Here is a 144,179-nt window from a genome sequence, read left to right as displayed (position 1 = left end):
AAATATAAACCACACTATGCTATCATCGCTTAAAAGGACACTGCAGTTATAACCCTGTTGTCCAAAACATGTGCCACAAGTTTTGTTATACCTCTTCAAACTCTTTCCACACCATGAACCCCGCTCTCTGCTGAATGAAACTAATTTCAAAAGCTTTAGTTAAGTTGAGTTTTCTTAGATTTAGAGATTTCCTAAAAAAAAATAAATAATGAAAATACTGTTACCTTGAAGGCAAAGCCATAGCAAGAGATATCATCTCATGAAGTGGGATACTATGGAATGAAAGTAGGAGCAAGCATAGAAGCAGAGCCAAAGCATCCTCCCCTCCCCTCCCCTCCCCTCCCCTCCCCTCCCCTCCCCTCCCCTCTCTCATCTCCTCAAGTTGAAAGGAGGCTGTAGAAAAACTTGTTGTTTCTTGAACCTCTGTGTATTTGGCCAACTGTGCTATTATAGAGCATTGTAGAAAGGTCTGAAGACTGTTCTTGTCCTGTGTTGCAGGTATGTTTTTCACTCATGATTATCAATATGTATTTGTAATAGTATATAACCATCAGACAAGACAGGAAATATTTTACAATTCTGTCAAAAATAATAAATTCTGGTTAAAAACTTTACTGCAAAAAAGGACTGCTTCAAACAAGGCGTTAAGTCTTCTCTGCCACTTAGGCTACTTTTCTGTTCTTTGCTAAGCATTTACAAACTTCCCAAAGCAACAAAATTTCTAGTGGTACAGTATGCATATATACATGCTTGTATGATATATATATGTTTCAGTAGACTTGGCTAATGCTTTTTATACCATAAAATCACTTTGTTTGTTAAGCAGTATATTGTCATTTTAAAGTATTTTAAATCCATGAGGTTCCTGGAGTGCATTGATAATAACTTTCTACTCCAAGTGATAGAGGAACCAACAACAAGAGGTGCTATACTGGACCTTGTTCTCACCAACAAGAAGGGTCTGGTGAGGAATGTGAAACACAAGGTCAGCCTTGACTGTATTAACCATGAAATGGTGGAGATCAAGATCCTTAGGGCAGCAAGGAGGGTGTTCAGAAAGTTCACAACCCTGGGTTTCAGGACAGCAGACTTTCGCCTTTTCAGGAATCTGCTTAGAATCATAGAATCATAGAATCATAGAATGGTTAGGGCTGGAAGGGACCTTCAAAGGTCATCTAGTCCAACCCCCCTGCAAGGAACAGGGATATCTCCAACTAGATCAGGTTGCTCAGGGCCTTGTCCAACCTGGCCTTGAACGTCTCCAGGGATGGAGCATCCACCACCTCTCTGGGCAACCTGTTCCAGTGTTCTACCACTCTCATAGTAAAAAATTTTTTCCTAATATCCAACCTGAACCTACCTCCTTCTATTTTAAAACCATTACCCCTTGTCCTATCATAACTGGCCCTCCTGAACAGCCTCTCCCCATCTTTCCTGTAGGCCCCCTTGAGGTACTGGAAGACCGCTATAAGGTCACCCCGGAGCCTCCTCTTCTCCAGGCTGAACAGCCCCAACTCTTTCAGCCTGTCCTCATAGGAAAGGTGCTCCAGCCCTCTTATCATCTTCGTGGCCCTCCTCTGGACCCTCTCCAACTGGTCCATGTCCTTCTTATGTTGGGGGCTCCAGAACTGGACGCAGTACTCCAAGTGAGGTCTCACAAGGGCAGAGTAGAGGGGGAGAATCACCTCCCTCGACCTGCTGGCCACACTCCTCTTGATGCAGCCCAGGACGCGGTTGGCCTTCTGGGCCGCAAGAGCACATTGCCGGCTCATATTGAGCTTCTCGTCCACCAGTACTCCCAAGTCCTTCTCCTCAGGGCTGCTCTCGATCCAATCACCACCCAGTCTGTATTTATGCCTGGGATTGCCACGACCCAGATGTAGGACCTTGCATTTGGCCTGGTTAAACTTCATGAGGTTGGTACGGGCCCACCTCTCCAGCCTGTCAAGGTCCCTCTGGATGGCATCCCTCCCTTCCAGCGTGTCGACGGCACCACACAGCTTGGTGTCATCGGCGAACTTGCTGAGGGTGCACTCCATGCCACTGTCCACGTCACCGACAAAGATGTTGAAGAGGGCCGGGCCCAACACGGACCCCTGAGGGACGCCACTCGTGACCGGTCTCCACTTGGACATTGAGCCGTTGACCACTACTCTCTGAGTACGGCCATTGAGCCAATTCCTTATCCACCGAGTGGTCCATCCATCAAACCCATGACTCTCTAATTTAGAGAGAAGAATGTCGTGCGGGACAGTGTCAAAAGCTTTGCACAAGTCCAGGTAGATGACATCCATTGGTCGACCCTTGTCCACCGATGCTGTCACCCCATCGTAAAAGGCCACCAAGTTGGTCAGGCACGATCTGCCTTTGGTGAAGCCATGTTGGCTGTCACCCACCACCTCCTTGCTCTCCATGTGCCTTAGCATGGTTCCCAGGAGAATCTGCTCCATGACCTTGCCAGGCACAGAGGTGAGGCTGACCGGTCTGTAGTTGCCCGGGTCCTCCTTGTTCCCCTTTTTAAAAATGGGGGTTATGTTCCCTCTCTTCCAGTCATCGGGGACCTCGCCAGACCGCCACGACTTCTCGAATACAATAGCCAGTGGCTTGGCAACTTCATCCGCCAGTTCCTTCAGGACCCGCGGATGGATCTCATCAGGTCCCATGGACTTGTGCACCTTCAAGTTCCTCAGATGTTCTCGAACCTGGTCTTCAAGTACAGACCTGGTCTTCAAGTACAGTGCTTGGTAGAGTACCATGAGAGAAAGCCCTAGAGAGAAGAGAGTCCAAGAAAGCTGGTTAATATTCAGGAATCACCTTCTCCAAGCTCAGGAGTGATGCATTCCAACAAAGAGGAAGTTGGGCAAAAACAACAGGAGGCCTGCTTGGATGAACAAGGATCTCCTGGACAAACTCAAACTCAAAAAGGAACCCTACAGAGCATGGAAGCAAGGACAGATAGCTTGAGAGGAATACAGAGAAAATGTCCCAGCAACCAGGGGTCAGGTCAGGAAAGCTAAAGCCCTGATAGAATTAAATCTGGCCAGGAATATCAAGGGCAACACGAAAACTTCTATAGGTATGTCAGTGATAAAAAGAGAAATAGGGAAAACGTGGACCCTCTCCAGAAGGAAATGGGAGATCTGTTTACCCAGGATATGGAGAAGGCTGAGGTACTCAATGACTTTTTTGCCTCAGTCTTCACTGGCAAGTGCTCTAGCCGCACTGCCTAAGTTGCAAAGGGTAAAGGCAGAGACTGGGAGAATGAAGAACTGCCCGCTGCAGAAGATCAGGTTGGAGACCATCTAAAGAACCTGAAGGTGCGCAAGAACATGGGACCTGATGAGATGCATCTGTGGGTCACGAGGCAACTGGCAGATAAAATTGCTAAACCACTATTCGCCATAGAATCATAGATCCCTAGAATGATTTGAGTTGGAAGGGACCATAAAGACTATCTAGTTCCAGCCCTCCTGCCACAGACAAGGACGCCTTCTACTAGATGAGGTTGCTCAAAGCCTCATCCAACCTGGCCTTGAACACCTCCAGGGATGCGGAAACCACAACTTTTTCCATTGTTTCACCTTCATTGTAAAAAATTTCTTCCTTAGATCTAACCAAAATCTACCCTGCAAAAAGTCCCTCTCCAGTTTTCTTGTAGGCCTCCTTTAGGTACTGGAAGGCTGTAAGAAGGTCACCCTGGAGCCTTCTCTTCTCCAGGCTGAACAACCCCAACTCTCTCAGCCTGTCTTCACAGGAGAGGTGCTCCAGCCCTTGGATCATTTTTGTGGTCCTCCTCTAGACTCAATCCAACAGAATGATGAATCCACCAGGGAACTGGCAGATGATGTTGCTAAGCCACTATCCATCATATTTGAGAAGTTGTGGCAGTCTGGTGAAGTTGTGACCGAGTGGAAAAGGGGAAACATACCCCTCATTTTCAAAAAGGGAAAAAAGGAAGAGGTGAGGAACTACAGACCAGTCAGTCTTACCTCTGTACCTAGCAAGATCATGGAGCAGATCCTTCTGGAAACTATGTTAAGGCACATTGAACATAAGAAGGTGATTGGTGACAGCTGGCTTCACTAAGGGCAAATCGTGACAAATTTGGTGGCCTTCTACGATGGGGTTACAGCATTGGTGAATAAGGGAAGAGCAACTGATGTCATCTACCTGGACTTCTTCAAAGCATTTGACACTGTCCCACATGACATCCTTGTCTCTACATTGGAGAGACACGGATTTGATGGATGGACCGATCAGTGGATAAGGAATTGGCTGGATGGTTGCACTCCATGTCCAAGTGACGAGTGACATTCCTCAGAGGTTGGTATTGGGGCTGGTGCTGTTTAGATAGTGGGATGGAGTGCACCCTCAGCAAGTTTGCTGACAACACCAAGCTGTGTGGTGTGGTGGACATGTTGGAGGGAAGGGATGCCATCCAGAGGGACCTTGACAGGCTGGAGAGGTGGGCCTGTGAGAACCTCATGAAGTTCAACAAGGCCAAGTGCAAGGTCCTGCACGTGGGTCAGGGCAATCCCAAGCACAAGTACAGGCTGGGCGGAGAATGGATTGAGAGCAGCCCTGAGGAAAAGGACTTGGGAGTGTTGGTGGATGAGAAGCTCAACATGAGCCGGCAATGTGCGTTGGCAGCCCAGAAAGCCAACCGTATCCTGGGCTGCATCCAAAGAAGCGTGGGAAGCAGGTCAAGGGTGGTGATTCTGCCCCTCTACTCAGATCTCGTGAGACCCCACCTGGAATACTGTGTTCAGCTCTGGAGTCTCCAACACAAGAAGGACATGGAGCTACTGGAACGAGTCCAGAGAAGGGCCACGAAGATGATCCAAGGGCTGGAGCATCTCTGCTATGAAGACAGGCTGAGAGAGTTGGGTTTGTTCAGCCTGGAGAAGAGAAGACTCTGAGGATGGCTCATAGCAGTCTTCCAGTATCTAAAGGAGGCCTACAGGAAAGCTGGAGAGTGACTTTTAACAAGGACGTGTAGTGACAGGACAAGGGGCAATGACTTTAAACTGAAAGAGGTGAGATTTCAATTAGATCTAAGGAAGAAATTCTTTACATTGAGGGTGGTGAGGCACTGGCACAAGTTTCCCAGAGAAGCTGTGGCTTCTGCATCCCTGGAGATTTTTAAGGCCAGGTTGGATGAGGCTTTAAGCAACATATCTAGTGGAGAGTGTCCCTGCCTGTGGCAGGGTGGTTGGAACTAGGTGATCTTTAAGTCCCCTTCCAACCCAAACCAGTCTATGATAATTGCAACATACACATGGCTTGGAAAAAAAAAAAGTTTTTGAAGGCTTCTGAATCCATAATAAAGCATCAAAATCAAAATTATCTGCTCCTCTCAGTTGGTGAACACCCATAAAGTTATAAAAGTGAATATAAGGACCAGGTGTTCAGGCACTGCTCTTAAGCACTCCTAATACATTTTCAAGTACACTTTTTCCACTCATAAATTGTGATCCTACTGTGCTGGCTGTGTCAGCTGCACAGGCTGCTGGCTAATTCCACTGCTGTTAAGAGAAGAAGTGTAATTTAGCAAAGCTTGATGATTCCCTGTCACCCTAAATGGAGCTGCCTGTCTTTTGTGCTGTTGCCCAGCACTTCAGACAGTTAAGACTTGCAAAAGCAAATTGTATGCTCTTTGGGTACTTGCTCAAGCCAGACAGAGTCCCACTTTGTACCCTTAACTAGGAAGGACGTAACTGATTCTCTGGTGATTTTCCTTTCTTTTTCTTCTTGCCTGTCACTCATTTTACTAGGATTAAAAGAGTTTATTGAGCAAATAACATATGTTCTTGTAGGGACAGAAACCTTCAGATGCTAATCCTTTACTTGCCACCCTTTACTCCTGCATAACTTTGTTAAACTGAAGAAATGCATTTAACAGAGCAAACTAGGAAAACGTTGGTGCAACAGAGCCTTTTCCAATACTATTCCTTAATCTGTTGTTTCCTCTATCTTAAACTATCCTTGCAATATCCTTTTTTTTCTCCGCTTGCTTTAGTTTCCAGCAACTCCTGAGACTATTACATTAATATGCACACTTACATTAATGCGAATGCTTTGTATTTGTAATTTAGTGTGCATTCTTCCAGTTTTGTGTGCTGTGCCAATTGCAAAAGCCTATAGTTGAGTGGATTTCTTATAAAATTTCTGAAGTTGCTTGCATATGGTTTATGGCTAATGTCGTGCTGTAATGGTAGGTAGGAACTCAGGTCTTCTGGCTGCAAAGTGGCTTTGGAAGGACACTGACACTGAATTATTTCTGTAATTTCTTGGGAAGCTCACTGCTTCAAAAACAAATGATGACACAGAAGCATATGAGTGCTCCTCTTTGGCCTCTGCCAATAATGAAGCTCCGTAAATTTTAATGTGCTGGGAAAGACCTTTTATTTATTTGCATTAGAGATAAACACAAGTATGAGGACTGCAGCATATTAAACAGTAGGGTATGTTTTTGTGTTATTAACTCCCAAGCAGATACTGTTAGCTCATTCTGTTTGACTCGACAAAACTCCCTCTATAGGGTGATAGGATGTTTTAAATTTTTTTTTTTTTTCTGAATGATTTGAAGAAATGTAAGCAGGTTTCTGCAAATCTTCTGGAGTTCTGCTTCCATATAGGCTATTGCAGGCGTTGTTTCTTTCAGTCAATGGTTTTTAGTGCTGCACCATGACATTCAATAAAGTTATCCAGTAAAAAGGTAATAAAACTGGTGTTAACCTTTGAGACCACTGAAGAATAGAGTTAATCAAACAGAGGTCAGTGACACTGATTACTTCTCAACAGTTTACCTCAGGATCAGAAGTAATGAAACAAATAGTGATTTGAGTAGGATAGAAAAGATCTATCTGTGAAATATACTGCAATAGCAAAAGGTTTATGATATTTTTTAAAGGTTGCAGCTGCCACTCCCTCACTGAGCTCTCCAATTCATGTAAAGCATATCTACTTCTCCTCAGCCCTATATCTAAGGATTATTTGATGTGATGCTTGATTAACAGGTCTCTGAAATTCAGTGATGAACGTAACAAAGGTCATTTAGATTCTCTTTTAATCTTCCTTGTTGGATATAAAATGGGTTTGTGTCAGCCAAGTTGCCAGTAAGTTTTGCTGACACTAGAAGTAATATTTGTAAATATTTCTTGCTATATTGTTGGGCTGTCGATGCATCTGATTGACCTTGCTTGATTTTTGTTGTTGTTGCTCTTGCATGTCCTTCTCAGAAACCATTAGTGTTTACAACAGTTCTGATTTGATTAATATATGAAAAGGCTCCAAAATCTACATGGATTACATTTTACGTATACATAGGAATACTTTTTGTGAACATTGAAAGCTTCAAATGCTAGTGAAGAAGAAATTGTAGTTTAAAACAAATGGAAAAAGACCTATGGATAACATTACTAACCAAAAAGACAGAATAGTAAAGTCAACATCATTTTTTTTCCTTGAGGATTGTTTCTTGTAAAATAAAAAGAGAACAACTTGACATAAACAGCATGCCAGCTTATTCCTTGCTTAGGACTCTGCTTTAATTTGCTGTTATCCCAGTAAACCTCATGGGATACTTGAGCTGACATGAGGCACAGACAGGCATTATTTGACTCTGTTCCATGCCAAACTGCTCTTAGCACAGAGCATTAGGTGGATAAATTACATACCTCCCAGAAGACATGTGCAGTGATAGAAGAGGTGTTTTTATCTGTCTATGCCTTCTTCCTTGGAGCCCTGATACCTTTAATAGGTCTTGGAAATACATGGTATGTTCCTTTCTCTAGGTACTCAGTATAAGTACACTTTCTAGGTGCTTTTATGTGCTCTCCAAGAGCTTTCTGATGTACAGGAATACCTTACCTCCCCATGTCTGTGCCAACAGAGCTTTCTGCTCAAGCAGATATGGTGAGTTTTCTGTGATGAGTTGGTGTGACCTGCAGGTCTTTCTCACAGTCATAATCCAGGCTGTACTGCTAACTACTCTGAGCATAAAGCTATGCTTCTTTCCCAAGCCCATGAAGAAGATTTTGTTGTATTACATGAAGTCTTTGAGATCTCATTTGTCTAAAAAGCCTCTCTGATTCCAGTGGTTCCTCATAAGGAAATGAACGTCACCACTCCAGACTAACTCAGGTTTGCATGGTCTTGAAAATAACAACTCATTCTGTTGCACACAAGTGTGGCTGGAGGAATTTCTTTCCTTCCAAACACTCTGAGTAAAGAGCATTAATTTACCTTCTGCCTTTGGGTACTGATTCTTTTTTATAATCCAGATACACCAGTAGATTTATTTTTGCCCTCGGCTGTAGTGTTTATTTCTGTATCCCAGAGCCTTCATTGCCATCAATTGCTTTCCCATGTTTGAACACCCAGTCTGCTTCTCTAAAAGAACTGTTCCTGTGCCCTTCACTGTGCTTTGCCTGCAGAAATTAATCATGCTGAAGAAGTATAGTTGGAGTAACTTCTTTTTCAGAGCTTATGCTCTATAGCCACAATTCTCTGTTTTCCAGGAAAATGTTAGTCCTTCAGCTTTTTAAGATAGGTATCTCTTACCAATTGGATTGTTTCTACAGCACCATGGTTACTTTAATTTTGCAGGTCTCATAGCTTCCAGTTTAATCATTAGCTCCTGCTTGGATTTCTATTGCCCATTACTATTGAATTCTTAGAACTGGCTTTTATTTATTTTTCTTTTTTTTGGAAGGGAAAGGGGGACATTCTACAGAGGCATCAACAGATGAATCTTTCTGCTGCATATGACTACATGGTTGCAAAAGATGTCCTCACAGTACAAGTTTGATGCACCAGACGTTACCTAAGCTCCAAGTTCAACCATACTGTCAGTTTGACCTAAGTTTGACTTAAATTGTCTCAACACCTCAGTGTCTCCTAAATAGTCTTCAGAACTGTTTGTTTAGGGTTTTTTTTTAATAATTCCACTGGAGATGGATCTACAGTATGTATTTAGAATGAACACTTATTTCTTTCAGTCTAACTCACTACGACTATTATACTTGCCCCAGACAAGAGATGGATCTCCGTATTGTCTAAAACCAGGATTACATGTGTTCCTAGCGTATGGTGCAGCTATAGTGACTGATATGTGTTCTGTGCAGATAAAGCTTGACTGACTTTACATCTTCCTGTTCACTTCTGTCACCTGACAGACTGACGGAAGTGGAAGGATCTATATCAATCCCATGCAATCTTTTGCCCTCAGCATAGATAATGTAGCCTCTTCAGATGAACAAGCAGAAGTCTTGTAATGCTTTACTCCTATTTTGTCATGCAAACTTAAACTGCTCAAGTCATGACTGATATTTTATTGCCACAGCAATGACAGTGAAATAGCAGTTGCTCCTTTGAAATGACTCAGTTACGTGTTGGATTGCAGATTTCGAATCAGGCTGCAGTGAGTAAGAATGTCCTTTTAAGAAGAAAAGACTTCCCTATAAAGACATTTGTCTCCCAGTAGTTTCCCAGATGCTAAAAAACAGCTAAACAAAAAACTGCTAACTACTCCAACACTCATTGAAAAGGAGGTTTCAGAAAAAATTAGATTTTATGGGGTCCAAATGAGAGTAAAGTAAAGAGATATTAAGTTTTTATGCTTTCTAAAAATAAAAAAAAAAAATCAAGGTGTGCTTTGTGGTTCACCCCTTTGCTTCACTTCACCTCTACTCAAAATGATTAAAATGTAAAGCTAATGGAAGTAGGCACTACATGCGATACCTGCAGTTAGTCTAGTGGGCAACCCCATCATGCTTTAAGTCACCACTAGGTAGTAACAGATTCAATAATCTGGAAGGTAAAAAATGTTTCTGTTCTTCTGTTAAGAGGTTAAAAGCAAACTGCTGGTCTCTATTAATGTAAGCATTGATGGGCTGCATGTCTTGTAAAGATTTTATATAATGATTCAAGATAACTTTTGTCAGAAGTGATACCACTGAAGGGGCATTTGTGCAAGAAATCTATTTGTGAAATGTCCCAGAATTATTCTTCAGAGAACCAGAAGCTTTTCAAACTGACCAGAAAAGATCCTTTCAGGGACTTTTTCCTAAGTCATAAAGTCATGGCATTATTTCTGAAGGCTTGTTTCAAGAGTAATGTGTTGGTTTTGTAGCTTCACTAGTATCTGTGTTAATTCACTGAGCAGGGCAGTAGTAGTTTGTTTTCTGGAGCTGAAAGAGATGGCAAGAAATAGACTGCTTTTAACTCTGGAATAGCAGCAAGGAAAAAAGTGCTTAGGAAGATTACATAGCTACTATTCTTCTAATCTTATTTTGCTAATTTAAGTTCTTTCAGGTTTATTATTACGTGCCTTACTTAATGTAACATCACTGAAATGAGAAGCAAATCTGATTAACATTGTGGTAAGTTACTCAATTAAAGCAATATTAGATGCCTAATGAATGACAAAGTGTCTTCACAGTAGTAAAGCAGTAAAACAACTGTTTGATCACTAGATCAAAGCATGGTATCTGTGGTGTAATGCAGGAATAAAAAAGATATTTTTCTCTTGGTCAAATAATTCACTATGAATAAGTCATCTAACAAATACAACAGTTTGGAAACAATTAGGGAAGTACTGCTGGTTTTACCACTCAATTGTTCTTAATCTATAAAAGTAACTTTAAGAACATAGTTTCTTCCAGAAAATTAGTTTTCAAGAATAGCTAAGGGTGACACCCTTAACAGTGGATCAGTAATTAAATGAAAAATTTAGCGTTCAAACTATAGAACAGTGTTAATTTCACTGTCATTCTGATGTGTGATTGGGCACTAAAGTCATATGGTAATGTGGCTATCCCGTGACTTGACTGCAGAATTTAAATATTGTTGAAATACAGCTCTTCTGGATTAAATTAAAAATTCATCTATCATAAAACGCCGTCTTTCACATTGACAGGAAATCAGAAAACTGCGTCAGAAAAGTTTGTAACAATATTTTCCTTCAGCATGCTTCCAGATTTAGCAACTCGAATATCATGTCAGTGTTTTGGCAAATACTAATCGTGGAGACCATTTCAGGTATCAATCTTTATATATGTGGTTTACTTAACTTTCCAGACTCAGTAATATTTTCAGAGAAAGTGAATCAGCAATGATTAACAGGGCTTTTCCTTGTTACTTGTAAGACTTATCTATAGCATGTCTAAACTTGGGAAATAATTAAGAATAGGTATTTTTAAAAGATCTATCTTCTACTGCATAAGCCTGTTTTAGATCTTCAGTGGGAAGGAAAAGGTACATGGAAATGCATTTAAAAGTTTGGAATGCATTATGCTTGTATTAGTGGTGACATCATAGAAGAATTTCATCAACTCTTCCAAATGTTTCCAGTACAAGGCTGATTAGACCAACTTTTTAAGGTAGACCACACAAAGATTCTGATCAGCAAAGTGTTGTTTTTTTTCTGACAGAGAATGCAATTTTGTAAAAGCTGAAAGTTTGTAATTTAGTTATTTGAATTAAACTCTCACTAGAAGAGTCAGTTTCAGGTTAGAGACATCTCTCACATCACAGCCAGTACTAGGTGGATTAAGATTGAATTTTACCAAGTCAATACAGGAACCTCTGAGAGTGGCATATCTCAAGTATGACTGTCTGTTTTAGGGAGTAAATATCTACATGGTTATGGAAGTAAGGATGCAGGTAAAGCAGGATCTGCATACAGAGGTACTAGAATAGCTAGTATATTTGGAAAACTTAGATGACCGTTTTTGGCACACATGAAGTTTTTAGGAGTAAGTCTTTCATAGCATTGCCAAATGCAAGCAGATTTCCCACACTGTTATTTCTAAAGACCATTAAGGGAAACAAGATCTTTACAAACTTCTTCAGAATATGTGCTTAAGTCTGCCAAAGGCAGAAACTGTGTGTATGTGAATTTGATTACAATGATTTTTTTCTCTTATCAATACAATCAACTTTAAAATTAGAGCTATATATTTAAAAAGCATAGTCAACCCAATAATCAATTATAGCTTAGTTCAAATGGATAGATGTTCAGATGCTTTTGCTTCTATCTTATCACAGTTCTTGATGTTAAAACTTTGCAAAGCCACTTTTAAAGAATTCACAGACAACGAAGAATGGGATTGAGTGCACCCTCAGCAAGTTTGCAGATGACAATGAGCTGAGTGGTGGGGTTAACACACCTCAGGGACAGGATGCCATCCAGAGGGACCTGGATAAGCTCAAGAAGCAAGCCCATGTGAACCTTGTGAGGTTCAAAAAAGCCAAGTGCAAGGATCTGCACCTGGATCAGGGCTACCCCTGGTATCAATACTGACTAGGGGATGAAGTGATTGAGAGCAGCCCTGCTCAGAAGGACTTGGGGTACTGCTGCATGAAAAGCTGTACATGAGCAGGCAATGTACGCTCACAGCCCAGAAAGCCAACTGTGTCCTGGGCTGCATCCAAAGAAGTGTGGCCAGCAGGTCGAGGGAGGTGATTCTGCCCCTCTATTCTGGTCTGGTGAGATCCCACCTGGAGTACTGCGTTCAGCTCTGGAATCCTCAGCACAGGACAGACATGGACCTGTTGGAGTGGGTCCAGAGGATGGCCACAAGAATGGTCAGAGGGATGGAACACTTCTTCTATGAAGAAAGGCTGAGAGTTGAGGTTGTTCGGCCTGGAGAAGGGAAGGCTCTGGGGAGACCTTTGGCAGCCTTTCAGTACTTAAAGAGGGTTTATAAGAAAGATGACACAGGATTTTTAGTAGAGCCTGTTGTGACAGGACAAGGGGTCATGGTTTTAAAGTAAAAGAGGGTAGATTCAGACTAGACATATGGAAGAAATTTTTTACGTTGAGGGTGGTGAAACACTGGAGCATGTTGCCCAGAGAGGTCGTAGATGCCCCATCCCTGGAAACACTCAAGGTCACATTGGCCTGGGGTCTGAACAACCTGATCTAGTTTCAGGTGTCCCTGCTCATTGCAAGGGGGTTGGACTAAATGACCTCTAAAGGTCCCTTCCAACCGAAACTATTTATGGTTTTATGAATTTCGCTTGAGTCCACTTACACCTTTCAGATGAAGCTGTATATATGTCATGTGGTGACTTAATTTCAAATTCCAACACCTGATAGCAAAAAAAATGGGAAAAGGTTCCTATAGGCTGGACTAGTCAAACACTTCTCAAAGACAATTCAAATATTTCTGCACTTCATTTCAGCAAGTAATGCAAGCTACTCCACTTCTGTCTACACAGTTGATATTTAGTGGCAGATATGATTACCTCTGAAAACTACATCCTTTGCCATATTCAGATGGCAATAAAAAGGCTTCTAAAACACATCCTGCAACAGCGATACCTCTTGGATGCTACTTAAAATGCAATCGTCGTTAAATAGGTACTTAGCCAGACAGAATCTGAAATGATCTTTTCTATTTTGAACATTTTGAGAAACATTAGCAGAGAAGAATTTTAGAAAAGAGTAGTTCCAGATGATTACAGATCAGAAAGAATCATTTTATAATATACAAAAATGTTTTTAACTTATCCAAATGAAGAAGCTGTGAAGAAATGTGTTTGAGAATTGCAGCAGGGCTATTTATCCCTTCTTATCCTATTTCAATATATGACTCTCCTTAATACTGGAAGTTCAGGAAGAATTTTCAGAATCAGAGTTACTGGCTCTGATAAACCCTGAAAGGAAAGATTTTCCCCAGTGTCTGAACTGTGGGACTGTATTAGGAAGGAAAATGCAGCTCTGGGAAAGATGTTGAAGAAAAGGCTCTCCAAAAAGTTCAGAGTGGCACACGGGAGCAGGCCTTAGGGCAGGGAAAAGGTAAGTCTACTTTGGAGATCAGGAGCAAGTGATGCAGTGGATTCCCATGGCTGCATAGGGCTCCAGACCAGGAAGTGAGGATGCCAAGTGAAGGTCTTATCCTGACACATACCAGCCTCTCTATAGTTAGGGGGAGAGGGGGTGTCGTGGTTTTTGGACTGAGGGTCGAGACAAGAACCGAGAGGGAGCACCCACCAACCATGGTCCGGGGCAAAACATGACTCAGGCTTTCTTCTTAAAACAAAACAATTTATTAACAGTTACTGAACAAGAGGCACAAGGGAACGAAACCGGTTACTTGAGAGGAGAAAGAGAAAACAAGGCCAGATCTTAAAACAACACATCCCCACCCCTATTTCCTTTTGTTCCTGGCTCTGCCTCCTCCCTGGTGGCGCAGGGGGACAGGGAATGGGGAGTGCAGGTCAGTTCATCCATGTTGTTACTGCCGCTCCTTTCTTAAAGGAGGAGGAGTCTTTACACCATTTTTTCCCTTGCTTCGGTGGATCCCCTACTCACGAGGAAAAAAATACCCAAACTTTTCCAGCGTAAGTCCTGCCCGCAGGATTGCAATCCTTCCCCATGGATTGCACCAGTTCGGGCTTTACCAGTCTCGGCCTCTTAGGGAGCTGCTGCCACCCGCGTTGGCGTGGGTCGTCCCATGGACTCCAGATGCCTCCACGACCTCGTCGTGCATTCCATGCCCCATTATTAACAGTACCTGGTCGCGCATCCCCTGCTCCACGACCTCTCCTGGGCTCAGGCATCTCTTCCCCGACGTGGGTTTCTCCACGGGCTGCGAGTGGGTCTCTGCTCCGCCGAGTACACCCTGGCTGCAGGGGGGCCGCCTGCCATCTTCACACCGATTGCAAGGGAAACCTCAGCTCCAGTACACCTCCTCCTGCTCCATCTTGACTGACCCGGTCGTTGTGGTTGTTTTCTCTTAGCTCTTAATCCTCTCTGAGGGAGCTCGGCCCGGCGGGCACCCCGGGAGCAGGGCGCTTCCCGAGCCCCCCATGTGGCTCCTCCGGCGCCATCTTGAGCACGTGGCGCCGGCCCGGGCCCGAGCGGCTGCCCGGCCGGGAGCTGGGAGCCAGGGCAGTGCCCTCCTGCCCTCTCCTCACTCCTGAGCAAAAAGACCGCGAAAAGACCGCCCTCCCGTCCCTTTGTCCCAACTTAAATAGGGCAATTCGCAGAGGCGCCAATTTGGCTCAACCCCCCAAGGAGGATGGGACTCAGATCTGGTGGCACAGGGAGCAAATCCCCTCGCCTGCCACCAGAACACCCCCACACACATCAAACTATCACAGGGGGGGTAGGAGTGGGGAGTAGAGGTTACTGATACAGCTTGACAAGTCAGAAGGATGACCTATCCCACCCTTGCCTCTGTTCAGGTGGGAGTGGAAAGCTCTGGAAAAGCTTCTGGAAGGCCTGGAGATCACCTAGGGATAAGGACATCTCTGAAGGAAAGACAGGCTCTCAGAGCAACAGGCATTTGAATTGATGCCTATGGCAGAGAGTTTTGTTGCTGTATACTTGTTCTGATACCTCTGAAGAAGTGGTATTTTTGTGTCTGGCTGACTGATGAGTCATCTGAAATCAAACTGTCACAGCAGCCACAAGAATAATTACGGCTCATGAGAGGCTGAAGGAGGAAGGATGAAGCAGGTACCTTGATCTGCCAGGATGCAGAATTCTTTTAAACAAGAATCTACTAATTGTTAAAGATCTACATGCCAAAGAAAAAGAAACTGCTTAGGGTCTAGTGATGTTAAACTAAGTATAATGGCAAGGAAGAATTACATGCATTGCAAGGAAAAGTTGCCTTAATGTTGATACCTGGGGAATGTAAGGTATCACAAAGGTAACTGATGTATATTGCATTAAATGATTCACTAAAATAACAAAGCATTGAAAATAAGCCTGCAATAACAGGAAGATGAAATCAATGACCCAATATCAAGAATTTCTCTACTAAGCTTTTATTGGTATAAACTCTTGATATGTCTATATGTATCTTGCAACCCATCCAAAGTATCCTTTGCCTAACGAAAAGAAAGGACTCAATGCATCTCATCTGCAATAGCTGAAGTGGATTTAGTGGGGCTTCTGAGATTATCTCCTATTCTGAAAAGCTTGGTGCACCTTTACAAAAAACCATGAGAATTTGCCACAAGTCTTCAGTACTTGATCCAAAGTTTTAAGTTATTTTTCTTAAATGAATGATTTCACTCAAAATAAAGCATGTTTCAAAATGTATTGTTGCTGTGATATTTTAACCACAAGTACTAGCTTAGTGTTTATTTTTTATTCTGTATTTCTAAGACTTTTCATCAGTAACCTGAAATTACGTTTATATGAATATAAGGTTTCTAACACTGTTCAGCTGAGGTAAAAGACCAATATACTTCCTAGAATTGTGTGTGGTATTGCAGTGCCATCTGTGCCAGAGCCAAAATTGAGATCATATACTTATAAGACAACATTATTACTTAATTATTGAGAAATGTCTAAATCATGCTGGAAGAAGGACTAACTTTAAAAAATAATTAAAACAATTAATTGTAACATATGTCAGTCAACAAAATAATACAAAATAAAATTCAAGCCAAAAAAGCTAGGCATACTTCACTGCCACCCACAAACAGAAGGAAAGAGCATAATCAGAATATATAATTAGTAGCAAGAAGAGAGATACACTCATTATCTTCATGAAATGTAAAAGGAAGCCCTGATTAAGATTTATAATTAGTCCTTTTCAAACAGAGGTCTGTGAATCCTATTTCTTTTATGCAAAAATTTTCTGCTCAGCCTTAACTCTTCAGTTTGTTCTTGATTCACTTCCATCCTTCTGTCTGGAAAATAACTGTTCGTTAAAGATGCATTAAAAATTTTCAATATCTTTTCCATGTCAGTAGTCTCTAGATTTTGCCATGGTGATGTTAAGAAATTGGGAAAGGAAGAATTGACAAGATAATCTTTGTTTAAGTAGTTTTTAGCACATAAAGTATTTCCTAAACCTTTTAAAAAACTTCCTTTTTTATGATTTAGGTTTTCCTTTGATTTCTTCGAAACTACAACTTAATTGACCTAATGCTAATTATAATGATAAAGAGAGGCTTGATTCTAGTGGAGCTGACTTAAGGGAAAGCATTTTCATCTTTGAAAGAAAAAAACAAATTATTTGTCTATATTTTCCTATTTTTTGACATTTACTTAAAAATAAGTTAGAAATTGGATTTATTTAATTTATGTATATTTATTCAGTTCGTATTTCCTTCAGAGAGAACAGTGATTCCAGACTGTAGTATTCTTTGGGTTGCTGCTGTGACAATGATGCAAACGGAGCCATTCAGGTAGGTCTTCGGTGCAGGTGCACTCTTCTTCGTCTCAGGTCAGTCCTATGGCATCAGTTAAAGGCATCTCTGACACCATTCTGCAGATGCATGGGGGGACAGACTGCTCTTCTCATAAATACTTTTGCTTTCTGGCTCTTCAGCATAAGAAGGAGCTCAATTCACTGCTGGAAATAAAAATTAAAAGTTCGTTAGACCTTCATGAAAGATGTTTTAGATTCCCAAGTTGAAAAATGTAACGAAAGTATTTTATTATTGCTTAACACAATCATAAAAGATTGTGATAACTCGATCTCTGGAATCTTTGGAAAACTAGATGATGCCAATGGGTTTTCATGCCATTGCAGAATGATTGTTTGCTGCAGTCAGAATATAAATGAAAAATCTCTAAGCTCCGAGTTTAGAGCACACTTCAGTCTTATGATCCGAGTAACTACTGTAATCCCATTTAGTATTTTCATTAATAAATATGCAAGCTAGCTTAATGGTAAAGTATGTTCAGATTGACTCTTTTTTCTTTCCTACATAAACTATTACAACAGGAACGAAGTCAGCACCTATGTTCCAGCACATTTCACACCTCTCTGAGGATAAAGAGGGAGGAGAGGTTGCCCTCTACATCAAGAAATAGACAGAGTGTGAAGAGCTGTCTCTGAAGAACAGCCAGCAAGCAGGTTGAAAGCTTGTAGGTAAGAATTAGAGATTGATATAAGAAAGAGAACCTTGTGGTTTGTGTTTACTACAGGCTGCCAGATCAAGGGGAGCCTATTGACAAAGTCTTCTTACTCCAGCTATAGATGGCATTATGCTCACAGGCTCTCATCCTGCTGGGGGACTTTAACCACCCCGACATCTGCTGGAAAAGTAGCACAGTGAGCTGTAGGCAATTCAGGAGGCTCCTGGAGTGCATTGAGGATAACCTTGTAAGCCAGGTAATAGACAGCCCTACCAGAGGAGATGTGATACTGGACCCGTTGGTCACCAATGAAGCAAGCTAATCAGTAATGTCAAGACTGGAGGTAGCCTGGGCTTCAATGGTCATGCACTGGTGGAGTTCACAGTCCTGAGAGATTTGGGTCAGGCAAAGTGTAAAGTGAGGACCCTGAATTTTAGGAAACCAAACTTCCAGCTGTTTAAGGAGTTGGTGAACAGGATCCCCTGGGAAACTGCCCTCAGGGACAATAGAGCAGAACAGAGCTGGCAGATCTTTAAGGATACTTCCCATAGAGTGCAAGAGCTCTCAATCCCCAGGAATAAGAAATTAGGAAAGGAAGGCAAGAGACCAACATTGATGAGTCAAGACCTGAACTTGAAACTAAACTGACTTTGACCTAAAGGAAAAGGAGGAAATGCACAAGCACTGGAAGCGGGGACAGGTATCCTGGGAAGAGTATAGGGACACTGCCTGGTTGTGTAGGGATGGGATCAGGAAGGCCAAGGTGTGGATGGAGCTGAACTTGGCAAGGGATGCATAGAATAAGAAGGGCTTCTACAGGTATATCAGCCAGCAAAGAAAGGTCAAGAAAGCATAACCCCCTGTAGTGGTTTAGTCCAGCTGGCAGCTAAGCTACCACACAGCTGCTTGTTCACTCCTCCTCCTCCTCACGCTCAAGGAGTGGAGATGAGAAGAAGTGTGACAAAAGACTTTGAGGGTCAAAATAAGGACAGGGAGGGATCACCCACCAACCATGGCTCCAGGCGAAACAGACTTGTCTTAGGAGCAAATCCATTTAATTCATTACAAGTTACTTCAGAGAGGATAACGAGAAACAAAGCCAGATCTCAAAAACCCCTTCCCCCCACCCCTCCCTTCTTCCTGGCTCTACCTCCTACCCACAGTGGCACAGGGGGATGGGAAATGGGGACTCAGACTAAATGTAAGGAAGAAATTTTTTATGATGAAGGTGGTGGAACACTGGAACATGTTGCCCAGAGAGGTGTTAGATGTCCCATCCCAGGAAACATTCAAGGTCATATTGGCCTGAGGTCTGAGCAACCTGATCTAGCTGCAGATGTTCCCGCTTATTGCAGGAGGGCTTGGACTAAATGACAAAAGGTCCCTTCCAACCCAAACTATTCTATAATTCTATGATAAATAAAAGTCCCCTTCAGAGTGATTTTGGTGGCTTAGAAAAACTTGACCAGTAGTAATAGAACACAAAAATATCTAAGCAGTGTGTGTTCATTGGATGTGACGGGGCAGGAGGTGGGGGTGGTGAACCACAAAGAAATGAAAGTTCTTTCGAGGTATCAGTTTCCTGAGAAATTCTGGGCGATTACTATAAAACTGACAGTTGGTGCGTTACTCCCTTCATTTCTACAAGTTCACATTTTGTTAGAGCTGGAGTTCTTTTTCTTCCAAGCACTTTATTTCTTCTAGGCATTGTTTTTTCTTAGTGTTCTATTTTACTACTGACTTCAATGGTTGTAAATTCTGTGTAATTCAGTGAAAATATTCATTAAACCAGCTGAAGTTAAACTGTATACATGAAAGCTGGTAGGATGGGGCTCAGACGCTAATGCAAAAGAGAGGCGATGAGGATGATCTGCATTTTGAAGTGGCAATATTCTATGCTGCCCACCACAAGGAATGGCTGCTTTGTTGTTGTTGTGTTTTTTTTTTTCTTTTTTAAAACTTAGGAGTTGTATTCACTGTATACATTATACCGTTCACCTTGTTCTCGGGAGAAAAACCTCTTACACTTCAGTTTTATAGCAATTGGTCTTGAGTTGTTTAAGCAGAGTTTAATGGCTTTAGAATGATCTCTATTGAATATCAAGTACGCTGTAAATAGAGGGGGTGAAAGGTATAAATGCTATGCTTGGAATAGTGATGAATCAAAAAGGGACAATGTGTCTGGAATAGATATAAAAGAGGATTTGTAATATTTTGAAAGAAGAGGTGGAAGGTTTGGCGGAGCTTTCACCAAACGAAAGAAGTTCCAAATGTTTGCACAGTTGATATTGCTGACACTAGTCTTACCATAAGTAAAGAGGTTTCCTCTCTGACATGGAATTTTTTTCTGATCTCTTTGAATCAGTAAATAAGGTGGAACAAAATGCTTTCTGGTACCCTAAAGTTCAGTCTTTCCATGTTGCGAAGGCATTATGTAATTTTATAAGTTATTTGTTTCCATTTGTATTATGACTATTAATCTTTCCTTTTATGAATTATTTTTTATCAAATAAAATTGTAATGCATGTGCCAGAGGCATTGGTGCAGAATGCACTAAGCTCCTCAAGGTTCATATTCTCAGTAGTCGTTGCAAAACTGATTTGTTATGCTGTATTTTACGTGAAAAATTTTACACTATAATTGACATAGATATTGATCATAGATTATTGATCATAAATGCTTTAACGTACAGTGAAAATGGTATGTAAATTTGAGATTATCTTTGGCTGCTAGCTGGACCTTTCCTGGAAGGTAAAAATAAAAGAAAAATATCACTTGCAAACTTGTTCTAAACCTGCGGTTGATACCTGCAGTTCTGAAATAGGGAACCTGAAATTAGAACTTGCAGCAATGAATCAGGACCAGATCTCCTTTCTTTGAGATCTGTTGCCAGTTTAGTTTGCAGATCCAGATGCAGAGAATCTAACAGTACTTTTCAAGACATCTTTTCATTCACCACTCAGCAACCTTTTCCCAGTATCAGTGAAAGCAGTTACTCCAATCAGTTTTACTTAGCCAAAGATCAAAATTTCCTGAAGATGGGTGCTGTTTGACACCATTTCACATGGCAGACAGACAGGGATTGATGTTTAAAATATTAAGTATGTACTAATAAAATACATGCAGGAAATACTGCTTGAATTTGTTTCCCTTTTTCTTCCTTTATGTCCAAGAAAACAGTATGAATAAATGCAGCCAGTCACATGATAAAGTAATTGAAAGTCAGGTGTGATATGTCTCTTGTATTCAGGATGAAGTTTTCCATATTTGACTGTGGTGTCATGCCCGTAACAATAAGCAGTTTTACAAATTGACAGATTTATCATGTCAAAATACAATTTTCTGTGTAACTTTTCCAAAGCTGTGGTTAATCTGTGAGGATATTTCTATTTGAAAAAAATAAACTGATTATGACTATGCACAGAATTTTATACTATATTCAAATTTTTCTTGAATTGAAACCTTGATTTATGGTGTTGAGGAGACTATATTTCTTGTGTGTGATAATAGTGTTTAAGAGGAATTGGAGAAAAAGTCATGGTGCTGTATTGATGGTTTTGAAAATACTGTGGTTTAGTCAATTTTTGAACCAAAGTGTTGAAGCTTTGGTGCGTGGAATGTTTGCTCTAGACCAAAGTTATGAATGTAAAAGTTGGTAACATATTGCACATGGTAACAAAAGGAGCATTATAAAGCTAAGATCTATGTGTTGAACAGGAGAAGAGGAGTGAAACAGGGACCTGTGCAACCGTAACGGTGAAAACTCAAGCAGTCAGGTTTGAAAACCAGTGGTGAAAGGTGACATATACAATTTTTCTTACAGATGGTTAAAGCTGAGTAATTATTTTGAAACAGTTTTAAGGGGAAATAGACATTTTACTTTTCAGAAAGACTGTCATTTCAGAGGAGAGTAGACTGTGTATAACTCAACACAAAACAATTGTGACAAGTTTGCGACTCTTCTCAGGTCAGTCCACTCTGAACTAAATTCAGTGAACTAAAGCAGCATTACATTATAAAGTGGAAATTGGCTTTATGAAAATAAGTATGGACCAATAAAATAAGTTAATTAGCCATTGTGGACGTTAGCTGAAGCAGCTTCAGATTGTGCTGACTATTTTTCAGTGACACTTGAGAAAATGTCTTTTGTTCTGTATTCTTTTTTTCCTGGGGACTAAGGAGGGATGAAGAAGTTCTATGGACTGAATCAAGCTCCTGAAGAACTTGCAAAAGGAGAAGTGGGTTAACTTCCCACAATGGCAAGAAGTCAAGGAGGAAAGCTGAAACATGACAAGGGTGTTGTACATGCATTAACCCAGAGAATTGTGGGTGCAAACAAGGGCAGACTCCAAGTGGAGCCATCCATTTCTCCTCCTCATCCCATTCTGGAGTACAGAAGGTAAGGAAGGAGGATTCTGTTTATCATGAGAAGCTATGGTTGATTTTAGAAAACACTATTATGGGTGACTTCTTTGCAAGCCATGCAAAGCCAGCAGCATTCTGATTTAGGTGGTCCCAACTTTCAAAGAAATGGTGTGCAAGAGTTAATACTGCATTTCAGCCTTTCAGGTTATGCTTCTAACTGTGGCTTGAAATAAATTGAGCTGTGGATGAACAGAGGGTTCAATTCTCCTGTGCTGTCAACCTAGCACCCTTCCTGAGTATAAAACTCACTTAAATAGAAAACAAAGAAATAGCTGTAAGACCTGACAAAATGCAAGTTAAAACAGAAGAGCCAGAGGAGTGCGAATACAATTTAGTGAGAAAGATATAATTCTCATATGAGTAGTGCATCATGTCAATTCTGTCACTGCCAAGGTTAGAACAAGTAAACAGGTAAGAACACTTTGAAAACAATAAAACAAACAAATACCCTTATCTAAGAGCCAGTCTCCTTTTTGTTCTTGTTAGTACAGAATTTTTCCTATAAAATCAAGGTTCAGAACAGGCTGATGTAGGGTCAGAAGTATTTACTAACCAAGATGACTTCCTTTTTCTGTACCAGTGGGATGTAGATATAGCTGTAAAACAAGCTGAAGAAAATTCCAGCTATCCAGAAAAATATCAAGTTGTCTTTATGTATATTATCAGTCGTGATACAGGAACAATAAAGTCCTTCCACAAAAGGAATGCATAGTTCAAGTTAGAAAGAATAGTGAATCATGTTTTCCGTTGTGTTAAAGCAAATAACCTAGTTTACTACCATGGAGCTAGTTCTCTAATCCAATTGTGCTTTTTTCCAGGCTGCAAAGGGAAGGACTAGAGCATGACTGGTGGTGGACCTTCAACTTTAGTTTCCTATTTCTAATGCATCTGAAGACTGTTAAGGTTGTAGGTTACTCACTGGAATATATAGGCTCTCATTAATCTGTTAACCTTCAGAGATGAAGCAGAAATAATCTAATGCTAATGTGTCTGTGATAGGGTATAAAGGAGCTTAAATTTAGAATCCAAGGTTAATGTCAGGCAAACTGATGAAATAAACTGATTATCTGTGAAAAGTAATTCATTTAAACATTTTTAAGCCCTCAATCCTGTCAACATCTGCCTTATTCAAAACTGATAAAAACGTCGGAAGTGTTCAGTTCATTTAGTACAATAAGTACTAGTCCTGTGCTGATATACAGAAAGGATAATTTTGTGGAAAAATAACAGAATATGAAGGGGAATGGAAGAACGCTATTCCTCAAAGTTCAGCTTACGTCTTAACTTAAACTGTAATATTAGAGCAGCTTTGAAGCGAGACACAGTTGCTGCTCCCAGGAATGGAATGTGGTTTGCGTGGACACAGCCTGCTCTGGCCAAATAGAACGTAGATATCCTTGAAATGGGGAACAGAGTGGTATGCAGGTACCATGGCTCATCCCTGTTATCAGGGATAGAGTGACTGCCAAAGATAACCACATAACTGTCATGAAGGAAGATGAATCACAACTGCTGCCTCAGCAATGATGGTGAAATCATGTCCTGGAGCTGAACTTTCCTCATTATAATGTCATAATTAATATCAAAACACACCTCCATCTCAAAAGCTACCTGCCTCAAGGCTGCAACCACCCCTCACTGAGCATGTGCCCTGAAATTCTTTTAGTCTATACATTTAAAACAAAGCAAGGAAAATTTACAATAATCCTAACAAAGGTATGTATGACTACAGTCACTCAAGCTCCATCTGAAAGTAAAAAACAGTATAGAAATGGCTTAAGAGAAGAGGGTGTTGGGGGAAAACCTCCATCGAAATGCTCAGGCCAATTGACAGTTGTCTGGGCTGGTTGACGGATTGGACCCCTCTTCTCCCTCCCATAGGGACACCTATTGGCTAAGAGCTCTGTGTTTTATGTGCTTAGTTACTAATATCTTACTGGTTATTTAGAATTATCACTGATCAGTTCTGATTTATATTATTTCAAATCTGTTTTTTCAGTCATTATCTTATCACTGGTTATCTTTGCATCTTTATCCTGTCGTGAACATATACAAGAACATTTGTCATCTATGAATATAAGTTTCTGGAAACTTCAGTAATTTATACAGAGGATAGAAGGGATTTTGTCTCAGTGTCACTGCCTGTGAGAGTCCCTGAATAGCTTAGATGACCATCTTCCAACCTTGTGGGCTGTCTAGAGGGATTTGTCCTGGTGATGCTGTCAGGGTAAGCCTGACAGGCTGGTCAAATTATGAAGGGTTTAAAGAAACTCCCCTTCTCCTTAAATGGGGTGTGACAGGCTGGTTGGATACGAAGGTCTGGTCTTTCTTGGGAAACTGTCAGCCTGCTCAAATTGAAAAGAGTTCAAGGTAGCCCCGCTTTCTGTCCTCTGTTGACCCTGACTTTTTGATATTGCAGCATTCTAGTCAAAATGAATTTACACTGATAGTGGATTCACTCCTAAATGGTTCGAAAGACTTGCAAAGAGCAAAAAGATGAAATGGCTTATCTGAGTGCCATTTAGATCTTCATCTTTCCACTTTTGTCTTTCTCTAAACCACGCTGAAATTTACTTTAAGTTAAGCTATATCAAATCTTTCCCTGCCTGTTGTTGCTTTTTGTCTTTAGTCAACACCACTGATCCTTTCTGTTAGGGTGACCAGTTTCTTCAATCCTGATAACAAAAGAAAAAGTTCAACTCTATGAATACAAAAATATGAATTTAAGTTAATCTATTTAGGGTAGCTATTTTAGGCAGCTAAGTTTAAAAGTTGATTTAATCTTTTTCCTTTAAGACCTAATTCGGATATCAGTTGTTTGCTGGATTTAGACTGACTTCATCTCTCTCAAATTAGATCAGAATCAGACTAATCAGATTTTGAAAAGAAAAGTTTTATTTCCTTGCACACAGGGTTCAAATACACTGTTGTACGACCATAAACGAGAAACAACTGAATTTAAAAAGGAGGATTGGAATGACTGAATATTGGTGTAAGTGATGTCTAACACCAACATTTTTCAGTGGTTGGAAATATCTTGAGCAGTAGTTTGGCCATGTGTTAGTTTATACCTACGTAACTTTGTAATTATACTAACATATGACTACACCAACATTTAAAAGACTGCAGCAACACTTACCTAGTTAAGAGAACTTTTGTAATGAGAAAAAGGAACAGTAAATAGGTAGCCTACGTATTTCAAGGATTCTTTTCCATTGCTCTTTTTTCTTAGACCAAAAGTAGGATGAAGATCTTATTCCTCAAGATCAGCTAAGAGACTGCTGAAGGGAGACAAGCTCTTCCATTAAGTCCTGAAAAGAAAATTTATATAAAAGACCCTCTCAGAACTGCAGTCAGTGTTGTACAGAGAGATTTCAGTTTTGTGCTGACGAATAAAACACAGTGCAGAAGAGATTATTGTTTTTAATAACACTGAATTATTATTGGGTTAAAGACACCACCAACCAGCAGTTTGAAGTTACAGGAAACACACCTTTTGTATATAAACTGACTAATCATTTTAACTTTTTTGCTGATTTTTAAGAATTACAAATTCTTTATGCCAGGTAGTAACGCTGAAGAAGTTTTAGTCAGATACTGATATAAATCGTCAGATTTTGGCTGTATATTTTGGATAGGACTTTCATACAAGTGTGAGTAACTTAAAAGCCCACTTGACTTTCAGTGAAAAAAACCTTCTGTCTGTATTTATTGAAAAATGGGATTTTGGTCCTCATTATTAAACATTCATGAACATTTATTCTTGAATTTTTATGATTAAAGTTATTTAATAATAAGATTCTAGAAACAGGGAAGAAGCTTGATTACATAGCTCATACAGAGGTATTTCTAAAATGAGTGATATCATGAATTATAAATTAATCTAAACTAATTCCTGAATGTAACACTTTTTCTAGATACAGAGATTGGAGAAAGATACCTAAGATTCAATGTCAGATTGTCTCTGTATAGAGAATTCTAAGCCCAAATCTTTCACTACTGGTTTTGTCTGAGTTATACTTCTGGGAATTAACCAAACTCAGTCTTTAGTGGGACCTCACCTCTACGGTTCTTCTTCTTCCACTGCTTACTCTTACTGTACTGAGAGATAATGGCTTTAAACTGAAAGAGGGGAGATTTCAATTAGTGGTGAGGTACCGGAACAGGTTGCCCAAAGAAGTTGTGGATGCCCCATCCCTGGAAGTGTTCAAGGCCAGGTTGGATGAGGCTTTGAGCAACCTGGTGTAGCGGAGGGTGTCCCTGCCCATGGTAGGGGGGTTGGAACTAAATGATCCTTAATGTCCCTTCCGACCCAAACCATTTAATGATTCTATGATTCTATAAACCAACAATTTAAATAATAAAACAGTGTAGCCAGCAGCTGATAATCTTGTTATACGCAATTTTTAATTATTTGGATGTTTTGTCTGACTTAAGATGATGTTTAGTTTACAGAACATTTAATGGAATCATATATATTATATTTTTCCTAATATATGAACTTTTCAGCATGTTCTTATAATTTATTTGTCAGAACGGTTATTTCTGTTCTAGAAAGTCATAGGGTTGCATTCAATTTCAATACACACTCAATGCTGACCTTGCATGTAGGATAGAATTATTGCAGATAGGCTGGCTTGTGCTGTTAGATAAAGGACTGCTCAAATGCTGCATTTAAAACTTTGAAGTTTAATACTTTTTAAGGTCAAATGTGTCATAAAGTTTATTGACTTCTGTGGCCATCATTTTTTCCATCTATAACCATCAACTCTCCCTTTTTCCACCATGATAACCAAAAGTTAATTCACTTACGTGTCAGCTGAGTGTACTATAGGAAAGGAGATTCCTATGTCTATGCTTTTTTGTGAAGAGAATAAGATTTGGATAATAAAAAGATCAATTTCCATATCCAGGAGACAAAAGAGGCTTCAAAACAAGCTAACTTGTATCAGTGGCCTAACTATTTATGCATAGCATGTGTATACAAATATATGTATATATCTTATGTACAAGTATATATATATCTTATGTGACTCTTTCCTTGCAGCCTCAATGTTTGGTAAAATATATTTTGTGGCATATTTTGGGAATACATGATTTACCTCTGAGTTCTGACTAACAAAGCTTCCAGAGAAATAGCGGTTTGAGACTTGAGCTAAAAAGTCCTGTCTTTCAGTAAGGGTTAGTGGTATGCTACATGACATAAAAGTACAACTTGCAATAATCACTTCTGCCCATTGTACAGCTCATAAATACAGATATAGTATTACTTTCAGCTCATACATCTTTGTACGGTTCACTCTGTGGCAGCGAGCACACAATGACTCTGTATAAAGTTATTTTCAGCTAGAGAGCATGGGGCTTCTGAAAATTATCACTCTTTAGAATACAGAGGTCAACCAGATCCTTGATAGATGAGAGGAAAAAGACTAAAGGAGCACGTCAGGGTTGGTTTTTTCCACCTAAAAGAAAAGTGGTCTAAATCAAAGCTTCATATATTGGTAGTCACTGTTCCAATAAATATGAAGTTAAAAATTGAGCATGCATTTACAGGAATTATATAGTTTCTAGAGAATCAAGAATGTGTTGTTCTCTTAAATTGTCAGTGCTTCTGTGGTGGCATAGGGTGTTCTTTGGTCTCAGGGTGCATTACTTTGACAGAGGTAATGTTCAGCCAACAGTTTTCCTAGGAAGTTCTGAAGTGTTTACACATACTGTGACTGAAAGACAGAGATGTTAATCTTTCTTGAAGACAAGCTGGTTGAATTAATGGTAGTGCTCCAGTTTTCTCTGTTCTACTGTCAGATTAAGTAACCTCAATGATCTGAAGAGAGTGTGAAACACTTGATTACAATTCTCTTTATTAAATGCTGTTTTCCTATGGCTTATTGTACATGGCAAATAGAGGTCCTGTTTGTTCTACATACCTTATTAGTTAGTTTCTAACAAAAAACCCCAACCAAACAAAAAGCCACAACAAACCAACAAACAAATGCAATCTGTATGTGGCAAAAACCGTTGCATAGTTTGATATATTCATGCTAATGTCTTCTAATAGCATTTCTGATAGTGGTGAATAACAATTATTAGACCTTAGTGAATATCCAGAAACAGATGACATCTAATGGATGAAGACTAATTATTTTGATTATGGTGCCAGGCTGTACAGACTAAAAAATTTTCTGGGTATTTAGTGTGATTAATAAAAAAGTAACATGATAGTTCAAGTCAGCGTGCTCCATGAAGATATTTTTGGCATTTAATCATAAAGTTCTTCTTTAAAAAGCTGTAAGCATACATCATGTTACTGATAATATTCACTGACAATCAAGGCCCATTTTAAAAGAATAAATGAATCTAGTGTTGTGTAGTCATCATTTTGTAGACACAAAAATGATGAAGTTCTCATCAATCAGTTCTTCCACTTGTAGGCATTATTTTATTATGCAACTATTTAGCAGTTCCTAGAAAAACCTGAAATTATGAAATCTAGTTTTTGACTCTCTTTGTTTGCCTATGTTCTGGGGGTCTTCTACATTCAAGTAGATGAAATTCAAGTTAGGTGAGCACTGAAGCAATTTTGGAAAGGGAAAAGCCACACAGCATGAACTTATTTTTAACAGTCCTGTTTTTTTCTTAATCTAATATCAACCAAGTCTTCCAGACTGAAAATGTCTTTAATGCTTGTTTTTGTGAAGCTTACAACATTAATGCTGATAGTAAGGTTAAAGTCACTGAGATGCTTTTCATAGAGAAGTCTAACCCATGCAACTGTCCTTATTAAAGTTCAAGTACTGTAAGAACATGCTTGAAAACCAAAGGACACAGACGACAGAAGTTGTACATCCCATCTGATTTGTCCTTAAAATGGGTGGAACCACTAGAAAGGAAAGAAAACCTTTTTAGAAATGCAAGTTTACTGCTCTTACACATTGCAGAAGTATATCCCCCAGTATTCATGGTTCCACACTCGGCTGTTTCTCACCGTGACACCACAAAGTTTATTTCTGCACAGCACTGTCTAACTGCACACAATGACAAATCAGACTATTCCATAACACTTACCACTAAAAGCCTGTGAGAAACATTTTCTCAAATACTAGTATTTTAAAAAGCTGTGATGTTGCTATGCAAGTCTGTATCTTTCAATTGCAGTGTGAAATATGCACCCCACATCTCAGCTGAAATGTCTAATAATTACACGCTATGCTATAGTCAGGTCTTGTTTTTTTCTTCAGCTGATCTTGCAGCAATTAGAATCTCAGACTGAAGTAAAGTGATTTCTGTGGTCCGTGAAAAACAGACATGTCACATCCTCTCGATCAGTAAAGGCCTGTTAAGATGATGATGCATAGAAACAGGCCTGTAGTGAAAGCAGAAAATTATCCAAGTCACTTTCTTATTTTGCAAGACTGACTTGATTGTTCTCTTTTCCTCAAAAAAGCTGGGCAGGCAATGACATTTTCTTGAAGACATCAGATATGCAGTGTATTTGATGCATTTTTCATTCCTCTGTTTGTAATAGAAAAACATTATTCCCTTTTTTTTTTTTCCAGATTCTTAGCCTTAATATATTCTATTGAGTTTTCCATTTGAAGACTGTGTATAGTTTTCTTATCTCAATACTCAATAGGCTCTATCTGTCCACAGTAATCTTTGTCAATTTTAACTTAAAATTCAACAATGTTCACATCAGGCTATACACAATAGAGTATTATGACAAACTGCAGCTTCCTCAGAACTCATAATATATAACAGTAGTTCACTTCCTAAGCTTACTTAGGAAAAGTTATCTTTTCATTATGGAACTTGAATTATAGGCAGACACCGAAGTTAATGTTCCTTTCTTCTATCAGCTTTTTTGGAACAAACCACAGGATCTGGTATTGCTTATATTTAGAGCCTAGCCTTAGGCTGAAAACCACTGTGGCAGTCAGTGCATTATGTTGGGGTAAAAAATACCTGTATCAAGGAAAATAAGACTAAGTGGATAAGAAAGAAAAGAAAAGAAAAGAAAAGAAAGAAAAGAAAAGAAAAGAAAAGAAAAGAAAAGAAAAGAAAAGAAAAGAAAAGAAAAGAAAAGAAAAGAAAAGAAAAGAAAAGAAAAGAAAAAGAAAAGAAAGAAAAGAAAAGAAAAGAAAAGAAAAGAAAAGAAAAGAAAAGAAAAGAAAAGAAAAGAAAAGAAAAGAAAAGAAAAAAAAGAAAAGAAAGAAACTGCAGATGTTATATCTACATGATTGAGATATAATTCCCTTTTAATGCATATTTTGATGTCTCTTGCATGAAATAACTAACTACAGTACATGTAGGCAGACTTCGGCCTCTTCAAGGACCTGATGGGCCAAGTGCCGTGGGAGGCGGCCCTGGAGGGACGAGGGGCCCAGGAAAGTTGGTCCACATTCAAGGAGCACCTCCTCCAAGCTCAGCAGAGGTGCATCCCGATGAAGAACAAGTCGGGCAAAAAGAGCAGGAAGCCCGCGTGGATGAGCAAGGAGCTCCTGGACCAACTGAAAATGAAGAGGTTAGCCTATAGAGGGTGGAAGCGGAGACAGATAGCCTGGGAGGAATACAGAGAAGCTGTACGAGTGACCAGGGATCAGGTGAGGAAGGCTAAAGCCCTGAAGGAATTGAATTTGGCAAGGGATATAAAAAGCAATAAGAAAAGCTTCTATAGGTATGTAGGGGACAAAAGGAAGTCCAAGGAGAATGTAGGCCCCCTCCGGAAGGATACTGGTGCTCTGGTTACCCGCGACACAGAGAAGGCTGAGGTACTCAATGACTTTTTTGCCTCAGTCTTCACTGATAAAGCCTCTCGTCTTACCACCCAAGCTGTGGAAAGAACTAGCAGGGACTGTGAGGATGAACCACCGCCCACTGTACTTGAAGAGCAGGTTCGGGAACATCTGAGGAACTTGAAGGTGCACAAGTCAAGATCACCTCCAGCCCCTACTGGACTCAGGGGGTACGTTAGTCACTAGGGATGAAGACAAGGCTGAGGTCCTTAATGCCTTCTTTGCCTCAGTCTTTAATAATAAGGTCAGCAGTTCCCAGGTGAGCTGGCCTTCGGTGTCTGAGTGCAGGGAGGGAGAGCAGATCGAAGCTCCTGTGATCCAAGAGGAACGGGTCAAGGATCTGCTCCTTCGGCTGGATGCCCACAAGTCTATGGGGCCTGATGGTATCCACCCGAGAGTCCTGAGAGAGCTGGCGGATGTCATTGCCAAACCCCTGTCCATTATCTTTGGGCAGTCTTGGCTCACTGGGGAAGTTCCGCTGGACTGGAGGCTGGCGGATGTTACCCCCATTTACAAAAAAGGGCGGAAGGAGGATCCGGGGAACTACAGGCCTGTCAGTCTGACCTCGGTGACGGGCAAAGTCATGGAACAGGTTATCTTGAGTGCTATTAATGAGCACATACAGGTTAACCGGGTGATCAGGCCCAGTCAACATGGGTTTATGAAAGGCAGGTCTTGCCAATCAAACCTGATCACCTTCTATGACAGGGTGACCCGCCTGGTTGACGAGGGAAGGGCTGTGGATGTAGTTTTCCTGGACCTCAGTAAAGCCTTTGATACAGTTTCTCATAGTGTTCTGGTGGAGAAACTGGTAACTGCTGGCCTGGATAGGCACACCCTCCTTTGGGTTAAAAACTGGCTGGATGGCCGGGCCCAAAGAGTGGTGGTAAATGGGGCTAAATCCGGCTGGAGGCCGGTCACCAGTGGGGTTCCCCAGGGCTCAGTGCTGGGTCCAGTTCTGTTTAACATCTTTATCAATGACCTGGATGAGGGGATTGAATGTACCCTCAGTAAATTTGCGGACGACACCAAGCTGGGAGGCTGTGTCGATCTGCTCGAGGGTAGGGAGGCCCTTCAGAGGGATTTGAACAGACTGGATCGTTGGGCTGAGGCCAATGGCATGAGCTTTAATAAGGCCAAGTGCAGAGTCCTTCACTTGGGGTATAAAAACCCCAAGCATCGCTATAGGCTCGGGGAGGAGTGGCTGGAGAGCTGCCTGGCGGAAAAGGACCTGGGGGTGTTGGTTGACTACCGGCTTGATATGAGCCAGCAGTGTGCCCAGGTGGCCAAAAAGGCCAATGGGATACTGGCATGTATCAAGAATAGTGTGACCAGCAGGAGCAGGGAAGTGATCCTGCCCCTGTACTCGGCACTGGTGAGGCCGCACCTGGAATATTGTGTCCAGTTTTGGGCCCCTTGCTTTGAGAGAGATATTGAGCTCCTGGAGCGAGTCCAAAGAAGGGCAACTAAACTGGTCAAGGGGCTGGAAAATAAAACTTATGAGGAGCGGCTGAGGGAGTTGGGGCTGTTTAGCCTGGAGAAGAGGAGGCTGAGGGGAGACCTGATTACGGCCTATAAATACTTGAGAAAAGATGGTGGAGAGGTAGGGGAAGGGCTCTTTACATTAGTGATGGGAGATAGAACAAGAGGAAATGGGCATAAGCTTAGTTAGGGGAGATTCAGGTTGGATGTTAGGAAGTATTTCTTCTCTGAAAGGGTTGTCAGCCACTGGAATAAGCTGCCCAGGGAAGTGGTTGAGTCCCCATCCCTGGATGTGTTTAAGAATAGGGTGGATGAGCTACTTGAGGATATGGTTTAATGGGGATTAGGGATGGTTGGACTCGATGATCTCTAAGGTCTTTTCCAACCTAGAAATCTATGAAATCTATGAAAGTCCATGGGACCTGATGAGATCCATCCGTGGGTCCTGAAGGAACTGGCGGATGAAGTTGCCAAGCCACTGGCCATTGTATTTGAGAAGTCGTGGCGGTCTGGCGAGGTCCCTGATGACTGGAAGCGAGGGAACATAACCCCCATCTTTAAAAAAGGGAACAAGGAGGACCCGGGCAACTACAGGCCGGTCAGCCTCACCTCTGTGCCTGGCAAGGTCATGGAGCAGATTCTCCTGGGAACCATGCTAAGGCACATGGAGAGCAAGGAGGTGGTGGGTGACAGTCAGCATGGCTTCACCAAAGGCAGATCGTGCCTGACCAACTTGGTGGCCTTTTATGATGGAGTGACAGCATCGGTGCACAAGGGTCAACCAATGGATATCATCTACCTGGACTTGTGCAAAGCTTTTGACACTGTCCCGCACGACATTCTTCTCTCTAAACTAGAGAGGCATGAGTTTGATGGATGGACCACTCGGTGGATAAGGAATTGGCTCAATGGCCGCACTCAGAGGGTAGTGGTCAATGGCTCAATGTCCAAGTGGAGACTGGTCACGAGTGGCGTCCCTCAGGGGTCTGTGTTGGGCCCGGCCCTCTTCAACATCTTTCTCGGTGACGTGGACAGTGGCATGGAGTGCACCCTCAGCAAGTTTGCTGATGACACCAAGCTGTGTGGTGCCGTTGACATGCTGGAAGGGAGGGATGCCATCCAGAGGGACCTCGACAGGCTGGAGAGGTGGGCCCGTGCCAACCTCATGAAGTTCAACCAGGCCAAGTGCAAGGTCCTACATCTGGGTCGTGGCAATCCCAGGCACAAATACAGACTGGGCGGAGAATGGATCGAGAGCAGCCCTGAGGAGAAGGACTTGGGAGTACTGGTGGACGAGAAGCTCAATATGAGCCGGCAATGTGCTCTTGCGGCCCAGAAGGCCAACCGCATCCTGGGCTGCATCAAGAGGAGCGTGGCCAGCAGGTCGAGAGAGGTGATTCTCCCCCTCTACTCTGCCCTCGTGAGACCTCACCTGGAGTACTGCGTCCAGTTCTGGAGCCCCCAACACAAGAAGGACATGGACCAGCTGGAGAGGGTCCAGAGGAGGGCCACGAAGATGATAAGAGGGCTGGAGCACCTTTCCTATGAGGACAGGCTGAAAGAGTTGGGGCTGTTCAGCCTGGAGAAGAGGAGGCTCCAGGGTGACCTGATAGCGGTCTTCCAGTACCTCAAGGGGGCCTACAAGAAAGATGGGGAGAGGCTGTTCAGGAGAGCCTGTTGTGATAGGACAAGGGGTAATGGTTTTAAAATAGAGGGAGGTAGATTCAGATTGGATATTAGGAAAAAATTTTTTACCATGAGAGTGGTAGAACACTGGAACAGGTTGCCCAGAGAGGTGGTGGATGCTCCATCCCTGGAGACATTCAAGGCCAGGTTGGATGAGGCCCTGAGCAACCTGATCTAGTTGGAGATATCCCTGTTTGTTGCAGGGGGGTTGGACTAGATGACCTTTGAAGGTCCCTTCCAGCCCTAACCATTCTATGATTCTATGATTCTATGTGCTGTCATGCTAGAATAGTCTGTAATGTTTTTTCAAGTGAGATTCATACAATCTAACTTCATTTTTAGTGTCTTCATTTGTGCTTTCTCATTTCCTTACAGTAGAAAGGAATAGGTAAATCTGGGGCGTGATTCATCTCATTTCAAGATAGACTTCTAAAATAGTAATGGAATTACTCCTGAATTGTGATTTCTCTTATGTTTTTTTTTAAAAAAAAATAAGATCCTTCACACTGCCTCAATTGCAATGAGGATATCTACACCATAGATATTTCATTGTTCATCTTTACCATCTCAGGTTAAATACCATAACTAACCTAAACTGTACATATTCTGTGAAGAGATGACAACTAGAGTATGTCAGGTAATGGATATAGTTTGGTCTAAGTAAACCCCCTCTACTGAGGGAAGCAGGACCTTCATTGAAGTTGAACAGAAGGATGTTTGAGAGAAAGCCTGGCAGCATTTTTCATGTAGAATTTACTAGGTACCTATACCAAGAAAGAAGTGAGTAGGGTAGGAGGACAGAGTTTTGAAACCCAACTCTCTCCATGAAGGTACTAAGAGATGCAGGGAAAAAATGCTTTTGTGACTACTCCAGAGTTTTGGGAGCAGGACAATGACTCCCCTTCTTCTGCAGCTTCATGGCTTTTAAGATATCTAGGATAGAAAACACCTGTCAGACCTTTCTTGCTCTTTTTTTAACTCTAGCTAATATAACAATTACACTTAGAGACAGACATCTACTAATATCGAAAAAAAAAAAGGATGCTCAAGTTAAATACCAGAACTAACCGTATTTTAATTTGACTGCCTTGTAGGTGTGCATTATAATATAATCTCTGATCCCATAATTATAATCTAGTTTTCTGAAGGAACCTGTAACACTTGTGGGAGGGAGACCATGCTCATTGAATATGCAACTATTAAAAGTTGTATTTTGATCTCCCCATCTGAATCCTTTACTCATTCTAATTCTCATTCCTAGTTACTGTTTAATGGAACGTTCTAATTACTTCTTATTCCAATTCCACAGGCAGAATAAAAAACTTGAAACATTTCCAGCCACTCTAGATTGAGGTTTTCTTCATCTGGTTCTTCTTTTAATGTTCTTGTGTGTACTACAGTAGTAACTCAAATATGACCTGTCCTTCGAAAGTGATAGGCAATGACGAAATCTGTAGGAAAACCAAAACAAAACACATTTTGTGAAACACCCACTTATCAGACTTTACAAATGTCATAAATTTTGGAAAGCTGGATGAAGCATGCAACTTGCAAATTTAGAACAGGAATCTTGTCATGCAACAGGAGAATAAATGTGTTGATTATCTGTTTTTCTTTAAAAGACCCAGTAAAAAAGTCTGAACAAGATTTAATTTGAACGGGCAAAAACCTCACACGTTTTTTATTGCCAGTTTTGTTTTAGAAAATAAATATTTGCTTTGTATTGCCTTTCATCCCTTTGAAGCAAGGCAAACATAGTTTTTACAAAGTTGTTTCTTCAAATGCATTGTTAATCTGGCACATAAACACTTAGGTTCCCAGTTAATTGAAGTTGCAACCTTTGTTACGGAAGAGAGTTCTCCTTTCACTGAAAGTGATATACAAAAGGGCTAAGCCCTCAGCTTTGGTGTACTTCAGTGCACTTGTCTTCTTTATCTTCCCTTGACTGGTTTTCTGGGACTGTCAATACCCTCAAAGAGAAAAAAGATTCTCTCAGATTAAGTCTTCACCAGACTCTCTGCCAAACCACTGCCTACTTGCAACTTTTGTACAACTATGAGGAAAAAGCTTGTTAGCTTCTATTGGAAAGAGAAATGAGAATTACTGCCCAGAGTTATAAAGCTTCTTTTTAATTTCATCATTTTCCTTCTTGGGGTACCTGTGGACGAAGACATTTCTGCTAGGAACGTATGTGACGATATAAAATTCCATTTTTACGGTTCATATTTAAATCTGCTCATTATTATAATTTATGTCAGTTAAATTTAAATGGTTGGCTATCTACAGAAAGGAGAACAAAAATATTAGCAATTTAATTCTTGTAAATTGTTTTGAAAACATTGACTATCTCCTACTTGCTTATCTATATGCTTTTCTCCATACTACTTGGATATAGTTTGGCAAAAAAAGTAAAAGTGAAATATTAACTGTGTGATTGAATGAAGGTAACTAAATAAGTAGATGTAAGGAAATTTGAAATTTAAAGCAGGGGAAAAATCTCACGCTCATTAAATGCAAACTAAAATGTCTGCCTTTGGGATTGACAGGCTATTTTTTCATATACATTAAGGATTTTATGCCATTCCCACCCCCTTTCCCATGCATTTATACAAGATATGGTTTCTGGAATAATGTCATAGAATCATAGTCATGAGTGACTTCAGACTATAGGTCCAAAATTTTTTCATTGTCACTTTTGATTGAATTCTGGCAAATTTTTTTACCCTTTCCAACAAAGGAAAATATACCTTCCTTACCCTTTCCAATGTGTTCTTCCTATATGCAGGGAGAGTCTCCATTAAAACTGGTTGACTCCTGTGAATTTTTCTGTGAATTTTCAAGTTTTCTTGCAAAATATATTAATCTTATTAATAACAGAATGATGTTATGGTTTTGAAATTTAAAAAATTTTAACACGGTAAAGTTTTTCATGTTTTCACTTAATCTAAAGTATTCTTATATTTTTTATTTTTTTCCATGTGAAGAAAGGTTAATTTTGAAAAGTTCAAGAATATAAGGAAACTAGAATGGCATGGCTAGGAATTCAAAATAAAAAACATCAGAGAAGAAATACAATTTAGTCAAACTAAACCAATTTAATCAAATGGGATATATGGAAGAAAGGAAAAACCAAACATTTTTTAAAACCTGAAATAAAAAACAGTTTCTGATTTGGAAATGTTTCATTTCAATTTTTTTTTTTTTTTAAATAACAAGTATATCAAACTACATCTATAATTTACTTCACTAAGTGGATTTTAACAAAGCTAAGGACATTTTAAGAGGTACAACTTTCTCATTTGAAAAACTTGATGCATCTTTCAGCTGCTGTAGAGTATCTATGGCTTAACATGACTACTAGTTCTGTCATAATGTCTGGGCACTTCAACAATGTTTTCACTTTGCTTATTAAAATGGAGAGTTCATTCATAGAATCATGGAATCATAGAATCATAGAATGGTTTGGGTTGAAAGGGACCTCAAAGATCACCTAGTTCCAACTCCCCTGCCATGGGCAGGGACACCCTCCACTACAACAGGTTGCTCAAAGCCTCATCCAACCTGGCCTTGAACACTACCAGGGATGGGGCAGCCACAACTTCTCTGGGCAACATGTTCCAGTGCCTCATCATCATATTATAAATCCTGGAAAAAAAAAAAAATCAGAGTTAAATATCTCATCAGAATTCTACTTTCATGTTTTCAACTTGTAGCTTCTGTATTTTAGTTGAACTAGGAGGTATATGTTCACAAACAAGTAGACTGGCATCATAGAGCAATATATTGATTTTAAGAGTAGCTCTCACACAAAACCTATTTCATGGTGGTGCTCCTGTGGCAGAAACTTATCACATCTTTAAGGAACATGCATAATGACTTTGCACTAGGAGGATGTGCCAAATGCTGCCTAAACATTGTCCAACCCGAAAGGAAGATTGCCAAATGGGAAAGGCATAATCCTGGTGCAAGTAATGTACTGCCAGTGGGTCAGCCATATCCTTTGCAGAGTCAGAGGCTGCTTTAGCAAGCTGTGCATCTAGAAATCTCCTTCTGCTGCAGCAGGTGGGAACAGAGCATATCTAATTAACTAACAATTCGCTTATCAAAAACAGTGGTAAGGGAAGTACTATATGATTATATGATAATACATTAGCTTCTCTGTCTGATCTCCACCTGTTCAGAACAGGATGGTACAGATAAAATATTTTTGATCTTGAGTATTCTTAGGAAAGAGGGATATTGCTCGCTGAACTGTTTTTCATTTTATTCCTATAACTAAGCTGCTATTACTTCTCATGGCTAATATCAAACTATTTTGGATGCAGTGCATGTTGAAAGAAGTTACCAAAACTGGCAAACTCCTAATGTTATTTTGTGCCATCATATTTTCTCTTGGTTTTAGGCTCCTCTGCAATAGAAACACAGAAAAGCAGTAACAATTCAAATTCTAAAGTCTTCCTATTACTCCATATACATGTATAACAGGGTCATATAATGTGTCTTAATGTAACCTCCTGTAGGTGAAGGCGTTTCTGTTATGCTCATATAATTTCTCAGGAGGAAAATACCTAGTTTGCTTATTTTCTTATTTGTTGTGTCACACAACCCCAGAATCATAGAATCATGGAAACACAGAATGGTTTGTGTTGGAAAGGGTCTTCAAAGATCATTTAGTTCCAACTCCCTTGCCACAGGCAGGGACATCTTCCACTAGATCAGGTTGCTCAAAGCCTCATCCAACCTGGCCTTGAACACTTGCAGGGATGGGGCAGCCACAACTTCTCTCAGCAACCTGTTCTAGTGTTTTGCCACTCTCATTGTAAAAAATTTCTTCCTTATATCTAATCGAAATCTCCCCTCTTTCAGTTTAAAATCATTGCCCCTTGTCTTATCACTACATGCCCTTGTAAAAAGTCCCTCTCCAGTACCCCTTCAGGTACTGGAAGACTGCTATAAGATCACTCTGGAGCCTTCTCTTCTCCAGGCTGAACAGCCCCAACTCTCTCAGTCTGTTGTCATAGGAGAGGTGCTCCAGCCTTCAGATCATCTTCATGGCCCTCCTCTGGACCTGCTCCAACAGCTCCATGTCCTTCTTATTTTTGGGGCCTCAGAGCTGAACACAGAGAGATCCAGGTTGGTTCTCACAAGAGCACAGTAGAGGGCAGAATAACGTCCCTCGACCTGCTGGCCATTTTTTTTTTTAATTCAGCCCAGGTCACGATCGGCTTTCTGGATTGCGAGAACACATTACTGGCTCATATTGAGCTTCTCATCAACCAGCACCTCCAAGTCCTTCCTCTCAGGGCTATTCTCAATCCATTCTCTGCCTAGCCTGTTCTCGTGCTTGAGATTGCCAACCCACGTGCAGGACCTTGCACTTGGCCTTGTTGAACTTCATGAGGTTCTCACAGGCCCATGTCTCCAGCCTGTCAAGGTCCTTTTGGATGACATCCCTTCCCTCCAGTGTGTCCACCACATCACACAGCTTGGTGTCATCAGCAAACTTGCTGAGAGTGCACTCAATTCCACCGTCCATGTCACCAACATGTTAAACAACACTGGCCCCAGTACTGACCCCTGAGGAACACCACTTGTCACTGGTCTCCACTTGGACATCGAGCCATTGACCGCAATTCTTTGAGTTGTAACCATCCAGCCAATTCCTTATCCACTGAGTGGTCCATCCATCAAAACCATGTCTCTCCAATGTAGAGACCAGGATGCTGCACGAGACAGTGTCAAATGCTTGAGACAAGTCCAGGTGATGACATCAATTGCCCTTATTCACCAATGCTGTATCCCCATCATAGAAGGCCACTAAATTTGTCATCACAATTTGCCCTTAGTGAAGCCATGTTGGCTGTCATCAATCACCTTCTTATATTTCATATGCCTTAGCATAGTTTCCAGGAGGATCTGCTCCATGATCTTGCCAGGCACAGAGGTGAGACTGTCTGGTTTGTAGTTCCCTGGGTCTTCCTTTTTTCCCTTTTTAAAAATGGACTTTATGTTTCCCCTTTTCCTGTGGATGGGAACTTCATCAGGCTGCCACAGCTTCTTGAATATGATGGGTAATGGTTTAGCAACTTCATCTGCCAGCTCCCTCAGGACCAGCAGATGCAGCTCATCAGGTCCCATGCACTTAAGCACCTTCAGGTTCCTTAGATGTTCTCCAACCCGATCTTATCCTAAAGTGGGCGGTTCTTCATTCTCCCTGTCCCTGCCAGAAGCACAGACAGTCTTTGATTCTGTACTTTAAGTTATGTTGCAATATCACTTAAAGTGTTTTCTGCATTAAATATAATTAAAGTCTTGCTGTTTTAATTCCTACAGTTATTCCTGAACATCAGGTGGTAAAAACTAGGTTGGGCAGGGTGTATGGAGTAATGTAACTAATGCATCTGAGAGCTCAGGGCAATGCAGAGCTTATAAGTTGTTTCATGTCTAGATGTGGTTGTGCTCCCCTTGCACTACTGAAATACCATGGTGGGGTTTTGTAGATCTTTCCATCAGTATAAATTTTTTCATAGTGCTTAATGAGATATGGACACTGTTTATTTTGCCTGTTTTATTGGTTGTGTGTGAGTAGAGTAAGTATTTATATTTTATGTCTGTTTTTGACAGGTTTTGACCTAAAGCTTGTTCAGTATTTAATAGCACTAAGTGGGGTTGAGATAGGTGTAGTTTTAGGCTGTTCGGCATAACGTACTGCCTGGGACAGAATATAGTTATATATTTGCAAGTGGTGTTTGATACAAAATTGAGATGGTAGCTGCTTATGCCCTGCTATCTTCTACCAGAAGATAATTGGTTAATCAGACTATAAATGCCTGGACAGGTCAGTGGTTGTTTTACACAATGTAAGATGATAAAATATTAACATATGGTTAGTTATGCAATCAGATTCCTTGCTGTAAGCTAGAAAGGGAGGAGGAAGGTGGAAGTAGGGAAAGAAGGTGAAAAGGTCAGCAGTGAATAAGGAATATGGTGAGAGAATTAACTTTTTTCCCTGAATAGTTCAACATGCACTTTTTGTTAAGTAATAAAGATTTGACAGAAAGCTTATTTTTGCTTATTGGAAGTACAGCTTCCTAAAGACTGGAAGAAAACTGGATTGACCTCAATCTTTGGAATATCATTACATTTTCATATGAATCAAAATGCTTAGATAGTTCTTCAGAATGGAATTTGCATAGACAATATTCCCTTTGCCTTATGTACTATAACAAAATATGTTAAAAAATGATGTGATGGTTAGACTGTGCAGAGGAGAGGGCCAATCTTCTACAAACTTCTGGAAAAATAACAGAATATGGGAGAATGGAAGAACACTATTTCCCAAAGTTCAGCTTACACCTTAACATAATCTATAATATTAGAGCAGCTTTGAAGCGAGACACAGTTGCTGCTCCCAGGAATGGAATGTGGTTGGCATGGACAAGGCCTGCTCTGGCTGAGCGGAACGTACAATGTCCTGGAAATGGGGAGCAGAAAGTGCCATGGCTCATCCCTGTTATCAGGGATAGAGTGACTGCCAAAGATAACCACATAGCTGTCATCAAGGAAGATGAATCACAACTGCTGCCTCAGCAATGATGGTGAAATCATGTCCTGGAGCTGAACTTTGCTCATTATAATGTCATAATTAATATCAAAACACACCTCCACCTCAAAAGCTACCTGTCTCAAGGCTGCAACCACCCCTCACTGAGCATGTGCCCTGAAATTCTTTTAGTCTATACCTTTAAAACAAAGCAAGGAAAATTTACACTAATTCTAACAAAGGTATGTATGACTAGAGTCACTCAAGCTCCACCTGAGAGTTAAAAACAGTATAGAAATGGCTTAAGAGAAGAGGGTTTTGGGGGAAAACCTCCATCGAAATGTCCAGGCCAGCCGATGGTCGTCTTTTCTTTTGGACCTTTCTTCTCCCTCCCATAGGGACACCTATTGGGTAAGAGCTCTGTGTTTTGTGTGCTTAGTTACTAGCATCTTGGGGTAAAAACCCCATGCATTGCTACAGGCTCGAAGACGAGTGGCTGGAGAGCTGCCTGGGGGAGAAGGACCTGGGGGTGTTGGTTGACTACTGGCTTGATATGAGCCAGCAGTGTGCCCAGGTGGCCAAAAAGGCCAATGGGATACTGGCGTGTATCAAGAATAGTGTGACCAGCAGGAACAGGGAAGTGATCCTGCCCCTGTACTCGGCTCTGGTGAGGCCGCACCTGGAATATTGTGTCCAGTTTTGGGCCCCTCGCTTTAAGAGAGATATTGAGCTCCTGGAGCGGGTCCAGAGGAGGGTGACTAAACTGGTCAAGGGGCTGGAAAATAAAACATATGGGGAGTGGCTGAGGGAGTTGGGGCTGTTTAGCCTGGGGAAGAGGAGGCTGAGGGGAGACCTGATTATAGCCTACAAATACCTGAGAAAAGATGGTGGGGAGGTGGGGAAAGGGCTCTTTACATTAGTGATGGATGATAGAACAAGAGGAAATGGGTATAAGTTTAGTCAGGGGAGATTCAGGTTGGATGTTAGAAAGTATTTCTTCTCTGAAAGGGTTGTCAGCCACTGGAATAGGCTGCCCAGGGAGGTGGTTGAGTCCCCATCCCTGGATGTGTTTAAGAAAAGGGTGGATGAACTACTTAGGGATATGGTTTAATGGGAGATTAGGGACGGTTGGACTGGATGATCTCTAAGGTCTTTTCCAACCTAGAAAATCTGTGAATCTATCTTACTGGCTATTTAAAATGATCACTGATCAGTTCTGGTTTATATTGTTCCAAAACTGGTTTTGCAGTCAGTGTTTTATCACTGGCTATCTTTGAACCTTTATCCTGTCATGAACATATATAAGAACATTTGTCATCTATGAATATAAGTTTCTGGAAACTTCAATAATTGATACAGGGGATAGAAGACAATTTGTCTCAGTGTCACTGCCTGTGAGAGTCCCTGAATAGGTTAGACGATCACCCTCCGACCTTGTGGGCTGTCCAGAGGGATTCGTCCCAGTGATGCTGTCAGGGTTATCCTGACAGGCTGGTCAAAGTGAAAGGGTTTGAGGAAACCTCCCTTCTCCTTAAACAGGGTATGGCAGGCTCGTTTGGATACAAGGGTTGGATACGTCTTTCTTGGGTAATGGGCAGGCTGGTCAAATTGAAAAGGGCTTGAGGTAGTCACAGTCTCTGTCCTCTATCGACCCAACATTGTGTCTTATCATGACAGTACTTTTCCTCTGACTTAGAAGAAATGATTTAATTTTCTTGAGATTCTGAGTTTTCTTCTATCGGACTGCAGATGTTAGTGTCCTTTAGGACACTTGAAAAGCATATTTTTTCTCTATTGACACCTGATGAGAGTTCTGTAAAAGTTAGCAAATTCTTTTGATAGACCTGGAAGAGTATTTTATGCCAATACTCTGCTTTGTCATCTGAGAACTATTACACTATTGACAGGGGCTAAGTAAAACTGATGAATGTTTGAAAGCCACTATCTTAACTAGTACCATGCACTAAATTATGGGCTTTTTCAAGAGTAAAAATATCATTTTCAGCAACCTTAACTAAAAAGCTAGGCGATTTTGCTGAAAGTCTAATAGGATTGCACTATAATGTTTTGACTGGATGTACAGGATAATACACAATTAGAGCCAAGCAATTTCATTTTATTTCACCTCTGGTATAGCATGTTCCTTTTAAAAGTGTAGTTAAAGTTGTCTTGAAGCAACTAGTACATCTGGATTGAGATGCTGACTAATTTCAGCTAAATAAAGTTTGTGAAGAACAGGCTCCTGAAGCTTGCACTAGATGACTTCACCAAGTCCTTCCAACCTCAGTGACCCAGTGATTCTGTGACCTGGACAACTGTTTTATTTAATAGCTTGCTTAGATTGGACATCTACAATACCGATAGGTGCAGCACTAGGAAGGAAGTTATTAGGGTTTGATTTGTTACAGTCCGTTATGGTTCTAAGATCACATATTCAAACCATCTTTCTATGATGAAGCTTGTGGCAGCTTCTTGGCCTAGGTGTGCATGCACGTTGTCAATGCCTGGAGCAGTAATGGCTGCAGGACTGGGGGTTTTGCCAAGAGGGAAATTCCATGAGATTTATCAGTGTTGCACTCAAGTGCATACTGTGGGACTCCAGCTATAATTACCAGAGAAATTTGCACCAAAAAGAATCCCTTTTCACAACAAGTTGCCAATGCAAGTTCAAGCATGAGCCAAAGAACAGTGTGCTCCTTTATCAAATACGGGTTTGAATCTGTATGTGCACCCATGTCCTTGATCACAAGTTACAGAATTCTGAGCAAGGTCTGCACTGTTTATCAATCGTTTCCTTTTGTATAAAACTCTTAGTCACTCAAAAAAGCATAAGAATGAAAATGGTTATGGTCTGAAGTTTGCACCTGGATGTCAGTTCATGCAGAAATTGCTGCGTCCAACTAAATTTTATTTTATAGCAAGTGTGTCAATGTGCGACACAATTTTTTTCCCAGTAAATTGCCGTTTTTCTCCCTCTCTTACTCTCTTTCTATTCTTCTCAGAAGAAGAATATTCCTTTATGCTCAGTATTTCCTATGAAGGTAAGACATGGACATAGAAATATCCTGAGATAGATGAGGGAAAGGAAGCCATGCTGTCTCTGACTGTGAGTTTAATCCCTGCTAGATGGTTCATTGTTTCCTCCTTAGCATCTTTTGTGAAAGTAGCCCTGCATTCTTTTGCAGTAATTGCAAGAACCCAAAACAAAACATGAAATTACCGTGCAAACAGGAGATGTCACCAGATTTGTTTTGACTTTTTTACTGTCTTTAGTTTAGTTGTCAAACCAAAACTGCTAAATAAATGACTGTTGGAACTAACCACATTGCAGTTGTTTGTATGATGTACTCTCACAATGCATCTTATTACAGGGCATTATAGTGAAGTGGTTGCTCAGAGCTCCTCCACAGCTGGAGGAATGTGAGAAAATCATGCGGCACTGGCTAAAGTCTCCTTGCTACAGTCTGGAATGCATTGCCACACTCGAATCCTTGCTTCCAGCCTGCCTTGCCCTAACCCAGCATTGCTGTTGCTTGTTGTTACTTTGTTCTGTCTCCCTTTTTACCTTGAACGACAGATTTCTCCTGCTGCCAGCTGTAGCAGTAGTCATGGTAATACTGAGTTACTGTGCTTGTTGGTATTATTTATATTAATTTGGGGAGAATGATGGAGAAACCTCTGGTTCACTATGGTTTGAGCTGACAAGTTTGGTTGAACATATTTGCATAAGGCCTCCGCTGTACCTCACTTGCAGTGTATTTCCATCTCTTTAAATGAGATCAGTGTTTGGGAACAACTGGCACTGGCAATATACTTGCACTTATATTACCCAGCTTTCTGTGTTAATTTATGCTAATATGCTGTATCATGTACGTTTAGGCCCAGTGCAGCCCCAACAGTCAAACTGGTAATCCAAGTAGCACAATAGAGATGTGAAGCTACTTTAGGCTTTGCAGTTGGCTGTCTTCTGCAGAGCACAATCACTCTCAATAGATCTCGATATTCTAAGTAAAACCTTGTTAGCAGATACAGTTCCTACAATTTTGAATTTCACCTTGTAAGTCAGTCTAGCTATAATTTTACGTAGTTTTTTGAGCTACAGTTTGAGCATAGTTGCTCAAATCATAGATTCCTTATTCTGTCTGTAAACATGGGGTAATACTTATCAATAACCAGTTAATGCATACAGTTTTGTTTTAAATGTTTAGCTACCACTAGCTATGTTCTTAAAATATTTTGTTCAATTGATAAAGGTAAATATTGTAGAACAAATTTTGTGTTCATTAGGTGTGTCTAATGGCAAAAAGGTAGCAGCAAATTTTTATGATTGGACAACCTGCAGAATCTCTAAAAACATCATTCAGGATATGACTTATGACGGGGAAAAGTGCATGGGGCAGATTTTTCATTTTCTCCTCCTTTAGGTCTTATTGTTTTGCAATGGGACAATGAAATATCAAGGGTTAAGAGAATTTATTCAGATACTATGTTTTACATATGAGATCTGTCATTATTTAGGTGTGATGGTATAATCTTGATTTGTACTGATAGTACATTATGCTAACAGTAGTCCTACTCCATTGATGGAAACTACTCTGGCGTTAACTTCACAGGTGTTCTCTCTTGCTAAAGCTTCACAGAGGATAGGGTTAACCTTCTGCACAGCTGTGGGCTTCGCTTAGAAGAAATAATACAGATACAGAGCAGTCCCATGTGTATCATGGGACATTTCATATCATCTTGCACAAGACTGAAATTATGGGCAGAAGTATCCGTGTTCCCACTGCTATCTAACCCCATGACTTCCTCTCATCTCCCTTTCTATTGCACCAAAATGGAATTTTTTATGTTTTACTGTGATCTTTCAGTAAATCCAAATTGGTCTCAAAACAACTATCAAGAAAATAGGGAGAATGACATATAACATGTGCAACTGCTAGTCAGGAAACAAAAACGTTCCATGTTTTCAGATCTCTGAAGAGTAATAACTGTCACTTGGAACACAGATAATATTTATAGTGACATAAACCCAGATCAAAATGTCCTAAAAAAAATTACTCATTTTTAAATTGACACACACTGTATCCTTTTCAGCAAGCAAATACACATCTTTGCTCTCCTTCCTTTCCAATGTATTTTTGTGAGATGGTCTTGCTGCAGCTGTCATTCAAGATACCACAGCTCTTTTCCTCAGTCAAAAAATATTGCAACAATCGTCTGATTAGAAATAAGAGGAGCTGAAAAGCACGCTGTTAATGCTTATTTCTGCTCAAATTTTTGGTTCTTCCTAGTACTTCATATGTCAAAATTACCCAGATTCCGATTCACAAATTTTGCATGATGAAACGAGATCACAATCAATTTATGCAACAGGTACGGACCCCAAATTTGGATAATTCATCTCTGCTATTTTAGACTTTTTAATCTTCATTAGTGGCCTAGAAACCTCAGAAAAATAGGTCACTTGATCAATGAAAGTTGAGATAGTCATTATTAAGACAGAAACTTTCCATCAAAAGGTCTTCAAATAGCTTTTTGCTAATTACTTCCACACCAACATTGGAAAAAGGAAGTTCATTTACACAGAAATGACAGATAAAAGAAATAAGAACATTTGCACAAAGCTTGTGAAAGTTATCTAAGTTTTTACTGAAAAGATTTGAAGGGAGCACTTTGTACTATTCAGTCTCAATGAGTTCATTAATCCCTAGTGGCGATCTAATACAAATATTCAGGTCCACACTGAAAACTGAAAAAAAATGTCATTGCTGTTTGGGACAAATGTAGGAGTAGCTACTGTTTAGAGAGGAAAAGTTGTTCTTTATTCCATTTGTTCACATTGGTTTTCAGGTTTAAGAACCTGCTCATTTGAACCTGTTAGGCTGAATCAGTTCACATTAGCTCCTCAGATACAATTATTTTTTTTAACAAATGATTTAAAAGACCTTGATATTCTACCTTATGCTAAATTGCACGTGTTATAGTTGTGAGGATAATTGGCAGTATATCCCTGCTGTACAGTAGGTATTCAGTAGCAGATGCTGTCTCATTTTTCAAAAATATAATAGATTACATTCACTAGTATGCTATAGAGTATCATAAATAATTGCCACTAAAGGAGTTGCCAAATTAAAAACATATATTATGACATGAGTTGCAATAGAATTTGAAATGCTTCCTACCTATTCAGAGAGAACTTGTAAAGTGCTGTAGAATACTTTGAAACACAAGATGCTACTTATTAATAATTGCTCTTATTTCTGTCTGCCTATTACTAGACTCTATTTTTCCTATAACTTGCTTGTGTGATATTCATGTCACACTGCATCTTCATTTCTAGGGCTCTCAGTTGCAGAGTTTAAATCATTCTTTAAAGTCTATTCATTTGGATTTGCCTTTTAATTGTACGCTCTTATATTTAATTAAGCTTTTTGTGGCGTCTGCTCCAGAAGTGCTATATAAATGTTATGATTCATACATTTATGAGTTACAAATATTTTGTTCCAGCAAAAACCAACACACAGAACTGCCAACACCTACACTTAACTAGAAGAGTCATAAAATGCTTGAAGTTGAAAGTGTATACAACTTGGTTTTAAATTTAAAACTTTTCCAGGCTTTTTGAAACAAAGTTAGAAAACAATGGGCATATTTCTTATTAATTAATTCTCATTACATCACTCATTTCTTTTTAACATTAATATATTAACTATTTGAAAACCTGGTGCACTGTTTCCTTCTGAAACTTGTAGAAATAAAATTTCCTCCTTCAAGTGGGTTAGGAATAAGTTTTTTGCAAATGATGGTTGAATTGTTTGATTTCCAGATACTGGAGTATTGTTTATTGCCCCAGTGACTGAAATGAGGGCTACAGCACTGCTTTCTAGGATTTGAAAACTCACAAGTAGCTTCAGAAACTATCTTGCACTTATGTGGCAGCTTGTGATACCTGATTTTAATGGTTTTAAACTGAAAGAGGAGATATTTAGATTAGATCCAAGGAAGAAATTCTTCACTCTGAGGGTGATGAGACACTGGAATAGGTTGTCCAGAGAAGTTGTGGATGCCCCATCCCTGGAAGTGTTCAAGGCCATTGAGGCTTTGAGCAATCTGGTGTAGTGGAAGCTGTCCCTGCCTATGGCAGGGGGGTTGGAACTAGATGATCTTTGAGGTCCCTTCCAACTCAAACCATTCTATGATTCTGTGACTTCTTTCCCTGATTTTGAAGCTCCAGATATTGGCAACCATGAAGACACTCAATGCTTTTTACTATATTGTCCTATATAATTTGGATTTAACATTCAAACACTTCTCATGTCAACACCAGCTGCTATGCTCATACAGTAAGAAAATCAGATAATAGAATATGAATACTTAAAAGACTATTTTGTTTGACATGGGTCTTCAGCTCACTTCTAGCTGTTCATCTGCTTTAGAAAGCTCCCAATGTTATCACAAATGGAGAATCACATCTGTAGTCTCTGACAGCAGCTTCTCCTTACTACTAATGTACAGCTTGTAGACATACATCTGTTTTATGTGTACCAAGCACTTACTATAATGACATTTGTTTACAAATAATTTTTAAAGAGTCTTCAGTGTCATATTTGACCAAAGATCAGAAATAAATATAAAAGAATAGTTTAATTGTTCTCTACTAAAAAAAGTTTGTACTTAATTTTCCTGTTATATGTATAATACATCTGAATGTTCTAATAACTGCTCTACTTATTGGCAGACAAAGTTTTATCTTCAGGATTCCCTAGTTTTAAATTCATGCTATCATACTAAACACAATGAATGTTCCAATTTTTATGGTTGACATTCAACATTTGTTTGCAAAAGCTTCTTGTAAACCAAGAATTAGAAAACTGCAAAAAGCACACAGCCGCAGATCAAACAGGATTCTGTCTGTGAAGCCTTCAATTGTCTCTGTCAAATATAAAGGCATGCCTAGGGAAAAATGCAAGAACTGGGGAAGCATAGTAACTGGATGTGTAATGTGTGTATTCAGTAAGCATCTACATTTACTCCATTAGATTTTCCAGTGTCCTCCTGAATCCATGTAAATGCTTAGCAATCTCAGCATGTTTTGGCACAGGGTTCTAAAGTTCAACCTTCAATTGCTTGATAAGTCACCTCCTTTTGTGCCTTTTGGAATTGTCTCCTACTAGCCTCAATTGATACCTTCTAGTTCTTGCTCTGGAAAAGAGCAAGATTGTCATTTCATTCTTATCTATTCTTCCCATGCCATTTATGCTATATGGATCCTTAGTATATGTCATCCTTGGTCTTCTCTTTTCTAAACTGCATAATCCTAGCTAGTTCAGCCATTCATTCTATGGAAGACATGCTGCTTCCATAATAATCAGTATGACTAAATTTACTTTGTTAATTAATACATAAAGTCATTTTTTTATTCTTATAAAAGAAATTCTTATTTTTGATTCTTATAAGGAAATATAAAAAAGAGATGAGGTTGAAGACAAATGGGATCAAAATATTATCAAGAAATGATTCCTAGGAAAGGAAAAAAAAACCAGAGTTGCAATATATCCATGTGCCTCATGTAATGATAATGGAGTCTTTAAATCTTAACCTAACTTTTAATTTAATATTTAATAATTCAATGTAATTATTTTAATATAGTCATATTCATTATATCATGGAATGTATTAATTCAAGTCTGAAATCCGTTGACTAGCCAAATACTTAGGACTGTAGAATAACTCAGGTTGGAAGGAACATGAGGATGTCACTAGTCCAACTTAGTGCTCAAGGAGATCAGCTATGAGATCAGACCCGTTGCTCAGGGCTTTGTTCAGTCTGGTCTTCAAAACCTCCAGGGATGTAGATTATACAACCTCCCTGGGTATCTATTCAAATGCTTGACTGTCCTTATGGGGAAAGTTTTTTTTCCAGTCTGAACCCAAACTGAAACGCTTTCGGATAGACAAAATTACTCAATTTTTTTTCTAAACTTACTGGACAAGAGTCTACCCAGGATCACATTGCACACCGACAACTGGACAGCGCTATAGCTGAACTCACATGCCATTTTGAGATAGAAATCACGTGAACACGAGTAAATCACACGTGCCAAACTGGATCTGGTTTACATACAATGTATTTTTTAGTACCCTTGAAGAGAAATGGACTCTGCATGCACATCCTTACAACTTCCAAAAAAAATAGGTTTAATAGTAACAGTGTAATGTATGAATTATTATATACATTACATGAATCCTCATCTGCCTGAATGATTCCTGGGACTGATAACACAAAATCTTTTTTAGGAGTATAAGAAAAAAGGTTGACACTCAGACAGGAAAGCTAATTTTCTCATGAATGAGAAAAATTTTGCTTATGCATGTTTGTGTGAGATTATAACTTGAATCAGTGTTCAGAGGGACAACTAAGATGACTGAGAAGGTAAAGCTTATTTCACAAAAGACAACTTGCTTGTTTAGTCTAGAGAAATGAAAGCTGAGGAGGAGCTGATTGCTCTCTATCAATTCATTAAGAGAATAAATATAGACCAGAAAAGAGCTACTGAATTTAAAGAAATTTAATGTTGGCTTTAGAACAAACTGCCTATGAATAAATTTAGGATGGAAATTAGAAGGTTTTTAATCATTGTAAGCATAACTTTCTTGACACTGTCCTGTATGACATCCTTCTCTCTAAATTGGAGCGACATGGATTTGACCACTCAGTGGATAAGGAATTGGCTGGATGGTCACACTCAAAGAGTTGCAGTCAACAGCTTGATGTCAAAGTGGAGATCAGTGATGAGTGGTGTTCCTCAGGGGTCAGTACTGGGGCCAGTGCTATTTATCATCTTTGTTGGTGACATGGGCACTGGGATGAGTGTATCCTCAGCAAGTTTGCTGACGACATCAAGCTGTGTGAAGACAGGCTGAGAGAGTTGAGGTTGTTCAGCCTGGAGAAGAGAAGGCTCCAGGGAGATCTTATAGCAGTTTTCACATTAAGACACGATGTTGGGTCAATAGAGGACAGAGACGGGGACTACCTCAATCCCTTTTCAATTTGACCAGCCTGCGCATTTCCCAAGAAAGATGACACACTTGTACCTGACCAGCCTGTTTAAGGAGAAGGGGAGTTACCTCAAACCATTAACAATTTGACCAGCCCATCAGGCTTACGCTGACAACCTCACTAGGAAAAATTCCTCTGGACAGCCCACAAAGTTGGAGGGTGATCATCTAAGCTATTCAGGAAACCTCACGGGCAGCAAGATCGGGACAAATCCCTTATATCCCCTGTACCTAATATTGAAGTTTCCAGAAACTTATATTACAACTTGTGTTAAGATGTAAGTTGAACTTTAGAGAATAGCGTTCTTCCATTGCCCCTATTTTTGGTTATTTTTCCTCAGCAGACTTCCAGTACCTAAAGGGAGCCTACAAGAAAGCTGAGGAAGGACTTTTTACAGGGATGTGTAGTGATAGGACAAGGGGCAATGGATTTACACTGAAAGAGGGGAGATTTCGATTAGATATAAGGAAGAAAGTTTTTACAATGAGGGTGATGAAACACTGGAACAGGTTGCCCAGAGAAGTTGTGGCTGCCTCATCTCTGGAAGTGTTGAAGGCCTGGCTGGATGAGGCTTTGAGCAACCTGATCTAGTGGAAGGTGTCCCTGCCTGATGCAGAGGGATTGGAACCAGGTGATCTTTAAGGTCCTTTCAAATCCAAACCATTCTATTAATTCTATGGACAGATTTCCATCAGAAATAGTAGAGGCAAAGACCAACTCATTTTTAAGAAGACTATAATAGTTTATGAAAGACTCTCTTGTGACTGCAGATAACTGGATCTGGTTAAAGATTTCCTGTTTGATATTCTTAGTTCAGTTACTGACCTTTTTCCAAGTCTTTTAAGGTCTAATTCTCAGAAATGGTAAAAACAGTTTAAATTGGTTTAATCTTGTTCTTCTGAGAACAGTTCCTTCATCTGTAAAATAGATGTGCTACTGAAGTTGAAAGAGCTTTTGCAATCTTTAAGATAATTTTTAAAATTCAGTTAAAATTACGAACACATTCTGAGATTTTTTTGAAACAACATAGGAATATCAGATTTCCAAGGTTAATTAACCAGTAATAGAAATAGGCACCTAAATTTATGAGAATTTTTGAAAAGCTTCTTATAATGCAGAGGTAAGTCTGAACTGTACCATAACCTTCTTTCCACAGGGGTTCTTTGAGCAGTTTCTGCTGTGCATAAAGAAATTTTTCTAGGATAGTACATAGTTTAGGTACACACAGCAATTGTTTATTAAATAATATTCACAGGGAGTGATTAGTAATAACATACTACCAGGTTAAACATCTGCATGCTCATAATGCAGGTATGTCATAAGTCTCTCCTGGTAAGGCAGTCATCAGACAGGAGGTGGAGGAGTGTTCTCTGCTGCTCAAAGTGTTGCTGCATTGCTCCATCCAAATGAAAGATTTTTTTCCTAGGCTTTTATATCATTTCACACTGTTTTTTTTCCCAAGTCCTTGAGTTACTATCGCTGTCTCTGCTTCTGTCTTTGCTCTTTCTTATCTTGCACAGAATTAGTTTTTATTCCATCTTACAGCTTAATGAGCCAAAGTCAGAAAGCCTCGTTTTAAAAAAGACAGGCTTTGGATCCCAGACAGCTGAATCCCCAGGCTGAGTTACAGCAGTATCATCTCTGAATGATCAAAACTTTGAGGTCTGTAGATCCAGCACTAAGTATAAGGAACTGCCCTTCTCCAGAATCTGTAGTATTACCCGGCCCTGAGAATGCTTGGGGTAAAATCTAATTCTCTTAATCTGTCTCATTCACTGTAATTGTAATTTACACACTAAAGAAAGTGAAGCTTTTGTATTACTTCATTTTAGTTTTGCTGTATAAGTAGATGCTTTTATGTCCATATGTTAGGAGTAGAAACATCTCTAATAGGAATTATGCTTAACTGCAAATATACAAATATGGCACACGTGATTGAACAATAAGCTACCTGGGAAGGGAAGAAGCTACATTTGCATCATAAACAAAACAAAACAAAACAAAACAAAACAAAACAAAACAAAACAAAACAAAGCAAGACAAAACAAAACAAAACAAACAAAAAAAGAAAATGACTGGAGTTTAGAGTTTACTGTAATCTGACATAAGCTATCTAGACAGAAACATTTTTCTAAAATGGACCATTTCATTATTTAGCAGACATTTTTCAGTGTGACAATAGCAATCAGTGTTTGCAGAACAATAATGTCTGTATGCTCAGCTTCTAAGTTTCTTGTGCTGATTGCTTCTTCAAATCCGTGGATAACTGGAAAGAAATTTAAGTGCTAGAAGGTTTGACAGCAGACTATTTGGCCTTGGCATTGGGTTTATATTTTCTAGAAACAGAGACAGCTTGGGTTTTAAGCAGAAAATATAATACTTTAGCTTGTGTTCTGCCTTGGTTTTTGTAAAGTTGCCATTTGAATTAATAGCCCTCCTTTTTCTTTAGAAATGACCCATATAAAAGAAGCAGGAGGTTATTCCAACTGGGAGAGTAAAGCTTCTTAACTGGGGTTAGACTGTTGAACCTTGAATGTTCATAGAATCATAGAATGGTTTGGGTTGGAAGAGACCTTAAAGATCATTTAGTTCTGCCCCCCTTGCCAGGGGCAGGGACAACTTCCACTAGAACAGGTTGCTCAAAGCCTCATCCAACCTGGCCTTGAACCCTTCCAGGAACGGTTCATAAAATACCATGCATTACATTTTGGGTTAACATCTTTATGTTTACTGTGCATTAAAAATAGAATAATAATGGTTATGCAAACATTCTGAGCTTTTAAAAATAAATACATTTTTATTAGCAAAATATCAACTGATCCACAAGCTCACATAATAAACAGTGTTTGCCTCCACTTGCTTGCTAGTATGAAGTGTTGTAGTAATGTGGATGATAAATGTTATATGTTGTTATGCAAATAGTAAATCCCTAAAAATAATATAAGGACTTTAATTCTAAATGACAGTTTCTTTGCATGAACTATTCTCAAATGTTCTAAGTAGACATGTCTCTTGTCAAATTAATTTACCTTTTATGTGAGGCTTATAACCCCTAGAACAGGCCACTGCATGTTAATTTGTACACTCTTCTATTGCAAATTGTCATCAGTAATGATTTCATAGAATCATAGAATTATAGAATGGTTTGGGTTAGAAGGGACCTGAAAGATCATCTAGTTCCAATCCCCCTGCCATGGGCAGGGAAACCCTCCACTACACCAGGTTGCCCAAAGCCTCATCCAACCTGGCCTTGAACGCCTTCAGGGATGAGGCATCTACAACTTCTCTGGGCAACCTGTTCCAGTGCCTCACCACCCTCAGAGTGAAAAATTTCTTCCTTATATCCAATCTAAATCTGCCCTCTTTCAGTTTAAAGCAATTGCCCCTTGTCCTATCACTACATGCCCTTGTAAAAAGTCCCTCTCCAGCTTTCCTGTAGGCCTCCTTTAGGTACTGGAAGGCTGCAATAAGATCACCCCAGAGCCTTCTCTTCTCCAGGCTGGACAGCCCCAACTCCCTCAGCCTGTCTTCATATGAGAGGTGTTCCAGCACCCCTTTAATGTTTAATTTCCCTCTTTAATGTTCCTCCTGCATATCTGGTAGATTTATACTGCACCCATTGCTATGTTTCATGTTAATATCAAGAAACTCAATGGATCAAAGAGCTTTGCAAGAGTTTTCTCCAGTCATGACAACGAGAGTTCTTGCCTTCATTTTGTATCATGATAATCTGTTTCCATGTCTTTAAATTTGCTAAAACTTTGCATGAGTAAGGTAAAAAGAGCTATCTGAACAGTGATAAATTGACACCAACAATCTTATTTAAAGGGAAACCATTGCTCTGATCTGTAAAATTATGCATCCTTACATACTTCCAAATACAAATTCAATGTATATAAAATATCCTACTGAGTTCTTTCTTCCTTATGTTGCTGTATTACACATTTTTCAAGCTCACTCCTTATTCTGAAAGAGGAGTGAATACATTTTTGACAGTAATAATGCTTGCCAGATATTTCTAAGTTCTGAACAATTTCTTTCTCAAAAAGAAAACCCCAAACAAAAACGAAACCAAAAAATTTGCTATTTTCATAATAATTTCTTTTAGTTCTTTGCTCTAGCTCTGGTAGGAATGGGGACATAAAACAGAATCCAAATGTGTAATCCTGTAGAAAATCTACTTTCAAAGAACATGCTTTTGTTATGTGAACACTAGGATCTAATATACCTCTTATACCTTTAATTCTATAAAATGTCTTTTATAAAGACTCCTCATTTTGATCAGATAAAATTGTGAAGTAAGCCTTTATCATCATTCTACATTTCAATATAAGAAACTAGTTTCCAAAGATTTCTTTAAAAAGATAAAACTTTTTAGTTTGCCATAAGTAGGTATTTTTGCATAAGCACTTTTTTTCTCCTCCTTTTGTTGAAGGTATTTATTTTTCCAAAATTTACAGCAGTCTCTACTGGCACTAAGGAGTCTTCCAGCCTCTGCTGTCCAAAACTGACATTCTCTTTCGTCCTCAGGACAAGTGCTGTTTTCTCAACAGGTGTATTAATATTTGGGGAATGTCAAAAGACACTTATTGAGAAATCACCTGTTTGAGAAGGGTGTCATATTTCCAAGCATGATTGAAAGCCCCCTCGCCCTTTGTCCATGATATCTTATTTCCCTGCCACTGTCACAGCTTCACATAAGTCACACAGTTTGACACAACCATATTCGTCAAACAGACTATTTTAAGCTATTACTCAGCAGTTTACATTGTTCAAATTTGTCATAAATTTCATAGATATTTTTCCAGCTTCTCACTATAATGAAACAAATAGTAGCAAGGCTTACTGGGATTATAGCCACAGAAAGAAATCTTGCATGCGCAAGAGGATTACAGCTAGCTGCTGTAGCAGCAGAGCTTGAGTATTTAAAGTTAGAGGGATTCCACTGTTAGTTCTTACCAACTCTATCTTGCTACACTTTTCCTGTCTGTTCTCTGACTGTCCTCCGCCTACCTTGCAACATCCTTAATCCCAGTATGAAAGGTACTGCTCTCCAGTAGGCGAAACAGAGGTGAGCAGGCAAGACTTGACTCAACTTTTGTTATTTCTGACACACAGCCACCATCACTCCTGCCCCTTCCTGCTTTTTGTGAGTCTGCGGTAAACATGCAGAAGAGCATTCAGCGTTTACTTCCATGTTGTCCACCTTATTTTCTTTAAAATTACCAGTACAGAATCTCACAGCTTTTTCTCTTAGGTGTAACAGTAGCTACAAAAGTGAGTAAACTTATGTGATCCATTTTTCCTGAAGAAATAAGTGAACTCCATTTTTCCTGAAGAAATATGTGAACTCCATTATCCGTGTTTTACTTTATTCTATGCTAGTGATCCTTATTTGTATTTTTCAGTTGCGTAGACATGAGATACTGAGATTGATTGATTTACCTAAAGTCATTCAGCAAGTCTGAAGCAGAGTGGAAAACTGAGCCCAACAGCACTGTTCTCTAACTGCTAGGTAAAGCGAATTGACCTAATGTAGGGCTCATGAGTAAACAACTAGAGTCCTCCTCTCTTGTTTCTGAGGGAATTACAGTGGCAAATGAAACAAAAGAATGTCCCAAAGAATTTGTGCCCATTCTTGTTGCTTGTTTTCTAACGACCTATTAATTTTCATAAAGTAAAAATGGGCATAAATAATGTAATTAAACATAATAGTATGTTAATCTTCCATCTCTAATCTTCCATTTAATTGCTGACGGGTGATGCATTTGGATCTGATACTTATTTACTAGGGCTGATTGCTGAGCCACTTACTGTATTAATATTGACAGATGTCCCAGAGAGATAATAAGTGAAAGCATATCAGTAGTTTGCAGTCATTTAATGTTAGCATATAATGCTAAGGAATACATGTTGACTTCCAGATTTAGCTTCTCTGGTGAATAGAACAGCATGAAAGACTTTTCCAGAGTTATTTTCATGAAATAAATATGAAATGACAAGGAAATAAACTTGTTTTCTAAAATGACAAATTTTGTATTGTGTTCCACTAATAGGGAAAAAAAAAAAATAAATGTTAGTTTATCAGGTGCATTTATAAAATAAATGACTCCAGGTGGTTTTGGAAAAGCTTTTGAACACTAATTGTGACAGGAATTCTCCTCTCAAAGGCTATATAAAATTCAGAGAACTAGGAGGACATGAGTCTTTCAACAAAATTTCCCTCCTAAAAATTCTTGAACAAAGAAACAATGACTGATAAATAAATTTATCCCACCCCTACAGGGAGTGTTGTATTCTTCCACGATATATTCTGAAGTATCTCCTGGTGTAGATATGAAAAAGTTCAGTGATTAATCTCTACAACTGCCCTTGAGTTGTTCTCTCACTCTCAAATATGTGAAGAATTTTCAATAGTTATTTTTGAATGTCAAAGAAATGTAAATACTAGTAGTAGTGAAAAAAAAATGTTTAATGATTTTTTGAGGATTGTGAAACAGTATTAAAACATATATTGTACAGGTGCATGTTTCTGCCACACAGTTCATCTGACACGCAATAACAAAGCAGTGTGAATACATGAATATAACACCTGTTTTAACATGCACCCTTATTGATCCTTCTCATGTAGTAACAGCTCAATTAAAATGAAGTATTCTGAAAGGTATCCAGGAGCTTGATATTTATATGACCCTTCTTTGATTTCTAAGAAGCTTGAAAAACGTGGCTAACAGTGTTTAGAGAAATTGGCTTGTTGTCCAATTGGCGGTGTCTCTGATGTACCTTTATCTCAGGGCTTGTCAAATTTTTATATTTTCTTAGTCAGCGAACACAGAAAAGTGTTAAATATATGTATCTATCAGTAAAAACACAAAAAAAATACTCTTTATTCTGTTAGTGATTATAGTTTTCATTATCCAGCATTAGGTAATGGATTTGCTTTTTCTTTCTTAATACATATGCCTGTTTTATTTCATATCGTCCCCAGTTTGGCCAACGTACTTCCATTGCCTTTTAGAAGGGCACAGACTGTTTCAGTAGGTAGAAGCTACTCTGTTTTACTGTATGTTTCTTACAAATTAAAGAATCACCAGACCTGGATAGTAAAGAATAGTCTGATTTTATTCACTACAATTCTTCATCTGTTGCTACAAAATCAACAGTAACTCAGGAGCAGCCATGAGTCACTGCCATTCTGTCATGGAAATCTGTGGCAAATGAAGTAATATATTGAACTATGTAACAAACCATGAATGAACAGTGTGAGGAAAATGCACTGAAGAAGTTGTCTGTATAGGAAATGGCAAGAAAGGCTGGTTTGGAATAGATCAATATGTGAACAAATTATGCAGCAAATGGAGCCTTTTGTTTTATTTGCATATTAAGCACCAGAGTGGATTGAAGCCCTAACCCAGTGAGCATAGACAGGAGTAAAGACTGGGAGAATTCAGTAACTGGGAGGAATTATTACTGGACAAGCACAAAATCTGTAAAATATTTACAGATTTTATTCACTAATTCAAAATATGGTCTGATTTAAATCAACCCCTGAAGATAAACTCTGTGAGTGACAGTTCATTAAGTCAAGATGACTGAGAATAAACTACATGCTTCAAGCTAAGTGTTGTTTTCCCATATAAGCCCTTTATGTTTGTCACTACTTTTGAGCACCATTGTTTATCAGGAACAAGAGAAAGAAATGACAGTTTTAGAGATAAAATACAACCACAGACATCTTCATAACACCTTGTTGTTATTCTTCAGCTGAGGAAACAACTTTTGATTTTATTTTTTAAAAAAAAAAAAACAACAGAGGAAGGAACACCTTTAGCTGCACTGTTCCTGCCGAGAGAAGTCAAGGTGGCTGACTTTCTCATGAAGATGAAGATGTCTCCCACAGATTAAAGTGTGTTTCAGAGAAAGATTTATAAGTGTGCTTGTAGCAGTACTGATCACTAGGGATACTGTTAGCTGGGTGGTAGTTTTAAAATCACTAGAATCCTGATTTATCCATAGAAACCGGTATTTTTTAAAAAGTTATCTTCAGTTTTAAGCTGTGGTAAAGGAATATATTGGTACAAACTGTGCACAGAGCTAAAGGGGAAAAAAAACCATGTAAGCCAAGATGTATAGTTAAGAGTTCTTATGATTAGATTTTCTATTACTTATTCTATCTCCAAGAATAGCCCAATAGACTGTGAACATATTGATTAAAAAATGAAGACAATTTATAATTAAAGGTATCAGCATGTAGAATCAGTTTTGTCTTTCTCACTTCCTCTGTCAAACTCTTCAGCCTAAGGATTCTGTATCCATCACCACCCATGGATAACTGGAAAATTTTGGAAAATGTCCAAATTTTTTTTTTTATTGTTATGGTGTGATGATTACATCATTTAGTGACTTGTGGAAAGACTTAACATGGTTGACAGATAGTCCTGAAAGTCTCGGCCACTGATCTTTGCTCAATGCATGTTTCAGTCTCCTAAACAAACTGTCTGAGTTCAAATAGTAAGGTGATATTTACTTCCTGTTTAAAGAAGAGGAAGAAAAAAGATGGAAGTGTGGGATAAAGTTGGTTTTACATTTATTCCTTATATTTTGTCTGTATTTGGAGACTGAATATGTCTGGCTTAAGTTTATGTTGGATAAATTTCTGAGAATATAGATAAACATATAAAATTTCTGAAAGTGCTGTTCCTCCTGTAAGTAACTATTAAACTTAACAGAAGTGATTCTAAGTTTGGGAGCAAAATAGCCATAAGATTTGGGAAGAGGGCTACTGATTTATAATTAAATTATTAATTTAAGCTGCCCTTTGTGTCAATTGCTCTCTGAGAAGGAAAACTAATCTCAGCCAGCAAAGTCAAGTACTGTTCTGAAAGAGAAGGCTTTAAATGTATTTCTCATGCAAGGTATAGAATTGGCTGGAGCTTGCAGGTGTATTGCATTAAATTAGATGGATATCAATGCAAACAATTTTGTGAGATTTCTATTTTTAAAAGTCGAGTTTCAGCTCCTTTTTCACTTTTCTTCCCCACTTTGAACAGGAAATGGCAAGATTAAGACAGAAATATTTCAATTTCCTCGAGTGTAATATATGGCTGTGACAATCCCACCGAAGATTAACTTCTCTTTTAATATTCCTAAGTGCCAGTCATGAAGAAACATTCAATCAGAAGTGCCACGGTATTTTTTTTAAAGAAGATAGAAAGTTCTGATCATGTTAAATCTGTTCAGGCTGGCAAGAACAGACTCAATGCAAAGATACCTCCGATGCTTATTTGTGTTTTCTCAGAATTTATTACTGACTTTTAATGGTTTAATTTCCACATTTATTTCATTCTGTGGTACCAAAGCTTATTTATCCATACAAGGGGTAAAAATGAGGAGTAGGTAAGAAAAACAGCACATGGGCAACCTCCATATTACTTGATTTTTTTTTTTTTTTAGTCAAAGGAGACATTGACAGGTTCCAGATTCTTAACATTTCAAATGGATAAGGAGAAAATGCTCACCATCAGAAAACCAGTAGGAGAAAGTAAGTTAAATGTAGTTCTATAAAATTCTTTAAAGGTCCAAAAGTATGAATTTAATGATTTTTAAAAAATTATACTATTTACAGACACTAAATGGCTAGGATAAAAAAAAAAAAAGAAACTAAAGGGTTCAATCAGGCCTAAAGCATCTATTTAAAGCTCTGCTGCAGTTCAGTAAAGCATCTGAATGTGTGCTTAACTATTTATTTTCAATTTTTGTTCGCCTTGTTGAGGTATATTTGTTCTGCCTTCATTGAGGTATATTTAGTTTGAATCATGAAATGCATTGCTTGCTGGATGATTAAGCTCAATAAGGAAGAAAGAGTATAAAGATTAGAAGTTGCACCTAGGGTAAAAAGAAGCTGAAAGCACTTGTATAGAAAACTGGCTCTTTTTATATATGTATATATGTAATGCAGTGCTAAATCTAGCTTTGCTCATGACTATTGGAAATACTAATCAGTAACATATATCCCAAGGACTTGGTTATCACTCTTGACCCTATTAGTTTGCTTATCAGGTGTAGTAGAGAGGCTGTGCTTGTTGCTTTTGTAGATAATGTCCTTGTGACATAGAAAAAAAACCCAAACACCGCAAGTGTATGTGGCCCTGACAAAATATCTGAGGCTACACTATGGGAGTAAATAGTTATTATTAGCACAACTTTTCTTCAGACAAGAAAATTATCCTTCAATATTTCAATAACTAGTTCAGAAGGAGAATCTTGGAATTGTCTGTCCTATTTCACGAGTTCAAAATTTTCTTTAGGCGGCTGAATCTTTATCTTTGCCTATTCTTGTCTATGACCTCTGACAATTTTCCTAGCATGCACATTTTCTTGAATATGCTGCTGCTGAAATAGCTTCTCCTACATTTGTGTCCCTGCTGTGTTCATTTATTACAGACAGTCCAGAAAAGGTTTGGAGGACAGTCGGGTTCTGTTTTACCAATAGTATACTTGTATGTCTCTGCTTAAAATTTCTTACATATGTGTGAAATTCCATTTAATTTGACTAACCTCTGGACTAGGAGTTAACCTTATATTTGATGATCATTTTGATAATTCTAATGCTGTCATTTATTCTCATCTTAAGTCACAGAATAATATCGTTGAAAGTGTGTCTCCAGTTTATTTGCATTTAAACACCTACCTGCCTATCTGGTGTCTAGCTAGTAAGCCTTAGAAGTTAGCAGTTTAGTCAAGTAATTTACAATCACAGTGTATTTTTAATTTGAGTCTTCTCTTTTTGTAGCAGCCTCCACATTCATCTGCTATCATGTGCAGACCCTAATGTTCAAAATTGGTCAGATGTTTCCCTTTGCTGATGAATTGAAACTTTTTGAGACATAACTCAAGAACCAAACAGCTCACTCGCTCTCCAGAAAAATGCAATTGGTACCTGAAGACTTGGGACACTTCTTCAGGGACACTATTTCCATCAAAAGAACATTTGCTTTGTCTTAGTAACCTGATCTTGGTCTTCCCTGAAATTTTCTTTCACCTCTGTGGAATGGAAGATGGAGGATGGACTTCCCAGCAGCTGATTTCACTTACATGAGTGCTTATGTGAGCCAGTGAGACAGCTGAGACAGTATTTTGGTCTCATACAAAGTGTAAAAGCAAAAACTGAAAAACGTTTATCTTAGCAGTAGAACAGTCAATGACCACAGGCCATGTCCTCTGCTTGTCTTTTTTTGACCATTCTCGCTCAGGATAACTATCTTGGACCATATCGACTTGATCATAGTATGCAGCTCTAAAAGGGCCAGATTATACTCTCTATAGCTGTTTCCTAGGGAATATTTACAGCTTTCTAGAACTACCTCTGCCTCTTTTTACTTAAGGTTGCTAGGTTTTGGTTGGGGTTTCTTGTTTGGTTGCTTTTTAAAGTGAATAGTTTGACAAATACTTTCAAGTCAATAAAGCAATTTCAGAGTAAATCTGGTTAATGGTATTAACTGAAGAGAAACAGAAATAATTATATCTAAATATTTCCTTTTGATACTGACAAACAATGTTCTGAGAAAAAGTTTCCCATGAAAGTTTACTCACATGTTTTAGCTTGTACAAAATATTTTGGGAAATATGAAGTAGATTATTTTGCTCAACCTGAGATGCCATTTTTCCAGTAAACTCAGCGATTCCTTTGTTTCCAATAAAATAAAACCTACCCTTACTGCTAGATGCCTTCTTGCTCTTTTCCTTCTTCTGCTTTTCCAGTTGCTTTCCAAGTAACTTTTTTTAATTGGGAGAAAGTGATATTACAACTGACACTACTAAAGCAATAATGGATTAGAAAACTAATTAGCTATCACAGGAAAAAAACAGTAGCTGTCCATTATGTGAGTATATCAAGTGAATGTAATTTCTTAATCTGAAATCCTTAAATATGTATCCCAAAGCTCACTTCAGTGAACTCCACACTTCATATTTTCCTATTAAGGCACTTGAAACTTTTATGAGTATTTAATTTTTCTAAACAGAAGGAGTTAAATTCTACCCATGAAAGACTGAGAAAGCTAGTAGAAAACCTCCTGGTGTTACAGATAGATGCAGTGTGGCGTGACGAGAAACCGAGCATATTAAACGAACAGAAATGACACTTGTATTGTAAAGATGTACTGTGTTAGATACAGGCAATTTCATTCAAGCAGCTTCATTGCATTGCTTAGGCTTAAATCTATAGTGGATTAAATAGAAACATTCAAGGTTCTGAAGTCTCAGTTGTTTTACACGTAATGTTCTCAGGGAAGACAAATAACAGGAAACTCACACCAGGAGAATTCAGAGTTTGTAAACTGTAGCCTTCATGCTTCATGACTACATTTCTTTTTAAAGTCTGTGTTGCATTTGGGCGGAAGAGTTACAATCCTATTATTTTCAGGAGGCTTGTTTGAGCTTACACCATTGCTTGAATTTGGGTTTTTCACATGATTGATCAGGAAAATTCAAACAAATTGGTAAAAATAATATCACTTTATTCCTGAAAAAAGTATCCCAGAAATTCCTGGGATTTTATTTTTTTTTTCGGTGTATATGACTTTGCTAGCTAATTATGGATAATACAATAATAAGTTTACAAAAGCAGACTTTAAAAAACCCATAATGCTTAGCATTATTATATTAAAGGAACAAAACCATAAATGTGTCACAGAGCATGAAGCGGCAAGGAAAACATTTTGATAATTTTTTTATAAAAGGTAGGAATGGAATCACCTAGTTGTTTTCTAATGCATTGATGGAGCACTGGTCTTTGTCATTGTATTCACAGAGTTTCCATTAGCATTTTTACCTTCTTGCAGTAAAAAATAGTCTGAATATCTGTTGGATAATATCAAATGCAGATTATGTGGCATGTACTCCCAAGGAACTTATATTTTGCAGCATGAAAACATTTTCCTACTAAGTGCAGCAGCACTGCCAATAAGATCGTGACTTGACTGTTAATTCTAAACACTATAAAATTGCTTTTGGTAGCACAAGATAGCAATTAGATCTCATTTTCATACTGCCTTTAACAAAAAATTCAGGGTTTACTATGTCTCCATGTTTTAATAGACAATAATTCCTCCAGGTTCATTAACTGAAAACATCAATTCAAGAATTTAATCAAACTTGCTCTGAGAAAATAGAACTCTTTAAGATGCAACTAAGCATATTTGTAAAATGATTCTTAAAAAAAAAAGAAAAAGACAAAAAAGGAATCAGCATCCCCTTTAAATTATTGTAGACTTTTTTCTACAAATACCTTGAAAATGATTCATAAAAGCCAATTAAAAGCTAGCCTGTTGGCTCAGCAGGAGGGATTCATATATCTCTTCAGCACAATCCTCATTGAGGTATGATGAAATGGGATGGAGGTAAAGAAATAGTGAGTTTCTAGACTTAAAAGTGACAAAGTATCTAGTTACTCCTCACAGCAACTGAAGAGGAAAAATCAATTATAATGTCTCTGCATCTAAAAATAAAGCTCATACCTCTGCATGGTGCATGATCATTAGAGCTGAGCAGATGAGAGAGCAAAGAGAGAACAGGAGACTGAGGAAGTGATCACCAAAGGATGCATTAGAAATTCAGCAAGCTGAAAGCAATTTCAGTTAGAAAGAAAGAAAGAAAAATGTTTTGATGTCAATCCATTCATGCTTCACTATTTGACTTGCAGTCAGGGCCACCCGCTTGGTAGGTTACTTACTGAGAGCAGGTAAAAATCTTTGTGCCTGATTCTGATACCTCATCATGCTGAAGCAAACCAGAAATTAATCCAACAAAATCAGCCCAGAAGTACTTACATAAGATAAGGGTAAAAATCACACCACTTATACTCAGTGGTATTTTTATGACATAAATCTATGGGATTTATGGATATTTCTTTCAGACACTCATCAATCCTTTGGACAGAATTCATAAATGTCATTCAGAGCAGTTCCTTAACTAACTGCAAGTGGTTTTATTCTTGGCTACTTCATCTTCTAAGAGGAGAGTCAGGACTTTCCCTTACTGAGGGGGACATATTCATCTTAGGAAAACTTTCGTAAGAACTGTTTGGTTTGAATTCCGGATGAAAAGGTCTTGGTTCTTACTGTTTTCCAACCAGGTCAGGCTATCCAATTAGAGTAGAAAGCAAAAGGCCTGCCCCAATAATCATACTCACTCTTTGCCTATGATCGCCGCGAGCATCGACTGCAAAGGAACGACAGCACTTCTGCTCTCCCCGTACTGCAGTCAATTACACTTTGCTACAGCAGCGTCAGGACATCTAATACTCTTTAACTTGCTCTGCAGAAAGCGTGGCATTTCATATTGAAAATTCAAAGGATGCCATTCTGTGATGACCAGACAAGGCATAAGCAGTTATTTTAGAGTTCGACACCTTGCCAGTTTAAAGTATATTTCGTTTTAAGCACACTGCTAAATTAGTAGAAGATACTGAAGGGCTTGCCGCATATCACATCTGGCCACCAGGTCTTGTTCATGTGATTCTGGTAATCTTTCTTTAAGGATATCACCTTGTCTATGTTCCTCTGAAATGTAGTTTGTCTTGTAGTTGTTTAATGGTTGGAGTTGGATGATCTTGAGGGTCTCTTCCAACCAGATGGTTCTATGATTCTATGATTCCCCTTTTCTCACGTCATTCACTCCCATCTGCAAAAAAGAAAACTTGTTATCTTCAGAAATCTAACTTGGAGAAACCCATTTTCTCTGTGAAAAAAGACAGCTAAGCCAAGGCCATTAAAAGTTTGTCTTCTTCAGCTCTGAAGAACCGGTACCTTTAAATACTGTGCTTGTGGTGAAACTGCCACAAATGGCTATATTCCCACTGACATAATTGGTACTTCACCCAACCAGAGCAGGATTATTTTTACATATTTTTCTGTTCAGCCACTAGAAAAAGACTCTATTAGCTGCTATGATGTATACCAAGCCTTTAGTGAGTTAACTGACTGAACAGATCTAACAATTTGTTCAGTCCATCTAGTCGAGCCAAAATCAGACAAAAACTTTAATCCCTTTTGGTGCATCAGCTGAGCTGAAGAAAGAGCTGTCAATAGAAAAGAACTGAATCAGTGTGTTTGACTTAATATTTTGGACTTCATTACTAGGTCCAGAACTCAAGAGACAGACGGGTGCCTCCCACCACAGACATCCTTGTGGTTAGAGATATCTTTCAATAACATGCTTGCAAGAATTTCAATTTTACAACTATTTTTTCAATAAAATTTGTGATTCTTATGTTATAGAAAGATTTAAGTTGGCATGTGATCATATTCTATAACATTGTTCAGAGATGAGATTTTGACCCATCTGTAGCAATGGTAGAACACCTTGCTAGAATGAAATGAAGATCTAAAAAATTCAAGCTTAAAACAAAAGTATGATGCAAGAGAGTCTTTTCCTGATTCTTTTGCTTTAAAAATTAGGATGTCATAGTTTAATTCCAGCCAGAAGCTAAGCACCACAAGGCCACTAGCTCATTCCCTCCCAGTGTAACAGGGGAGAGAATAAGAAGAGTAAAACTGAGAAAACTCATGGATTGAGATTAATAAATAAACAAAAGCTGCACACACAAGCAAAGCAAAACGAGGAATTCATTCACTGCTTCCCATTGGCGGGCAGGGTTCAGCTATCTCCAGGAAAGGAGGACTCCATCACTCATAATGGTTACTTGGGAAAACAAATGCCATCACTCCAAACGTTCTCCCTCTTCCTTTTTCTTCCTCCAAATTTATATGCTGAGCATGACGTCATATGGTGTGGAATACACCTTTGGTCAGTTGGGATCAGCTGTTCCAGCTGGGTTCCTTCCCAATTTCCTGTGCACCCTCAGCCTGCTCGCTGGTGGGGCAGTGTGAGAAGCAGGAAAGGCCTTTACTCTGTGTAAGCACTGCTCAGCAATAAGGAAAACATATTTGTGTTATCAACACTGCTTTCAGCACAAATACAAAACATAGCCCCATACTAGCTACTACGAAGAAAATTAACTCTATCCCAGTCAAAACCAGCACATAAGGCTCAGTACTTCTACTAGTAATTTCTCACAAGAAATAGTATTTTTAAAGGATATAGATATCTGAAAGCCGTGTGAAAAAGATGTATCTGAAATATATCCACCAGGTTGAGTCTTGGCATTCCTCCACTCTATCTGATAAAATAACTAAATTATAGAAGAGAAAGTGTTAGAAATTTTATTTGAAGATATATTTAAGCAAGATTTCTGGGTTTAAACGCTTCAGAGAAGTAAGGTCTTCATTTGAGGTCAATTACTGCATCTTAAAACTCTATTGCCTTACACAGCTTGGCATTTAGTGTGAAAAGACTGGATAGATATCCTCTAAAATAAGATGCTTACTTGATCATGGCTTCTCACTCATTTGAGTTTTCCTTGTGACAATTTCCTAGCTTGTACTTGTCACAGGGGAAAAAATAAACTGTAACCATCAACAGCTATGTGTAGGGGTTAATGTCCGAAATTAAACTGTTGAACTCTCAAGCAGAGCCTGCTGCTTACTAGTTGCAACATGTATGAGCTACTTAAGAATTTTGAGAACACAAGGTCTAAACAAAAGTAGCATGTCTTGAATTCTCTGGTTAAAGGTGAAGATCCTGGCAGGAGGAAAGATCCAGGAAGTGGGGGAAGATCCTGAAAATCAAACAGCTTCATGGAGAAAAATGCTGTAGGCCACTCAGGGACCTTGGCCAGTGATACTCAAGACAGGTGACTGGAAGCAGCAGAGCAGCAGGAGCTGATGTGACTTTCTGCCTGATCATTGTGGGCTAGCAGTGAATTCCCTGCTGGGAAGTCCAGACCTAGCAAGAGCTGGGGAGGAGTAAGAGAGTGAGTGCATGAGATTATCAAGCAAAATAAAACCTCAGATCTTGTTGATTCTTGACACCTCAGTATCCAGTTTCTCTATGGGCTGTGGTTTACTCCATCCCACCCATAAGATGAATGGTGTCAGTAGCGGAGTGCTATCAGTGAACATTGGTATAATGGCATTAGGGGATCCCTCCAGCATAGTGCGTGTGTGTCTGCATGTGTGTAAGTGGCAGGTACACAACTTCCAGCTTCTTAGGGTCTATTGAGCTTGGCAGATGGCCTCATCAGGGATTTAGTATGCTGGTAACCATGATGCTTCTGGTCCAGCAAGTGCAGTTGTTGGGTATTTAATTCAGTGCATTTGTCTGCACAGAAAGTGATAAAAAATGGACATTGGTCTCTAAAATAACCCAAGAAAACAAAGCAGAATAAAAGTAATGCCCTGATGTGATCCATATTAGTAAGCACATAAATACTTTAGTCTTCAGTTTCATTGATTTTATTTGGGTCTGTGTCCGTTGTTGATTTCCCAGAAGGCAAGAGGATTCTTCTTTTTGGTGACCAATTTAATTCTCAAAATAGAATCAACTGCGAGGTGGTCTTACTCTAAATTTATCCGTGGGACTAGATTTTGCCAATCAATCACACACACATTTAAACAAGGGAAGCAAGAATGGAGCAAATTTGGAGTGGTAGATGAAATTCCACAATATCCACATGTGAACTGAGTGGAAATGACCTGGGTTAATTCAAGTATTAAGTAATAAAAAAAGAAGAATGAAGGAGTTAAGAAGAAAAGCAAGACACGAAGAAGAAAGAAAGAAAGAAAGAAAGAAAGAAAGAAAAGAAGAAGGAACTGAAGAAAGATGAAGAATAGGTCACATGGAGGAACGTGCTAGGAAGTTAGTCCAAGACAGATGTATGTTCTTAAATTAGACAATAAATACATCCAGAATAGTTTCATGAACCATAATTCCATTAAGTCCCATAAAAATGAGAATTGCAAGTACACTTCTGCTCTGTAGCTTAACACGTTTTTTCTGTATGCAGGGAAGCATAAGCCTTGATCATTTGATGCCCCTCAATGTTTTAATGATTCCTTGTTTTCTTTCTAATATTTGTTCTTTGTATTGTACATATCCACTTGCTTTTTTTACTGTAGGTCTACTTAAAATTTATGATTGTGTTGATTTGTAAGTAGTTAGCTGTTAAAAAAAAAATCTTGCTGATATTTCTGGAGGCTACAACTTTTCTTTAACAAGTGAAAAAAAGGCAATTGTTTGTTTTGAAAAATGTGCTTGGAATCGCATTAGATCAGGTAAGTTATAAAAGCAGGTCTGTTAAAGCATGGACTGGTCAAACTTGACCATGGTCGTTTAGGGCGCTGCCAAGCTTTTATGTCCTTGAACATAGCTTTATGGTATGATCTCAAGATCATTCACTTTAACCTCTCCACAGAGTAGTGCAGGGAAAATAAATATTAAACCCTTTATGCCAGAATCAAGGTGATTTAACAAGAAGTTTGGTAATGGCTCCTCTTAATATTTTTCTGTGCCTTAGAAACTAGGGATTTGGCCTCATTGCCTTCAAGAAGGATTATTCAGTTTTTGGAATGCTAGCACGGTTCACAACTCCCTTCCTCCCCCTGCCTTGAGTTATAGGAAGATCAGTGTCCCCATTCTTAGAAAGGAGGGCAATCTGTTTAAATAATAAGCAGTGGCAAATTAGTTTATGATTCAAAATCAAGTTTGAAATCTGTGCTAGGGAGCCAAAAGCTGATTAGATATATCCTTAACAGGAAATGTTGTCATAGAAACTGACGAAATCCTTGCTAGCTGTTAGAAGCATAGAGATAGGACTTATTTTAATTTGGGGGGGGGGGGCTTTTCTATTATTGTAAAAGCCTTACAGTTTCAGCAGAAGCAATATCCATAATCCCCTGAGATTTATTCCTTTTTTTATGTTTCATCCTTCATGATGTACTAACCTCTATAAACTTCCCTGGCCCTCAGAAGCATTCGAACTTCAATTCACCACTTCATCATAATAAAACTTATTTCAAGGTACATTAGGCTTCTCCAGCCAGAACACTAATATGATATGTTTGTTTCAAACAAGCAAATAAACAAGAAAAATACAAAGCAGTGATGGGAGGGACCTCTGTTTCATTCAGCACTCAGTGAGCTGAGACTGTCTCAAAATCTTTAGTTGGCTTCAGAGTTGTTAACTGTGCTGTGCTCTGTCCTCTGTTTTAAGTGTATTGAAAGAGTAGGAAGAAAGTTATTCATGTAGTTTTAAGGGCAAACTTGATGTCACAAAAATAACTCAAGAAAAAATAAACATTCCAAAAATAAGAAAAAAGTAACTGAGTAATGCCACTTGGCAGTTTCTAGTAACTCTCCTGGTAATTGCAGGAAAATGTGGTGAAGCCTTCTAAGGAATATAATATATATATATGCACATACATAACAATGGAGATGATCATCTCCCTTCTGTCTTTTCTGTCTCCATAATTTTTCCAAAACCAAATCTGTCCAGGTCTTCAGTCCTATATAAATGTACACTGTATCGTTAACTTGTGGACATAGAAATGCAGGTCACAAAGGCCAACTTTTAATCATCTTTAATATGAAAGTCCTTTTTAAAAAACATTAAAAAAATAATAAAAGCATGGTACCAGATTCTAATCATAGTTGTTTATAGCAAAAAAGAGATATCTTCTAAGTGAGATTCTAGAATTTTGTTATATGGCATGATAATTTAGAAGCTCTATTTATCCTGAAATACTAGGAAATATGTTCTGTTGTTTGAAAGGAACTGAGGAAAATTAGGTTTTCAAAAGTTTATTTGTAATTTTTCACCTCAAAATGTTTATACCTATTAACTGTACATTTTCAAATTATCTATACTAATGTGAATTGGAATTTTCATAAAGAAGAACTGGAATATCCAGTTTTTAATCCATCACTTATCTAATCAAAAGATGTATGTGCTACAAATTCTGAGATGTGTCTTAAAGTGTCTTGCTATGTGCGTATTAAATTAACAAGTATTCATGTAAGACCAACTGCAAAATGTATTTACCAATATGCACAAAAGATGCATTTTGTAAAAAACAGGTTTTAACTGGTTCTAAAATAGCACCTCAAAATTATGGGGTTTTTTTGTTTGTTAATTACTATCTCTTGCATGACTACTTTGAAAGCAGGCTCTGTAAACACTCTACAAGAGCTAAAAATCGAAGTAAAACTCTGGCTCAAACCCAAGACTTCTGAAGTAGGAGATTTGCATTCAGAATTTGACCCTGGGCCTACTGGTGTACGCTGGCTTTGCCAGACTTCAAGTATAGGAAAGTTTTACATCAGTCAATCAAGGCTAACTTCAAATACACAGAAAACTACATTGAATGTCACTTTGACACCATTTCTTTTCTGGTCCAAAATGCAACTTTTGAGAGTGCATTAGTATAAAATGAAATGGGGACATTCAGTCCATGAAAGCAAACAAGTGGAACTAATTTGTTCACTAAAATGCTATACCGCATCACTTTCTGAATGGACCAAAAAATAAAATCATACATTAAAGGACCCTTGGTAATGTGAATGTGAAATAGTTCCTTTAGTCTATCCTCCACTTGCAGTGCTATGAGATCTAAATTGAATGCTCCTACCTACATATCCACATGTTTATGATAATAAAAAGACACGGACTTTCTCAAGAAACATGAATAAATTCCACTGTCCAGGACAGTTGGGTGAAAAATAAAATGCCAATAATATGGCTGAATTAGCATATTTATTAAAATAATTTATCAAAGAACTGTCAGGCATTATTTTATACACTGCAAATATGGTCCACCTGTCAGAAAAACGATGTCAGCCCATTTTTGTAACCTTCTTCCCTCCCATCACATGTGATAAGAGACAGATAGGGAAAGTGTTTTTACATTCTTGCTGTCAGAGACAAGTAATTTCAACTTGTTTGTCAAAATCTTCCTTTTAGTTAATTTTCAATTTTAGCTTATGAAGAGACAGTTCCTTATGCAAATGAACACGTATTTGCACAAGAAAATTCCATCTATTAAATCACAGCAGCTCCAACCTAACCCCTTGATCAACTGCCTTAGATCACTGACTTGTTGAGAAAGAACTTTCAACAACAACAACAACAACAACAACCAAAAAATCTAAATCATGTGCTTCTTATGTTGACAGTAAGTAAATAATCCCTTCCCAATCCACATTGTACCTCTCTGTTCTTCACTCTTACAAAAGATGAGGAGCAGGATGCCCAAGAATTAAGACATAGTTTCTTGTCAGTCCATTATTCTTAGTTCTTAAATGCATGGCACTACAGAAACCTTTAAAAGAGATATTGCTTTCTTTTCTGTATGAGTGAGCAAAGTTTCTGAAGAGTTAATTGTCAATTTAAAAAAGGGAGACTGAATTTCAGAAAAAAAAACTTGTTTTGCATGCCTATGTGACTTATGATTTTCCAAGACACTAGGATCTCATTCTGGAAAAAAAAAAAAAAGGTTTCATACGTGTGACACTCACAAACTATATCAAATGAAATCTTGGTGAAAAAAATTATTTTTAAGAACAATAGCTGTCAAATGATAGCAATCTTGATATCTCTAGCTGGTGACCAACACCCATCCTGTCCTGACAATCGATCTCAAAACAGATGAGTCCTGAAACCACAATCCTAGAACAGTGATAGGACCAAAAAGAGAATGAAAGACAGACATAACTCAGAGTCCAAGAGTTTGAGAAGAGATCAAACTTCCTGGCCAACCCTCGTCTATATACTTGGCATGACATTCCATGGTATGGAATATTCCATTGGCCAATTTGGCCCTCAGTCCTAAACTTCAAATCAGAAGCTAGAAGTTGTGAGCCCTTTGTCCTGGTTATGCTCCCCCCCAGCCTGTGGTACTCCTGCACACTGGCAAAACACGGGAAGCTGAAAAGTTCTTAATGTCTCAGCACCAACTATAAACATCAGTATGTCATCAACGTTCTTCTCATAACAAATCTCATACTAAATCCAAAACACAGAGCTATTCCAGGCAATAAAAGAAGAACTAATTCTGTCCCAGTCAAAACCAGAACACATAGTAATAGAGGAAATGGAGGCGAAATGTTCCATAACCACTTTCTTAAACAGATTGCCACTGAACTGCCCCCCTGAATTGTGTAGAAGACTGATCAATATATGCATTGCCTTCCTTATCTGTGAAATGCAATCTCAGCTTTGGTTTACAAGCAAAACAGAGACATATAAGTACACAAATCATCCGGCCATTCACCTCCATTTGTTTTAACTGAATGCTTGTATGTATTGGTCTCTCAGCACTCTGCACTGATAACGAAACTCCTTTCTACTCTCTAAGCTATGAACTCTGTTTCCAAAGACACTGCATCTTCACTGGGATACTTCTTTAAAAACGATCATGGCTTAATTTTATACCCGTTTTCTTCTCTAACCTTGTGCAACGCTCCAATGATTCTTCTTTCAGCTTCCTAAAGAGGCAGAAAGAGGTTTCTTTACTTCTCTCTTTTCTCCCCTGCATTGAGATAAACTTGAGCGGCAGCCAGTTGGGGGGATTTAAATGGGAAGAAAATAACTCCAGATCAAATATTTAGCTGATATCTTTTCTCCTAGATTATCAGCAGGAGATGTGAATACATGGTTTTGAGTAAGTCACTGCTCAGCAAACTGTCTGCTTTTGATTGCAAAGCGACTGTAAAAAAATTTTAATAATGTGTAACAGCTAGCAACTGCACTTCAGAAAAAATCTAGGAATGACCAACTGTTAGATATACAGATAAAAAGTTGCTATTTCTTATTTAAATTAAAGATGTGCTAAAAACTAAATGGCTGTACTTTGCTGTTAGTAGCATGATTATACAAGCTGCACAGTGTACAGAGAAGCCCTGATGTGGCTTAGGTCAACCACACTGCAGGAGTGGCAAAGGATTGTCAGATGTGCATAGGCCACTATGTCTTTGGCCTGAGCTGAGAGACGTGGGGAGTGGGAGCCAAGAAGAGAGATCTCTGACCACAGCCCTGGTGGTTGTTATCCCTGAGAACGTGTCCTCATTTGTGTCTTGCACCAAGCATAAGCAGCAGGATTCACTCAGTGGTCCTGCTGACCACCCTGCACTGGAGAGGCATGACCCACCCTGTGTTAGAAAGATCTGGCACAGATTCTGCTCCAAGTAGCTGCCCCAGTGGCCTGGAGCCTGAGCCCTCACCCCATGTGGAGCCACAACCAGGGGGCTTTGAGACCCCTTTGAGCACACGGTGCACTACTGGGGCTCGCAGCACCCTTGACCAGGTCGCTGGAGGGAAAGGGGATGCCTAGCAGAGAGGGGGTCAAGCTGATGGCTTTTGTCAGGGCAACACACTGCTAACGTGGGTGTAGGCCAGTGCTCAGCCCCAGCAGCTGCCCCTGGGCAGCCACAGGAAGCACTGGAGCAGCCTCATGGTGAGCTGGGAACTGAGCACCTCAAATGCTGCCGCAGGAGTACTGGGAGTTTAAGATGCTTCTCTTAATACATACTTACATACTTGTATACTCATATATATAGTTTGTGCACAGCAGATAAATTCTGGCTGTGCTGTAATGAATGGGAGTTCTGCTAGTGTCTAAACTAGGGCTAGGTTTTCACCTTGGAGTCAATGGGGTTAGTTACAGGGTATAAAGTGAATTACATGAGTAAACCTAGGGAGGACGAGAACTGTATTTATTCACAGTGCCTTATAGTGCTTTATGGATTGATCTCGGGGTTACTAGATTTTACTTCCTGTAGAACTTCTTGTATGACATCTGTTTGCAGGTTCACAGGCTAGTCTAATTCTGAGACTAAACTTACATCAGCAAACTTCTTCATTCAACTGTAAGCTCTTAAATCGCCTATAAAATCGCAGTTACACAAAATGCTGTTCTCACAATTTACTTTAAAAATGGGCAGGTGACAAACAGGTAGAACCTTCTGTGTTTCAGATATATGAGACTTAACTTGTCCATATTTAAACATAACATCTATAAATACTTGACATTTCAGAAGTATGAGTAATATGTCCTAATGCCACTCATTAATTGTCATTATTCATTTCAAAGGTACAATTAATTTGTTGGATTTGTGTTCTTTTTTAGTTCATTTAGAAGATGAAATATAATTTGTAGTGTAGGTAATAAGGATTTCCTTTGAGGGCTAAAATACAAAAGTGGATCAGGAATTATGTTGTTTGTATACCGAAATATGGTGTAGTGATTCTGTACAACTTCTTTGTGAAAGCAAAATGTCAGATTGTGCCTTTAAAATGAGTGTTAATCTAAAATAAATCCAGTTTAATCATCTTTACATGAGAGCAATAGTGGTTGAATCCTGATCATGAACTGTTTCAGATAATTCTGATTATAATACATCTAATTGGTGCTAAGTTAAGGTTTTGTATTTGGTTTCTGATTACCATCTGATCCAGATGTGCAGGCTACACCCAGTAGCAACTGTCCTTCCCTATGCTTTCCAGCAGCAATAAGCTCTGCTCTCCTTCATCCTTTCCCTCCCATTTTGCTCTACTTCAGCTTCCTGTGCTGTGCCTCCCTTCTTCCACCAGTTATCCTGTGTTCTCATCCTTCAGCCTCCTTTCTGTAAGGAAGCCTTCAGTTAACTACAGAAAGGGGAAGATACAGATAAGGGGAAATTGTTCAAATGAAGTTGAACAAGGCCGAGTGCAAGGTCCTGCACATGGGTCAGGATAATCTCAAGCAAAAGTACAGGCTGGGTGGAGAATGGATTGAGAGCAGCCATGAGGAGTAGGACTTAGGGGTGCTGGTTGATGAGAAGCTCAACATGTGTTGGCAATGAGCGCTTGAAGCCCAGAAAGCCAACCATATCCTGGGCTGCACTAAAAGAAGCATGGCCAGCAGGTTGAGGGAGGTAATTCTGCCCCTCTATTCTTCTCTCGTGAGATTCCACCTGGAGCACTGCATTCAGCTCTGGGATCACTACTTAAGAAGGACATGGAGCTGTTGGAGTGAGCCCAGAGGAGAGCCATAAAGATGATTCAAGGGCTGGAGCACCTCTCCTGTGAAGACAGGCTGAGAGAGTTGCAGTTGCTCAGCCTGGAGAAGAGAAGGCTCCGGTGACACCTTGGAGTAGCCTTTAAGTACCTAAAGGAGGCCTACAAGAAAGCTGGAGAGGGATTTTTTACAAGTGTATGTAGTGATAGGACAAAGGGCAATGACTTTAAACTGAAAGAGAATAGATTTAGATTAGATCTAAGGAACAAGTTTTTTTACAATGAGAGCGGTGAAATACTGGCTCGGGTTGTTCAGAGAAGTTGTGGTTGTCCCATCCCTGGAAATGTTCAAGGCCAGGTTGGATGAGGCTTTGAGCAACCTAGTTTAGTGGAAGCTGTTTGTGCCATCGCAGTGAGGTTGGACGTAGATGATCTTGAAGGTCCCTTCCAACCCAAATCATTTGTCCTAGGTTATGATGTAAGATGTGCCCAAAAGTATGTATTCTATCACCATCCTCATGAGCTGTTGAGACCAGGTGGGGCAATGTTTCCCTTGCCTCCTTCTCCCAGACTATCTTCTGTTAATGGGCCATCAATGCCTTGCCCATGACTCGTGGATCACTCCCTCCAGGAGCCATCTCTGTTTGATGGGCAATCAAGGATCTGCGGCCAGACTCCCAGAACATCGGCCCCCTGGGAGATGCTCCAGCCGGGAGGGGAGGGGGCGCCTCGCGACTGCACCCGCGCGCGGGAAAGCGGCGGCGGCGGCGGTCGGGCTCTGGCAGCCACCGGGGGAGACAGACGGGCACTGCTCGCTGCTGCTGGACTGGCTGGGACAGAGCAGCCACTGGAGGTTTGCTGCGTGCCTTCCGCCCAGACCTGGGAGGCCTGGGCCGGCCGGCGTTGACACCCCAGAGGAGCGGGTTTTTCCTTCTTCCCCGCCGGGTTCCCGGAGGAAGACCGGGCCATCTGCAGCACCGCCGGCCCTTCGGAGGGGCCCGCGCCCTTCGGCAGGATCGCTGCTTCGGCGGAGCCACGTCTGCCGTTGCAGGAGGACTGCGGCCACCGTTTGATCAGACTGTTGCCAGCACCCTGACCAGCAGGGGGTCAGGTCGTATTCTGACTCTGTCAGTGGGGTGTTTTTTTTTTGTTTTGGTTTGTTTTGTTGTTTTTTTGGGTTTTTTTTTTTTTTTCTTTTTGGTGTACTATTGCATTTGGGTGGTTGTTGTTGTTATTGTTGTTTTCCCTTCTCTTTAATCTTCCTAGTAAAGAACTGTTATTTCTACTCCCATATCTTTGCCTGAGAGCCCCTTAATTTCAAAATTTTAGTAATTCAGAGGGAGGGGGTTTACATTTTCCATTTCGAGGGAGGCTCCTGCCTTCCTTAGCAGACCTCTGTCTTTTTTTTTTTTTTTTTTCAAACCAAGACACCATTATATGATTCTATGAAAGAAAGGTGAAGTTCACAAAACTGGTGACTTCTTGTAGTTGCATTATTAACATTAGCAGTGTCTTCTACATTAAAGAAAACTTGATTGACAGCAGTCAAGATGACTAACAGACCAAATGAAGCATATTTCAAGAGGAGAACATGGACTGATGGCAAGCTGCAAGCTTGTGTGTCATTGTCAATTTACCTTATACAATTTTAGATCATAGAGTAAAGCAGATTAAGGAACTCCGCCATCAACAAACACTGACAAATCCGCAACTTGTCAGCAGTTTCTCTGCTGACACTTCCAGGGATGGGGCATCTACAACGTCTCTGGGCAACATGTTCCACTGCCTCACCACCCTCAGAGTGAAAAATTTCTTCCTTATATCTAATCTAAATCTGCCCTCTTTCAATTTAATGCCATTGCCTCTTGTCCTATCACTACATGCCCTTGTAAAATGTCCCTCTCCAGCTTTCCTGTAGCCCCTTTAAGTACTGGAAGGCTGCTAGAAGATCACCCTGGAGCCTTCTCCAGGCTGAACAGCCCCAACTCTCTCAGCCTGTCTTCATAGCAGAGGTGTTCCAGCCCTCGGATCATCTTTGTGGCCCTCCTCTGGACCTGCTCCAGCAGGTCCATGTCCTTCTTGTGTTGGGGACTCCAGAGCTGAACGCAGTATTCCAGGTGGGATTTCAAATCGTATAAGATAGCATCCTTCAGCCTGAAAAAGATGATAGTAATGCATTGTTCACCTGGCCATATGTCTTCCATGTGATCTTTGAGTTAGAGAGAAGAGCTGAAGGTCCACTTTGCATTCTATCCTTAAGTGACAAATGTTGAATGTTTTGTTTACTGTGTAGCTTAAACTACATTGAGGTTGAGGATTTAAAGAGAAAATATTTTCTTATTTATACACTGGGAAACATTGAGCTCTTAAGAAAAAAATGCCTTGGGCCTAGAACTTTTTTCCTGAAGACATCAGTGAGATTTCTGTGCTCCTTTCGTACTAGAATTTTGTTCAGTTGCAGTAGTATCTACAGAGTAAGTTTTTTGATTCTTTTCTATTTGGCAATTAACATTTCAGTCAGCTTTTCTCAGCGGTCTTCCAGTTTTCATGGAAGGCATAGTAACTGCAGACATAGTTACAGTGCCACTTTGTGGAGATAGGTTTATGTCTTACCTAATGCTTCAAGAGAATTTAAATACTTGGTCTCATATTATCAGGTAAAGGAGAACAAGTGTTTAACTGTGTAGATGTACACATGAACATGTGCATGTATATGCATATAGAATCATAGAATGATTTGGTTTGGAAAGGACCTTAAAGATCATCTAGTTCCAACCCTGTTGCCATGAGCAATTACGCCTTCCCCTAGATCAGGTTGCTCAGTCTCATCCAACCTGGCCTTGAACATTTCCAGGGATGGTACAGCCACAACTTCTCTGAGTAACCCGTGCCAGTGCTTCACAACCCTCATTGTAAAAAACTTGTTCCTTAGATCTAACCTAAATCTACCCTCTTTCAGTTTAAAACAATTCCCTTTGTCCTACCACTACATACCCTTATAAAAGTCTTTCTCCAGCTTTCTTGTAGGCCCCCTTTAGATACAGGAAGGCTGCTCTAAGATCACGCTGGAGCCTTCTCTTCTCCAGGCTAAGGAACCCCAGCTCTCTTGGACAGTCTTCACGGGAGAGGTGTTCTATGTCTCTGATCATCTTTGTGGCCCTCCTCTGGACCCACTCCAACAGCTCCATGCCCTTCTTATGTTGGAGATCACAGAGCTGAACACAGTATGTCATGGGTTTTCAGAATAAAAGAGGAGCAGTATCACCTCCCTTGACCTGCTGGCCACACTTCTTTGGATGCAGACAAGATATAGTTGACTTTCTGGGCTGCAAGCACACATCACTATCTCATCTTGAGCATCTATTCAACCAGCACCTCCAAGTCTTTCTCCTCAGGGCTGCTCTCAATCCATTCTCAACCTAGTCTGTACCTGTACTTGAGATTGCCCCCACCCATATCGCAGGATCTTGCACTTGGCCTTGTTGAACTTCATGAGATTCTCACAGGCCCACCTCTCCAGCCTGTCAAGGTCTTTCTGGATGGCATCCCTTCCCTCCAGTGTCTCAACCACACTACAGAGTTTGGTGTCATCAGCATATTTGCTGAGAGTGCACTCAATCCCACTGTCCATATCACCAACAAAGGTGTTCAACAGCACTGGCTCCAATACCTATCCCTTAGGAATGCGACTCGTCACTGGTCTCGTGTCTGGTTGTGTGACACCACACAACTTGGTGTCATCTGCAAACTTGCTGAGGGTGCACTCGATCCCATTGTCCATGTCTCCAACAAAGATGTTAAAGAGCACTGGCCCCAGTACTGACCTCTGAGGAACACCACTCGTCACTGGTCTCCACTTGGGACATCGAGACATTGACCACAACTATGAGTGCAATTATCCAGCCAATTCCTTATCACTGAGTGGTTCATCCATCAAATCCATGTCTCTCCAATTTAGAGAGAAGGATGTTGTGGGGGATAGTGTCAAAACTCCAAGTAGATGATATCAGTCTCTCTTCCCTTATCCACCAACACTGTAACACCATCGTAAAGACTACCAAATTTGTCAGGCATGATTTGCCCTTAGTGAAGCCATGCAGGCAATCACCAATCACCTCCTTTTTTTCCATGTGCCTTAGCAGAGTTTCCAGGAGGATCTGCTCCATGATCTTGCTGGGAACAGAGGTGAGACTGTCTGCCCTGTAGTCCCCTGGATTTTCCTTTTCCCCTTTTCCAAAATGCGAGCTATGTTTCCCCTTTTCCAGTCAGTGGGAACTTCACCAGACTGCCATGACTTTTCAAATATGATGAATAGTGGCTTAGCAACTTCATCTGCCAGTTCCCTCAAGACCCGTGGATGCATTTCATCAGGTCTCAGGGACTTGTGCAGCTTCAGGTTCCTTAGATGGTCTCGAACCTGATGTTCTTCTACAGTGGGTGGTTCTTCATTCTCCTAGTCCCTACTTTTGCCTTCTGCAACTTGGGTGGTGTGGCTAGAGCACTTTTCAGTGAAGATCAAGGCAAAAGAGTTGTTCATTACTTCAGCCTTCTCCATATCCTGGGTAACCAGGTCTGCCATTTCCTTCTGGAGAGGACCACATTTTCCCTAGTCTTTCTTTTACCAAACATACCTATAGAAGTTTTCGTGTTGCCCTTGATATTCCTGGGCAGATTTAATTCTATCAGGCCTTTAGCTTTCCTAACCTGATCTCTGTTTGCTCAGACAATTTCTCTGTAGCTTTAATGTTCTGGCTTGTTTCAGGTCTTTTTCAGGTTATCAAAATACTTAAGGATTAGTCATCCTGGGCAAGTGTTAAGTCATTCCAGGCTCTTGGAGACCATATGTTTCCCCAGTCTGTCACCGATACTTTGGAAGAATCTCTAAAGTAAGCATAGATTGTTATCTGGCAGCAGCACATCGCAAGAGGCATAGCTGGTATTCACAGTAGGAAGTATGCCCACCAGGCACGATATGACAGGGAGGTCTAGCTTCATTCCTTTCTGAAAAATAACTAGCATGTTTCTCTTATTATTAAATGCATTATACTATCATATAAGGAACATTATTGCATTAGGCACAGTGTTACAGAGAATGGTCTTTGCCTGTGTAAAGTTTTTATTTTGGTGGAATGCAGTAGAGGACATTGTTTTATTGAATTTACAAGTGGATATGTATGTCTATTCTTTTTTTCAAGTTGTAAAAGTAATTGAATTTCTTATTTGCTAGCTGGGGAGGGAAAGGGAGAAAATCCATGCAGGTCAACTTAAATTATTTTCAGGATGATAGAGACTGTAAAAAAGCATGGTATTTTTCCAAAACCTTCTTCTTGCTTTCTTTGAGGAATGCTATTAAAAATATACTACTGTACATATAAGAAAATGTTATTGGAAGGTAATGTTTTGAATATTCAAAATACTGAATACTTTGAAAATTATAACTTAAAACAAACCTCATTTACATGAGAAGAGACTTTGTAACCTCACCTTTTTGACCACATTATTCACTCAATTCAATATAAATTCAAATTTTGTTTTTGTGAGATCAGAGCTACAGACTTACTGAACAAAATGTGATCCAGCTCCATTCCGACATATATTTTCCTGCTGTGGTATTTGCATTCTAATCTACATGAATTCAGAATAAAATTTGTCAGAATTTGTTTTCACACCAAAGCATTAGTGGCCTTCTACCTCTGAACTACCTTGGAGGCAACTTGCTGTCTTTGCTGATAACACTGTGCAAAAAAACCTTCCTATACTTCTTCTGCTGCCACTTTTTTAATCAGAATTCTGATTTCTTATAGAAGCACATTTTATTTAATCTGGGTTACTCTAATCACTTGTGTTAAGATATTCCTCTTTTTCCACTTCTTTGCATTATTTCTTTGAGTGGCAGAAAATATAGCAAAGACAAAGTGGCCTTCACTGGCACAGCAAGCATATCACGAAAAGGTGTCTGAAAGATGTTTCTGTATCTCTTGGCTGAAATTTATGATACCAAGATTTTATTGACCTAGTTCATTGTGTTATCTGAAGCAATTTATTGTGGTTTCTCTGTGAGACATAAATTCACTGAATTCACACTTGAGTACTGATACTTTCTATGCAAGTTCTAATATATACATCAGACAATAATTGTTGATATATGGCTTTCAATTTCTCACATCTCTTCTCTGTTACAACACTGTGCCCTAAGATTTTTTTCCTCCGTTCTTCTCACCACTGTATATTTGATTTGTCTCCTTGCCTCCTATCTTGAAAAGGGATTTATATTGATGGGCCATATACCCAAATGGGCTTTTGCATAACATGCCATGATCAGTCATTTTTAGCTGCAAATTTAATGTCTTTTTACAAAAGACTTTTCCTAGCTTTCTAGATAAAGTAGTGCCTTTATCCAATTCATCCTTGGACTCTGATAAGCACTGAAGAGGAAAACCTAATGAAATTTTGTTTTCTGAGTTGTCTGTTCTATACCAAGAACAGAAATAAAAAACCTCCACAACTTTAATAATACTACCATTATAATGTTTTTCCAGGATGCTAGTATCTCAGTTTTCCACCAGCATTTAAGAAACAATACCAAATGTTGGGCTCCATTTCCCATGTTGCCCTTTAATTGTAAAGCTCTCAAATGAACAGGAAAAATTGCAGCTGTCATGTGGCAAACAGTAGAACATCGTAATTTTACGTTGTGCAACATCTTTTTTACTTGGAGTCACTTTGTACCAATTGATTTGACAAACAGGAAGTCCCTAAAATTTGCTTTCTCTGAATTAGTTCTGTCTCACCTGGTTAGCCAGGGTGCTGAGTTGTATCACACTAGAATTTTAGTGCTGATAAAGATCTCAAGTCACAGTATCATTGATCTTATGATTCACAAATCTTCCTCTGCTTGAGGAAACTGCGATATGCCAGTGACTGAAAGTTGAATCATTTCTCTTTTTTAAACTTTTTTTCCTTTCCTAATAAAATGTTTTTAGCCTAATTTTTAGCTGCTCACTCGTGCAGTGCAACTCTTAAATCAGTGACACTATACCTTAAATGCTGGAATAGCTTATGTCCTGGGTTTGGCTGGGATAGAGTTAACTTTTCACACAAAAACTGGGAGGGGACACAGCTAGGACAGCTGACCCAAACTAGCCAGGAGGCTGTACAGTATCATATGATGTCATGCTCAGAATTTATACGGGGAGGAACTAGCCAGGGGAGGGGCATCACATCACCAATAGGGAACAGGCTGGGCTCTGGGTTCCAAGCTCCACAAAGTGAGCAATTGTACCACTCATTTTGTACTGTTCTTTTATTAGTATTACTGTGGTTATTATATCTTCTTGTGTTTTTGTACTGTCCTATTAAACTGTCCTTATCCCAACCCATGAGTTGGGATAACCCTTTTCTTTCAATTTTCTCCTCCCCATCTCACTGAGGGAGAGGAGTGAGTGAGTGGCAGCGTGGTTGCTTAGCTGCCAGCTGGGCTAAACCACGACAGCTTAGAGACCTCTTATTAATAAATTCAAAGTGGCTTTATTTTTTATTAGCTTAGTCTTTTTTTTTTTTTTACTTTAGAAAAAATCATATTTTTGTATGTAGACTTTACATATCCCTTGATGTTGTAGTAGAACTCAGGAAGACATTTGCCCATCCTCATTAGTTTCCATTTTCTTTTGTATTCACATTAACATATTGACTGCATTTGCTTAGGCAGTGACGTTTTTTATTTAGCTTCAAATTTACCTTCTAATTGTAGAAAATTCATGTATTAAGATAGCAATACCTTGGTATGTCCTCCCCTACTCATGACTGTACCACACTGAGTGAAGTGCAGTCCGGTGTGATGTCCTGTTGCCATTGATGTGAACTGGAACTATGAGCTTCACTTTTGTTTAGCCATTCCATATGTACAATTCGCAAGAGATTTTTCTGGAAGCCTGGACTCAGTTATCTTCTTTGAGAAGAAAAGCATGATGACATCTTTGTAGGCAAGATGGAGATATGGAGATGATTATGTATTTGTTGATAAATCCAAAACAAAGCTATGTGAAATAAAAAATCACCATACACTATTCTCCCCTTGGGAAAAACAGTGAGAAAAGGAATGCACTGTAAATGCTAGTCACATTGTTTAATGCACTATTCAAAGGTATTCAAATATTAGAACAAGGACAGTTGATCTGTGAATAAAACAGGAAGAAGGATATATACATTCAAATATAGTCTTATATTCCTACTTTAAATACCTAAATGAGCTAAATCTAATACATATTTTATGTACTCTATAATATTATGCATTATGTTTTAAGTCCCTCCTCAATTCTTATTTATACTCAAGTTTTCTTGTGAGGAAATTAACTACCTATAACCATAGAAGTGTGTTTCTTAAACAAAAAAACCCCAAACTTAGTCAATATGTTGGGCTTTGCATCTGTTCTCATGGCACCCAAAAGCAATTTTTCCCCTGAATAATACTAAGTCAACTTCATTTTGGATGTATATAAAAGTTAAAAGTTTCAGTGCCAGGCAGAGGTACTGTTTTCAAAGTGCATAATTCTAAAACTGTACTTTGAAGAGACTAACGCTGCAGGTAAAGTTTAAGGTGCTTTTCAGTGTGAAAAATCCAGGTGCAGCCTGTCTAATTTCAAAGAGTAGAAAGGAAATAGTGTGAAATATGCTGTACTGTAGCTACAGAGAGCAACATGAGGAATATTTCTGTGTTGATCTTTTAGATGTTTGGGACTTTTTTCTTTATCCAATGATTAGTTCTATGTTCTCTAATATCCTTTTATAGTAATATATTTATTCAGTTTTTCCTAATTGTGGCAGATTGGACCACTAGTGGCTCGAGCTTTATTCACCAGTTTTCTTTCATTCTGCACACCTGTAAGAAATGCATTTCTGACATTTTGTGGTGAGGACATTGCTGAGTCAGCATGATAATAAATGGTGAAGAATATCTCTGCAAATGGGTTATTCTAGCACATCTCACCAGTACTTACATGCCTGAGTGACTACAGCCAAACACTCTTCCTTAGTGATTATGAAAACCCTATTCCCACCTCTTATGTAATTCTAGCCCAAGCTTCTTCTAATTCTTAAGTTTGAGTAATTTCTTTGAAGAAATGACATAAGAACAGCAATGATTCACCCTCTGATGTGCCCATGCAGCAGCAGAAGCTTGCCAAGTTTGAGAATAAAATGCCGAAGGTCAGAGACAGTGCAATGTAGAAACTGTCTTTATGAAACAGATATAAACACCTAATTATAAAAAAGATCATCAAGTGACTAAACTGGGGATACTGGTTTCTCACAGAATATATTCCCTTGTTGTCTGAGTGCTTTATTTTAGAAGTTCTTTGTGGTGCAAGGGATTTCTAGTCTTTCATTCAGACATGCAGTGAGAAGCATCTAAGTCGCAAGAAAAAATAAATTTGTCATATTTGGATTTCTGTCTTAGTCTTTGTTTACCTCTGTATTTTTTTAAGCTCTACAATGCCACATTAAAAAGGTGCTCCCAGGTCAGTTTCTTAACTATAGAAGTGTAACATATTTTGAATGCTTTTTTATCTCTGTGGTTTGAGTTCTTTTATACCATGGCCCAGCTTCATTGGGAAGGGCACATGATACCATCGTATAAACTGCTCTGCAACTTAGAATTTTTTAAGGAAATGGTGGACAGTATTTTGAAGTACTCCTAGAAAAAAATCAAGTCAAGATCTCCGATTTGTCTGGTGGAGACCCAAAATAGCTTGATGTGCCATGATTCACAGGTCTTTACATTTTCTCTTAAAGAGAAGACAGTCTGTGAAGAGGAGCCTGGGATCTGAGTCACGAATTTAGAAAAAAATCTCAAAACTTAGACAGGAGGAGAAACTGGGATAGACCCTTTGTGCCTAACATTTCCTCCCATCTGCACTTTCCCTGTTTCTTCCTATTGGTCAGTTCTTTCCCAATGTTTTACATTTTCTCAGCTTCTTTTGTGTAGTACTTGCCACTTTTTATTGATTGTATAAAAACACTTGGGCATGTCAATTGAGGGAACAAAACCATTCTACCTGAGTCAGGTACCAATCTTTTGATCACTTTGTTTAAGCACAATACATGTGTGTTAAAAGTACATATTAAAAATAAATATTAACAGATTTTGTCCTTTCTAAGTAATGATGGCAACAGTAACTATCCAAAGAGGTCTAAAATACTGTAAGGAATTATATGTAAATTCTAAAATCATAGAATCATAAAATGGTTTAGGTTGGAAAGGACCTCAAAGATTATCTAGTTCCAACCCCCCTGCCATGGCCAGGGACACCCTCGACTACACCAGGGTGCTCAAAGCCTCATCCAGCCTGGCCTTGAACACCTTCAGGGAAGTGAAACTGTTTTGTGTTATATGACTCATATTTATAAGTAACAGGACTAAGAACGCAAAGTAACCACAGGAAGCACAAAATCTGGTCTGGGACATCTGTAACAATAAAAAGGGGAGGATTAGGGAAGGGGAGTTTATGAGCTTTCTTTTCAGTATGCTAACAGAATTTCAACTTTTAACAAATTCTTTTTTGAGCAATTTAATCTATTGTTTGATTTGGTTTGTAATCAAGTGCTAAGTAAGATGCAATAATAATTATAAGATGTAATTATAAGATATGAAGAGTAAGTAATGTGTGTTATAATAACTTTCGCAGTTTAGATGTTTGCTAAGGAAATTCTAGTAAAACACATTACCTAAGACATTCACTGCAGTGGCCTGGAATCAGCTGTATTTTGAAATAAGCAGGTCTTTTATCATGTGGAGTTTACTGCCTTCTGTGATAGGCTTTCTCCTCCTAAATTCCATGCAGTAGGAGAACAAAGAGTCATTGGCTGGTTTTAGATGCTTGAAATGTAATTATAAATCATTACTCACTTTGGAGTAATGCCAGGCATGTAAAGTTTTATGAAAATAGTGATATACAAAATGTCTATTGATACAAATGCTATTCATGTCTGCTGTTAACAACCATGTGATTGCTTCCAATTCCTACAAGAAAAAAATGAAAGAGGATGCTAAATAGCAGTAGATGGTAAATAATGACCATAATGACATTGCACTATAAGTAATGTTTTAAATTATGGATATTAAGATACAGTTCTATCTCTGAGGATCGCAACCTGGAAATAATGAACAATGCAACTCCCTTTTTACCTTCATTTTACTTGATTCATTGTGAAAGAATATGAGTAAATGGGAAAAAACCTGAAACCCAAAGGGTTATAGATACTAGCAGATACTTGAAGCAGAACACTTTGAACTCTACTGCAATGTCACAAAATGTAAAAAATACTCAAAGATAAAATTTACATATCAGTGACAACCAACACTGCTTTTATGTGATACACCAAAGTGTAACTGAGATGTGAAAACTTTCAAATGCAAGAACGATATTGCAGAAGTACATCTGCAACGTTCTTGCAGATGTACAACCATCTGCAACGATGGTTGCAGAAGTACACAGAGTGCAGTGTATCTGTATCAACATACTTCATCAGGCTGACGAATTTAAGAAATAATTATATTAATAAAGTCAAGTTATTGATATTACTCATGAGAAGTTACACTTTATTGTGCTGAGTAGATAGGATCTATCATAGCCCTGGCATGACCCTATGTCCCATCACCTGAACTAAGGCTTCCCTTTGTAACAACATCTGCGCGTGATTAATGTGCACACACTGGAGTTTGAATGAAGTTGGTGTCATGTTTAAGTCTGTTCAGATCAGTACCCAAAGTAATTTCAGCGTAGGAAAACTGAAGCAAATATGAAAATGAGTCAGATATCATATTGAACATAACTCCAAATAAAGACTACTTGCTGTAACTTCAAACCAAATGAAACAGGTGATTATTTTCTTACATTGGTGTTCCTTTGATGAAGATATTGTGACGATGCTGATAAATCATAACTCTGAATGCATAAGGTTGAAGGCTACACCTGAACGGTATCAATTAAGCACTAGTGTGTATCATCATTATGATATAAAGAATTACATCTGAGCCATGTTCACAAGTTTTAGAAATCACTATGTTTGCTACGAGTTAGAGTTCCTAACATACACATGCTTACATACTTTTTAGGGGAGCTGTATAGTATTAGATATCCATTATGCAGGATAAGAGAATCTATTAAAACATACTTGAGCACAATTTGAATGGGATTTGCTTACCTTACTTAAGCAAGACTTCCAATTCCAGAGGGAGGTTTTCCCTGGGCAATTAATGCTCGCGTAGCCAGTATCCATGGAGGTACTTCATTTTTCCATTATTTTTACTGGCTCAGTAGACTATCAGAAGGTGATGGAGGAGGAAGGAAGCAAAACTGGCATCACTGAGATGTGGTAGGATGATTCCTATGACTGGAGTTTTGGAATGGAACAACACAAGCTCTTTAGGAAAGACAGGCAGAGGAGACAAGGAGGAAGTGTTGTCCTCTATGTTAATGACCAGCTGGAGTGCATGGCGCTGCACCTGGGGATGGATGAGGAGTTAACCGAGAGCTTATGGGTCAACACTAAAGGGAGGACAAGGACAGGTGACATTATAGTGAACATCTGCTGCAAGCCGTCTGACCAGGAAGACTAAGTAAGGCACTCTATAGACAAATAGGAGCAGCCTCACGTTCGCAAGCCCTGATACTCATGGAGGACTTCAACCACTCTGATATCTGTTGGAGGGACAGAACAGCAGTGCATAAACAATCCAGTAGGTTCCTGGAATGCCTTGACGATAACTTCCTTCTCCAAGTGACATAGTGACCACTGAGGAGAGGTGCTACACTGGACCTTGTTCTCACCAACAAAGAGGGACTGGTGAGGAATGTGAAACAAAGGGCAGCCTTGGCTGTAGTGACCATGAAATGGTGGAGTTCAAGATCCTTATGGAAGTGAGGAGGGAGCACAGCAAGCTCGCCAGCTCACTGCCCCAGATTTCAGGAGAGCAGACTTTGGCCTCTTCAGGGATCTGCTTGGTAGAGTATCATGGAAGAAAGCCCTGGAGGGAAGAGAGGTCCAAGAAAGCTGGTTTATATTCAAGCATCATGAGCTATGTATCCCAACAGAGAGGAAGTTCAGCAGAAATGTTAGGAGGCATGCATGGATGAATAAGGAGCTCCAGGACAAACTCAAACTCAAAAAGGAAGCATACAAAGGGTGGAAGCAAGGACAGGTAGCATGGGAGGAATACAGGGAAATTGTCTGAGCAACCAAGGATAAAGTTAGGTAAGCTAAAGCCCTGATAGAATTAAATCTGGCCAGGGACATCAAGAAAACAAGAGAAGCTTCTATAGGTATGTCAGTGATAAAAAGAGGACTAGGAAAAATGTAGGCCCTCTCCGGAAGGAAATGGGAGAACTGTTTACCCAGGATATGGAGAAGGCTGAGGTACACAATGACTTTTTTGTGTCAATCTTCACTGAAAAGTGCTCCAGCCACACTGCCCAAGTCACAGAAGGCAAAGGCAGGGACTTGGAGAATGAACTGCCCACTGTAGAAGAAGATCAGGTTCGAGACAATCTAAGGAACCTGAAGGTGGACAATTCCATGGGACCTGATGAAACGCACCACGGGTCCTGAGGGAACTGGTGGATGAACTTGCTAAGCCACTGTCCATCTTATTTGAAAAGTCACAGCAGTCTGGTGATGTTCCCATCCACTGGATAAAGGAAAAACATAACTTCCATTTTGAAAAAGGGAAAAAGGAAGACCCAGGGAACTACAGGGCAGACAGTCTCATCTCTGTTCCCAGCAAGATCATAGAGCTGATCCTCCTGGAAACTCTGCTAAGGCACATGGAAAAAAGGAGGTGATTGGTGATAGCCAGCATGGCTTCACTAAGCGCAAATCATGCCTGAAAATTGTGGTGGTCTTTACAATGGGGTTACAGTATTGGTGAATAAGGGAAGAGGGACTGATGTAATCCACATGGACATATGTAAAGCATTTGACACTGTCCCACACGACATTCTCTCTAAATTCGGGAGACATGGATTTGATGGATGGACCACTCGGTGGATAAGGAATTGACTAGACATTTGTACTCATAGTTGCAGTCAACGGCTTGATGTCCAAGTGGACGCCAGTGACGAGTGATTTTCCTCAGGGATCAGTACTGGGGCCAGTGCTGTTTAACATCTTTGCCAGCGACATGGACAGTGGGATTGAGTGCATCCTCAACAAGTCTGCTGATTGCACCAAGCTGTGTGGTGTGGTTGTGTTATGGTTTGATGTGGGGGGGGCAGGTCCGGGTGGCAGAAGCTGCCCATCAGACCGGACTCTCATCCCCCTCGGGGCTTGAGCCAATTGGCGCCTCTGTGAATTGCCCTATTTACATCGGGACAAAGGAACCGGAAAGGTGTGCCTTTGCCCAGGAGCAAGGAGAAGGGAGGGGGGCACTGCCCCCATTCCCCTGCGCCTGGCCAGGTGGCGGCCCGTGCCGGGCTGGTACCACCTGCTGAGGATGGCGGCGGCAGAGCCACTTGGGGAACTCGGGGAGAGCTCCACTCCCGGGGTGCCCACCAGGCCGAGATCACCCAGAAAAGACTGAGAACTGAGACAAACAGCCACACAGATAAGAGGTCAGTGAAGATGGAACGGAACAACGTGTGCCGCAGCTGAGTCCCCCTTGCAAGCGGCCCCTTTGCAACCAGTCCTCGGTGGAGCAAGCAGAGACCCACTCGCAGCCTGTGGAGGACCCATGTCAAGAAGAGATGCCAGAGCCCGAGTATGGTACGCATCTAGAGTCCGTGGGACGACCCCCACCGATGGGGAGGTGCTTTGTTAAAGGAGATGCCTGAGCCTGAGACTATTGTGAATCATGGGCACAGGTCGAGGCGCATTTACACATTTACCCATTCAAAGTCCACATGGGAGGCACATTTACGCGTTTGAAGTCTGTATGGAGACGCATTTAAGATCGATACGATGACCCACGCCAGAGCGAGTGGCAACAACTCCTTACAAGTCCGAGACTGTGGTAAAGCCCACACTTGGAGCAATCCGATGGGGTAAGGATTTGCCTCCTGCAGGTAAGACCTCACATTTTCCCCGTGAGTAGGGGATCCACTGGAGCAAGGGACAATGGTGTAAGGACTCCTTCTCCTTTAAGGCAAGCGGCAGTAACAACATGAAATGAACTGACCTGCACTTCCCCATTCCCTGCCCCCCTGCGCCGCTGGGGGGAGGAGGTAGAGCCAGGAAGAGAAGGTAAAAGTGGGGGGGCAAAAGGGGGGGAGTGGTGTTGTTTTTAAGATCTGGCCTTGTTTTCTTGTTATCCTCTCAAGTAACCGTTTTTGTTTGCTTTTCTCTTTGTAGGTAGCTGTTAATAAACTGTTTTGCTTTAAGGAAACTGAGCCTCTTTTGCCCGGGACCGTGGTTGGTGGGTGCTCCTCTGTTCCTGTCTCGACCCTCAGCTCTTTTATTACATTTTTCTCCTCTCCATTTTACTGGAGTGGGAGAGCTGCGTGGAGTTTAGTTGCCAGATCGGCCTAACCCATGACAGGTTGACACACTGGTGGGAGGGGATGCCATTCAGAGAGACCTTGACAGGCTGTGGCGAAGTGGGCCTGTGAGAACCTCATGAAGTCCAACAAGGCCAAGTACAAGGTCCTGCACATGGATCGGGGCAATCCTAAACACAAATACAAGCTGAGCTGAGAATGGATTGAGAGCAGCCCTGAGGAGAAGGACTTGGGGGTGCTGATGGAATAGAAGCTCAACATGTTTTGGCAATGTGCACTTGCACACCAGAAAGCCAACTATATTCTGGGCTGCATCCAAAGAAATGTGGCCAGCAAGTTGAGGGAGGTGATTCTCCATCTCTACTCTGCTCTCATGAGACCCCATGGCATACTGTGTTCATTCTGGGACCCTAGCACAAGAAGGACATGGAGCTGTTGGAGCGGGTCCAGAGGAGGGCCACAAAGATGATCTTTGGTTCTGGAGCACCTCTCCCATGAAGAGAGAGTTGGCGTTGTTCAGACTGGAGAAGAGAAGGCTCTGGGGAGATCTTATAGCAGCCTTCCAGTACTTACAGGGGGCCTACAAGAAAGCTGGAGAGGGACTTTTTGCAAGGGCATGTACTTATAGGACAAGGGGCAATGGCTTTATACTGGAAGGGGATAGTTTTAGACCAGATAGAAGGAAGAAATTTTTTACAATGAGGGTGGTGAGGCACTGGAACAGGTTGCCCAGAGAAGTTGTGGATGCCCCATCCCTGAAAGTGTTCAAGGCCAGGCTGAATGAGGCTTGAGCAACCTGGTCTAGTGGAAGGTCTCCGTGCCGATGCCAGGGTGGTTAGAACTAGATGATCTTTGAGGTCCCTTCCAACTCAAACCATTCTATGATTCTGTGAAAATTTTCAGGAAAATAAGAGAAACAAAACGCTTCATAGATACCTAGGAAACTGGTGTCTGGTTAGAAAATGCCAATGGTTTTCTAAATTTACTGTATAAATACACTTTCAATGAACATCTTTTCCATTTGTGTTACACTTCTTTAGACACTGATTTGTTTTGTCTATCAAAAATCAGATTATTTTGTATGAGTCAGACCTACTAAAATATGGCAGTACAAACCAAGCAAAATCTTCCATGCTACACAGTGAGATATGTAAAAAAATTGAAAGAATAATATGACAACTTGAAATATACAGATCTTTTAGTTTAAATAGGAGATGTAAGACTTTAATTGATGGAAGGTGAAAGGAGAAAAACAAGAATAGCACTACATGCTTCTTCCCAATCGTGTGGAAGATCATTCAGTGCATTCATCTCTGATAGCACAAGTAAGACTTAAAAAAAAGTCCTCACTTCTAATATGGAATAATTTTAATTCAGGAAGAACTTCATAAAAGGAAGATGCTTAATACTGCACTGGTTGTTAAGGATCCATATTCCTTCCCAAAATAGTTTTTTGCCTTGGCTTGAAAAGGTTATTATTTAAGGGAAAAACAAAGTTTGATTATAAAAAATTTAAGGTTCAAACATGTAAAGATTTGAACATCCTTTTTAATATAATAAAAATCATCCTGTCTTGATTTGTTTATAGCCTAAACAAGTTTGCCTTATGTTATGTAATATCGAACTTGAACTCCTAAGCACATCCAACTAAATAATCTCTGCCATTTTTATTTTTATAAATAAATGTTTGTGGCATCCTAATATTTTTTATTCTGCTGCAAAATATAGTGTTGTGGGAAGAGCTAGAAACCACACTATCTTATGCCATGAAATCTTAAACATGAAACTGAATAAAATAAAAATCAGTCATAAGGTGACCCTTTTCAAATGTGTGTTCTTACTCAGTGCTGTTATACGTATCATTGGTAGTCATCAGCACTGGCTAAGAATTTTAAGACTGACTGAATCTAATACAAAAATAAAAATAAATGAGGAAGTCAGTAGTCCTAATCCACACTAACTAATTTTAGTTGACTGACAATGCAAAAGGTTAGGTTCAGCTTTTACTTATTTTCTTTTTTTCACATGGATTTTTTAGTAGAAGTTTTTCCCTGTAAAATTCTGCATAAATTTGGTAATACAACATAGTTCAATTCGTAAGAATGATATGGATTAAATTGCAGGCCTACATCTTTGCAAGCCTAGTAATATAAAAACTCTCAGTGTGCTTCAGGGGCTGGGGTTTCACTGGGATTTGGGGCTGTCCCACAACCCCTAGTTGAGGGAGCAGGATTGAGAAGGCATCTAAAGGCAGCCTAAGCCCAGGACATAGAGCACCTCTATGGGGGCAGGGATGATGCGACCAGGTTGGGATGCCAGTCTGAGTATGGGGAACAAGATCAGGCCTGGTGAGAAGAACCAAGGTGAGACATAGCCCCAGGATGGCTGGGCAGGGCCACGAGGATGGGGCCAGGCTGGGTTTCTGTTGGTCTGCAAGTTCCAATTCATCTTCTGCTACAATTTAGAGCAGCCAGAGGGTTGCTCTAAACTATCCCAAGATGCAGTGATACCCAAATTAGTTTACCTAGTGCTCTGCCATAGTGCTTCACCAATATTTTAGAGCTGTAGTGATGCTGGAAAAAGAGGAGCTGATATATGGACAGTTCAGCAGGCTCTGTCTATGCATTCTACGTAATCAAAGGTTACCAGCTAGAAGATAGTGGTATTGGAGGGATAAAAAAAAAAACAACAGTGTATTGGACTTGTGTTTATTTGCTGCTGTGTATTTAAACACTGTTTTTAAATCTTGAAAGAGTCCTCTTTTTTAAAAAAAAGAATGGCTATTTGTCAAAATAATTTTTGGAATGGTAAGTGTTTTCTGAACTTAAGAAGAGATACCATGGTCAGAAGCTGCAGTTACATTCAGAAAACGAAAGATTTGAATATACATTGATTTGCTTTGCCTGTGACTAGTAACATTTATAGAAATAAACCTGTTTGGGCAGACAGACAGAATGACCTAATGGGTCTTTTTCATCTCTTAGTCCTGTGATTCTGCTGTTTCATAAAATACATTAAAAATAGATTTGCATGACAGACTGGAACAGCTCCAAGCAAGCCATTTCAGTCTCTCAGGAACATAATAAATATGTAATTTAAATACTGCTTAAAACATATTTACTGATCTATCTGCATTTATTCCTCCATTGGAGATTACAAAATGCATATTTACCAAGGAACTCTCCCTAAATAATGTCAAAATCAGTCTTCATTGACTGAAGTCAGAGGGCTCAGAGGAAATATTGAGGCTTTGTCCTTAGAGGCATTGTTCATGTGCCTGATTTTTAAGACCTGAAAGAGCAAGTTTTCAAAGTAGCACTATTGTCAATCTGTTGATGAATTTCAACGGGAATCTCAATTGCTGAAGTAACCAACGGTTTTTGTTTTCATTTTGAGTAGCCTGATCTAGTTGAGAGGCTTCCCTGCCCATGACAGGGAGGTTGGATTAAATGATCTCTAAGGTCCCTTCCAGCCTATGCCATTCTATGATTCTTTGTCTGTAGTACCATGCTTTGCTTTGAAAAACTGTGCATTTTAATTACTTAGCTAGTGTCAGATGCAAGTGGTTCACTGAACAAAAATCAACACAAACGTGTTACCTTTTGAAAAACAAGCTGGTTGAATCTTCACTTGAACCCTTTCCTTGATCAACTGAAAGATTAGCTATGCACTCTGGTTGCATCCATTAGAAATGGGACTAAAGAGACAGTGAAGAAACAAACACACTTCTACAAATCATAGAATCATAGAATGGTTAGGGTTGGAAGGGGTCTTAAAGATCATCTAGTTCCAACCTCCCTGCCATGGGCAGGGAAACCCTCCACTACACCAGGTTGACCAAAGCCTCGTCCAACCTGGCCTTGAACACTGCCAGGGATGGGGCATCTACAACTTCTCTGGGCAACCTCTTCCACTGCCTCACCACTCTCAGAGTGAAAAATTTCTTTCTTATATCTAACCTAAATCTGCCCTCTTTCAGTTTAAAGCCATTGCCTCTTGTCCTATCACTACACACCCTTGTAAAAAGTCCCTCTCCAGCTTTCCTGTAGGCCCCCTTTAGGTACTGGAAGGCTGCTAGAAGATCACCCCGGAGCCTTCTCTTCTCCAGGCTGAACAGCCCCAACTCTCTCAGTCTGTCTTCATAGCAGAGGTGCTCCAACCCTCTGATCATCTTCGTGGCCCTCCTCTGGACTCGTTCCAGTAGCTCTATGTCCTTCTTGTGTTGGGGACTCCAGAGCTGAACACAGTATTCCAGGTGGGGTCTCACGAGAGCTGAGTAGAGGGGCAGAATCACTTCCCTCGACCTGCTGGCCACGCTCCTTTTGATACAGCCCAGGATACGGTTGGCTTTCTGGGCTGCCAGTGCACATTGCTGGCTCATGTTGAGCTTCTCATCCACCAGCACTCCCAAGTCCTTTTCCTCAGGGCTGTTCTCAATCTATTCTCCGCCCAGCCTGTACTTGTGCATGGGATTGCCCCGACCCACGTGCAGTACCTTGCACTTGGCCTTGTTGAACTTCATGAAGTTCTCACAGGCCCGTCTCTCCAGCCTGTCAAGGTCCCTCTGGATGGCATCCCTTCCCTCCAGCGTGTCCACACCACCACACAACTTGGTATCTTCTCATGACAAGATACTTGGTATCTTGTCACAACACAAATCTTGTCAATGACAAGACCACACCATGGTGGCTATCTGCCAGCTTATTGTTATTTTTGCCTCAAGCTTTCTACCTGAGACATGACTCCCATGTGACATTCTGAAGAACGGTGTTCACATTCCCCTCTTTACTTACCTTTATTTTAGAGCTGCTTAATTATCCTTTCTCCAACACAGACTGTGCTGGGAGTCTATTTGACAAATCAGGTTCACTGGAGTCTGGGATACCTCAGAAGCCAAATAATATGGTGAAGACAGAAATGATGGGGGGTGACTTTTCTATCAAACTTTATATGATATAATAGGATTTATTGATTCAGGCTCAGCACTGTTTGGTTCTTCTGACTTTGATCTGACTTTGAAAGAGCTACCTATACATTCCTACAACGAGTTCTCCAGCCCTCATTTGATAATAAGATGATTATGCAAGCCTTAGTATTTTATTAGGTAATTCTTGAAGAAGGCACATTAGTCTTTCCTACTTCATATGTGAAAAGGAGAGAGTTCAACAACTCGAGGTTGAACTACAGGCTATCTTTTAGAAATGTATCACGTCTCCATTAAATGGCTTAGAGTCATGATGAAATAACCTTCTCTTATTAAGCTCGAATACTTTTTGATTCTTCCAAATGTTAAAAAGTGATTATTTCCAATTGAAATGTTTCTTTATTTCTAGTTTAAACATTTCCAACTTTATCTTCCAAAAGCCAGATTTTGTTATGGTTTTATCTATAAGATTAAAAGACCTCTTCTCTGGATTTGTTTTTTATCAAATTTAAGAAAGAGAAAAGGAGATCTTCTAATAACCATAAGCTCAATTAGTCAATTACTATTGGAAGTATTGGGAGCAAAGATGAAAAGAGTAAGGTAAAAATTGTAAATGATGCATTTTCAGAGTCTATTAGAGGAAACCTATGAAGAGGAGAACTTAATTAATGAAGCAGACTCAGAATATGAATTTGAGTGCATTTGTAATAGCAAGCAGGTCTGGTAAAGTTGAAGACAGATATTGCCATGCTTGTTTAACAGGAAACAAAATCCACAGCCTGCTTCTGGTGAAGCAGTGTGACAGTAACGTACGTCACTGTTGCTTGTTTTCCTCCTTTCTGGGGTGAAGCAGAGCAATGTATCTTGTAGATACGTTAGTCTCATGTTGCTTTTAAGTATTCATGTTTTAAGACTTCCCTATTTTTACAACACACGTTTCAAACTCCCATTGAGGAAAACTTACTCAGCTGAAGATTTTACCCTGTCTCTTACCATGTTTATTTTTGCTCTCCTGGTTATACACAATAAAAATTACAATTATGATGGCCAAGTAGAACTTAGCAGAAGTAAACAGAGGATAGGACAAGAGGCAGTGGCTTTAAACTGAAAGAGGGAAGATTTAGATTAGATGTAAGGAAGAAATTTTTTACATTGAGGGTGGTGAGGCACTGGAACAGGTTGCCCAGAGAAGCTGTGGCTGCCCCATCCCTGGAAGTGTTCAAGGCCAGGCTGGACGAGGCTTTGGGCAACCTGGTGTAATGGAGGGTTTCCCTGCCCATGGCAGGGGGGTTGGAACTAGATGATCTTTAAGATCCCTTCCAACTCAAACCATTCTATGATTCTGTGTCATTGTGCTTTTTTATTAAACAGTTGTCACTTCTAAATGTGATACTTTTAAGGGTCCAAATACTTGAAGATTTTATTCACAACATTTTAAATGAAAATGTGTTCTCATATTTCACATTAAATAAAATACAGATGACAAATAAAAGGAATTTTCAAAAAGGCTGCAGTAGTGTTACACTTTAACCAGGTATCAACTCTGCCCCACCAAAAACTTAAGCATTGAACACCTTTCTGTCAGTCTGCCTCGTTCTCTTATGATGGAGAAACAGATAGTCGTAGTCACTCTGTATCTGATGATAGAAGAACTTAGTAAAGAGAGCAGTTCCTTTTATTAAAAAGACCAACTCTAACTTTGGCTTTATATTCTTTAGAATACACGGCAGCTGAAAGAAAGAATTAGAAATAGAAAAAGAATGAAGGCTAATCCTCAATTTAGCAGCATGAATTAAAAAGATCACTTTCAAGGCCTGTTACTTTTCATTCCAAACATCTGAATAGCAGTGTCTCTTCCCCAGTGAGACCCTTGTTATTTTTGAACAAAGGAGTGTGGGGTTTTTTAAGAAAAGGAAACAGATATGAAAACTTCAGTAAAGTTACCAAAGAGCAGGCTGTTCTCATACAAATTAGAAGAAAAAGATCTTCATGAAGGAATCGGAATTTTAACAGCAACTATGGGCTATTGTTTGTATCAGGCCTGATTAACCTAGAGGAATGGTCTGTTTAAGGTTGTTTTTAAACTATATATTTATACATAAATATATTTTCCTGTGTTCCTTCCTGCTTCCTTCTTTGTTATATTTCATAAAATACCAGGCAGCCCACAGATCTGCTGCTATTTTTCCCATGGCCAACCAATGATTTCCAGAGAGTAACAGCTGGTAGCCAGGCAGCTGTGCTGGGAGCAGGAGAAGTAGCAGCAATGCACTCCAGACAGTTTTGGAATACTTTTAATTGTTCTGTTGTGCTGTGATGTTAGAAGTTCAGATGTCCTACTGACTAATCTTACATTTTCATTCCATGTTACTGAGGGCACTGTCAATTTCCTTCAGTTCTCTGAGATTTAATTTTCACATTACGTTTTTGTCACAGAACAAATGCCATTGGAAGCTGTTTCTTTAGCAAATCTTAGTTTAGTAAAAAGTAGAAGCATGGAAAGAGATTTCCCCAGACAGCTAAGGCAATAAAAATAGAATGTATCTCTAAAGAGAGTTTAATTCTGGATTCCAATAAAACAGACAAATTAATCTTCCTCTTCTTTCTTTTTTCCTTTTTTTTTTTCCAAAGTTTAATAGAGATTATAGTAGTGTGGTTTCAAATCATATCAGAGAATGTAATTATTTTTGTTAAGAATGGTGAAATACTTATAAGCTATACTTTCTTACATTCATTTTCAAATCACATTTAATTATTATCTCCTAAATAAAAGGAAGGAATGAAAAATTATGAAGCTTGAACAGACTGAGTATATCAGTTTGAATGCACTTCCTAAATCTTGAGCTGCTAATTTGATTATGAATTGAAACATTTGTGGGGACTTCTAATTCCATTGCAATCTCCATTTCAAATACCCTGACTGATGGCTCTATTTCTCTGACAAACTTTTGCAGTGTGCATCAGATTCCTTTGGGATTTTTTCTTACTTTTCTTTTTAACAAAGAGAAGAATACTTTCTGACCCCAAGTTTGCAGTTAACAAGACAATAGATGAGAATGCTGAAATCACAACAGTGGCTTCATTTTCTTCCACTGGGTGAATTCCTTCGTTTTAGTTGGGTACAGGGCCAGGGAATTACCATTATAGTCATAAAGGGAACCATATTATTAGCTGGATCATTGTGTGTGTTTCCAAGTACCTGAAATTAAATTAATTCTGCTTCTCTCTAAAATACTTTGAAACTTTCCAGCTTGGTTTGATGGCTGAATTTGAAGGAGTGATTTTTTCTTTTTTTTTTCTTTCCCTGGTAGATCAATATTCTATTTTCCACTTATTTTTTAAACCTCTCTCCCCTACTCTACTTTAGTGGATAAAATACTGGGATGCTAAGTGGATAAAACACTGGACTGCTAAGTGGATAAAATACTGGGATGGAAATATTGAAGAATTACACACAAAGAAAGAATATGCTTTTGTTCTGGCTACTCAAAGCCTAGGGAATAACTGGTAAAAAAGAATATTAATTAGAGGCAGACAAAAATACTGAAATATGTTTATAATTAAACTATGTTGCTCAGTTCTCCAGCGCAGGTTCATTGGTTTACTAAGAACCTTGTATTACCAAGATCCCTCCACAAAAGTCAGAATACTGTACTAAAAATTTTGCTTGATACACATCGTGCCTGTAATGAGGTTTCAAAAAGGACATACAAATTGCGCAACATGGCAAGTAAACATTAATTCTTCCAGTGCAGCAGACTGTCTATAGTAGAACAGGGTCATTTTTCCTATATAGTTATTCTATGGGAGAGCATTGATTGCATTCTGTGGACACAAGGAAAAGTTACAGGACTCTTCTGTGGTGATATAGAGCTGACGGGCATTAATGTGTCCTTGGGAACATTTTACTCTGTATACTGGCTGTTTTGAATCATAAGATAGCAAAACTGTGTCACTTAAAAAATATCCAAGTAACAGAACTAGTAATGTCATAAACAAGAGAAGCCCCAAACTGCTCTTTGGGGCCTGTTGACTTACGGTAAATCAGTCCCAATGAAAACAGCAGGTTTTGAATATTTATTTGAAGAAAAATAGGATAGTGATGTTTTGTATAAGACTTTTGGTTGAGACCTCTAATTTCTGCTTTCTCAGAGTATTGAGGGAAGAAGGAAGAATCTATAGACTATTAAAACTGGGTCCAGTGCTAGTTGACATCTTTGTCAGCAACATGGACAGTGGGATTGAGTGCACCCTTGGCAAGTTTATTGATGACACCAAGCTGTGCTGTGTGGCTGACACACTGGAGGAAAGGGATGCCTTGACAGGCTTAAGAAAGGACCTCTGTGAACCTAATGAAGTTCAACAAGGCCAAGTGCAAGGTCCTGCACATGGGTCGGGACAATCCCAAGCACAAATATAGGCTGGGCAGAGAATGGTTTGAGAGCAGCCCTGAGGAGAAGGACTTGGGAGTGCTGGTAGATGAGAAGGTCAATACGAGATAGCAATGTGCTCTTGCAGCCCAGAAAGCCCACCGTATTATGGGCTGCATACAAAGATGCATGGCCAGCAGGTCGAGGGATGTAATTCTGCCCCTCTATTCTACTCTTGTGAGACCCCACCTGAAGTATTACGTTCAGCTCTGGGACCTATAACTGAAGGACATAGAGTTGTTGGAGTGAGTCCAGAGGAGGGCCATGAAGATGATCTTTGGTGCTGGAGCACCTCTCCTATGAAGACAGGCTGAAAAAGTTGGGGCTGTTCAGTCCGAAGAAGAGAAGGCTTCAGGGAGATCTTACAGAAGTCTTCCAGTACTTAAATACAAGGGCACGTAGTGATAGGACAAGGACAGTGGCTTTAAACGGCAAAAGAGTAGATTTTGATCAGATCTAAGGAAGAAATTCTTCACTCTGAGGGTGGTGAAGCACTGGCACAGGTTGCTGAAATGCCCCATCCCTGGAAGTGTTTAAGGCCAGGTTGGATGGGGCTTTGAGCAACTTAGAATCATAGAATCATAGAATAGTTAGAGTTGGAAGGGACCTCAAAGATCATCTAGTTCCAACCCCCCTGCCATGGGCAGGGAAATCCTCCACTACACCAGGTTGACCAAAGCCTCATCCAACCTGGCCTTGAACACTGCCAGGGATGGGGCATCTACAACTTCTCTGGGCAACCTCTTCCACTGCCTCACCACCCTCAATGTAAAAAATTTCTTCCTTATATCCAATCTAAATCTGCCCTCTTTCAGTTTAAAGCCATTGCCCCTTGTCCTATCACTACATGCCCTTGCAAAAAGTCCCTCTTCAGCTTTCCTGTAGGCCCCCTTTAGGTACTGGAAGGCTGCTAGAAGATCACCCTGAAGCCTTCTCTTCTCCAGGCTGAACAGCCCCAACTCTCTCAGCCTGTCTTCATAGCAGAGGTGCTCCAGCCCTGGGATCATCTTTGTGACCTCCTCTGGGCCCGCTCCAGCAGCTCCATGTCCTTCTTGTGTTGGGGACTCCAGAGCTGAACACAGTATCCCAGGTGGGGTCTCATGAGAGCAGAGTAGAGGGGTAGAATCACCTTCCTCAACCTGCTACCCATGCTCCTTTGGATGCAGCCCAGGATACGGTCGGCTTTCTGGGCTGCCAGCGCACATTGCCGGCTCATGTTGAGCTTCTCATCCACCAGCACTCCCAAGTCCTTTTCCTCAGGGCTGCTCTCAATCCATTCTCCACCCAGCCTGTACTTGTGCTTGGGATTGCCCCGACCCACGTGCAGGACCTTGCACTTGGCCTTGTTGAACTTCATGAGGTTCTCACATGTCTCTTCTTTAAGAAAGACTGAATTTATCTTTCAATAACAAGTTACTCTGTACTTTTGAGAAAATAATAGTGAAATAACAGAATTTTAGACAGCCATATCACTTCTAAAATCTTGCTGCTGCTGTAAGATTGTTTGCTATAATGTTTATTCACTGAAAATGTTAATTTCCAAGCAGCTCATAGAACTTCATAAATGAAAGAAACAATAAAAATGAAATTCATTAAAATGAATGCTGTCCAACTTTTTCTATGTTGCTATTATTTTGTGAAATATTATTATTACTGCCAGGTTAGGCATTTAACTTTAATTTACGGTATTCCTTTTAGATAAGTAGCTACTTTTTCTGCTGAGATTTATTTAAAATGCCTTTGTAGCATTAGTGTCCTTGCAACTTGGGCTAGTATCTTCAGTTTTCCATACCTGAGTTACCCTCAGCACTTAATAAATAAATAAATAAATGTACAACCTTGATTATTGTCTTTCCGGGTTAAGTAAGAAGAGAACAGACAAGTTAGATGGTTTCCACTGCTGGGTAAATGATGTTCAGCTGAGAAAATACCTGATCACGTGATGTTACAATATGCTTTTAAATTCTGAAATGGCAGAGCTTTCACAAGTACAATAGTGTGTTTTATAAAGACTATAGTAGTATCTTTCCCTGGTTTTCTTCTTTAATTTAAGTGTAAAGATGATTGGTTTTCTTTTCCTCCTTTTGAAACAGTTTAGTTTCACAAACCAGTCTGCCTGTAGTGTGAGCGGATGCAGTATCTCACGTTGGAATATCAGAACTAGGTTCTACTGGTGGTATTGACTACACTAAGTTCTTTGAACAGAAAATAACATTGACTGATACAGCAATAGATGTTGGCCTGAAATACTTGAGCCTATACTGTCAATCTGAAAAGCTACTACAACCACAAATTGCACTAAATGAAGCAAGTTCTGAGTATCCAGGAGCCTTATATAAGAGAGGCAAACAGCAACAGTTCAAAGTGAGGGGAGGTCTATCTGTACCTATTCATGTGAAATATTCCTCCTCTTTCAGCTTGCAAGTTCATTAATTGTTTCCAGCACTAATATTTTGATAATGGGTTAGTAGAGATTGTTATAATGGGAATGAAATTAGTGAAATAGATAAGGGGAAGGAAGGAGGTGCCTACTCTACACTATTCATTAAAAAGTGAATAGTCTCTTGTGGATGCTATCTTCATTTACCTCCAACAGTCCAATTAATCTTAATTAGGCTTATTTATTAGGAAATTTGAGTGTATGTATTTAGCAGTGAAACTTTTTGGGTGCTCATGTTCAAACAGACTGAAAAAGAAGCGCAATCAATTAAATAATGTAAGGAAGTAGGAAATGAAGACTGTTTCAGCAGGATGTAGGCAATATGTGATCCATTGCACCTTTAAATCTTTACCATTTCTTACAAACCTGATGAAATGCCTCCTTGAAGTCACTCTGCAAACACAGGCAATGCAGAGAATGTATTAGACCCAGTATCTCCATGACAGCGCCTGTATTAAAAATGGATGGACAGCTTCCGAATACCCATTGTTTGCTGTAACCACAGATAGCATTTGGCTAATGAAACAGCTAATTAGATTTTTGTAATCCCGTTGTCATTGTTTGAGAGGTGACATTTTGCTTGAATTTCTCATGTGGATCTCTTCGGTCTAGGAAGTAATGCTTTTCTCTGGCCAATTTGGCTCTTGTCACTTTGCTGGAATGGCAGTTCCCTCTGTTGGTGTAATGAAATCACTGCCTTCCCAAATACAACTATGTCACTCAGCATTTAAATAGAAAAGAATAAGAAAATGAGGATCCGATTAGTCAAACAGGCCTGTGTTCAAAATCCATTTCTGAAATCAAATAGTGGAATTGGATTGAGTTCATAATGGAAGAATTACTTAGGTATTATTAAAAACTGTATTACATATTCATTGACTTGCTGAATGTGCATGGATTTGCCAGGCATTCTCCACTCTCCACTCGCATTTCTATCCACTGCAGATGCAGTGAAGGGATAACAACCACGTAAAAACCATCTTAATTAAGGAGTAATTAAGACAAATTTGGGTGGATGCTGAATGTTAATCTCACAGGCCACATTCTTCTGCAATGTAAGAAGGTGAGACTTTCACTGATAGCTCTCTGACTTCAGCAGTGTGTCGTGATGAGATTAATTTGTGGGAAAATGTAGCCCTTGAAGCTTAACTGAGTTTTGTGTTGGCTTTTTTTTGAAAGTCTCCTTGCTAGTAGTATTTCTGCTGGTATTGATTTCTAATATGGATTGGGAGCTTTATTCCCTTAGAGATTCTTATAAAATCCCTGCAATTAGAGAAACAAAATTACACTGACCAGGAAAGCTGCATTAATTGGTAACTCAATATAGTTTGACCCAGATCATCTGCATTGCTGCCTGGGTGATCTCCTGCCAGCTGTGGGGCTCTGAATTCTGTCTGCAAGAAGCTCACTGGGCAGGTCAAATTATGCTCAGAAAAGTCTTTGCTTTCAAAGGCTTACAGTTAGTACATTGAAATAACAAAGCTGAGTGAATCTGTGTGTGCATTACCAACCTTCAGGGCAGGTACATTTTGCTGAACAGCCTTGTGATGTTGAACACGTTCTCCAGTCTCATTTGATATAATAAATACTGTAATGTAATTGAAAAGTGTTTATATAAATCTATATGGCAAGTGACCTACACAACTGCCTGGATTATGGGGATACTTGATAAATATTTACTGTTCTATTAATATTAATGCCACAGACCCATTTGGTTTAATTACATAAATTGTATATGTGTGTGCCCTGTATTTAGCATTTCTAAATACAGAATCTCAAGGCTTAATGCACAAACTGTTTCATGACACATCTGTTGTAGTAGATGCCATCTCCACAGTGTTCTTAGGCAAACTTCAGCAAAGAAAGTTAAGTCTTGAATCAAGGCAGAGGCCAAACAGGATTAGAAACTGGATCTCCCAACTGAGCTCCAGCTGATAGATTGGTCTTATCAGCTACTTTTCATTACATATTTTTCAGACTATTTTGATTTTGTTATCTTTCTTGCATCAGAAGAGCTGTGTTTTTCAGTAACTTGGATCTAATGTTGAAGCCGGGGTACTATTACATTCAGTTATTATTTTAAATAAGAAGATGACAGTTTTCTGTGATCAGGTATGAATGACAGAATTAGTACCCTTAAAAATGGGAGAAAATAAAAGGCTAATTGAAGATGATATTTGGAAAATGTTTCAAACTTTTCACAGCAGATTCTATTTCTGTAAAATTTCATCAGATTTTAGCTCTACTTTTCATGAATTTTCTTTTCCATTGCCATTCTTTGTCTGCCTTATGTATATTTAGAACTCAGCTAAATAACTACTTTGGTTTCTTCAGATGATGTCATCCACATTTTGCGTAACTGAGATGTTCCATTTTCAGAATACATCTGAAATGGACTAAATTACATAGCTGCTTTCACAGCATTGTTGGAAGTCTGCTGCTCTTTTTCATGGATCTTTAAATATTCAAACATTGTACTTAGAGTGTAAGTCTAAGAGATTGTGTTGTGTCTCATACCTTTAAGTTTCTTTTGTTTTTATAAATTGCCAAGAAGTTTTTGGAAAAAGCTTTTTAAAGTAAAGCAATATTTACTTTTACAAGAGAAACTGGCAACCTTTAATCATAAAATTTTAAGGATTAATCTGAAGAACAGCTCTTTTTAGGTACTGAAAAATTTCATTTTCTTTTTTCTGTTGCTGATTTTGAAATACTTTTCTTTCTCAAGATAAGAAGGGCTCAAGCAGAACAAGATGAATTTCTACAAAATACTTTGTACCCATCCTTACTTAAAGGAGTTATTTTTAACATGTATAGGTCATGTCAAGGTTTCAAGGATGCTAAAAAGGGTAACTTCTATATTTTTGCTGAGGTCATTGGTTCATCTTTTAAATATGGACATTTGTCTACTAAGAAGTAGAATTAAAAATAATTTCACATTCTTCTTGAGTTTTGAGATATTAATGAGTCTGGTCACTACAGACACAAAGTCAGTCCTCTTAGTAACATAACTGTAATTTAAAAACCTTTGAGTCATCTAGGTCTTCAGCATAGCTATTTATTATTAGTGATAATTGCATGAAAAGGAAGTTGTTCATCTGCTCATCCTGCTTTTTCTCCACCAGAAAGCATAGTCCTTTGTTTGTGGACAGTACAATTAGCAGCTTTGAAGATTGTAATTATTTCATACATGGGACTTAGAAGAAACTGAGGAAAAAAGATACTAATAAGCCTTATATGAAAATATCGAATTTACTTACAGCTATTTTCAAAGTTTCAGTTGTCTGAGACGTAAGAATATCTGTAAGAGATGTTCATCTGCTCAATTCATGAGTGTGTGAGAATGGGTTTCTGGAATATATGTATAGAATAGCGCTTGATCTAGTGTGTTGAGTTTATGGGAGGGGCTGCAGAAATGGCCCCTGTAAGTAGCTGTGAAAAGCTCAATGTGCTGACTTTACCTGATGGGTTTTTGGTAGCACAGGAGTAAGTAGCTGTGTAAAAAGTAGCTGTGAAAAAGTTTCCCTGGCTCAAAAACTGATTGGACCTGTCTCTGGCCAGGTCAGACCCTCCCAATCCCCTCAGGTCAGGGCCGAGCCATCAGCACCTCTGTGAATGCCCTATTTAAGAAGAGGACAAAGACTCCTGAAGGGAGGCTGGACCTACACTGAAGAGAGAGGAGGTGGATGGCTGCCCACGCTGGTTAGTTGGGCCTGGCATGGCTGTAGCAGAGAGAATCTCTAAGATCTGAGAGAAACAGCCATGCAGACACCAAGGAGCGAAGATGGATCAGGAGGAGGTGTGCCAGAGCTGAGATTCCCCTGCAACCTGTGGTGAAATGGTAGGCTGTCCCTCTGCAGCCCATGGAGATTAACAGTGGAGCAGAGATCCACCCGCAGCTCTTGAAGAACCCCACACTGGAGCAGAGATGCCTGAGCCTGAAGGAAGTTGTAGAGAATGGTCTCCATGAGCTGCTGGAGGCTGACAACAAGGAGAAGAGGCATCTGAAGCCCATGGACAACCCTACGCCGGAGCTGGTGGCAGCTCCCTAAGAAGCCATGACTCTGCAGGGAAGAAGCCCACACTGGAGCAATCTGATGGGTCAGGATTGCGTCCTGCGGGAAGGACTCATTTTGGAAAAGTCTGTGGACTGTCCTGTGAGGAGAGGATCCATTGGAGCAGAGGAAAAGAGTGTCAGGAGTCCTTTAAAAAAGGAGCAGCAGAAATAACTTGTGACAAACTGACCTGCAACCCCCCATTCCCTGTCCCCCTGAGCCTCTGAGGGAGGAGGTAGAGCCAGGAACAATGGAGGGGTGGGGGGACGGTGTTTTTGAGATCTGGCTTTGTTTCTTATTATCCTTTCTTAATGATCAGTTAACAAATTAAATTGATTTGTCTCCAAACTGAGTTCGTTTTGCCCTGGGCCATGGTCAGTGGGTGCTCCCTCCCTGTTCTTATCTCGACCCTCAGGCCTTTTTTTACCTATTTCTCCTCTCCACCTTACTGAGGGGGAGGAGTGAGTGAGCTGAGTGAGGAGTGAGTGGTGGCTGAGCTGCTGACTGGGTTAAACTACAACATCTAGTTATAGCACAGAAAGCAAATCACAGCAATAACAAAAATAAATAAATAATGACACAAGATGTGGCACAAAAGTAAACACCCAAACAGTATATTATCTTGCAATGGGAGTATAATTGATTGAAAGACTACAATAGATTTGATCTTCCTGAGTACTTCATGAAATTGATACGAGCTAGCCTGACTAAGAAATCTGGGAAAGAGAGAACCAGATCCCTGACCAGGTGGACCACGTGATGGTAGTCTTTTCTTCGCCTTGGCTAACTATTGTCTTTCTTTGTTATAGGTGTTGATGTGATATTTCCCGTGCAAGTGTGATGGTATGCAAACACATGTTTTTTCCAATTCATTGTCAGATACAAGTTCAACCAAATTTACATGCTTCAAAGGATATGTATTGTATTTTCAAACTTACAACTTATCTAACTTATCTAAAGTGACAGGGATTTTAAGCCTCATACATAAACTGTTTCAGTACAACTAGGGCATGTTTTGGTATTCGTGTTCATACTGGCTGAGGATATGCATTCTAGCAGACAGCAGCTAATGATCATTTTGGCTCTGTAAAAAATCATATTTTCTATTTCGAAAAGCAGTGATGGATTTCAATCTGTTAATTTATCAATCATCTGGATCACCAGGACTCAGCATAGACAGTGTGCTCAGGGATTAGAAATTGTTGAGGTTAAAAACCAAATCATATAAAAACTAGAACTTTCTGGTTCAGTTTAATTTCTACATTTAGGATTTTGAAAAAATATGTCATGATTTTGGTGGCAGGGATAAAATTTTATTTCTGTAAGCCCAACACATCTGTGAAAGAGCAATCTTCATTCTACTTTGATTTCTTCATCATCAGAAAAATAGGCAGCTAAATTGCAGCTTTTCTATAAGTGATAGTAATTTGACAAGAATACAGAGCTCAATTTTAAGCTTTGAGCTGAGTTAGTGGCTAAGACAGCACAAAAAATCATGCACTGAAGCTGAGCATACTTGATTTGTGGTTGCTGAAATGATTGTTAAACCTCGTAATACATTTTTCTTGTCACTTTAAAGTAGATCAACATTAAAACAATAGTTAAGCATGTCAATTAAAGTATATTAACATCTATTTTATTTTGGCAGAACCAATAGTTCATTTCTATTTAATTTTATTTATAACCTATTTAACCTGAATATACGCAAGTAGGAAGGAAACAGGAAAATTAGTAGTTTTTGATTAAAATAAAATTTTTAAAAAATCATTATTTGACCTGAAAAAGCATTTAGTAGTTGCTGTCAAAACTAGAATCTGTTGTATTGCCAATAATATAAAATAAAAAGAAAAAAACTACCACCAGTTTCTTCTCTTCATGCAGTTTCAGTTATTTCTTCACTGATCTGCCTTTTCCTTTGTATATGGCAATCCCAAATACCATACACTAATCATCTCTTGAGTAAATGACCTGATTGATGGTGGTACAGTCCAAGGCTCTCGAACAAATACTAGATGGAACACTAGTTTGTATCATTCAGTTATTTCCCTTTCCCATATTCTTTTGGTGATAAAGACATCTATCATTCAACTGCAAGCAGTGGAGCATGCCTATTATAGAAAAGATGCCAAAATGGTGTTGCTTGGGAAGATCTTTTGTGATCCTGTGCTCCTGAAGGCCGAGTCTGGAGAAGAGTTTAGTGTGTTGACATTATTTAGTATCCTGGAATCTCCTTAGAAAGGTAGTACTTGGAAGAACAGATGTTAAATTTAGGGGAGATAAGTCCAGGGAACTTGTGTGCTCTGTCTGGTATTTCACAGAAAGATAGCAATGAATATCATTTAACCTTCTTTGTTTCCTGACATTATGCACTCAATGGGAGAGATTTAATGTATTTGTTTTTAAAAGTGTTTAATAGCTACTGATATGTCCTTCAGCAGACAAAGTCAATGTGTTGCACATCAGCTTGGTCCAAAAAAGCTGAGTCCAAAAGTCAGCAGTGTTTCACAGCAGAAATGTAACTGAAAACCAGGTAGTAAAATTAACTTTTTTTAAATGTATCATCACTTCTCCCAAGGTGCTTATGGTACCATTTCAGCCATTAATTTAAAACAATTAGCTTATCAGTCCAGATCATTCCATATTGTGAATTCTCACTGGAATGGCATAAAGGAAGAAGGAAAAAACACACAAACAAACAAAAAACCCCTGTGGTCTTGAAATTTTGGGGGTTTATAGTACTGTCGTGGTTTTTGGACTGAGGGTCAAGACAAGAACCGAGAGGGAGCACCCACCAACCACGGTCCCGGGCAAAACATGACTCAGGCTTTCTTCATAAAACAAAACAATTTAGTAACAGTTACTTAACAGGAGACATAAGGGAACGAAACTGGTTACTTGAGAGGAGAAAGAGAAAAACAAGGCCAGATCTTAAAATAACACCTCCCCACCCCCTATTTCCCTTCGTTCCTGGCTCCCCCCTGGCGGCGCAGGGGGACAGGGAATGGGGAGTGCAGGTCAGTTCATCCATGTTGTTACTGCCGCTCCTTTCTTAAAGGAGGAGGAGTCTTTACACCATTTTTCCCTTGCTTTGGTGGATCCCCTACTCACGAGGAAAGAAGTCCCCAAACTTTTCCAGCGTAAGTCCTGCCCACAGGATTGCAATCCTTCCCCATGGATTGCACCAGTTCAGGCTTTACCAGTCTCGGCCTCTTAGGGAGCTGCTGCCACTCGCGTCAGCGTGGGTCGTCCCACGGATTCCAGATGCCTCCACGACCTCGTCGTGCATCCCAAGCTCCATTATTAACAGTACCTCGTCGTGCATCCCCTGCTCCACGACCTCTCCTGGGCTCAGGCATCTCTTCCCCAACGTGGGTTTCTCCACGGGCCACGAGTGGGTCTCTGCTCCGCCGAGTACACCCTGGCTGCAGGGGGGCCGCCTGCCATCTTCACACCGATTGCAAGGGAAACCTCAGCTCCAGCACACCTCCTCCTGCTCCATCTTGACTGACCTGGTCGCTGTGGTTGTTTTCTCTTAGATCTTAATCCTCTCTAGGGGAGCTCGGCCCGGCGGGCACCCCGGGAGCGAGGTGCTTCCCGAGTCCCCCATGTGGCTCCCCCGGTGCCATCTTGAGCACATGGCGCCGGCCCGGACCCGAGCGGCCACCTGGCCGGGAGCCGGGAGCGAGGGCAGCGCCCTTCTGCTCTCTCCTCGCTCCTGAGCAAAAGACCGCGAAAAGACTGCCCTCCCACCCCTTTGTCCCAACTTAAATAGGGCAATTCGCAGAGGCGCCAATTTGGCTCAACCCCCCAAGGGGGGATGGGACTCAGATCTGGTGGCACAGGGAGCAAATCCCCTCTCCTGCCACCAGAACACCCCCTGTGTGTTGTGATCAAACTATCACAAGTACGAAGTCTGTGGTTGTGCCATCTAGGAACAAAGGTGGCTATTGCCCTTATAACCTACCTCAGAAACTGAGCAAATTCTGTCCAGCTTTAGGCACTGGTGGTGGTTAACTGTATTCAGAGGTAGTCCTATGCTCGCTTTTGTTCTCAGTTTGCCAGGGCTGCTTGACTTTTTGCTTTCAGGGAGATTTTGAGGCATGGTTAGTATCTTTACCTTAAGCGTCTGCTGTAGTGATGAATACTTATTTCCCAAGAACTGTCTTAGGAGTGGTCACCAGGATGGGGTTACAATAGTGAATGTAGCTATCATGAAATTACATTCTTGTAAAAACTGCCAGAGGCCCAGTCACCCAGACTGCACCTGCTGATTTTCTGCGTGCTTATGGGATTTGCTTCAGTTGCCTTTTGCTGATAGAATGTCTTTCAGAGGAGCAGACTTTATATTCTTGTTATATAATCCACAGAAAATATCACAGAGTTATTTTCGCCAGAGTTTAATACAAAAAAAAAAAGGAAAATATTTTTTAATAGTAAATTGTTTAAAGGTGTCTAACTTAAGGTGAGGATAAAAGCAAACTATCTTATGGAATATTGTAGCATTTTGCTGATCTTTTTTCACATAAATCCATTTATTTTTGTTCAGAGCCTTCAATTCTGTGTGAAAGTACTTTCCAAAAACATTGCTTTTCATTCCATTGACTTACTTATTGGCCAGAATATCTCTGAGGAGCAACAGACTGTTTACTAAGCACCTTTTAAAGAGAGATGGTTGAATAACGGGCTTTCTCTTCTTTCTGGAAATGGACTTTACTTCTGCTGGGGAGAGGTTTTTCTAAATGTCAATTTTGCTTTGCATCTCAGCAGAGGAAGCTCTACTTAGATATATTCCTAACAAGTCACGCCCATAGTATTGGGCAGCATTTCACAAGACAGTTTAAAATTTCAAAGGAACAATGTAGCCTGCTTGAAAGCAATCATTCACAGAAGCTGTGAAACTGGATATTGCACATAAAAATGTGATTTAGCCTTGGAGATGCTGGTAAAAGAGGATGATGGTCCTTGTTGAATAACTAAGAGCACCTAATGCAATGCAAACATTGAACAAAGGCACAAAGATCCTCAGAACAGCTGCGTCTTACCACGGTGAAAGGAACACATTTGCTGCTCCTGTAACATGAAAATGAATGGGGCTTTAAACTAGACTTGAAGGGGAAGGGGATAATATCAGGCATGATCAAGACAAGCTGAGAGCACCTGAAGAGCAGCAGGAAAGAATTCCTGCCAGTCCAGCCAGTGAGTCAGCTTCATCGGGGGCTCAACTTAAGTGCCTCTATGCAAACACACATACCATGGGGAATAAAGAAGAGGAGTTAGAGATGCGAGCACACCTGCGGGGTTATGATCTTATTGGCATCATGGAGACGTGGTGGGATGTATCCTGCGACTGAATATGGGACAGAGTCCCATATGGGACAGAGTCCAGTTGAAGGCCTGTATGCAGTGGAGTCCCTCAAGGGTCAGTACTGGGACCTGTATTGTTCAATATATTCATCAATGACTTGGATGAGGGGATAGAGTGCATGGTCAGCAAGTTTGCTGATGACATTAAACTGAGAGGAGTGTCTGACACACCTGAGGGCTGTGCTGCCATTCAGAGAGACCTGGACAGGCTGGAGAGTTGAGCAGGGAAAAATTTAATGCAATACAACAAGGGCAAGTGTAGAGTCTTGCACCTGGGTAAGAACAACCCCATGTACCAGTACAAGTTGGGGACTGAACTGTTGGGGAACAGCACAGGGGAAAGGGACCTGGGGGTCCTGGTGGACAGCAGGATGACCATGAGCCAGCAATGTGCCCTTGTGGCCAAGAAGGCCAATGGCATCCTGGGGTGTATTAGAAGGGGTGTGGTTAGTAGGTCGAGAGAGGTTCTCCTCCCCCTCTACTCTGCCCTGGTGAGGCTGCATCTGGAATATTGTGTCCAGTTTTGGGCCCCTCAGTTCAAGAAGGACAAGGAACTGCTTGAGAGTCCAGCTTAGGGCCACAAAGATGATGAAGGGAGTGGAGCATCTCCCGTATGAGGAAAGGCTGAGGGAGCTGGGTCTCTTTAACTTGGAGAAGAGGAGACTGAGGGGGACCTCATTAATGTTTATAAGTATGGAAAGGGTGACTGTCATGAGGATGGAGCCAGGCTCTTCTCAGTGGCATCCAATGATAGGACAAGGGGAAATGGATATAAGCTGGAACATTGGAGGTTCCACTTAAACATGAGGAAGAACTTCTTCCCAGTAAGGGTAACAGAACACTGGAACAGGCTGCCCAGAGAGGTTGTGGAGTCTCCTTCTCTGGAGATGTTCCAAATCCTCCTGGATGCGTTCTTGTGTAAACTGATCTAGGTGGTCCTGCTCCGGCAGGGGGATGAGGCTAGATGTTTCTTTGAGGTCCCTTCCAATCCCTAACATTCTGTGATTCTGTGATTCTGTGAAGTATCAGAATGAAAGGATATGCAGGCTCTTTTGGAAGGATAGGCAGGGCAGATAAGGAGGAGTTGTCACCGTCTATGTTAGTGACCAAATGGAGTGAATAGAGCTCTGTCTGGGGAGGGATAAGGAGCTGACCAAGAGCTTATGGGTCAGGATTAAAGGGAGGGGAGGGACAGGTGACATAGTAGTGGGGGTTTGCTATAGGCCACCTGACAAGGAAGACCGAGTGGATGAGGCTCTCTATAGACAGATAGGAGCAGCCTCACATTCACAAGCCCTGGTCCTCATGGGGGACTTCAAACACCCCGATAACTGTTGGAGGGACAAAACAGCAGGGCATAAGCAATCCAGGAGGTTCCTGGAATGCATTGATGATAACTTCCGTCTCCAAGTGACAGAGGAACCAACGAGGACAGGTGCTACGCTGGACCTTGTTCTCAACAAGGAGGGGCTGATGGGGAATGTGAAACTCAAGGGCAGCCTTGGCTGCAGTGACCATGAAATGATGCAAATATATTAATAACAAAAGGAGGGCTAAAGATCACCTCCAGCCCCTACTGGACTCAGGGGGTACGTTAGTCACTAGGGATGAGGACAAGGCTGAGGTCCTTAATGCCTTCTTTGCCTCAGTCTTTAATAATAAGGTCAGCAGTTCCCAGGTGAGCTGGCCTTCGGTGTCTGAGTGCAGGGAGGGAGAGCAGATCGAAGCTCCTGTGATCCAAGAGGAACGGGTCAAGGATCTGCTCCTTCGGCTGGATGCCCACAAGTCTATGGGGCCTGATGGTATCCACCCGAGAGTCCTGAGAGAGCTGGCGGATGTCATTGCCAAACCCCTGTCCATTATCTTTGGGCAGTCTTGGCTCACTGGGGAAGTTCCGCTGGACTGGAGGCTGGCGGATGTTACCCCCATTTACAAAAAAGGGCAGAAGGAGGATCCGGGGAACTACAGGCCTTTCAGTCTGACCTCGGTGACGGGCAAAGTCATGGAACAGGTTATCTTGAGTGCTATTAATGAGCACATACAGGTTAACCGGGTGATCAGGCCCAGTCAACATGGGTTTATGAAAGGCAGGTCTTGCCAATCAAACCTGATCACCTTCTATGACAGGGTGACCCGCCTAGTTGACGAGGGAAGGGCTGTGGATGTAGTTTTCCTGGACCTCAGTAAAGCCTTTGATACAGTTTCTCATAGTGTTCTGGTGGAGAAACTGGTAACTGCTGGCCTGGATAGGCACACCCTCCTTTGGGTTAAAAACTGGCTGGATGGCCGGGCCCAAAGAGTGGTGGTAAATGGGGCTAAATCCGGCTGGAGGCCGGTCACCAGTGGGGTTCCCCAGGGCTCAGTGCTGGGTCCAGTTCTGTTTAACATCTTTATCAATGACCTGGATGAGGGGATTGAATGTACCCTCAGTAAATTTGCGGACGACACCAAGCTGGGAGGCTGTGTCGATCTGCTCGAGGGTAGGGAGGCCCTTCAGAGGGATTTGAACAGACTGGATCGTTGGGCTGAGGCCAATGGCATGAGCTTTAATAAGGCCAAGTGCAGAGTCCTTCACTTGGGGTATAAAAACCCCAAGCATCGCTATAGGCTCGGGGAGGAGTGGCTGGAGAGCTGCCTGGCGGAAAAGGACCTGGGGGTGTTGGTTGACTACCGGCTTGATATGAGCCAGCAGTGTGCCCAGGTGGCCAAAAAGGCCAATGGGATACTGGCATGTATCAAGAATAGTGTGACCAGCAGGAGCAGGGAAGTGATCCTGCCCCTGTACTCGGCACTGGTGAGGCCGCACCTGGAATATTGTGTCCAGTTTTGGGCCCCTCGCTTTAAGAGAGATATTGAGCTCCTGGAGCGAGTCCAAAGAAGGGCAACTAAACTGGTCAAGGGGCTGGAAAATAAAACTTATGAGGAGCGGCTGAGGGAGTTGGGGCTGTTTAGCCTGGAGAAGAGGAGGCTGAGGGGAGACCTGATTACGGCCTATAAATACTTGAGAAAAGATGGTGGGGAGGTAGGGGAAGGGCTCTTTACATTAGTGATGGGAGATAGAACAAGAGGAAATGGGCATAAGCTTAGTCAGGGGAGATTCAGGTTGGATGTTAGGAAGTATTTCTTCTCTGAAAGCGTTGTCAGCCACTGGAATAAGCTGCCCAGGGAAGTGGTTGAGTCCCCATCCCTGGATGTGTTTAAGAATAGGGTGGATGAGCTACTTGAGGATATGGTTTAATGGGGATTAGGGATGGTTGGACTCGATGATCTCTAAGGTCTTTTCCAACCTAGAAATCTATGAAATCTATGAAATCTATGCTGTTCAAGATCCTTAAGATGGCAAGGAGGGAGCACAGCAAGCTCACTGTCCTGGACCTCAGGAGAGCAGGCTTTGGTCTCTTTAGGGATCTGCTTGGTAGAGTACCACAGGAGAAAGTCCTGGAGGTAAGAAGGGCCCAAGAAAGCTGGTTAATATTCAGGAATCACCTCCTCCAAGCTCAGGAGTGATGCATCCCAACAAAGAGGAAGTTCCTCGAAATACCAGGAAGCCTGCATGGATGAACAAGGCTCTCCCAGACAAACTCAAGTAAAAAAGGAAGCCTACAGAGCATGGAAACAAGGACAGGTAGCCTGGGGGGAATATAGAGACTGTCCGAGCAACAGGGATCTGGTTAGGAAAGCTAAAGCCCTGATAGAATTAAATCTGGCCAGGGACATCAAGGGCAACAAGAAAAGCTTCTATAGGTATGTCAGTGATAAAAAGAGGACTAGGAAAAATGTGGGCCCTCTCCAGAAGGAAACAGGAGGACTTTTTACCTGGGATATGGAGAAGACTTAGGTACTCAATGACTTTTTTGCCCCAGTCTTCACTGACAAGTGCTCTAGTCACACAACCCCAGTCACAGAAGGCAAAGACAGCAACTGGGATAATGAAGAACCACCCACTGTAGAAGAAGATCAGATTGGAGGACATCTAAGAAACATGAAGGTACACAAGTCCATGGGACCTGATGAAATGCCTCCACGGGTCCTGAGGGAACTTGCCAATGAAGTTACTAATCCACTGTCTATCATATTTGAAAAGTCATGGCAATCTGATGAAGTTCCCACCTGCTGGAAAAGGGGAAACATGACTCCCATTTTGAAAAAGGGAAAAAGGAAGACCCAGAGAACTACAGGGCAGACAGTCTCACCGCTATGCCCGGCAAGATCATGTAGCAGATCCTCCTGGAAACTATGCTAAGGCACATGGAAAAAAGGAGGTGATTGGTGATAGCCAGCATGTTTTTACTAAGGGTAAATTGTGCCTGACAAATTTAGTGCCTTCTAAACGTGATTACAGTGTTGGTGGATAAGGGAAGAGCAACCAACATCATCTTCCTGGACCTGTCCAAAGCATTTGACACTGTCCCGCATGACATCCTTCTCTCTAAATTAGAGACACATGGATTTGATGGATGGACCACTCAGCAGTTAAGGAATTGGCTGTATAGTCGCACTCAAGGAGTTGCAGTACAACAACTCAATGGCCAAGTGGGCGCCAGTGACGAGTGGTTTTCCTCAGGGGTCCGTACTGGGGCCAGTGCTGTTTGACATCTCTGTTGGAGACATGGAGCACCATGTCTGAGACCCTGAGCAAGTCTGCTGATAACACCAAGTTTTGTTGAGTAGTTGACACACTGGTGGGAAGGGATGCCATCCAGAAGGACCTTTGCAGGCTTAAGAAGTAGGCCTGTGAGAATCTCATGAAATTCAAGAAGGCCAAGTACAAGGTCCTGCACATGGGTCGGGGCAATCCCAAGCAGAAGTACAGGCTGGGCAGAGAATGGATTGAGAGCAGCCCTGAGGAAAAGGACTTGGGAGTGCTGGTGGATGAGAAGCTCAACATGACCTAGCAATGTGTGCTTGCAGCCCAGAAAGCCAACCATATCCTGGGCTGCATTCAAAGCAACATGGGCAGCAGGTCGAGGGAGATGATTCTGCTCCTCTGCTCTCATGAGACAACACCTGCAATACTGCATTCAGCTCTGGAGTCCCCAACATAAGAAGGACATGGAGCTGTTAGAGCAGGTCTAGAGGAGGGCCACAAAGATGATCTGAGGGCTGGAGCACCTCTGCTATGAAGACAGACTGAGAGAGTTGGGTTTTTTTAACCTGGAGAAGAGAAGGCTCAGGGGAGACCTTAGAGCAGCCTTCCAGTACTTAAAGGGGGCTTATAAAAAAGCTAGAGAAAGACTTTTTACAAGGTCATGTAGTGATAGGACAATGGGTAATGGATTTACACTGAAAGGCAGTAGATTTTGATCAGATCTAAGGAAGAAATTCTTCACTCTGAGGGTGGTGAGGCACTGGAATAGATTGTCTAGCAAAGTTAAGGCTGCCCCATCCCTGCAGTTGTTCAAGGCCAGGTTGAATGAGACTTCGAGCAACCTGGTGTAGTGGAGAGTGTCCCTGCCCATGGCAGGGGCTTGGAACTAGATGATTTTTAAGACCCCTTCCAACCCTAACCATTCTATGATTCTATGATTCTATGATTTTACAGATGTTATGGGTGACTGAAAATGATTTACCGAGGAAACATACTCCAGCTGTGGAAGAAAATTGTTTTTCTTTTCTTGTTTATACTATGAAAGATATATTTTCATTTTGCCACTATTTATGCTTATGCAACTCATTGCTAATCAAGCGTATCTTACACATGTATGGTGTCTGAATTGTAGGGGAACTGTTTGATCTTTAGATTGTGAGCTTATATGAGAAAGGACAGATACAGAATTGTGTCGCTGAATAATTGTGATTTTGGACAATTTGCCTAATATAAATGCCTCTTGTCTCTAAAATGGGTATTTAAGTTGTGATATAAAGGTATATAATAAAAAATATTAATCACAACTTTTTGTAAAACCTACCATATAGGTGCTTACTACACAAATATGATCGTATTAAAATAATGAAAATCAGTGCCTAGCATGGGACAGAGAAAACTTGGAAGCAGTCTCATTCGCAAGTATGAACTTTCTTGCTTGCAGTCTGAGTGAACAATGCCCTCTGCTGATTGTGGGGTGAAAAATTGCTAAAACCCTGCAAAAATATAGCTGAGACAAAACTTTCGGATAAGGTAAACTAGAATAATTCTATTGCTGTTTATTGACATATCTAAGGCTCTGTCTGTGACTTATTTGCTTACTGCAGATTATGTATGTATAATGTGATTAAATATGTTTGCAGAGATATTTGCAAAGCCTTCGTATATACCTGTATTTGTGTAAATTAATCCTTTGAAAAATCAAAAAAATGCCAATGTAAACACATTTTTCAGACTAGGTAGGCAGTAGGTCTTTTGCATCTATCTATCAGTATGATCCTAAAAATGAGTGGGTTTTGGTAAGAATGTAAATTCTGTTGAAATCTGGAGATAAAACAAAGAGAACAGGAATTGTCACTTCATTGTTCAGTATCTCCAAAATTGTTTGTGCCTGCCTGAAGTGGTTGCGTAAAGGCAAGAAGAGATTTGGCAAGAGCAGCTTGAATGGAGGTTTCTTTTGGAGGTGTCTCTAGGGAGCATTGCCCGATGGCAGCAAAGTGTCTGAGTCCTCTTGGCTGCGGCTGCCCTTAGTGGGCAAAGGTCATTCAAAAAGAGATGCTTGTGCTCTGTGAAAGAGGAGGAGTAGAGGGTGCAAGAACCAGAACAGACTGTAAGGGAAATACTCTAAAAAAGAGGAAGACAGAAGCAAAATCTCTTGCCAAAATGTTTAATTGTGATTCTTTTCAGGTGTCTGACATATCGGAGAAAGCAGCAAAAGGCTCAGTAATGTATCGTACAGTCATGATTCCTGGAACCATGCCTTTGTTCCTGGAAGACTTCCACTTGAAATATGTCTGGCTAAAAAGCTAGGGGTGTCCCAGGTAGTTTTCTTGTAGATTGATGAATGGAAGTACCTGATCTAACATCCTCAGGGAGATAGCTATCAGGCATTTTTTGATAGAAACTTGCTTTTCATAAAAATTAAAAAGAAGATTTAGCAGTACAATTAATGTGAGTGGTCTTTTCCCTCTGATCTCAAACCTCACCATGTTATTTTGAAATATCTAAAAGAAGATAAAAGCTATAAGTGTGCAGGTTTCAGACATCCTGAACAGCTCTTTTTACTCTCTTATATGTTTTGAGACAGGTTTAAATTTAAATAATTTGCATTTATTGTCTCTGGATTATTTCACTAAAACACATCAAATTTAGAAGTCTTTTTTTGTCATTAGTTTTTAAAAGATTATAAAGGTTATACGGTTATTCTGTCTAAAATACAAACAAATACATCTAAGATTATTTTAAAAATATGAGACACAGAGTTATGTACATGTAAAAATGAAAAATCTTCACATCAAAACCTGCTGTATTGATCATGTTATAATATTAATTAGTATTATAAATTTGTCTGTTCCTGAAAACTAAGGATCTATGTTTTAATACTGGTAATGTGGTTCTGTTCTGTTATTGTTTACCCTTAAAATACCTACCTATCAACCCCTCCCTCAACCACAAAAAACCTACACTCCCCCATGTGTTCCGTACTTACCACCTTCCAAAAAAAGACAGAAGTAAAAAAAGATATAAATTAAGATTATCTTGGGCCAAACCATTCAGTGATGTGTATGACACAAATTTGGTAGCCACAGGCCTGTGAATGCTGCACGCGCTGAGACGGATTTAGGGCTGTAGCGTCTGAGTTTTTGTTATTTGTATCTGTGAAAAGTCATGGACTTTTTTTGCACAACAATTCTTAGTTTAGGTCATTACGTTTCTATTTATAACGAATGAGATTTTTGTTCCAAATTTATTCTCCTCCTCTTACTGTTAATTGACAGGCAATAGTTTATGCCAATTCTTCATTCTGGATTAGCTTCACTTCGAGCATATGGTACATATTTAACATTTGTGAAGGGTGTGAGATAACAGAATGCTTATAAGATAGAAGCTGGTTGTAATGCCATTTGCTATCATAGCTAGAATCTGAAAGATTTGCATCTAACAATAGAATATTTTTTAAATGTTTGGCCACATGCCATTCAAGCAGAGCATCGTATGTCCTCCCTGAATCAGCCAAGAGGATAATGTGGGTAAGCTTTCTTGGGCATTACAGTGTTTACAGGAAAATAAAATAAAAAGCAGGAGGATGTGAAATAACAAAGTTAGATTTAGAAAGTTAAATCCTTTCAACACAATTCTTGTTTTGCAAGCTGATATGACAAGGATTATCAGATCTCACCCTGAAGACGTTATCTGACGTTGGGCATGTGTAAAAGAATGTATTTTATAAGAATTATAAAGAATGTTACTATTTCTAAAAATGAAAGATTTTTTTTAATCATTTCAGTATTGTTTAGATCCATCACTGCATAAAGCACTGCAGTAATTTGTAATGTTGATTAATGTGTGTGTCCCTTGATTCCAGAGGAGTTGGGGCTTTTCTGCTGCGTAGTTCTCCAGCTAATCTTTACTAACCTCTTCCCAAACCTGTCTCTGCCAGTCGGGGGGACTGGGAGCAACATTCATGAACTCCCAGCTGCAGTCCTGCAGACTGGAAATGAGAGATGGCAAACATGGGTCTGTGGGATCTCCTTCAGGATTCTGGAGGACAAAAATTATTGTGTCTTTTCTGTGACCTGTTGACTGGAAGCTCTTGTGAGCAGCAGAATTTCAAAAAATCTAAAATAATGATGGCTATTTGACAAAGGTCTTCAATTTTTTTTTTAACACCCCCCTTCTCAGTGCTTATCGTGGAAGACTTCTGAGTCAGATATTGAGTCAGGGCATTCCGTGATGCTCTACTAACTATCACATTTTAGTTCTTGCCTGATAAAGGCCTGATGAATAGGTGTTTGACCGCTCCTTTGAGGTTTTGGTGTCATTAGGTTTATTCTTTCCGGCTTTCTCAAAAGTTGAAGACTTCAAATAACACAATGTGTAGAAGATTTTTGGTGATATATAAGAATTAATATTGTCAGTCATCTTTGTCTTAAGGATGTAGATGACTAAGCAAAATGAATGTTTTTTTTCTACACACAATATACATGTGCCTGCAAAAAAAAATATTAAGGGAATACTTAACTGGTGGTATGAAAATTAAGATGATTTTTTTAAAAAAAGTTTGTCATACTTCCTTAGACATGTCCCCATGTCTCAGGATGCAATAGAACAAACAGCACATCTCTCAAATCAGCATTCAATTAGCAGCAGGTATAACACTGATGGTGTTAAGTTTAATTAGGTTTATACCTTGGTTAGTAATATTGTTCTTTCAAGAAATGTTGGTGTTCCTTATCAACATATTTTTCTCATTTTCCACGAGAGACGGATAATTCTTAAAGGCTCATTTAATCTTATTTTAGTCTCTTCATTCTAGAGCACATGACACCAAAGAGTCAGTGCCAGTGTTCTCAGTTACACTGAGATTTGATGATTTGATGATTTTAAACTATATGGAAGAAGCTCTCCTCCAGATTTGTGGTTTGTTTACAATCTGAAAAAAAAAAAAAAAAACATAACAAAACAGTTAAGTCAAAACAGAAAAAACAACCCCACATCTGCACATGATTGTGAAATTTTGGCCATACTGGGATTAGTGGGAAAGCTCTTGTTTTAAAAAACAGGGTCCTGCAGACTTAAACTGGGGCAATTACTTGAGTAAAAAGCGGTTGCTTGAGTAAGAACAAAAGAATCAGACATGCAGATATAAAGTCGTTTGTTACCAAGATCCTTTATTCACATCAGAAGCATTTATTCCTTGTATATATGTATCTTCACCTGTAGCTGAGTCAGCTACCCCATTGCTCTCCTCTTGATCAGCTGTTGATTGCTGATGTCATACCTGTGTAATGATTATTTCCCAACAACCAAGAGGGCAGCCAACTGTTACCCATTCGTCTTTCCTGTTACAGATGGCGATTCAGCTAAACCAGTGTTCTGCTCACCACAGAAAAATGCCCTGGGATGGATCTGAGAGTGCTTAGCAAACATGCAGTTCTGGAGATGCTTTTACCATCTGCTTTACATCAGCTTCCAGCAAGAATACCATCAGAGGGGGCTTAATACAGTGAGGTACAATCTTAAACCTCAGTGCAATGAGAAAAACACTGCCACATAAGACCAAATGAAGCAACATTGGATTCTTTTTAGGCTATTATGATGTACTTTTCTATCTGATGTATGTCTGCTGGGTTTGCTTGCTTGCTTTGGCTTTTAGAAAATGTTTTTGACTCTTCTGTAGCTGTGCGTGTTGAGCTCTTCTGTTGGTGTGTTTTTTTTTCTCCAAATATTAATTACCTTTCCTTTTTTAACAGATATAAATGTCCAGAGTGCCAACTAAAATAAGTGAGTGAGAAGGAAAAAAAACAGTTAATACATATCAGCCTTATGTCTCAAAGAAAAGCACTCTAGTAAATCTCTCCTGTATTTTAATCTAAAATTACATTCTCATTGTGTTTCAGTTTTAATATGAACCATACAGGTAAAAGGGTAGTTTATGCATATTTGCATCAAACAAGTGTTGTACTTAGGTTGAATATGGTTTGTATATTTTGTAACCAATGTTTTGCAAAATAGGTAGCTACTGGACTACATCTTGATCCCAGTTTCCTTCCAAATTGTTATATTCTGCCAGTATAAATGATGCCTGAAAGTGAATGAGAGATTTGTGGGGATTGCCTTTGCATGAAAATGGCACAGCTGGTTCTTCTGTCCTTGCTTTGGCAGCTCTTTGCTGCAGCGGGTGTGGGAGGATGTGCTTTGTAGCACTTACAGAAGAGACTGTTTGCTTCTGGCTTTGGCCAAATCTGGGGACACCCCAAGTAGGCTCAAAAACTCATTAAAAATTAACAGCAGCTTCATCGTTTCAGTAAGGAGCTAACGGTTGAATTTGAAGTGTAGCACATTATTCAATGCTTGAACCTTCTGATTATAGGCAGTAGGTAAATGTTTAAAGATTGATGCCTTGATTGTGACCTCTGTGACCAACTGTGTGGCTTTACACAACAGTATATAGCATCAAGTGAGGAGGACAAACGCGCTGAACTGCAGGGGAATTTTGTAGAGGCCAAATATGTTAACTTAGAAATTAGGAAGGACATTGAGGAGAAATGCTGTGAGATTTCTTAGTGCTAATAGCTTCAGGTGAGTATTGTATCTACTGAACAGACAGAACAATAACTGCCTACGTAATTTGCTGTTGCCTAGCCATGATTTTTCTGTTTGTCTTTCTTTGGAATTCTTTAAGTCTGTCTTTGAAAAAATTAGTCAATATTAGAGCTCCGTGCAGGCTGCATATTAATACTTAATCACATTTTTAAATTTTTGAGACACGCATTTTAGAGTCATTTTGTACTTTGCTTGAGGAACCAAAGGCCAGTTCCTCATTTGTTTTTTTGGTGTGTGTTTTTAGGATAAAGCAAATGTGCTGATGGAAGAATGACATTTACTAACAATGTGCATGTGAATATCCCATTCTAGGAGATTTAGCTCAAAAATCAAACTATATTTATAAGAAATAAATTGAAACTAAGCATCACTACTTAAAACCTAGCTTACCTCACACCTTGTCCAGTGGATTTAAAAATAAATTACGGACAAAGGAATTTTGTTTTCATTTCACATTTTAACTGTTCCTGCCACTTGTTTGTATGTATCAAAACACTTTGGGTGCATATATAATGATGCAAAGCACTGGAGGTTTGGATTTGGAAAAAAAAAATATGGTAAATACATATTAGCACTGTGTTTTGCAGTTTTGTTTGTTCTTTATGGCAAGAAACATATCCTACATTAATTACAGTTCTAAAATTAAACATTATGTAAGGACAAAAAGGAGATATTAGTAAGCTTATGAATTGAGTAATACTGTTTAAAATGAGTCTATGCTGCAGCACATACCAGGAGTATTATTAATGAATAATGTATACTACATTATACCACTATAATTTGTACTCAAATATCATGGTAGTGGAGATGCTGTGTCTTGAAAATTCAATATAAAACTGAATTTATTGCCCAGGAGTAAATCCTATTTCAAAGGAGCTAGGCTTATACTGGGACCTCCATAAGTGCAAGATAAAAATTCTTTTCAGATTGCAGATCTGTCCATTTGTATATTCACATACTCCCCATGAGCTGCGCGTTCATTTTGTTGTGTAGTCTCTTTTCCTTTTAGAACGTAAAACCATGTTGATTGTACCAGAAGCATAGGGAGAGAGGAAAGATTTCTTAGTGTACAGGATTATTAAAGTCCTGAAAATCTTCCAAGATGAAGTTCAATTTTAATACCATGAACAAAACAATCACTCTAATTGACTACCTTTTCCTCTACCTGAGTGGAGAGTGGGAGTTGCAGTTAAATCAATTCTTCAAATTACTTCTTTTTGCTAGGAATTTTTGCTAGCACATAAATCATTAGAAAACTAAAAAAAAAAGGAAGGAAGAAGAGGAAGGGAGGAAATCACTGGAGAGAAGCTAAAGAAACCTACATATTGCCAAGATGGCCAACCCTTTTAGGAGCCACTAATTATTATGCTTCTTTTCTGGATCTGAATGATTACACCTTTTTAAGTGTTCACACAGCATTTATAAACTGTTATTTGAACCACCATACTCAGAGAATAAACAATATAGCTGAGAAATCCCTTAATATCCTGGCACATCCAAGTGGCTATCTGGATATAAATGAGAATGAGAATTGCAGCTTGAAATCTTTGAGACCATATCAGAGAGCTATTTCAACCTCCTCCATGTTGCAACCACTTGCATTCATTCTCACCTTTTAAAATTCCACTTTTTCAGAGCATATCACTAAGCACTCCAAGCTGGTTTAAAACTTTTTTCTATTATTAAAGAAATCTGGAACATGCTCCCTGACTTGCCACTGTGGCATTTGCATTATTATTTTTCTCACTTCCACAGTTCACCCACTAAAAGCTTTGCAATGTTTTTGCAGTGTGTTGTTAAAAGCTGTGGAGAAAGTTGGCACCTATGGTACAGCCTTTTTGCATGTATATTGTAGACCTTATTTGGTCCTCGCTGGCACTATTGTAAAGCAGTGAAATGTTATATTAAACTACTTCATAACAATCAGACTTCAATTTGTTAATCTGAAAACATGTATGTTTTGTTCTATGCTAATATCTTTGTGCTTCCTTTCCACAGTATAATGAATCAATGGAAGTTTTCAGGATCAGCAGTTTCAGGAAAGTTATAATGAGCAAATCCAGAAAGAACAAAATTGTGCATTGCAATGGCAAAGTCACAGGCATCAAAGGCCTAGTATTACAAAAAGAAAGGACACTTCTTAAACTAAAAATATAGCTTAAATGTAATTTAGTAGAGTTGTGGAGAGAGGAACAATTCATCTTATATAGGAGTAGTGAGTGTATCTAAATTAATGCATTTATCATTTGGCGCATTGTTTTGGTCTTTGGATGCAAATGATTGCTTGAATTAATAATGCCCTGCAGAGGTTTGGTCAAAATTTTAGGGCATACTTATATCTCATGCAGCTGCACATGCCGAGACCTCTGCAGGAGTTTAGCTGTGCTGAGGAAAATCCTGAACAAAGACCTTTTTAAGTACCAATGTATGACAGATGCATTTAAATCAATTCACAGCAATAATGATTCAAAGCAAAATGTCCAATAAAAATATAAGCCAGTCTGAGAATATGAAACATTTCGTTACACATGTCTACAAACACAGAGGATGCAATGTTGTGGAGTAGGAGTACAGAAGAGACATACCTTTATTTCTAAGGAATGCCACAGAAGATCTGGCGATCTAGGTAAGTTTTTCACAGACGGTATTGACTCCATAGGGCATATGAACTGTTGATAGCCATCATTTACTCTACTAAGCTTATTTACTACATTTTCAGAAGTTCTATATGTGTAAAATTTTATTTTCCATTGCAATCCTTACAGAAATAATATCAACATCATTGTGCAGTTCATAAAAATGTTTAAATGTGGATTTGTGAAAAAATTTGCTGACATGACAAATTTTAAGCAATTCTAGTATGCAAGTATGCACTGACAAATACATCAATGGACGTTGTTACTCTTGCAAGCACCTTCTATACCTGTGCATGACAATGGCACATTTTGAAAAACAACGTAGCCAGTAACCAGCCCTCAATTTTTAAGAGCAATTTGATGGTCATCTGTTGCTAATCGTATTTTATCTGAGATATAAATTCTGATATTATTATTGCAACATTTTCTGTGTAATAGAAGAATGTCTAACACTTGCAATGAATGACTATTATTTCTTTATATGCTTATTAATTGTCTTTTCTACAATTCCTAACAGTTTAGCAACTGAGCACTCTTCTAACAGTTTTCAATGGCAAAAGTAGAAACATTACTAGAACTTCCATCTGTTGCTCAAAAAGAAGAAAGTTGCTAAGCCACTATCCATCATATTTCAGAAGTCGTGGCAATCTGGTGAAGTTCCCAATGACTGGAAAAGGGGAAACATAGCCCCCATCTTTAAAAAGGGGAAAAAAGAAGACCCAGGGAACTACAGGCCAGTCAGTCTCACCTCTGTGCCCAGCAAGATCATGGAACAGATCCTCCTGGCAACTATGCTGAGGCATATGGAAAATAAGGAGGTGATTGGTGACAGCCAACATGGCTTCACTAAGGGCAAATCCTGCCTGACTAATTTGGTGGCCTTCTATGATGAGGTTACAGCATTGATGGATAGGGGAAGAGCAACTGACATCATCTACCTGGACTTATCCAAAGCATTAGATACTGTCTCACACAACATCCTTGTCTCTAAACTGGAAAGACATGGTTTTGATGGATGGACTACTCGGTGGATAAGGAATTGGCTGGATGGTCGCACTCAAAGAGTTGTAGTCAACGGTTCAATGTCCGTGTGGAGGCCTGTGATGAGTGGTGCTCCTCAGGGGTCAGTACTGGGGCCAGTGTTATTTAACATCTTTGTTGGAGACATGGACAATGGGATTGAGTGCACCCTCAGCAAGTTTGCAGATGACACCAAGTTGTGTGATGTTGTGGACACGCTGGAGGGAAGGGATGCCATCCAGAGGGACCTTGCCTGGCTGGAGAGGTGGGCCTGTGAGAACCTCATGAAGTTCAACAAGGCCAAGTGCAAGGTCCTGCACGTGGGTTGGGGCAATCCCAAGCACAAGTACAGGCTGGGCAGAGAATGGATTGAGAGCAGCCCTGAGGAAAAGGACTTGGGAGTGCTGGTGGATGAGAAGCTCAACATGAGCCGGCAATGTGCACTGGCAGCCCAGAAAGCAAATTGTATCCTGGGCTGTTTCAAAAGAAGTGTGGCCAGCAGGTTGAGGGAAGTGATTCTGCCCCTCTACTCAGCTCTCGTGAGACCCCCACCTCGAATACTGTGTTCAGCTCTGGAGTCCCCAACACAAGAAGGACATGGAGCTACTGGAACGAGTCCAGAGGAGGGCCACGAAGATGATCCGAGGGCTGGAGCACCTCTGCTATGAAGACAGACTGAGAGAGTTGGGGCTGTTTAGCCTGGAGAAGAGAAGGCTCCGGGGTGATCTTTTAGCAGCTTTCCAGTACCTAAAGGGGGCCTACAGGAAAGCTGAAGAGGGACTTTTTACAAGGGTGTGTAGTGATAGGACAAGGGGCAATGGATTCAAACTGAAAGAGGGGAGATTTTGATTAGATATAGGGAAGAAATTTTTTACATTGATGGTGGTGAGGCAATGGAACAGGCTGCCCAGAGAAGTTGTGGATGCCCCATCTCTGGAATTGTTTAAGGCCAGGTTGGATGAGGCTTTGGGCAACCTGGTGTAGTGGAAGGTGTCTCTGCCCATGGCAGGAGGGTTGGAAATAGATGATCTTTAAGGTTCCTTCCAACTCTAACCATTCTATGATTCTATGATTCTATGAAAAATTATTCTAGAAAATTATTCTAGAAAATTATTCTAATTATTTAAAATATTGAAGTAGATGGGATCTTAAAAGATCTGCCTTGTATAAACTGTTCAGGAAGGACAGGCAGGGGAGATGAGGAGGGGGTGTTGCCCTCTATGTCAACGAACAGCTAGAATGCATGGAGTTCCATCTGGCAAGTGATGACGAGAGAACCGAGTGCCTGTGGGCCAGGGTGAAAGGGAAGGGTAGGAAACTTTACAGTGGGAGTCTGCTACAGACCACCCAATCAGGAGGACCAAGTGGATGAAGGCCCTACATAGGCAGATAGGAGTTGCTGCTCGTTCACAAGTCCTGGTCCTCATGGGGGATTTTAACCACCCTGATATCAGTTGGAATAACAACACGGCGGGGAACAAGCAATCCAGGGGATTCCTGGAATGCTTTAACGGTAACTTCCTTATCCAAGTGATAGAGGAACCAACAAGGAGAGGTGTCATGTTAGACCTTGTTCTCGTCAATAAGGAAGGACTGGTAGGTAATGTTGAACTCGTGGGTAGCCTTGGCTGCAGTGACCATGAGATGGTGGAGTTTGAGATCCTAAGAGCAGATAAAAGGGGGAAGCTCAGCAAGCTTGAAACCCTTATTTCAGAAGAGCTGACTTTTGCCGCTTCAGGAACCTCCTTGATAGTGTGCCATGGGATAAAGTCCTGGAAGGACAGGGAGCCCAAGATTGCTGGTTGACTTTCAAGGATCATCTCCTCCAAGTTCAAAGGCATTGCATCCCTAAAAGGAAGAAATCAGGCAAAACCACCAGGAGACCTATATGGATAAAGAACTCCTGGCTAAAATCAAATACAAAAGGGAATTACACAAAGCGTGGAAGCAGGGACTGATAACCTGGGATGAGTACAAGGAAGTTGCTCGTGTACTCAGAGACCAGGTTAGAAAAGCTAAGGCCCTGACAGAGTCAAATCTGACCAGCGATATTAGAAATAACAGAAAAGGATTTTATAGGTATGTGAGAGAAAAAAGAAAAACGAGAGAGAATGTGGGGCCCCTCCGGAAAGATACGGGTGACCTGGTTGCTGAGGACATGGAGAAGGCTGAAATTTTCAACAACTTTTTTGCCTCAGTCTTCACTGGCAACCACTCGAACCACACCACCCAAATCACAGAGGATGTTGGCTGGGTCTGGGAGAGTGAAGAACCACCCAGGGTAGGAGTAGATCAGGTCCGGGAACATCTAGAGGACCTGAAGGTGCACAAGTCCATGGGACCTGATGAGGTGCATCTGCAGGTCCTGAAGGAACTGGCAGCTGAAGTTGCTAGGCCACTAGCCATCATATTTGAGAGGTCCTGGCAATCTGGTGAGGTTCCTACAGATTGGAAAAGGGCAAACGTAACCCCCATCTTTAAAAAAGGGACCAAGGACAACCCGGGAAACTACAGACCAGTCAGCCTTACCACTGTGCCAGGTAAAATCATGGAACAGATTCTCCTGGTAGCTGTACTAAGGCACATAAAAAATAACCAAGTGGTTGGTGACAGCCAACATGGCTTCACTAGAGGCAAGTCGTGCCTGACTAATTTGGTGGCCTTCTACGACAAAGCTACAGCGCTGGTTGATGTGGGTAAAGCAACGGATGTAATTTTCCTGGACTTGTGCAAGGCTTTTGACACTGTCCCACATGACATCCTTGTCTCTAAAATGGAGAGACATGGATTTGACAGATGGACCACTCAGTGGATAAAGAACTGGCTGGATGGTCGCACTCAAAGAGTTGTGGTCAATGGTGCAATGTCTACATGGAGACCAGTGTCAAGCGGTGTCCCTCAGGGGTCTGTTCTGGGTCCAGTGCTGTTCAACATCTTTGTCAGCGACATGGATGACGGCATTGAGTGCACCCTCAGTAAGTTTGCCGACGACACCAAGCTGTGTGGTGCTGTGGACTCACTTGAGGGAAGAGATGCCATCCAGAGGGACCTTGATAGGCTTGAGAATTGGGCCAGTGCAAACTGCATGAGCTTCAACAAGTCCAAATGCAAGGTCCTTCACCTGGGTTGGGCCAATCCTAGGCACAAATACAAACTGGACACAGAGTGGGTTGAGAGTAGCCCTGAAGAGAAGGATTTGGGGGTGTTTCCAGATGAGAAGCTCAACATGAGCCGGCAGTGCACTCATGCGGCCCAGAAGGCCAACTGCATCCTGGGACATATCAAGAGAAGCGTGATCAGCAGGTCAAGAGAGGTGATTCTTCCACTCTACTCTGCTCTTGTGAGACCCCACCTCAATTACTGCGTCCAGTTCTAGTGTCCCCACCATAAGAGAGACATAGATCTGTTGGAGCGTGTTCAGAGGAGGGCCACAAAGATGATCCAGGGGCTGGAGCACCTCTGCTACGAGGACAGGTTGCGGGAGCTGGGATTGTTCAGCCTTGAAAAGAGAAGACTTCGGGGGGACCTAATAGCTGCCTTCCAATACCTGAAGAGAACCTACAGGAAGGCTGGGGAGGGACTTTTTACAAGAGTGTCCACTGATAGGACAAGGGGAAATGGGTTTAAGTTGAAGGAGAACAGATTTAGATTAGATCTCAGGAAGAAATTCTTCAGTACGAGGGTGGTAAGACTTTGGAATAAATTGCCCAGAGAAGTTGTGGATGCCCCCTCCCTGGAGGTGTTCAAGGCCAGGTTGGATGGAGCCTTGAGTAGCCTGGTCTAGTTGAGAGGCATCCCTGCCCATGACAGGGAGGTTGGATTAGATGATCTCTGAGGTCTCTTCCAGCCTATGCCATTCTACGATTCTATGATTCTATGAAATGATAGGTAGTTTTCTTTCTGCCATACTAGTGCATGAGACTTCTGTGAATAGCTTTTCAATTAATTTGCAACTCTGCGAAATAAACGTTCTTTTGTTTTAATTCTATGTGAAATAGATCTCTCCAAAATATATAGTAAACTAAAAAGCGGAAATAAAACCCAACAGATTAAATGTTCTAATTTTGATCTCCTTTAAAATAATTTCTACTTCTCATATACAGAATTGTAAATGAAAAATTATTTGAGTAAATCCCACAATATTTAGCATTGGGAAAATCTGAACTCTTAAAAGTGATGTTATAAGAATTAATTGAACGTCCTTTCAAACTGGAGAACAGCGAGAATTAACCATTTAAAGTAAGTATTATGCTTGCTGTCTTGATTTAAATAATGGCTGGATGCCTTCTTGATTCCACATGGATTGTTAATGCCCTCTAAACTCGATAATGAAAATTAGTTCTTCTATACTTTTCTAAGTATGTATTCTTTCTAGCAAACTAAGTATTTTTAGAACAACTGATCTCATATGATATATCACCATGCTTGTGGAAACAGGGATAGAGCAAATGTCTAATTTCTGCTTTAACTAGACATTCTTTAATGTAGAAAAGTTTGAGCTTTCTGCAAATAAAAGGTAGGGGCTATGTCATTGAAAGAGATAAATGATACACTTGAGAAAATATTTTAGTGTAGTTATTGGTTTACTCTAAGGAGCCATGCTGAAAATTAAATGAAAACAAAAAGCAAGAAGAAAGATATGCTAGATCTTCTATGGGACCAGATAATTGACTTATAATTGACTACTTGGAAGTAGGTTCATGTACTTCACTCAGGATGTGGCCCAATGTTATTATTCTTTCTATTTATTTGGAAACTTAAGATCACCACAACTTGATTCACAGTGAAAAATAATTAAATCACTTTTACCTTTATTTGAATGTTGAATTACATAATGATATTTTTTTCTCTTTTGATTAACTGTAGGTCATTTCTGAGGACAGTGAATCTATTTATTTCATGAGCTAAAACTGGATATTTTAGCTATTTGCTTTCTTTGGTACCGTTCAACCAGTGAACTCTGATGATTTTTTTTTTTAAGGTATCTAGTCTTCTAGGCTTTGGATGTGCAAGCATTCACTGAATGCTAGTTTTGTGACAGTATAAATACTCATAATACTTTTTGATCTGGATTAAATATTATCTTATTTAAAAGATGTCATTTTTCACATTTATTGGCCAAAAATAGTTTCAGAATACAAGAATGTAGAAAATAAAAATTATTAACTATCTGCAAACAAAGCCTTCGGGGTTTAGCACATTAGAAATACATGCATAAATTTTAAGAAACAACAGGCACAGATTCTGTAGCAATAAAATCAGAATACTGTAATTTATTATAGGGGAGGGATTTGCTTTCACAGATTTGCAACTTGCACATTTATGTGCATGTGAGTTTTATTAGTGCATATGCACTTGCTCCTTTGGTGGGAATTGGCAGTCGTGTTTCAGGCACTTAAGGAGAGCTTTCCATGCCGGTCATGAGTGATGCACTGGATATCCAAATTCTCTTTGGCAAAACCTATTCATCAATGATTCATTGGATCAAGCGCAGTGGATGCATTGTTGGGGTCATATCCAGATACTTTCCTGAAAAACTACATATGGACTATATTATAACAGATAGCTCTTGTCTAGAGAAATACAGCTAGTTTTGTCTTCCTTTTGTTATAATTTGCAATGAATTCTTTGATACCTAGTTTTACATTTTTCGGGATGTTTAACTGTCCTTATCAATTCTTCCAATTTGTGAAAAGTCGAAAGCACTTACAACTCCTGAACTGCGATACTCATATTCCTTTGAATACATTTAAAGATTTCCAACTTTCCGTTGTAAAAACACTAGTTCTGTGACACCTTCTCACAGAATTTTTATTTTTTTGAGTGCATTCTTATTTCTGTGGATGTAAGTTTACACTTTCTATAGGATAGCTATAATTCATAGATAAAATATTATTTCTGTTCAAAACTTCAGTCATCTTTGTTGTCTTCCCTTTGCTATAGAAAAGATAGCGGTTGGTGTTAATGGAATAGTGGTATGAATTCTGCTTTCTGTGTTTTTGTTCCTAGGCTGGATTAGGAATGCATTTCTGACTATTGTCCCTACATACTGTGCTTTGGTTCACATAATAGGGCTTTCCCTGATATATTCAGGTGGAACTTAGCTAAAGGACACATAGTAGTACACAATACTGGGTATTCAAGGAAAAACATGGCAAATGCTTAAAATGTATCTTTTCAGTCTTCAACAATTTTTTTCTACAGATCTGATCCCCTTACACCACGCTACTTGATAATGTAAAAACTTAAACTTAAAATGACAACAGCTTTTCAAATTACTGTTTAAGATACTTGTAGATTTTTTTAAAGATATGCAATCTTTTTGTGTGTGTTTGATTTACTTGGAGTCTCCCTTACTGATGCTGTTTTTTGACATAATACAGTTCAAGTATTTTGTTATTCTTCATTGTAAGCATTCTCAGTCTTTTCTAGTGATACTGAATCACTGATATTTCATGCCCGGTTTTTGTCAACTTGGACAAGAATGTGTTTTTTAGATCTAAGCAACTTTCAGAAATGTCTGGAGGTGACATTAGATAGGTATTTGTTCCTTCTGAAGTTCTATAAATTATTCACTTCTGTGTTTATTTGTTGATTGTCATCTGGTCTTTTTAATCATTTCTTAGCTCTATGAATTTGACACACTTTGACTCCACCACAAAAGAATTGTATGTACTCTGAGTAAAGGAACACCCTCCCAAAAAATTCCCCAAACTATTAGTTGGAATCCTATAAATAAGATCAGTAATAGCAGTTGTGCAAAGAAAACGGGTGGTGTAGCATTCAGTTTTCCTTTCACTGACCATGTATCATTTGATCCCCTACACGGGCAATGACCTGAAAGCATGTCGTTATCGCTGTTCAATATACACTTCGATATAACAAATAGAAATAATTTCACAATTGTTAACTATAAACTTAACAGGGTTTAATATCATTATTACATACACGGTTGCATGTAGATATTAAGTGTAATATTCCTTTACAGTGGGTCAAGAAATTGCATTAATCTACCTCATAATTGCAGAACCTTCACGTGTATGTATCTGCTGGTAAGTATTTGTCATACCTTCCCTTTTTTGCTTAATCCACAAGGCTGGGAATTTATTACAGCTTTTATCTGGAGTGCCAGGTTTCTAACTTTAACTCTGGAGGTTTCATATTTAGAGACCGGCAGGAATAGCAGCTGTTACATTAAGAAAAGACTAAATCCAGTATACTAGTTGCAATGGACATTTTATACTCAGGATGAGCTTCCTTTGATCAGTGGACACAAAAGGTCCCTTCATAGAATCATAGAATCATAGAATGGTTTGAGTTGGAAGGGACCTCAAAGACCATCTGCCATGGGCAGCGACACCCTCTACTACACCAGGTTGCTCAAAGCCTCATCCAGCCTGGCCTTGAACAGTTCCAGGGATGGGGCAGCCACAACTTCTCTAGGCAATCAGTTCCAGTGCCTCACCACTCTCAGAGTGAAGAATTTCTTCCTTATATTTAACATTTCCCCATGGAAGAAGAGTTGACTGGAAGAAGCCTACAATTCTAGTCTATTATTCTTATTTTCTGAAACGATCTTACCAAAATACAGTAATGATTTTTTGCTACACTTATGAGAACATTTCCTCACATCCCTACCCTAATGAGGTGACCTTTACATGATGCATCTATTTCTTTGCTTGATATTGTATACCTGACCTTCTAAGAATTACCAGCAAGTATACGGCTATTATGAAGTGAAATAAGTTAGACATAAGCAGTAGCTCCTCTTATCTCCAGTCTAACAGACTGAAATAAAATAATAAACCAGCATCTGAAAAAGGCTATAGAAGAGAACATGAGTTCATAACTAAAATGATTTAATTACTGCATTTCACTAACGAAACATTGTCAGCCACAGCAATTCCACTTAGTGGGAAGCTGAGAAATGGAATATATACCATGACAGAACTTGATGTGGAATGAGGAACTAGCTATTTGCAAAGGTATTGAGTGATAAATCTAAAAAGTAGAAAAGGAAATGAATGAGAGGATCCACAAGTGCTTTATAATCATCAGATTTTGTTAGGAATGGCAAACAGCGGTGTTATCACCTGCTAATGTCCCATTCTCTCATATGGGTCTTAATTTCAAGAGCAGAAAGTATCAAGAAAAGTACATCTAAGAAGTTATTTTAATATTGTTCATTTTTGGTAGAGGAAAATTTGCGATTTTTTAAAGCTTTATGAGGTTTAAAAAAAAAAAAACAACAAAAACCAAACACAACACACAAAAAAATCCTCAAACCCAAAAAACCCACACACACATAAAAACCCCGATCAAAACCAAAACAAACAACAACAACAATGAAACCCTCAAATACACAACAACCCCCAAACCTTGTCTTTAAGAAAGGTTGAAGGGTTCCTTATAAAAATCCTTCTGTTTTGCAGATGCAGTTAGAACTGGTTGCTGAATACAGAGTAATAAGCACTTGGGGCAAGAAGCAAATGTTGAACGTCATTTTAGTGTAACCTTGAAGTCTCAGCTGATTTGCACAGTAGCCATAGCAAGAAAATATTGTATTTCCAATGAAGTTTCCCAATCTTGAATTATATTCCCTGTTTAGGGAATTTTGTCTACTGTCAGTTTTGATTTAATGGAAAGTGTGCACCTTGTCTGATGATACTGATGGTGCTAAAATGTTCATTATTATTTTTAAAGCTTTATTAAGTTTAAAAATCTTATACAGAAATATAAAAATTACACGTCTTCTGCATAATTCTTGCAAAAGAAATTCTGCATTGACATAGGTTCTAGGCCCCATCATCTTAATGTGTATATTCTCACAAATCCCTGGTGAGGAAAGTAGGTACTGTTACTTCAGTTTTACAGGTAGGCTTAGAGAGAAGTGTACTTGCCCATGCCTTTGAAGGGAAAAGGAGCTGAAGTCAATCCTCTCAAGCCTTAGGAACTAATTATTAGTCCATCTTTTGTATAATTCTTGCAAAAGAAATTCTGCATTGACATATCTAGGAAATAAGCTCCTGTGTTTATTAACAATAGAGGTATGTCTGCACTGAAAGAAAATTTATATTCACCCTTATTGAGAGGGACGTGTTAGTGAGGAAAGGTAGAACAGCCTTTGTGTCTATCCAACTCTTTGTATCTCTACTGAGTCTACCAAAAGAGTGCTAGCTAATACTAGTGGATTTTCTGATAGATCTTTTGACAACCAGGAAGTTGAAAAGCATGGCCAACTTATTTCATCTAGATTGCTCATTTCCTATAGAAGACCTCAAAATGGCTTTCCTTTTCACTCAGTAGTTTTGGACAATCATAAAGTTGAAAGACTGAAGTACATTTTGAAGGACCCATTAACCTACTGTTCTCAAAGTACAAGTTTATTGGTGGGAGACTGGATTTAAAATTTTAAATCAAAGTTCTTTAAATGGTGTTCTCTTTGGGGGAGAGCAAACTGGAAAGATAGACTCCAACCCATTTTACAATTAGAAATTACAAATAGAATTCTTGTCTTTTTGATTCCTGGGTAAATACAAAGCCTTTAAACCAAAACGAGATTTTACACAGTTCTGCAGCTGAACAGCCATCGATCTGCCAGAGAAATTGACTCCTGTGATCTAGACCTATGCTTATTTAACAAGATAGAGGATAAATTTGTAGTATAATTCTTAAATGAAAAACAACAACAACAAGCTAAAAAACTCAAACCTTTTAATTAATTAAAACTTAAATTATGATAAAGCTTGGGATTAATTAGAATAAGCCACTTCATCTTTCCAGAAATGTCATCCACAAAAGTACATCTCACAGTGAATTCTAATGAGAAAAACTGTCTGAGAAAGCTCTGAGGGTAGCTGAGTCACAACAATTGTAGATCATACCTATATCTGTCCTATTTTGAAGCCTATAAACTCTTCACCTGAAGATCTGGTAGCCCTTATGCAAGTAGCCCCTGGGACCCATAAAGAAAATCCTTTTAGAAGAATGGTTAAATTGGTTGTTAAATATTAAATGTCTACCTGTAGGATGGATTCCTAAGTGCCACAGGGCTTTGAGAGAATTAAAGTTGGTTCTTTCTGAATCCTTATGTTTCTTACTGGGATTTTAAGCATCATTTCATCTACTCTGCCAATGCCTCGATGGATGGCCTTGGGGTATGACAAAGTTAGTTAGTGTTAAGATGCAATGGAATTCCATCAATTATTTGTGAAAATTACTCAGTAAGTTCCTGCAGTAGCTGGCATATTGTTTGACATTTTGAGACTGTGAAGTACACTATCACACAGTTAATCACAAGTACATAATACATCTCTTCCATTATGAGAGCACATTTAATCTCACTTTTTATCACACAAATTTAGGAATTCTTCGGACTACCTAGGGTGGATAACACTAAAACAATTAACAGTATATAGAACTGTTCCTGCTGAGTGAAATCACATTTTATGCTTCAGAAATAAAGCGTTAAGAGAATAAAACACAAAGTGCCTGTCATAACAACACGGAGAGTTTCTCTACAAAATGACCATGTTTGAATGACTCTTCCATGCCATGGAGAGCAGTTTTTCTCTCTCCTGGGTGACTTCTGGCCAAAATTAGCACAGCAACGCAAAAAGCATTGGCTGTGCAGTCCTATACAGATTCACAAGTGAGAGAATGCTGCTTTGCCCTTTTACTTCTCCCTACTATTTGCTGTAATAAAAGTAAAAGAAAAAACTTGGAGATTGTAAACATCAATACTTACCCACAGAGAGAAATCCTCTGAAGAAAAATGAGAACCAGTAAGGTTCTCACCTAAGAAAAAAGGCTGGAAAAAAGGATCAGTGTAAACTAGCATTAAACCTGTATGTGACTTATGCATGGAAGATAGTTCTCTTGCCTCTGTGGAGAGAAAAAAAAACCAAACAAAACCAACATACACAGAGTTTCAAGTTTCTCTGTACAGTAGCTTTATTTAATACAATTTCAGAATCACTATGGCAAAATGAAGCTATTTCATCAGTAACCTGTAAAAGTCATGACAGGTGTGAAGAAATGTAATTAAAGGTGAAATTATAGACAGGCTAGCAGTAGAGGATGGTGAGTTGATAGCCGCATGCACATTTCAGAGTGCAAAGTTGAATGAGGATATTTTTAATGTGACAAATGAGGAAAGAGGTAGAAAAAGTAAAATTAAAGTCTGAGTGTTAACTGGAGGATCAGTTTATATAAAAAGTTTTGGGAAATGATAAATTTGGCATTTGGTACATTTTAGCTAAATTAGTAAATAAAACATGCAGAAAGTCTGGCACTAAAAGGAAGTGGTTTGCATAAGCTAGATTGCCTTTTTCATCTTTTGCATGTTTAGTTCTGTTTCTCTTGAACTTGAACTGGCTAATTTGGACAAGCTGTGATTATTTCTATTTTTGCTCATCTGATTTTAACCTTGACCATCTCTAAGCTGTGTCAGCGGAAGCAGCACCGACAAAGAAATACTCTCTTTTGAGTTGTATTTTTAGATCCTGAATGATCAAATGAGAACTGAGCTTTTCTACAGCTTTTTAATATAGCAGCTGGGCTTGCTTCCATGTTGCCTTTTGAACTGCTAACTGTAGACAGAAGAGAGCGTAAGGTCTGAGTGCAGGGATTAGCCATGCAAGGCAAGCCACTATCTGATTGCTGGGGCACTCATCCGTCACTAGTTAGATGCAGAACACTCCCGTGGTGTCTTCTCAGCAAGCAGCCTTCTACTTACGGTCAGGAGGCATGACAAGTTTAAAGTGTATTTCCCAGCAAATATGTGATGGATTGGAAGACTATTATGCCCTGAGTACTGCCTAGAGACATGTATTTTACTAGAAGTAAATATCTGTGTAGTAATTATATGCCAACACTATTTGCTACAGTCTTGTCAGCTCTCACATGTTAAGCAGTCAAAATAAATAATTAAAATTGTACCATCAAGATTTTTCCTCAAAGTTTCCTATGAAAAATAGTACCAGTGCAGAATGAACATTTTTACTTTATGACAATTTTGTCTCAGCTTGTGCTGTGTGGTGTGGATGTTCCTTGGATGAAACATTCAGGTTGTGTAAGCATATGCTTTGTGTAACTAGAACCCTGCAGGAATATTTGGAGCAATGCCACTTGTGAGGGGAGGTGGAATATTTTATATGTGAAAGTTTCTTAAATGAGCACTGTATGCATACTTGATACTGTCTGGTCACATAAAAGGAAACGTGGTTATCTACTATAGAGGTCTCAAAGGACTCTTCACAAAGTACAGAGGTGCTACTTCTAGAATACTACCTAACAGCTCTAAATTCAGTGGAGTTTTATTCTTATAAAACCTCTTCTCTTTGCAGTTCTAGTTGCACACAAAACACTTATAATCATGTGTGACATAGCTGATTATTATTATATTATGTTCTACTTATTGTTTATGTTTAGGAAGGATTTTTTTTTTTTAAATCCATATCGTCACAAGTACCAAACACTCACCTGTCTCCAAAGATGTGTGCCTGAAGCGTTCCTTACTTTTCCAGAATGTCCTTGGACTCTGGCAGCCCCATAAATGAGCAGGCAGAAAATGAGGCAGGTTATTGCTTGCAGCCTTTCTGCATTTCATCAGCAGTTCATCAAAACCAATCTGCTTTTGCAAAATGCTTCAGTTTGGCAGATGAGTTTCATTAGAAAAATTCTGTTGAATTCTATTCATTATATGGTGGGAGAGACAAAACATGCATTTCAGTCTACTAATCACAGTGCATGACCAGTTGACTTTCCTTCTTGTCTCTATCTTCTTTTGCTTAATTGCTATTCTCAATACCAAGATGGGATCTACAAAGCCTTCAGACTGCATTGCAACTTTCTATATTGGCAGCTGTTGAACATGTGTTTTCAAAGTTAGCACTGAGCACCTACTTAACATCTCATGCTTGGAACACCATCCTCTGAGCTAATGTTGCTGGAGTGTGCTTTGCAGAGCATTTGCATGTCTCTTAAACTTCAGATGAATCCTCAGGGTTGGTTGATAGCATCTAATGTACACACAAAAATAATGTAAAGGGAATTGAGGCTTTGGTCAGGACAGTATTTAAATATTATCTTAACTTAGAAGTAAAAATGAACTTAGGTATAGGACAGTAGATGGATTAATATATATAAATGTTTTCTTGAACTAACGACTGAACACTGGATAGTTAAAGAAAAGTACAGTAAGCAAAGAATACATCTAAATCGTGCACTGAATCTAATAAATAGCACAGTTGTGACCAAAAATGTACCTTCTCAGTTAGAATAACTGAATAGAATAAACATCATAATTTCTTTATTATTGAATATTGTTGGGAACACAACTTGTAATAAAATCATTGATATTCCCAACAATGACAAGACCTCAGAATTAACTATTCTAATGACCTTTTTGGTTTTCTGTGTCATTGCTGTTATTTTCTTTAATTAGAATGAGGTTGTGCGAGAAAATACCTGTCATCAAAACAAAAACTTCTCAAGGAAACATCAGAAACTTTCTAAGACTGGGGATCCTTCAACTTACTCTTTTGCCCTGGAAACATCATCGCTCTCTGCAAATGATCTGGTCACCTTGAGGCAAAGCAATGTTATGCTGCTTCTCAAGTATACAGTAAAATGCAGTTAAAGTGTTTGTATTATCACTTTCAAAGCTTTTGCTACACATAAAACATATGAAAAAATGCTACCATTTTCAGGACAGAAAAAGCTGGACTGGTGTAGAGACACTTGGTATAGCCCTGAGGGCAATTTTGCACCATCACAGCTCTGAATAACTTTAAGAAAGCAGTGCAGAAGAAACAATAAATGAAAGCTCCCTAGTGTTATTATATTTAAAGAAACTAAGAAAAGTAGTATACAGAGGAACAGCTCTGTGAAACTTTATAAATTGCTATAAGTCAAGAGGTCTGACTAACACATATTTCCCTTCAATCTAAAGTTCACTTTTTGGTTATATGCACTAAGAAGCAATAAAAAGAGCTTTTCATCCTGGTCTCTGTTGATGATTTGTTGGTGTTTCCAATAAAAAGCTGTATTTGTGAGGTCATTTTTTTTCCTTAACCTTGAATTACTAGTGAGTGAAACACAAAGAAAAAGAAAGACAAAGAGAAATAGAAAGAGAAAGACAAGTATGGCTTTATTAAGGCTTATTTTCTTTCTTTACTTAGATCTGGAACCTAAAATTAATTCTAGCTCTTGGCTGAAGCATAAAGAATGGAGAAATAGGAGAGGTTTTTAACCAAACAGTTCTCACACTTTCTACCAAATTTTACAGTATGGGCTTCCATCTTTAATTTCTACTTTATGTCAGAAACAAATAAAGGTTGTGGTGGTAGGAAATAAAAGGTATTTTCATTTCCCTACTTTGATTTTATTGCTGGGAGTTCACTTGTATTCCTTTCTGGCTTCTAATTTTGCAGCTAAAAAACTCCAAAAAAAAAGTAAGTTATAGGACTTGGTTATACGGATGAAAGATAGAATACAAAGGGGTAGGTTAGTTATCTAATATGCCTACATAAGGTACATTAGATGATAAGTGAGAGTTCCAAGTATATATAATAAACACAATGTTTGGCCATTAAATTAACAAACTAGTTACTATTATTCTTGAATTCCTCTTTTGAAACTTATGTAAACTTTAATGTGTATGTGTTGCTTAGTAAAAGGAACTTAAATGCTTAAAATATCTAGAAAGGAAAAAGGTGGTAACTGCAGACCTCTTATATTTACGCTAAAACTGTGGCTCTCTGTCCGATCTGGGAATCTAAGAGTAAAAAGTAATTTATTTTATATCCATGAATGGGTAAGCTCATTAAACTTCAAGCTTCTTGGGAAAGAGTTTAGTCTTGGTTATGTTTAAGACCAAAGGGCTAAGAGCTAGAAGGATTGGCTTCCATGTTAAATTCTCACACAAATTTGCTCAGTGACTCTGGACAAATGAAATACCTTACATTCAACAGCTCAAATCTAGTCATTTTTTTCAGTCAGTCACTTTAATAAATAAATAAATAAATAAATAAATAAAATTAATTTCTTGATCTTTTGAATATAAGTACATCCGGCTAACATAGATGAGAATCGCAGCTGCTGGCTTGGCACTGTGGACGTAAATTTTATTTATCAAGAGCCTACATATGGCTACAGGTATTAGTATAAGGTCTCAGTCTTCAAACCGCAGAAGTGTGCCATTGCTAGTTGACTGCTTTTTATCTGAGACTGAATACTCTGCATTTTTTTAAATCTTGGCATTAATCAGCTTCCTAAGACAGAATGTTGACAAAGATTTTCTGACCTTTTCAGAAGTGTCTGCAGCTGGCGTAACTAAATTCTACTGAAGCTAGCTGCAATCTTTCTAAAATTTTACAATGATTTTAACTGTGGCAAAGCCTTCTTGAGCAGGTTCTGGGTTGGCTTGGGATTTTTGTTTGTTGTGGGGTTTTTTTTTGACTCCTGGGCACTGTAAAACAACTGTCCCATTCTCATAGTGAAATAATTCCTATTTAATGATGAGTAGGTTTGTTCCTGGGGATTCCTTTACATGAGAGGTGATGTATTCATGCATATTATGAATATAGCTGGGGGTTACTATGAGCCCTGGTTTATAGCATTTTATAAAGTTCTGCAGTATAAAGACAATAAAAATTTTCGAGAAAGATTTTTTTCTCTCCTTTGTTTACTTTTGTCATGATTTCGTAGATTTCATAGATTTTCTAGGTTGGAAAAGACCTTAGAGATCATCCAGTCCAACCGTCCCTAATCCCCCATTAAACCATATCCCTAAGTAGTTCATCCACCCTTTTCTTAAACACATCCAGGGATGGGGACTCAACCACCTCCCTGGGCAGCCTATTCCAATGGCTGACAACCCTTTCAGAGAAGAAATTCTTTCTAACATCCAACCTGAATC

The sequence above is a fragment of the Tauraco erythrolophus genome, chromosome 6, assembly GCF_009769465.1.
Source record: "Tauraco erythrolophus isolate bTauEry1 chromosome 6, bTauEry1.pri, whole genome shotgun sequence".
NCBI lineage: Eukaryota > Metazoa > Chordata > Aves > Musophagiformes > Musophagidae > Tauraco > Tauraco erythrolophus.
The sequence above is the reverse complement of the archived record's forward strand: the minus strand, read 5'-3'. Positions refer to the sequence as shown.